Genomic DNA, 139,344 nt, shown 5'->3' with positions numbered 1-139,344 from the left:
CTGAGAGAGAGAGGCCGTGTGGGCCAGTGGTCAGAGCTGAGAGAGAGAGGCAGTGTGGGCCAGTGGTCAGAGCTGAGAGAGAGAGGCAGTGTGGGCCAGTGGTCAGAGCTGAGAGAGAGAGGCAGTGTGGGCCAGTGGTCAGAGCTGAGGGAGAGAGGCAGTGTGGGCCAGTGGTCAGAGCTGAGGGAGACACGCCCCCTGGTCAGTGCATCACTCTCTAGGCAGGGGTGCATGTGCAGGAGTGTGCAGGAGTGAGGGATGTATAGAGGGGGGCAGGGGGGATACTGGCAGCCCTCTGTCTCACAGCCCCTCACTCCCAGGATTAATGCTCATAGTTTGAGAATGTCTCTCAGTCCAGGCCAGGACCACCCAGAGAGGAGCCGATCGCCTGGACAGAGCCGGGTGAGCTTGGTTCTCTCTCGGACCTGCACAGCAGCGATCGAGTCCCCCGTGCCCTGCGCAGCACAGATCCTGGCTCTCTTGTCCAAGTTCAAGATGAAACCACTATTCCTTTCATTTCTTGGCATGAAAACGACCTCCGGCCCAACAGCCCCGCTGTGCACACGAGTTTGTGTGAGGTCTTTGCATCGGGGGGAAGAGGGGAGCCCGCAGTCAAGGTAACAGGAAGACGGACCCTCAAGCACAAACCCCAGACGTCATCTTCAACTACAGGAATGCAGCAGGGACTCAAGCCCTGCATTACAGGACAGTCACAGGCACGGTGAAGATGAGAAAGAAGAAGGAAATCATGATTACAGTGCTCTGGGGACACTACACGAGACACCGCTGTCTGGCCGTACTGAGGACCAGGAGACACCGCCGTCTGGCTGTACTGAGGACCAGGAGACACCGCCGTCTGACTGTACTGAGGACCAGGAGACACCGCCGTCTGGCTGTACTGAGGACCAGGAGACACCGCCGTCTGACTGTACCGAGGACCAGGAGACACCGCTGTCTGGCTGTACTGAGGACCAGGAGACACCGCCGTCTGGCTGTACTGAGGACCAGGAGGCACCGCTCTCTGGCTGTACTGAGGACCAGGAGACACCGCTGTTTGGCTGTACTGAGGACCAGGAGACACCGCCGTCTGGCTGTACTGAGGACCAGGAGGCACCGCTCTCTGGCTGTACTGAGGACCAGGAGACACCGCTGTCTGACTGTACTGAGGACCAGGAGACACCGCTGTCTGACCGTACTGAGGACCAGGAGACACCGCTGTCTGGCTGTACTGAGGACCAGGAGACACCGCTGTCTGGCTGTACTGAGGACCAGGAGACACTGCTGTTTGGCTGTACTGAGGACCAGGAGACACCGCTGTCTGGCTGTACTGAGGACCAGGAGACACCGCTGTCTGGCTGTACTGAGGACCAGGAGACACCGCTGTTTGGCTGTACTGAGGACCAGGAGACACCGCTGTCTGACCGTACTGAGGACCAGGAGACACCGCTGTCTGGCTGTACTGAGGACCAGGAGACACTGCTGTCTGGCTGTACTGAGGACCAGGAGACACCGCTGTCTGGTTGTACTGAGGACCAGGAGACACCGCTGTCTGGCTGTACTGAGGACCAGGAGACACCGCTGTCTGGCTGTACTGAGGACCAGGAGGCACCGCTCTCTGGCTGTACTGAGGACCAGGAGACACCGCTGTTTGGCTGTACTGAGGACCAGGAGGCACCGCTCTCTGGCTGTACTGAGGACCAGGAGACACCGCTGTTTGGCTGTACTGAGGACCAGGAGACACCGCTGTCTGACCGTACTGAGGACCAGGAGACACCGCTGTCTGGCTGTACTGAGGACCAGGAGACACTGCTGTTTGGCTGTACTGAGGACCAGGAGACACCGCTGTCTGGCTGTACTGAGGACCAGGAGACACCGCTGTCTGGCTGTACTGAGGACCAGGAGACACCGCTGTTTGGCTGTACTGAGGACCAGGAGACACCGCTGTCTGACCGTACTGAGGACCAGGAGACACCGCTGTCTGGCTGTACTGAGGACCAGGAGACACTGCTGTCTGGCTGTACTGAGGACCAGGAGACACTGCTGTCTGGTTGTACTGAGGACCAGGAGGCACCGCTCTCTGGCTGTACTGAGGACCAGGAGACACCGCTGTTTGGCTGTACTGAGGACCAGGAGGCACCGCTCTCTGGCTGTACTGAGGACCAGGAGACACCGCTGTCTGACCGTACTGAGGACCAGGAGACACTGCTGTTTGGCTTCTCCACAGACCTTCAGTAACTTGTTGTTTTATTCTCTGTTTAGACTAAGGGTCTGGATGTATTTAATACTTAGCGTTATTAAATGCCTTAATTACCCTGAAAGAATACACCATTTCCATTTCCTTAACGTGTAAGGAATTCAACTGGCATCGGCTCTTTACAAACCCAAGCAGTGCTAAAAGGCAACAAAAACAAGGGGAAGTTTCATTTGAAACATTTAATATAACAAGACGATGAACTCTTCACAGCAGCTTCACATAACCCACGTGTCCACGAGAATAGTGCAGTAGCCAGCAATGACAGGGAACGTGAGGCCCACAGCGGTGTTAGTGAGCCGGAGCTGGGAAGCGTTTTGTTCTTACTCATCCTAAAGCGAGATTCCCTTTATTTCCCTGTTTCCCAGATGGCTCCTGGAGGGAGAGGGAGGAGGAACAGGCTTGGGAAAAGCCCTCCGAGATCAGAGCCACTCAGACGGAGCTCAGCCACGGAGAGGCTCGGAGCCCCGCGGATCTGGCAGCGTGCTCCCCCTGCGCGCCTGGCATCTCTCTGGCTGTCAGGCCCACAGGGTGCAGGAGCAAAGATCTTGTGGTTGAGGGGGGATGCAGGGGGAGGGTAGAGGGACAAAGTTACCTTCAGTTCCCAAACCTAATTAAAAAAAATCTCTGCTCACAGAAGCCAAACGAGTTAATTGTGGATTCCTGCTGTAATCTAGGCTCTGGCAGAGAATCTCCTCTCACATTGGCAGCTCTGTCTAACTGCCACCCGCGCGCACAGCCTGCAGAGCGACTGGCACTGCGGCTGATGGCACACTGGCCGGCTGGCGCGGTGACAGACAGACAGACAGACAGACAGACAGACAGACAGACAGACAGACAGACAGACAGACAGACAGACAGACACACTGCCTGACACGCCAGCTCACTCAGCGAGTGGCACGCTCACCAGCAGCCACGCTGCCCGACAGACCAACGAACTGGGATCTCGGCTGACCGGCACGATCACCTGCTCATGTACTGACCCCCAGCTGAGTCCCCGGCGCTCTCCGAGCGGCACGCCCGGCCGCGGAGCTCACAGACCGACAGGCTGGCAGGATCACAACACAAACAGGCGCTAGTCGCTGCTCTCAATGGCCGTTTTTCTTCAAGTCCTGGCCGCCAAGGCTGCCATGACTCTCCAAACACGCCGGCCAACACAGTCTCCTTCTCTCTTCCCTCCAGCGGCCGGGGGGAGGGTCCCTCTCGCCCGCCCCCCGCACCGGTCACCGAGCACACAGACAGCGTTTCCACAGCTGCTGCCAAGAATAAGACAGACGTGGGCCCAGGCCCCAGGAGAGCGGCCTGCCTGAGGTAAGAGTGAAGCCCTTCTCTCTGGGCCCAGCACTTACCCGCCTCAGCTCAGCCACTTGGCTGTGTTTATTTAATATTCAGTCAGCTGTGGGGAGTAGGGTTAGCCACAGCTTATAAAACTCAGTCAGCATGACCAACAACCCCCCCCCCTCCACACACACACACACCCAAAATGTGAGCTGACACACACACGTGCGTCCCTGACTCTCTCTCCACTTCCCACAATCTGGGCCTCCGCTGTGCGTCTCCGTGGCAACCGCGGGAGTGGATTTCTGAAGCCTGCTCTGCGTTTGCAGACCGCGGGAGTCGCAGCCCCTCCTGCTGATCCACAGCGTGGGTTTCAGAGGCAAGCAGAAGAGCACAGGAACTCGCTGCAGAGGTTAGCGAGGGCGACGCAACCCGGTCTTTCTCACTGGGCTGTGGTGCAGTGAGGCCCTAAACAGAGCGAAAAACGCGATTCGTTCGCCGGTTTCCGTGTTGTTGTGGTCGATTGTCGACGCAGCCTGTCTACTGGGCCATGTAACACATTCGTGCGAGCGCCTCGAAACGAATAACCAGGGGCTGACTTCACCTCCTGCGTCTCAGCAGCTGAGCAGACACACGGGTCTGAGTTTCTCTCGTCTTCCTGCCAGCTGCGGGTCGTTAGCTGCGATGCGACCTGCTAGCCTGTTCTCACACCCTGCTCAACGAGCCACTTCAGCCTTTCCCTGTGTGCAGCTATCAACCGCTGTGCAATACAAGAGCCTCACCCGGGCTGTCCTGTACCTGCGCCTCTCGCTCAGGGCAGGAGCAGCACTGGCCCAGGGTTCGCTGCTACTCCGCTGACACAGGAGACACACAGGCGTCGTACCGCAGGACCAAGACTCACCAGAACCTTCTTTTGCCATGTGACACTCACCGGCTCAAACATCAGATTCGCAAAGCTGGTACTTCAGGGCCGAGGCTCTTGGGAGTTAAAAGGCTTGGTGCTGCCTTTAACCCAGAGCTGTCACCAAGCTCACGTTCGGACATCAGGGCATCCTTTCTCCTGCTTGGCACTGCCTAGTCAAGAGCCTTGCTTTGCTGAAGACACTGCACTGAGTTGAACTTTCTAGTGCTGGTCTGAGTCCTTGTAATAAGAGCTTCATTGATTGGAATGAGATCTTCAGTCTTCATAAAGATGAAGATAATCTTACTAAATGTGCAGTGCCTTGCACAGGTATCCAGGGAATTCTAAAAGAGGAAATTCTGTTCCAGTTTTAGCTCCGGAGCAGGTTTTCCTTTAAGATTCGCCAGTACTTTGCTCCGTTCCCATCAGTCCTGACAAGTTTCCCAGCCCCTGCTGATGAGAAACAGAGCTCTGACACAGCACGGCCATCAGCATGCTTGTCCTGAGTGAAGCTCTGTGATGCTCAGCTCCAGCGCACGCCGCTGAGCTGACTTGCTCTTAGCTCAGTGTGTTGAACTCTGGATCGGAGTTCTGGGGATTCTGGGGGCTCTGAGCAGCAACGCCCTGACAGTGAGGCTGCCAGTTCCCTGAGCCAGGCGAGCTACGCCTGATCCACTCTGAATAGCCTCTCTCACACACTTCTCATGCACATATGAGCAGCATGACTCAGGTGCTGTGCTGCAAACCCCACTGGGTGGTTTTTCAGTTCCACACCAACCGTCTTGGTGGAGTGGAAGTGATATTTCACTTTCAACTCACCTCCTAACGACCTCAATCATCGCATTTCTGGGCCAAGAGCCTGCAGACACACTGGCCCTCACTGACTTAGGGGCTTTAAAATCAATAAAACTGAGGAGAGTGAGCAATGAAACCTGTTTCGTCTCCGTGTTGTCCTGCTCTGTCGTGTGCCTTGGGGGTGACCCTTAGCTCCCTGGGACAGTGTCTGTATCTTGCCACCCTGTAGCGCAAGAGAGTTCGAATCGTGGGGCGCGATCACAGCTGTGTTTGTACGTTCTCCCTGTGTTTATGTGCGTTTCCTCCCACAGTCCAAAGACACGCTGGCTTCTGGGAAAGCTCCCCCTGGCGTGCCTGTGTCCGCCTGCCCAGGGTGTAGCCTGCCTCATGCCCATTGCTTGTCAGGATAGGCTCCGGCTCCACCGCACCCCTGAGTCGGAAGAGGTGGAGGAAATGGATGGAGGGAATATTACTCATCTTTTCCATTTTAACAAACGCGAAGTCTCCGTGGCCATGCGTCACGCCTGAGCGAGGTGAGTTATTAAACCTCCCAGAAGGCCCGGCGCATTCCGCCCCACCGAGCCATCCTCCCAGCATGCTCCAGGCCCATCCCGGACTGGCTGACTCCATAGCAACCTCTGGGTCAGGGGTCAAAGGAAAGGTCCCTTTCATCTGCTAATGAGGTCACTACCTGGAGTTCGGCCCCCCCCTTCTCAGGCAGACTGGGGGAGAGGGGGAGCTGTCATCAGGGTAAATGGAACTGACAGCCATTCACTCTCTGCTGGGCTACAGTGGCTCACTGAGCTAGCACTTTCACTGCTTTATAGCTCAGTAAACTAAATTCACTGCATGATGCTTGGAATACTTTGTCCAGCGATTCAGCACTGGAGTTCTTGATGCTACAAGAAGACAATGATCTATCACCATTCCTTAATTTTCAAGGGACGCTCTGTGTGTGTTTTGTTAATTTGAAATGATTTTATTGTCCGTCTGGGACTGAGGGAGAATGAACACAGGAAACACACTCTCCCGCGACAGCGAGGGACGCGACGTTAAGATTGTACGGGGCTCTGGCGGGCGCTCGCTCTGAAAATATTCTCCTGTTGCACAAGATGTACTGCAGCTCTGGGAATCAGCCCTAAGAAGAGCAACGAGACCCACTCCCGGGCTCGAAGACGTGACAGAACTGGATCTCTTGAGCTTTGAAGACAAAGTGTGAGGGGATCTTATTCAAGCACTCAATGTGGCAACCAGGCGATCTCCCAGAACAGCAGTGAAACACAATGAGAATGAGAAGCCTCCAGACTTGCCTCCAGGAGAGAATCACTCCCGCTCAGCCACATGTGATCCACACAGCTCGAGATCCTGAGCGCCCTCACTTGCTTCCGGCCTCTCGGGGACGATCAGCAGAGGACTGGCAGGAGGAATCCTGAAAAGGCAGGGACGATAGCCACGATGTAAAAGCTGACTGAAAACGGAGATCAGGAAGCACTTCTTACACAGTGGGTTACGAGACGACAGGGTGAGCTGCTGCCCTGGCAGTGCTGGAGCTCATCCTCTGGCTTGGTTTGAGAAGCAGTTGGATGAGATCGTCTGATCAATTAGCTGCAATTATCCAAACGAGCCACACGGGCTGAACAGCTGTAGTCTTTCCTTGGGTCTGGCGTTTGGACTGGAAACAGCTCTCACGAGCTCCTGAGGCCCGCCGAGTCCGGCTGCCCTTGTGAGTTTGGTACTGCCAGAGCCCGGAGCTCTGCGCTCGGGACTGTGTGGAAAGAACACCCCAGACGTGCTTGTGTGCCAGTCCACAGCCTTAACAATCGGGAGCAAGATTTCAAATTTCACTCTGAACTCCACTTGGAGCCAGTGCAGGCAAGCCGAGACTGGAGAGCTGTTAGCCAGTTAGAAGGTGTGTTAAAGAGCGAAAAAGAACAATAAACTTCATAAGTCAGTAACACCTAACGTGTTCTTATCATGGACTTGCCTGATCCTCAACTCCATCAATAACCGGCATCAACCTTCACACTTCTAACAGCATATCGTCTGAAGTGACACCACTGCCCTAACAGACACTACTGCAGCCATGACTGCGGCATTTAGGACCGATCGAAGCTGACCCCGAGCCTGACCATGACATGATACCGCTGGCACACCTGCGTGGCGACAGAGCGCCCAGATTCACACGAGCGCCGACACCCCCCGGCTGGCGGCAGGGCGGCCCTGTGTGAGGGGCACTCCGAACGGCAGGAGCGCTTGCACACACACACACACCCCTCTCCCCGCGCCGCCAGGCAGGGGGCGACCCCAGCACACAGACCGGGTCACGGGGGCGAGGGTCTGAGCCAGGAGGCCAGCGGAGGGAGGAGGGACGGCCTTTCCCAGCACAGTGTGCGAACTGAACGGCAGGAAGACGTTTCAAGCCGGACTGCAAGCTGCTTCAGCGAGAGCAGGAACGAGGGGAGCGCCGTCCGAGCACAGCAGCAGGACAGAGGGGCAGATCGCGGAGCAGGCTCCCACCACTCACAAAATAAGAAAATATTGACACAAACAGGGAGCGCGGCCTTTCCCAACCATCAGAACCAAAGGCAGGGCCTTTCGCCTTTTCTTCTGCAATTTCCCTCACGGGATCAATAAAGTATCTATCTATCCATCTATCTATCCATCTATCTACCTACCCTAGGACACCCACGGCGGAGCCCTGCGAGTCGGAGAAGGCGGACTGGACCAGAGAGAGGGAAGGACTCCCACTCAAGAGTGAAGTTGCAAATCTCCTGAGCGAGGCTGAGCAGACAGGTCATTCACAAGAGCTCCTCTCCTGCATGTCTGTCCAAACAGGGCACGAGACCAGGATTCAGCCGTATTAGCGTGACCGGCCCTTACAGAGGAGCCCATAACACCAAGCCTAACAAGGAGCAGGCACAAACACTGCAGCAGCGCAGCCATGTGCGCGCCGCAGGGCCTGAGGTTTTTAAAGCCCAGCCCTGTGCAGAGCGATGTCCTGGCCCAGCCCTGTCGCCTGGGGTCCCTGCTCCCGCTCTCAAAGGGGATGATGGGCCAGTCCCAGTGGCGCAGGCCCCGGCGACGAGGCTCATCTACATCGCCAACCTTGCACTGTTGGGGAGCGGTTCAGTGAGCGCCCCTCCTGCCCCCGCGCTGAAGGAGCACAGCAGGTGCAGAGCTGACAATGTGCTCGCCGCCGGGGGAGTGATGTCATCTCCCACACTCCCAGCCCGGCAGCCTGGGACCTCCCAAATAAAGACGCACGTTTCGGGATGAGCAGAACGGCGCAGTTGTCGCTCCCACTGGGGTTTTTAAGACCCTCCTAGTTTAGTTTTTGGAAAAACGCAGTGGCCCCGACAGGCTTTCAGTTACTGACAGAACAAGTCTGCCTCCGCCTGAGCTCCAAAACCCAAACTAGTGGAGCAGGCCGGCCCTGTGGGGAGAGGAGACGGAGAGAGAAGGGCAGGCCGAGCGACGCTTCATACTGTCGGCAGATGCCAATGCCTTAAAGCAGGAGGCACGTCTTTATACTAAGAGTTGTGGGAGAATGGAACAGGTAACCCAGCCACATTGTCTAAGCAGATCCTCACGTCTGCGGAGAGCTGCAGGCAACCGGCAGCTGACATAAGGACCTGGGACAGAGGGTCCCCCCGGGCAGCACCTGGACACCAGCTGGAGCACATTTTTGTAAGGGGTGCATTTCCTGGCACTACAGAGCTCATGAACAGGGTGCAGTTGAGCTCTTCACCGGGTGAGGAGTTGGTCAGCCATATGTAGGCCCACAGCTCCCCCTGGTGGCGAAGGTGCAGGACTGCAGCAGTCCTGTGGCTGCGAGGGAAGGGGTGGGCCAGCGCGGCTCTCCCTCTGCCCTGGGCCCGGGTGCCAGCCGACCGCAGCTGAGCAGCCTGGAGCGACACCAGACAGCACCTGGCACAGCACCGCGAGGACACATCAAGGGACTTCATGACCTGAGCTGTCCTGCTGCCTGTGTCTCCCTGTTCCTGAGGGAGGGAGAGAAGGACGTGTCGTGGGGCTCCGCAGTCCTCCTGCACACTCTGAGTGCCGAGACCTGACTGGTCAGGAATCCAGGCCGAGCCTGCTGGCCAGGCACAGGGGACACAGGAGGAAAAAGAAACACTGGTCCAGCAGAGACTCTGACACACAGTCCAGCAGCACTGTGTCCAGCAGAGACTCTGACACACTGTGCATCAGCACTGTGTCCAGCAGAGACTCTGACACACAGTCCAGCAGCACTGTGTCCAGCAGAGACTCTGACACACTGTGCATCAGCACTGTGTCCAGCAGAGACTCTGACACACAGTCCAGCAGCACTGTGTCCAGCAGAGACTCTGACACACTGTGCATCAGCACTGTGTCCAGCAGAGACTCTGACACACAGTCCAGCAGCTCTGTGTCCAGCAGAGACTCTGACACACTGTGCATCAGCACTGTGTCCAGCAGAGACTCTGACACACTGTGCATCAGCTCTGTGTCCAGCAGAGACTCTGACACACTGTGCATCAGCTCTGTGTCCAGCAGAGACTCTGACACACTGTCCAGCAACACTGTGTCCAGCAGAGACTCTGACACACTGTGCATCAGCACTGTGTCCAGCAGAGACTCTGACACACAGTCCAGCAGCACTGTGTCCAGCAGAGACTCTGACACACTGTGCATCAGCACTGTGTCCAGCAGAGACTCTGACACACAGTCCAGCAGCTCTGTGTCCAGCAGAGACTCTGACACACTGTGCATCAGCACTGTGTCCAGCAGAGACTCTGACACACTGTGCATCAGCACTGTGTCCAGCAGAGACTCTGACACACTGTCCAGCAGCACTGTGTCCAGCAGAGACTCTGACACACTGTGCATCAGCACTGTGTCCAGCAGAGACTCTGACACACAGTCCAGCAGCACTGTGTCCAGCAGAGACTCTGACACACAGTCCAGAAGCACTGTGTCCAGCAGAGACTCTGACACACTGTGCATCAGCACTGTGTCCAGCAGAGACTCTGACACACAGTCCAGCAGCTCTGTGTCCAGCAGAGACTCTGACACACTGTGCATCAGCACTGTGTCCAGCAGAGACTCTGACACACAGTCCAGCAGCACTGTGTCCAGCAGAGACTCTGACACACTGTCCAGCAGCACTGTGTCCAGCAGAGACTCTGACACACTGTGCATCAGCACTATGTTCAGCAGAGACTCTGACACACTGTCCAGCAGCACTGTGTCCAGCAGAGACTCTGACACACTGTGCATCAGCACTGTGTCCAGCAGAGACTCTGACACACTGTGCATCAGCACTGTGTCCAGCAGAGACTCTGACACACAGTCCAGCAGCACTGTGTCCAGCAGAGACTCTGACACACTGTCCAGCAGCACTGTGTCCAGCAGAGACTCTGACACACTGTGCATCAGCACTATGTCCAGCAGAGACTCTGACACACTGTCCAGCAGCACTGTGTCCAGCAGAGACTCTGACACACTGTGCATCAGCACTGTGTCCAGCAGAGACTCTGACACACAGTCCAGCAGCTCTGTGTCCAGCAGAGACTCTGAGACTCTGACACACAGTCCAGCAGCACTGTGTCCAGCAGAGACTCTGAGACTCTGACACACAGTCACTGTGTCCAGCAGAGACTCTGACACACAGTCATTGTCCAGCAGCACTGTGTCCAGCAAAGACTCTGACACACAGTCACTGTCCAGCAGCACTGTGTCCCCACTGCGCCTGTGATGTAACAGGCCCCTTCAGAGATGCACACCTGCCTGGCGTCTGAGCTCTGGAAAGGCTGACTTGAAAGTTCAAGCAAAGGGCTTTGTTTCAGAGGATTGTGTTGCACTGTGATTTGCGCTGGTAACTTGGGAACAGGGAGAAACACCCCTCTGGTTTAGCTTCTGTTGAGAGGGCAGGTCTGTGCTGAGCAGGGTCCATCCCTGTGGAAGAATGGCTTCACCTTTCCTTAGGAAGGTGTTGCAATCTGTCACCATGAGACTCCGTCGAGTGCCTGTTCTGTAAAAGCCCAGGCCCAGGTACTAATTCCCACTGGAAATATCTTCTACAGTCCCTGTGTTTGTCCATTACTTCTGTAAATAAACAGATGTTTGTGTCTTCTTACTAGGAAACAGGGCTGTGGCAGGAACAAAGAAGCTACATGGTTGGACACGTGGAATTAAGTAAAATACAAAACAGGAGGCACTTTTTTACACAAAAAGTGGTGGGAGTGTGGAACAAACTGCCCAGCCATGTAGCTGAACCTGAAACTCTGGCTTCTTTCAAGAAACAGTTTGTAACCTTATGTTCCTAAGACACTCCTCGACTTACAGGGGTGTTTTATTGTCAAAATGAGAGAGCTCTCAATACAATAAATTAATACAATAAATACAATAAATACTAGGTTTATTTACTAATGGACAGGCTTTTTCTTTGACAATACTGCCACATAAAATTCTAATCTCACATGCTGCAAATTCATTTCACACTCAAATTTTATTGGCATGAGGGACACACTGACATGTTGTAGCTAATATACTGACACATGAACTGACATACCGAGAAACCAGCGCAACTGCGATACACCCCCAGCTCCATTCACAGCACATTAGTACATTAAGCGCAGAGTTAGTACACACAGCGCAGGGCCAGTATACTCAGCTCAGGGTAGTACACACAGCTCAGGGCAAGAAGACACAGCGCAGGGCCAGTACACACAGCGCACTGCCAGTAGACACAGCAGAGGGTTAGTAGACACAGCGCAGGGCCAACACACTCCGCTCAGGGTTAGTACACACAGCGCAGGACCAGTACACTCAGCTCAGGGTTAGTACACACAGCGCAGGGCCAGTACACTCAGCTCAGGGCAAGAAGACACAGCGCAGGGCCAGTACACACAGCGCACTGCCAGTAGACACAGCAGAGGGTTAGTACACACAGCGCAGGGCCAACACACTCCGCTCAGGGTTAGTACACACAGCGCAGGACCAGTACACTCAGCTCAGGGTTAGTACACAAAGCGCAGGGCCAGTACACTTAGCGCACTGCCAGTAGACACAGCAGAGGGTTAGTACACACAGCGCAGGGCCAATACACTCTGCTCAGGGTTAGTACACACAGCACAGGGCCAGTACACTCAGCTCAGGGTTAGTAAACACAGCACACTTTCACAAGCTTTTGTTCTGCAATCCAGTGGCTCGTTCCTGATGTCCAGCTCAGGATGAGGAGACGGAACGTCTCTTTCCGCACAGGGTGGACTGGAAGAACTGGGAGGCCCTCTCTCGCTGGGACAGAAGGGGCTGAGGCCGGGGAGGGGGCGGCTCACCCCTGATGGTGACCTCCACCCCACAGCCCCACTTACACAGGAACTCCAGGTGCGTGTGGAAGTGGGAGGCCAGCCGCACCAGGGACAGGAAGTCGGCCGAGGCCTCCTCAAACTGCAGGGGCAGGAGACAGAAGGGGAGAGGCCCGTCAGCCGGGCTGACGCAGCGCCTGTCCCAGGAGGCAGAACTGCCAAGAGATGGGGCCTTCCTGGGAATATTCAGAACAGTTCTCTGGCTCTGTACCCCAATGACATGGCCGCAGTGGCGGGTGTGCAGCTCGGAGAGCTCAGTACCTGCTTGGCGTTGGCCCCGCGCAGGCGCTCCGTCCAGACAGCCCCACACTCCAGGCCCTGGCTCTGCAGCCCCACCGAGGCCCTAAACTTCGCCGAGGAGGAGTCCAGCTTCTGCCAATCGCAGCACAACACAGAATCAGTTACCAACGATGAGGACACACTTGAAGAGGCAGTCACAGGCGTCCCAGTGTGGGCCTGCTGTATGGCTCACCTGCAGCAGCCTCGTGGCTGTGGAGTGCAGGGTGTGGCAGAGCTCCAGCTTGTTCCTGTACTGCCCCAGCTCTGAAGAGAAACACTGGCAAACACACACAGCGCAGAGTTAATACACACAGCGCAGGGCCAGTACACCCAGCTTAGGGCTAATGCACACAGCTCAGGGCCGGTTCACACAGCTCAGGGATAATACACACATCGCAGGGCTAATACACACAGATCAGCGCCAGAGCACCCAGCTTAGGGCTAATGCACACAGCTCAGGGCCGGTTCACACAGCTCAGGGATAATACACACATCGCAGGGCTAATACACACAGATCAGCGCCAGAGCACCCAGCTTAGGGCTAATACACACAGCTCAGGGTTAGTACACACAGCTCAGGGCCAGTACACCCAGCTTAGGGCTAATGCACACAGCTCAGGGCCAGTACACACAGCTCAGGGATAATACACACATCGCAGGGCTAATACATACAGATCAGTGCCAGTGCACCCAGCTTAGGGCTAATACACACAACTCAGGGTTAGTACACACAGTGCAGGGCCAGCAGACACAGCAGGGGGTTAGTACACACAGCGCAGGGCCAGTGCAAACAGCTCAGGGATAATACACACAGCTCAGGGCAGGTACATACAGCACAGGGCCGGTATAAGACTGCATGAGGTTCATTCACACTTCACAGGATTAGCACACACAATATGTAGTTGGCAAAGATTCTACAGGGTTAACATGTGCAGCACACACAGTAGTACAGGGTTAGTACACTTTAGAAAGGATTAGATCACACCGCGCTGAGATGAGACAGAGTTAAAACAGGAACACTGTACGCAGAGCACACATCACTGCTGCTGTCAGGTCTGTGTGAGAGCATGCCTCACCTCCAGCTGCTTCAGAATGGACACGAGGGCCTCCCTCCCCCGGCTCTCTGCAGTCCGGCAGTGCAGCTGGTCCAGCTGGGCACAGCCCCAGCGCTCCCACCGCAGGACGTCCTGCACAGAGTCCGAGAACTGCGACTGGGCCTGGCGCAGCTTCTTCAACAGCTCGAGCCTGAGAGTGGGACACAGAGGCAGGGCTTCAGTGTGAACAGTAACCTGGGGAAGTATCTGTCGTATCTTGAATATCTGATAACTGGCCCTCCTTACTGAGCACAGAGTCCTGCATTAGAGTCAGACTGGCTTCCTACCAGGACTGTCAGACCTGGGCACTGCCAGCCCATCTGGGCCCAGAACAGCAGAGCCTGGCACTGCTGGAGCAGGACTGTCAGACCTGGGCACTGCCAGCCCATCTGGGCCCAGAACAGCAGAGCCTGGCACTGCTGGAGCAGGACTGTCAGACCTGGGCACTGCCAGCCCATCTGGGCCCAGAACAGCAGAGCCTGGCACTGCTGGAGCAGGACTGTCAGACCTGGGCACTGCCAGCCCATCTGGGCCCAGAACAGCAGAGCCTGGCACTGCTGGAGCAGGACTGTCAGACCTGGGCACTGCCAGCCCATCTGGGCCCAGAACAGCAGAGCCTGGCACTGCTGGAGCAGCACTGTCAGACAAGAACTATACTAAATGGGACAAACACCCCATTGAAGACTGGTGTACAGAGTTTGTAAAAACATACTTCAAGTGCAGAGAAAAACACCAAACCTTACATACAGAGTGGAACTGCGCCTGTACCCAGAACAGAAAACGCTGTATAATTAAAATACACAGAGGAGAGCACTACAACATTGGCTTCACATAAGAAGCAGTGACCGGAACTCCAACCCCCCACAAGGCCCTGCTGAGCTGGAGCCGAATCGGATCTCCTGGCTTCTCTCAGGAAAGAGCAGGACGAGTTCCTCCGATCACTGAGCTAGCAGCTGCCGAACCGGGTACCTTCTCTTCAGGTACAAGGAGAGGCGCTGCAGCCTGTCGGTCAGCTTCTGGGGGTCGGAGAGACCGGCCGCCGGAGGGTGGGAGGCCACAGAGCTCAGGACCCCGCCAGCGCTGAGGAGTGACCTGCGCACTGCCTGCACAGAGAGCGAGACAGAGGAACGGAGACAGCAATGGGGCAAGGCTACTGTTGTGTTGGCACACAGAGCCTGTTTGTGTTGCCGATGCTGCTGTGCTTGTTTCGCGACTGCGTTACGACACTTAGGTGAGTTGGCGGGTTTTTCTGCCAGTTCTACGAGATGCACGATAAAGAGCAGACGTCTGCGAGATCTCTCTGCCTCAGGCCCTGGTGCCCCGCAGCATAACAGCTACACAGCAGCTGCCACATCACTGCTCAGCAGGAGCGACGAAACCGTTTCAGCACAAACACTCTGAACGAGAACCGAGCGGTGTGTGAAACAGAGGCTTGGTCAGGAGTATTCAGCGCGGGTCTCTCCGACACTCTCCCAAGAGTTCTCCGATCCCAGCAGGACCTTGAATTACAGGATTGTCAGCATGATATCCATCCATTTTCTAACTGCTCTACGTAGGACAGGATCAAGGGGGAGCCGGAGCCTACCCCAGCAAGCAACAGGCACAGGGCAGGTTACACCCTGGACAGGACACCACACAAGTTTCCCAGAAACTGATTAACCTTCCAGCCTGCCTTTGGACTGTGGGAGGAAACCCACATGAACCCAGAGAGAACATGCAGACTCCACACAGACAGCACCCCAGGAACTGAATCCAGGGCCCCAGCGCTGCGAGGCAGCCAAGATGAGCAATGCTAAGCACTGCGCCACCCCAGTACATCATCAGGGAAAAGAAAAGTAAAGTGAAGAGTGCTGTGGGTTTCGTAAGAAGTTGACATTTCTTTACAGAAACTGTCCTAAAACCGTGAGGCAGATCCTGCTGAGCCAGGCGCAGCCCGCGCTGGCTACCTCACCTCCAGCCTGCGGGTGAGGCCCTGGACTTGGGGCAGGCTGGTCTCCTCCAGAGGCTCCGAGCCCAGACAGAGCTGCAGGGCGTCGATCAGCACCTGGGCAGCGATCAGCGCCGCGCAGCCGTCCCGCGCGCCGGCCGAGCTGCTGAACACAGGAAGTGGCACAGAGGACAGGAAACCATGAGGCGCAGCTCCAGGCCGGCGCAGACACTCCCCCAGAGGCGGACAGTGGATTCTGAGCACCCAGTGAAGCAAGGGTGGACGAGGTCCTCTGGACAGTAAGGGACGCGGACCGAATGACCACAAGGGGATAAATGGTCTTCAGAGGTTCGCACAAAGAAGGGTTCCCTTACAGCCAGGGTGCAACTGGCCAGGCAGGGAGCTCATCTCGAGCTGCTGTGCTACAGTGCCCCCTGGTGCTCTGCTGGGCATCTGCGCGTGTGACGTCAGTGTCCTCCTGACGCGACAGTTCTGGGCTTTGTGGGCTCAGGGGAAGGAGATGGCATGACAGCGCACTGCTCAGGCCGCATCTCCGTTCCTGCTGACGTGAGGGCTGTGGAGACTACAGGATCACGTTAACGAGCTGTATAATAATGAGTTTATTAAAAACGTGCCAGTCTAAACAGAAATAACCGGAGTTCACCCAGCTCAAAAATGATTCTGCAGGTGTGAGTGGTTTCGGCTGTCGCTTGTGGAGCTGTGTGACAGGCGCCGTGTCCAGTGAGGTGACCCGCTGGGCACTCACCAGGCCAGGACGCCCCGTGTGGACTCCGTCATCGCTGCCTCTCGCTGCCCCTCCCGGGACAGCGCCTGCCAGCAAACAGAACACGGATAAGAGAGCACACTCCATCCGGGCCCAGCGCTGGCCCGCTCCCACCTCCCTCCCCCCCGGGGACTGGGCCAGCCTGCTCCCACCTCCCCCCACCCCACGGGACTGGGCCGGTCCACTTCCTCCTCCCCCCCGCGGGACTGGGCCAGAGATCCTCCCTGGTCTCAGTCCTGCCTGCTGTCATTTTCCCCACACAGCAGCGCTGCAGGTCAGAATGTTGTCCTGAACACATTACAGGGCTCTGGACTTCACTACCAACCCCAGGCAGGGAACTCAGGAGATGAGTTCAATTAAGTAATTAACCAGATCAGTATCTAAGCACTGGGAGGGTACTGGGGGACCCGTCCTGTCCTCCACGATCCCCACACCACTCCAGACCCACCTTCCTCAGCAGTCTGGCCTGGCGCAGTTTCCACAGCAGCGCCAGGAGACAGGGGCTCAGCAACGCCGCCCACAGGCCTGGCAGCAGTGGCTCAGGCCTGTCCCCAGGGAGCAAGAGCACACGCGAGCTCAGCGGCGCCCCCTGCAGGGCCCGAGCCCACGCCGCGGCTGCCAGCGCCAGGCAGCACGAGGCTCCCAGCAGCCCCCACCGAAGGCCGCGCGCGCTGGGAGGCAGAGAGAGACGACAGGAACAGCGTGAGGACACACAGGAGGACGCGGAGGAGCGCGAGAGGCAGCACATTACTAGAGCACTCCCGCGGAAGAGACGAGCGTCGGCGAGAAGGACGGAGGGCCCCGTGCCGTACTCACCCCAGCCCCCCGTCCCGCCGCGCGGCCCCTGCGGCCCAGCTCCCGGCAGTGCCCATGGCTCTCGCAGCGCAGGGCAGGTAATGGCGGCGCCGGGGAAGCTGGGTCTGCCGGTTCTGCCTTCCTCTTCAGAGCTGCCCAGGAATGCGGTCGGACCAGCGGGATGAGCAGCCCTGCCTTCCCGAGGCAGCGCAGGAATGCGTCGTTCTCAGGACAGCTCCAGGCAGCGAGGCGCTGTCCCCTGCCGGAGCGGAGCCTGCACCCAGAGCCAGGCCCAGCCCTGCTGTGGCCCAGCCGGAGTCGTGCAGAGCTAACCCCCCCCCCCCCCACACACACACACACACACACACACACACACACACACACGAGCTCCAAGCACAAACCATGTCAAAGTCCAGTTTACCTCTTCAAGTTTTATTTTCATACAAATACAATCTACCACCTGTTAAAAGGAACAACATTCAGCAAACTAAATCTCAGACTACTACAAGACTGTGAGAGTCCCTAGTGCTGTGAGCTCAAAAAGATGAAAACACAGCCGGAGACAAGTTCCTGGAGACGTGAGGGATCACGCGGTCTACGGCAGCTCAGGAAGAGGAGCCGCCCTGCAGCATGCTGGGAAAGGCAGCTGTGCTGCGAGCCGTCGAGGCGGAACTTTCCTGCGAACGGGACACCACACCCGACCCCGTCGGCCAGCAGGCACGCCGCTGACACAGGGACAGGCTAAACCAGCCCGGCTGACGTGGAGCGCCAACAGGCAGAGGGCATCCGCCCGAAACCACGGCCCTGAGCGGCTCTGCCAGCCCCAGGAGCCCCGTGCCCGCGCCACACCGCAAGCCAGCGGCCCAGCAGGCGAGACTAAACAGCCGACAAACTCCGACACTGTCCTGCTCCTCCGACGAGACGCACCAGCAAAAACCTCACAGCTGGCCCTCCAGCACACAGCGCACGAGACGTCCCCCTGGCCTGGACCCCAAACTTGACGTTACCCCTCCTGCACGGACACTGCCGTCCCCTCGACCCTGAGCAAGGATCGGCCAAGGCTGGAACGGCTCCTCTGCGCTCCTGCCGAGCTCTTAGTTACTTACTGTTCTTTTTTTTACATTTGAATGATCAAAAGTTCTTCTGAAGCTGGAGACTTCAAGCCCTCAGCTTCAAAAGTCAGGAGCACGGAGCTGTAAAACAACGATGAGGCTGTTAAAGGAAAGGGGCGAGTCCGGGGGGTGCAGGCCGCGGACGTGTCCCCCGTCCGCCTCCTCACGCGACAGGGAGCAGCACCTTCTGGCTGCTGACGATGTCGCTGAGCTGCCGCTTGATGTTCAGGAAGTGGCGCTTGAACTCCAGGCCGTCGCCCTGAACACGGGGAGAGGGAAACGTAGTGCCGCGTTAGTGAGGCTGTCAGAACCGAGGAGCGAAGAGATCTCGCTGGGTCACGGCTTGAACCTCTCCAAGATCTAGCTCCACACTGCCATAGTTCAAAAACAAGCTCCAGAATGAAACAGAAGCGCTCGCTTTAACTGTATTACTAGGAACACAGGCGGCTCAGCAGGAGGGTCCAGCTCAGGCCACAGACAGACGTGTCTCAGGCGCGACGCCCTGCCGCGGCAGGACACAGGAGGTCGCTGGGGCACACAGCCGTGGCACAGACCTCCTCAGAAACACACCCGCGAGCAGTTGGGCCACACGGCTCGGGGCCGAGCTCACCTTGGACAGCCTGAAGTCCATCAGGATCTTCTCTTCCATCTCCAGCAGATGCACCTTGAAGATCAGCTTGTTGTTACGGCGATCCATTGTGGAGACGGTTACCTAGGAAACAGAGTGATGCGACATGGGACGCAAGGTCACGTGACCATGCTTCAACACTCATGACATGTTTAGATAACACCAGCCTTAACCAGCCCTGACAGCATCCAGGCAAGGATAAATGGTGTTGACACTTTGTGTTTGCCAATCACAGTGATAAGTGATGACATTATACTGAAGATCATTTGTCGCACTATTTTTAAAAGATGTTTGCACTCTTACGGCAAATAATATTGCTCACATACAGTAAAATTCTGATTCCATATTTTTATAAAGTAGTACTGCAGTTGTACAGTGGTACAATACTGTAGTTAATGAAGGGTATTAAGCGTTCAGTTAGAGGCCTTGACATTAAGCAGTTGTATGTTTCTCACTAAAAAACTTTCAGATCAGTTACCAGTCGAGGCCAAAGTTAAATGATTAAAGTGCACGTGAACCAGATGTCAATGGTTACTGAAGACAAGTATTTCTAATACTGAAGTGTATTCCTCTGCTAGCAGCTCACCAAGGAGAGAATTATGCTCATTGTAGCTAAAACGTTCCTTTTATGAAAACTGGGAATAATTTCTGGGAATATACACGTTGCTGTAGTGAGAACACGTAAATGTCTCTTGGAAATCAAGGGACACCTGCTAGACCACAGCATTTTCATCCAGAGAGAGGGTTCACTGTAGCCTCTCCAAAATATGAAGAGCAGATTCTAAATAGCTACTCTCACTTTTTAAAACTCTTATCCTGACCATGATGCCTAAAAACTTGCTGACTTCAAAAAAAAGATAAAAAAGATCTATAACCATCCACACCCTTTGCAGAATCCATGTGCAGTATACTGCGATTCGAGGCAGCGCTAAGTTGAGAGCTCATTTCCAGGCACGCGCACAGCTGACTGGGTGCAAACTCTCTATGTGGAGAGACTACCCTCTGAAGAGCCCCGCCCCCCTTGGCATCTGATTGGTGCAGGTCTGTTTCCTGAATGCACCGTGCAGCTAGAGTCCCTCCCCCCTCAGTACCTGATTGGTGCAGGTCTGTTTCCAGGTGTAGCCCAAGCGCAGGCAGACCTTGCGCAGTGTAGCGCAGGATTGTTCTGCCTCCAGCGTGGTGAAGAAGCGCGTCATCCTCTTGACCAGCCGCTGCCAGGGGTTCTGACAGAGAGAGACATCATGCCTACAGTGTGCTGTGACCCGGGTGTCCCCTGCGAGAGTGCCTGTCCCCGCGAGAGCGTGTGCTGTGACCCGGGTGTCCCCTGTGAGAGTGTGTGCCGTGACCCGGGTGTCCCCCGCGAGAGTGCCTGTCCCCCACGAGAGTGTGTGCTGTGACCCGGGTGTCCCCTGCGAGAGTGCCTGTCCCCGCGAGAGCGTGTGCTGTGACCCGGGTGTCCCCTGCGAGAGCGTGTGCTGTGACCCGGGTGTCCCCTGCGAGAGTGTGTGCCGTGACCCGGGTGTCCCCTGCGAGAGTGCCTGTCCCCCGCGAGAGTGTGTGCTGTGACCCGGATGTCCCCTGCGAGAGTGCCTGTCCCCGCGAGAGTGTGTGCTGTGACCCGGGTGTCCCCTGCGAGAGTGCCTGTCCCCTGCGAGAGTGTGTGCTGTGACCCGGGTGTCCCCTGCGAGAGTGCCTGTCCCCGCGAGAGTGTGTGCTGTGACCCGGGTGTCCCCTGTGAGAGTGTGTGCCGTGACCCGGGTGTCCCCTGCGAGAGTGCCTGTCCCCGCGAGAGTGTGTGCTGTGACCCGGGTGTCCCCTGCGAGAGTGTGTGCCGTGACCTGGGTGTCCCCTGTAAGAGTGCATGTCCCCTGCGAGAGCGTGTGCTGTGACCCGGGTGTCCCCTGCGAGAGTGCCTGTCCCCTGCGAGAGTGTGTGCCGTGACCTGGGTGTCCCCTGTGAGAGTGTGTGCCGTGACCTGGGTGTCCCCTGTGAGAGTGTGTGCTGTGACCCGGGTGTCCCCTGCAGACCTCACCTGGCTGGACCCTGGCGTTCCCATCAGCTGGCTGCCCAGCAGCATGTGCTCCGGGCAGGCCGGCTGGGAGAAGCTGATCTGCTGCACCATGGCCTGCATGCTCCCGGGACTGGACTCCCAGGACGACGGGCCTGTGGCCGGCTCGGGCTGGGAGCTGGAAAACTGCACCCTGTCCTCACTGAGGAGGGCACCAGAGGGACAGGGAAGGAAAGGAGAGAGAAACTCCTGAGTAAAGTGTCCGGAAAAGCGCTATACAAGTGTAAGGGATTATTATGATGCTCTAAAAACAAATAACTAGCTCTTTCTTGGCCACGCAGCTCAACTGCAGCGGTTTGACACGGTGCGGCACCACCAGCCCTGGCCTTGTGACACGGGGCAGGACACCAGGACACTGGAGGCGAACGGAGGTGCTGGGACAGACGGATACTGGGACTCTCCGTCAGGGATCCGTCAAGAGCAGCCCACAGGGCGTCCCCTGCGAGACACCCACAGGAGTGACTGGCGACGCCAGAGCGGCTCCTCTTCTGGCACGCGAGCGACTCCCGCGCCCGGCCAGGGCTCCTCCTGGGGATGAGCAGCGACCCGATAGCGGAGGCCTGGCATTTTAACTGCCCCACCCTCCCCACCGCGCGCCACGCCACCACACTGACCTGCCGGCCCGGCCCACCGGGACCCTCTCGGAGTCCGACCGCAGCAGCTTGTGCCCCAGGCCCGGGGAGTCGCCCGGCCCCCCGGAGGAGAGAGGAGGCCGCTGCGCCCCTGAAAAAAACAACAGCACGTCACCGCTCCGTCGCACCCGAGACAGGCAGAGGCAGTCGGGGCACAGCCGGGTACGGAGCAGCGAGCCACAGCGGAGAACGGGAGCATCACCGGATCGCTTGGAGAGAGCGGGTCAGCGTGCTCCTCCTGCCTCCTGGGAAGAGTCACGGACTGGGGATGGGAGCACCGAGGCCAGCAGCTCTATCTCCCTGCAGCTCCCAGCTGGCCGCCCACTGGAGCCCAGCAGTGAGAGCCTGGCCAGTACCTGGAGGGGAGACTCCTGGGAGAGCTGAGGCTGCTGCTGGGAGAGGTGTCAGTGGGGCCAGCAGGGGGCGCTCACCCTGGGGTCTGTGTGGGTCCTAATGCCCCAGTACAGTGACGGGGCGTTATACTGTGAAAGGCCTCCTAATACCCCCCGTCTCTGAACTGGCCTCATCACTCTGCTCTCCTCCCCACTGAGAGCTGGTGTGTGGGGAGCGGACTGGAGCATCATCCAGGTGGGGTGCACACTGGTGGGGGTGGAGGGGATCCCCGTGACCTGTAAAGAGCTCGAGTGCAGGGTCCAGAAAAGAGCTATAGCAGTGTAGGGAGTCACAATTAACACCATTACTAGCACCGGGCAACTCTTCTCCCCTCAAAGTGCCTCTTAACTTTCAAAGGAGGTTGTTTTCTTGAAGTCGCCTTCTCGGCGCCCCCGTCCCGATGGGAATCGCCCCGTGGGGCAGCGCCGCACCTGACTTGCAGCCCCTGGTGAACCAGCGGTCCTTCTTAGCGGTCCTTCTTGATGTCTGGGATGGCGATGCGGCTGGCAGGGTCGTGCAGCAGGATCCGGGTCAGCAGGCCTGCGGTCAAGCAGAGACAGGATTGAGGCCTGGGGTTCGCTGGCTCTGGGGGCCCCCAGGAGGCTCCACCCCTTAACGCAACTGCGCAGTAGTCAGAGGACTTTTATAGAAAAGTATCAAGACACAATAAAACGTTGAGAACGATGAAACTCCTGCACCTCCTCGTACTGGCAGCTGCCGGGGGCATTACTGCAGGCAGGCAGACAGAAGAGCCTTACTGAGCGGAGCCGCGTCCATCTTCTTCCACGGAGAGAGGAAGGTCTTCCCCTGCAGCCAGTCGGAGTACTCCTGGCAGGTCTCGCTGGGCTGGTCCCACGGGAGCTCTGCGACAGCACAGCACCAGGGCACGTGAGCGCTCGCAGACTGCAGCACTGACACTGCCACCTGGGAAGACAAGCCTCCGCCGTGCTACTGACACACACACACTGGACCCCCCCCACAGGACGCACGCACGCACGCACGCACACACTGGACCCCCCCACAGGACACACACACACTGGACCCCCCCCACAGGACACACACACACACACACACACTGGACCCCCCCACAGGACACACACACACACACACACACACACACTGGACCCCCCCACAGGACACACACACACTGGACCCCCCCCACAGGACACACGCACACACACTGGACCCCCCCCACAGGACGCACGCACGCACGCACGCACGCACGCACACACGCACACACGCACACTGGACCCCCCCACAGGACACACACACACTGGACCCCCCCCACAGGACACACACACACACACACACACACACACACACACACTGGACCCCCCCACAGGACACACACACACTGGACCCCCCCCACAGGACACGCGCGCACACACACACACACACACACACACACACACACTGGACCCCCCCACAGGACACACACACACTGGACCCCCCCACAGGACACACACACACACACACACACACACACACACACACACTGGACCCCCCCACAGGACACACACACACTGGACCCCCCCCACAGGACACACACACACACACTGGACCCCCCCCACAGGACACACGCACACACACACACACACACACACACACACACTGGACCCCCCCCCACAGGACACACACACGCACACGCACACACAGGACCCCCTCCCCTGGGACACACACACACTGGACCCCCCGCACAGGACACACGCACACACACTGGACCCCCCCCACAGGACACACACACACACACACACACACACTGGACCCCCCCCCACAGGACACACGCACACACACACTGGACCCCCCCCCCACAGGACACACACACACACACACACACACACACACACACACACACACACACACTGGACCCCCGACTCCACCACCCCGTGACGGCAGCACCTGGCACAGGCCCGCGCTCTCACCCCCGGCCAGCATGGCGGTCAGGACGATGCCGCAGGCCCAGACGTCCCCGGGCTGCGCGTGGAAGTCCGCCCGCGAGAGCAGCTCGGGCGCCACGTAGGGCAGCGTCCCGCACAGCCGGGACAGCAGCCGCTCCCGCCCGCGGTGCCGGAACATGGTGGCCAGGCCGAAGTCAGAGATCTTCAGCTGGTCTGGGGCGGAGAGGACGGAGGAAACAACCTCGTTACCCTCAGCCACTTCTCCTTGAGCAGGCAGGAGGCCCGAGCCACGCGTCTCTGGAACACGCGTCGCACACTCCCGAAACTCCGCTTCAGCTCCAACGGGTGAACCCAGGCCGAACGCCGCCCAGCAGGAGCTCCCAGACAAGCCATACCAGAGGCACAGACCCGGAGACGGGCTGGAGACTCTGGGGACAGAGGGGGGTAACGGGGGGATGCGGGGGGTTGGTACACTGTCAGACCCAGCCCAGCTCTCACCTCTGTCGTCCAGCAGCAGGTTCTCCGGCTTGATGTCCCGGTGAGTGATTCCTATTCCATGGAGGTACTCCTGCGGAGCGCGCACACACAGACAGTTATCCCAGCGCACTGGAGTCCACAAGCCACAGTGACGCGCCTCCCTCCGCCCCCCGGCCCTGTGACACGCCTCCCCTCCGCCCCCCCCCCCCGAGCCCTGTGACACGCCTCCCCTCCGCCCCCCGGCCCTGTGACACGCCTCCCCTCCGCCCCCCCCGAGCCCTGTGACACGCCTCCCCTCCGCCCCGCCCCCCCCGAGCCCTGTGACACGCCTCCCTCCGCCCCCCGAGCCCTGTGACACGCCTCCCTCCGCCCCCCGGCCCTATGACACGCCTCCCCTCCGCCCTCGAGCCCTGTGACACGCCTCCCCTCCGCCCCCCCCGAGCCCTGTGACACACCTCCCTCCGCCCCCCGGCCCCAGAGACACGCCCCCCTCTTCGCCCCGGCCCTAGAGACGCGCCCCCCTCCGCCCCCTGGCCCCCCGGCCCCAGAGACGCGCCCCCCTCTTCGCCCCGGCCCTAGAGACACGCCTCCCCCCGCCCCCAGCCCCGTGACACACAAGCATGGCCCCCATCACTGCAAGGAATGCTGGGATTGCTCGGACCGCTCGGCACGCCTCTCACAGTGGTTCGGAGCACAAGAGCCACTGACCCCCCCCCCCACCCACCCAAACGAAGGCAAAAGGAAGAAGGGGGACACCCCACCAGCGCGGCGCTGAAGGACAGACTCACCACGCCGGCAACCAGCTGCTGGAAGAACCTGTGCGCATCTCTCTCCGGCATCCCCACGTCCGGCTCTGAGGGAGAGGAGGGAGGGGGGTGAGGGGAGGGAGAGGCGGGAGAGGGGCAGGAGCGGGCGGCCGGGCGGCCTCACCGATGCGGTCGAAGAGCTCGCCGCCGCTGCAGTACTCCAGGAAGATGTAGTGCGTGCCCCCCTCGCGCCGGTGGCCGTAGAAGCGCACGATGTTGCGGTGGCTGAGCATCTTGTGGATGCAGATCTCCTTCTTGACGTTGTCGGCACAGTCGGCCGCCCGCGAGGTGTCCACCACCTTCACCGCCACCGCCTCCTCCGTCTGCCTGTTCACCAGCAGGCGCACCCTGGCGGCGGAGACGGAGAGACCAGTCACCCCGCTGAGCCCCGAGACGAGCCCCCCCCCCCGCCAGCTGCTCCTGAAGCCCAGGACAGTCGGAGATCAGAACAAGCACACACACTGGACAGCACTGCCTCCCGCGCGCACACACACACACACACACACACACACACACACACACACACACACACACACGACAGCACCGCCTCCCGCGCGCGCACACACACACACACACACACACACACACACACACACACTGGACAGCACTGCCTCCCGCGCGCACACACACACACACACACACACACACACACACACACGACAGCACCGCCTCCCGCACACACACACACACACACACACACACACACACACACACGACAGCACCGCCTCCCGCACACACACACACACACACACACACACACACGACAGCACTGCCTCCCGCACACACACACACAACACACACACACACACACACGACAGCACTGCCTCCCGCACACGCACACACAACACACACACACACACACGACAGCACTGCCTCCCGCACACGCACACACAACACACACACACACACACGACAGCACTGCCTCCCGCACACGCACACACAACACACACACACACACGACAGCACCGCCTCCCGCACACGCACACACAACACACACACACGACAGCACCGCCTCCCGCACACACACACCACACAAACACACACACACAGGACAGCACCGCCTCCCGCACACACACACCACACAAACACACACACACAGGACAGCACCGCCTCCCGCACACACACACAACACACAAACACACACACACAGGACAGCACCGCCTCCCGCACACACACACACAACACACAAACACACACACACAGGACAGCACCGCCTCCCGCACACACACACACAACACACAAACACACACACACAGGACAGCACCGCCTCCCGCACACACACACACAACACACAAACACACACACACAGGACAGCACCGCCTCCCGCACACACACACACAACACACAAACACACACACACAGGACAGCACCGCCTCCCGCACACACACACACAACACACAAACACACACACACAGGACAGCACCGCCTCCCGCACACACACACACAACACACAAACACACACACACAGGACAGCACCGCCTCCCGCACACACACACACAACACACAAACACACACACACAGGACAGCACCGCCTCCCGCACACACACACACAACACACAAACACACACAGGACAGCACCGCCTCCCGCACACACACACACAACACACAAACACACACAGGACAGCACCGCCTCCCGCACACACACACACAACACACAAACACACACAGGACAGCACCGCCTCCCGCACACACACACAACACACACACACAGGACAGCACCGCCTCCCGCACACACACACAACACACACACACAGGACAGCACCGCCTCCCGCACACACACACAACACACACACACAGGACAGCACCGCCTCCCGCACACACACACAACACACACAAACACACACACACACACACACGACAGCACTGCCTCCCGCACACACACACAAACACACACACACACACACACAGGACAGCACCGCCTCCCGCACACACACACAACACACAAACACACACACAACACACACACACACCACACAAACACACACACACACACAACACACACACACACACACACACACACACACGACAGCACTGCCTCCCGCACACACACACACACACACACACACACACACACACACACACACACACACACACACACACACACGACAGCACTGCCTCCCGCACACACACACACACACACACACACACACACACACACACAGGACAGCACTGCCTCCCGCACACACACACACACACACAGGACAGCACCGCCTCCCGCACACGCACTCCTGCAGTGTCAGTGAGTCCGCAGGTGCGACAGCCTGCAGGACCACCGATGGACACCGGCCTGAGGCGTTCACACTTACTGCTGCCACATCAGGCCCCCGCGGAGCCAGGGCGCGGTACTCACTCTCCATAAGCCCCCTCTCCCAGCGTCTGCACCACGTCCCAGTCCTGCACGAAGGGCACGGCCATGTCCGCGGCTCAGGCGCACCTGCTCGCCCGGCAGACGAGAGCAGAGACAGTGAGAGCAGCCTACAGGCGCCAGCGGGCGGAACACAACTGCACCGGGCCGCGGGCGGGACACTCACCAGAGCTCCGTCACAGGGCCCCTCGGGACCAGAACCGACACCCGCCCGGGCCGCAGCGCACAGCCGAGAGTCCACCCGAGCTGCGCACGCCGAGCTTTCAGAGAGGGCGCTGCCCTTCGCATCCAACTTCTCGACAGAGGGAGGAGATCGTTGCCCGTATTTCTGATTTTTGTTTTAAACAATTTGCCCCTCCGAAAAAACTGCACGGCCGCGCTTTGGCGCGCTCCGGTCTCAAATCCCCTCCACGCTCTTTCCGTTCTGGGCTGGCGCACTTCCTGTTGACGTCGGCAGCAGGGGAGATGGGCGACATGCGAATGACGTCAGCGGGACGGCTGTAATCCGCCATCTTGCTGTTGGGTGACAGCGCAGCGTTTTCAAAAGCGAATGAAATAGCGCTTTGTTCACTAGTACACGTTTCCGAGATATAGCGCATTGTTTTTTCGGGGTCGTGACATCTCTCAGCCCCCCATAATGTCGTAGGGAAACCGGACCGGTCTCATTCGTTAGTGCTGCGTTTGTGTCGCTGTAATTATCGTTTGTGCTGCTTTCATTCCCGAGATATAGCGCCTTGTTTTTCGGGTAATCACGTGAATATCTACGAGGAAGTTTACAGATACCAACAAACTCGGTACTTGAACTCCTGATTGTGATGAAAACAATGGGGGGAATTTGAGTCTGTCTGGTGGGGTGGGGTGGATGTTTCAATATATTTCAATATAGCGCCTTCTCTTTCTGGCTGTGACGTCACTCTGACGTTCAAAACAGCAAAGGCACGACCACCAGATCTTCCAGTTGTCATCTTTTGATCAGTTGACCCCAGACTTTGCAGCCTTTACACGAATAGACAGTCTTACATTGAGGGAGGAGTTACTATGTTAGTTCATTGGGTAAGGTGTTTTCTTTTAATTTTTAACCATGTTCTCGAAAATGTACTGCTTGTGTGTACTCCTTTCATTGGTGAAGAGACACCAGTTTCCACATTACCGCTGGCACAACACGGGAGCCCATATTCACATTCTTAGGTATTAGTTTCAAGATCGATGTAATTTAACAATAAAAAACAAAATTGAAAGCACGTGCATAATAATAAAATGATGATAGACTTTATATTTCTATTCATTTTTAAAGTACAAAGCAGAAGGTGTTTCCCCTACCTTAAATATACGATTAAAATTGTTCAAATACCATGTATTCATTACAGAAAGCAGCGGAGACAGTTATATTGCAAATAAAAATGTATTTATTTCGAAGAGTACGGGACATTGTGAATCAATAAAGACGTTAGAATAAAAAAAGCCGATGTAGTTATTTTGCAAATAAGCGAAGCATTTTAAAACTAGATTCTCAGTGACCGTGAACAAGCCGGTCCACCTGGCGCTGCTGGCGTGAACAGCTCTCAGAGCCGTGATTGGCTAAATCCCCGAACAGCTCGGGCCGCGATTGGGTGAAGAGTGAGACTCGACACTCTGATTGGGTGAAGAGTGAGAATCGACACTCTGATTGAGAAGTCGCACTGAGGTCAAAACTGAATCGCAGACAAAGAATGTCATGGCATCCACAGCGCGTTCACGACTCCGATAGCATCACACGATAGGAGTGCGCGCATCCCGATCACATCGCGATACCCATTGCGACTGGCGCATCAATGTCCACGTATTAAGTCCATATATCGCGATATGACATACCGCGACAAAACGCCCCCGCCCCTATGTCGCGACATGTAGCCCGCATATCGCGATATGACGTACCCCGCAAAAATGCCCCGCCCCCATGTCGCGACATGCAGTCCATACGGTATAGGACATACCCTGACACGATATGCTGACCCCATTTCGCAACACAGTTTATATATCGCGACTCGTCCTATCTGGGTATATCATGTCCTGATATGAGAACTTGGTTGCGACAGCGGTGCCAGGGTGGCATGGAAACAAGGCGCTAGTCGTGATATACACTGCCGCGATATACATGCGATATACATGGGGTCCCTATCTTGACATGCTGCGGAGGTCTTGTCGCGATGGTATCCCACAGTTACGCGTTCGGCTACAGCGTGTCACGGTAAGGAAAGAAAAGGAAAAAGATCTTACATATAGATGTCTATAGATCTTACAATCACGGTGATTTAACATGCATTACAACCACAGGTTTATGTTATAGATGGTTAACGTGTTGGCATGCCTTAGCATGGTTAATGTCTTAGCATTATTCACATCTAAGGAGGCTCATATGTTTATGGATATTGTCTTTGAAATGTTAAAGGTGCGAGCTAAACTGTAACAGAGCGCCTGAACTCGGCAGACGGGGTCACTGGAGGTCAAAGTCACCGTGCATGGTCCCGTGATCACCGGGAAAACAAGGCGCTGTATCTCGGGAACGAGAGCAGCACAAACGCTACTTTCAACGGCACAAACCGGCACAAACGCAGCACTAACGAATAAGGGGGGTTCGATGGTTTGTGCTGTCGGCAGGGGGGCCGATTTCGCAGAGCGCTGCTGGAAACACAGTGCAGCACGAGCACCGGCAGCATGAACATTCCCTTCTTACTTACCGTCCACCTGCAGAAGTAACTTACTGTAGCTCGGTAGATAATGCGCCTTGGGCATGTTCATGGCACAAACCAAGTGTTTATTAGACTTAAGATACCCAAGGTACAGCGCTGAAGGGATCTCCAGAGGGGCGAGGGGGCTCAGGCGGTACCGGAGCAGCTGCACTCACGAGGTGGGTGTAGAGGCCAGGCTGTTTACACGTGGCATGGGACCGAGGCAGGACCCTGGCTGGTCGACACCCTGCCCCTGACCACCATACCTGCCATCTTTCACACCCAGGCAGGCGGGACCTTTTGTTTAAGTGCTCGCTGCCCGATGGCGCCAGCCGCAGCAGTGTCCCCGACCCCCACACTGGGGGCTCTGTTGGGAAGTTGTGGCCCCTGCTGGTCTCTCCAGCCACAGCCGGCCTCAGCTTACAGAGGACGCCAGGCCTAGCCCTAGCTCCCGAGGATTGGCAGGATAGGAACTGCGCACCGCAACGATTCCTGTCGTTGCCAACGTGGCAATAAGCACGTCAACGTGTAGACTTCCCACAGCTCGTCTGCGGAGAACTGAATGCAGAGCTAAAATGCCTTTAGCCCAGGCAACTAACCCCCAGCAACCAGCAGGAAGCTCAAGGCTGAAGGATGGTGCTGCACAACAGGACAGCGGGTGCAGGGTCACTCGCTGTGCCCCAGGGCAGAGAGCAGGCCAGACACCAGGGATCTGTTAAAAAAGGCTTCTCTCTTTAATCATCCCCTCCCCTTCTACAGATCACAACAGGACGACTATTACCAGTCAACAATGGAATTCACTGTACACAAGTCCCGGGTTTGTCCCATAATAATACAACTTCTTTTTTTACATTATACAAGTCCCTTTAGGTTAGGAGGTCTTCAAGAAGAAAAAAACCAAAAAAAATCATTTTATCCTCTTCTTGCGGTCTGCAGGGCGCAGGGGGTCCTGTATCCAAAGAGAGAACCCATCCCCTCAGTAGTCCCGCCAGGCGACGGCGCCCAGCGAGCCCAGAGCTGCACCTGCCCTGCCGGACGAGCTCCGCCGCAGCCCGACCACGCTGCACGGAGGGGCGCTCTTCGGCCAGCATCGGCCGCCCCGCTGGCCACCGGCACGCAGACGCCGGCCGGCCGCAGGCGGGGCTCCGGGCAGCTCGACGGGCGCTGGGAGGGAGCAGCCGCGAGGGCTCGGACGGGACGAGCTCCTCCTCTCCACACCCTGCAGAACAGGGCAAAACGCACCCCCTCTGCTTCTGGGGGTGTCTGCAGGCGAGAGGCATCGCGGGGCGCAGGAGGAGGCCTACCGCAGCAACATCTTCGCTCGTGCTCTCCGCAGCCCTCAGACACACACAAATCGTCCAACCTTGACTTTCTAAGAAAATAAAAGCTCTAATATATTACACTGAACCTCCAAAACAAAAAGAGCCGCACGGATGCGTTTTATCCCTGTAACCTAGTGTCCTGTTCTTCCTGCCCCGCCCAGCGCCAGGGCCAGCGGGGGGCCGCCCTGCGGGTCAGGGCTTGGCGATGTGGACCTCGCTGGCGCCGCTGCCGTTGGTGGTGGTGGTGATGATGTACTGCGCCGCGGGCGGCTGGGCGGCCGCCTGCTGCTGCGGCTCCAGCTGGTCAGGGTGCACGGGGGTGCTGCTCTGGGCAACGGCCGCCTGCTTGGGGTCCAGCTCCGCCTGCCCCTCCGAAATCACGTAGTGCGTCTGCAGGAAGAGGGGGGGGTCAGACAGCCGTCTCAAGTAAAAGCCTGAGCCGCACAGTCCAGACACCTGCCGCCTGTGAGCGGGACACCCAGGGCCCCGCTGGAGGCACTGCACCCCAGACAGAGCCCCGCCGCCTTACCCCGGGCTCGAGAGCCGGCAGTGCTGCACCGCCAGCCCGCCTGCACACACTGCAGAGGGAGTGCCTGCGACACAGGCATCAGCCTGCCAACGGCGAGCGGCGGGAGGTGAGGCCGACAGCAGGAAGCTCAAGGCTGAAGGATGCTGCGTACAACAGGACAGCTCGTTTTGGGGGTCACTCGCTGTGCCCCAGGCCAGACAACCGGGCCTTGGTTAAGAAAGCCTTCTCTTTTATCATGCCCTCCCCTACAGAGCAGGGCAGGGTGACTGTAACCAGAGCAGCAGGGCTCCTCCAGTGGGTGCCATCCCTGCTTCAGGCGCGGCAGGGCTCTCCACAGGCCAGCGTGTCAGAGAAGGGCAAGGAGGGGGCCTCGCATTTTAACAGCCGTCTCGGGGACACGCAGCCCAAAGAGCTGACAAACCCTCTGTAGCCACCGGCTTGCAAGAAACCTGCTGCACGCTCGAGTGACATCGCTGCGACAGTGACACCTTGCACAGAGGACCACACACACAGGCCGAAACCACACGCACCCCCCTCCTGACCTGGGACATGGTTTTGACCTGACCGCTGTTCACCGCGGTCACTGGGGCCCCGGTCTCCGCGATCACATACTGGGCATGGGGGAGAGTCATCATCTGGATCTCCGAGGCTGGACAGAAGGACGAGAGAGGAATGTAAAGGGCCTGGAACAGGGCTCTGAACCACACCGGCCCTCTCTTCAGCCCCTCGAGTAACAGCACAGTGTGCATCGAGTACGGTCGGCACCGGTCAAAGACTGACGCGATGCACATCAGCACTGCGACGACCAACAGTGCGGCCCTTGATTTCGGAACTTATTTCTCGATTCAGCAAAATCTTTTCCGGTTTCTCAGTCCAGTTACATTCTTCAAATTACAGGGAAGGTTTGGGAGCAACACCGAGCCCGAGGACAATCCTGTTGGCTCGTCTTCACTGCCAGAAGGTCTCGAGCTGGGGTACAGAGGAAAGTGTGCTTCAGTGGGTGGGGAGCACATCCCCAGCTACAAGTCAAGATCGCGAAGATGCCATAGAGCTTTTGAAAAAGACACAGACTGCCACTACACTTAGGAAACAGATCCACGGTATTTCAGCACTATTTCATAAAATGGAGCCAGCTGTCCATTCTGGAACACAAAGATATTTTCTAATCCTAGGGGCCGATCAGTGAAAAAGAAGAAGGGCTCATTCGGTTCGTGAAAACTATGACCAGTGTGTCGCTCTCCTCATTCTGTCTCTACACAGTATTCCGGACTCTGGAGCACTGCTGCACACAAACACGGAGTGCACGTGTGAGGATGTTTGGTGAGCACATGACATGTGTGTGCTTATAGCAGGGTCTCCAGTCCTGGTCCTGCAGGGTTTCTGGGTCTCGAGCGCAGCAGAGGGGATGGCAGTGATCACCCACAGGCAAACACCGGCAACCACACCCACCCTCCAGGGCCAGGGCCGGGGGCCTCTGTATGACACACGAGTATGTCCAGCCAGTCACTCACAGTAGCCCCTGTAGTTCCAGTTGCTGGGCAGGTAGGCGTGCTGCACTGCCCCCTGCTGCTGAGACGAGGGTGTCTGCAGGGTGTGGCTCTGCGCCAGGGTTACCGGGGTGACGGTCTGTAACTGGGAGGGGCTCAGCTCCTGCGTCGCCTGCTGGGAGGAGGGGCTAAGTGGCTGCCCAGCTACCTGGGAATAAAAGGGAGAAGAGTCTTTAGACGAGCTGCCCAATCCTGAAGAGAACGGGACCTGGCTCCCTTTAACATCATTAACCACAGGTTTTCTCATCACGCACACAAACATCTTGACATTTCTTTGTATTAAGGGTATTTTGTCCCAGTTTCTGCCCCAGTTGACACCGTACTCATCTGATAAAAGAGCAGCACAAACTGAAGATGCTTTAAATCCATAAGTGAATCTTCAGCAAAGAAACTTCGATGAGAACGGTTCCCAGCACGACCTGCCCTGCTCTGGCTTCAGATATCAAAACGCTGCCATCTCCCCCTTGCTGCGAGACTGCACTGGTCTCTCACGGCTGGGCTGCTTCACGGACGAACCACATCGGAAAGGCCAGCCAACCCCTCGCCCTGAAGAGACGCAGACGGCGCACGCCCACAAGGCGCCCCTCTCGCAGGAGGCCCGAACCCCAGCGGGAAGGTGCGAGTCTCCCTCTGGCCCCGCCCCCGGCCGGTTACCTGCGCGGAGCCCTGCGCGGAGCCGGCCGGCTCGGCCAGCTGGATGTGCTGCACCTGGATGGAGTGCTGCGTGTAGCCGTGGGGCTCGTGCAGCTGGCTGACGTCCACCGTGGAATGCTGGGAGGTGTGCGGAGAGGACGCCTGGCGGGGGGAAGACAGGGTGCAAACTTTCAGAGGAAAACTACCAACAGTCTGTGCGGGATGTTAGGGAGTTATACGTCTATAGCTCTTTTCTGGACTCTCCACCCAGAGCTCTTTACAGGTCACAGGGATCCCCTCCACCCCCACCAGTGTGTACCCCCACCTGGATGATGCTCCAGTCCGCTCCCCACACACCAGCTCTCAGTGGGGAGGAGAGCAGAGTGATGAGGCCAGTTCAGAGACGGGGGGTATTAGGAGGCCATGATGGGTAAAGACCAGGGGGAAATTTGGCCAGGACACTGGGGTAACACCCCTACTCTTCTCGAGAAACACCCTGGGATTGTTAATGACCTCAGAGAGTCAGGACCTCGGTTTTACATCTCATCTGAAGGACGGCGCCTGTTTACAGTCTAGTGTCCCCATCACTGTACTGGGGCATTAGGACCCACACAGACCCCAGGGTGAGCGCCCCCTGCTGGCTCCACTGACACCTCTCCCAGCAGCAGCCTCAGCTCTCCCAGGAGTCTCCCCTCCAGGTACTGGCCAGGCTCTCACTGCTGGGCTCCAGTGGGCGGCCAGCTGGGAGATATGGCTGCTGGCAAAACAAACTCCAGGTCTCAGTGGGATCTGAACCCACAACCACCAGGCCGCGAGCACAGAGACTCTGCTCTGTTGAGCTGCTCAGATCGGCACAAGAAACAGGAACAGGGTTTTCCTGCAGCCCTGCTCTCTGGACGGGAGTGTCGGGAGAATGGCAGCAGCAGCCCGTGGGCTGGAGGGCCCAGAACAGATCCCCTGCAGTGGCAGCAGGCTGCAACGGGTCACGGCGAGCGCCCCTCACCGGCGCCACCTGCACGACCTGCAGCTGGATGTGCTGCGGCTGCGCCTGGGACACGGGGATGTACTGGATCCGCTGGTAGTCCCCCTGGGGCGTCCGGTAGTCCGAGGTCAGGGTCTGGGAGAGCTCCGTCATGGCCTGCGTCAGCAGGTCTGTGGTCTGGGACGGAGACAGAGGCACAGTCAGAGGCGCGAGGCGCAGCCCTGGGCGTCAGGGACTCGCTGCAGAGCTCCAGCCCTCCACACTTCCTCACTTCAGTTTGGTGCACACGGTCCCCATGAGGGAGAGTACCGAGACTGTCTGTCTGGCTGAAACTGACTGTAAGGAACCTGGAAATATCTGAAATCTTCAATCGTGGACACTATTGAATACTGTACTGACGATATACAATACAGTCCTGCACGCTGCTTGGAAATCAAACAACTCTATAACTTCTTAGATATCAGACAATATAAGAGCAGAGATCAATAAGGCGCTCAGTCTTTTGGAAAACGAAAACAAGTTGTTTTTAAAAATCCTTTGAAGTAACTTACTCCAGCGGCTGATCATTTTAACTCCCTGAATCGACCTTTCTTAATTAACATCCCTTCGCTTAGGAAGCGGATTAGCTGACAGCCAGCAGCGTGTGTGTCTGTGTGCGCCCCCGCGCCCTCACCACCACGGCCTCCGCGGTCGAGCTGTCGCTGGTGATGACAGCCGGCGTGCTGCTGATGATGGCCGTGCCCAGAGGCGTCTGGATGGTGTTGGCCAGCTGTGCAAACTCGGGGTGCTTCTTCCGGATGTGCTGGACCATCTTGGTCTGTGGGAAAGGAGGAGGACACGGAGAGAGACGGGCAGGGTCAGAGGGAACAGTCTGCAGCTCCAGCCATTCAGGACGCAGATTCCCAGGATGAGCTTACTGGGTTGATGACATATTTCATGACGGAACGCCGAGACTGTGTGGAGACCCAGGCAGACTGATCCCGACTCCTCCACACAGCAGAGCGCAATAAACTCAACCGTCTCCTGCAGGCAAAAGGCACAAGGGTGCGAGCGGACAGCAGGGCAGTGGTTACCAGCTGCAGGCTTCAGCAAAGCACCGACAGGTCAGCTCGTAGGCCCAAGGGGCACAGTCGTTACCTTAAACTCTTGCACACCCTGTGTATTGAAACCTGAGACAAGAGGTGCTTCTGCGCTCGAACGGGGGTGGGTGTGGAGAACGAGGCCCGGGTGGGCTGGCAGCCCTCCTCACATTCAGGAGACGGGAACGAGGACTCGTGGTCGCGCCCTGTCTGGGCGACAGGCCACACTGCCGGACTCAGGCTGGCGGCGTAGCCGTCTCGGCACCAGGACTAGCGCCTCCCCACCCCGTCAGCCGGGAGCAGTGCTCCCGATCCGGCTGCAGGCGCTCACCTTGCTGCTGTACTGCTTGGAGCAGTGCGGGCAGCAGACGGGCGCGGTGGCGATGGTGCCGGTCAGCTGCGTGTGGGTGCTGAGCATGGGGTCGGGCTCCCCCGGGCCGGCCGGCCGCAGCTTGCGGATGCTGGGGGGCAGCTCGGCGCCGGGGTGGTTCTTCAGGATGTGGGCCTTCCGCTTGCTGGCACTCTTGTACACCTGCCGGAGAGGCCACAGTCAGCCGAGCAGGGGGAGCACGGCTTCCGGAGCCACTCCCCACTCCGGGATCTCCGGCTGAACACGGAGAGAGAGACAGAGCTGCGAGAGCACCTTGTCGCAGTACTGGCAGAAGTAGTCTCTGTTGGGCTTGATGATGGGCAGGGTGAGCTCTGGCACCTCGTCGATCCTCATGTCAGGGTGGCGCTTGGACAGGTGGTTCACCTGGAGGGGCGACACCGGGAGTTTCAGGGCCCCTCTCAGACACACACCTCCCCTCCCTGCGTGACGCAGCAGATGCGGGGTGTTGATGGATTTTAAACAACCTGCTTCTCACCCCCCTCCCAGACACACACACACACACACACACACGCCCGCGGGGGCCCCTCCCAGACACGCACACACACACACGCCCGCGGGGGCCCCTCCCAGACGCGCACACACACGCCCGCGGGGGCCCCTCCCAGACGCGCACACACACGCCCGCGGGGGCCCCTCCCAGACGCGCACACACACACGCCCGCGGGGGCCCCTCCCAGACGCGCACACACACACGCCCGCGGGGGCCCCTCCCAGACACGCACACACACGCCCGCGGGGGCCTCACCAGCATGCCCCGGCGCCGGAAGCCCATCATGCAGAGCCGGCACTTGAACATGAAGCTCTCGAAGTCCGTGGACGGCACCTTCTGCTTCAGCGTCTTGGAGCGGTGGATGCGGTCGGCCTTCTTGGCCTCGCGCTCCGGGTTGTGCATGCGCTGCATGTGCTCCCGCAGCTTGTCCTTCCTCTGGGGCACGGGAAACAGGAGGAGTCACGCTCGCAGCCGGCGCGGCCAGGCCCGCCCCTGCTCCGCGAGCTGGCTTACTTCCCGTCCTCTTATCCAGCCCAAGCCCCCCCATCTCTCCCCAGGCCTCCCTGCCCCCCACGGCTCCTCACCTTGAACTGCTTCCCGCAGGTGGAGCACAGGAAGTCCTTGCGGTCCGAGTGCCGCAGCATGTGCAGCCTCAGCTTGTCGGGCCGGCAGAAGGCCTTGTCGCACTCGGTGCACTGGTAGACCTTCTCCGAGTGGAAGCTGCGCACGTGCTTCTTCACCTGCAGGGGGCGAAGGTGAGACACGAGAGAGTCACACAGGGCAGAGGCTGAGGCAGCCTGGGGCACCGTGTGCTGGCACAGGTCACAAGCGGCGCATCAGTCAAGCGCATCCGAGCCACACCAGCTTATCTGTGCGATCTGCTAGCAGAGCAGGCGTATAATCCACTAAAATTGAGCATCAGTACAAAACCAGCCCCGCAATCCGACAGGCTGATCGGCGCAACAGAGCAGAGTCTAGCCGTCTGGCCGCCAGCTGGGGGAGTATCGGTGCAGCAGAGCAGTCTGTCTGTCTGTCTGTCAGCTGGGCAGCGTATCGGTACAGCAGAGCAGTCTGTCCGTCTGTCTGTCAGCTGGGGGGCGTATCAGTGCAGCAGAGCAGTCTGTCCGTCTGTCTGTCAGCTGGGGGGCGTATCAGTGCAGCAGAGCAGTCTGTCTGTCAGCTGGGCGGTGTATCAGTGCAGCAGAGCAGTCTGTCTGTCTGTCTGTCTGTCAGCTGGGCGGCGCATCAGTGCAGCAGAGCAGTCTGTCAGCTGGGTGGCGCATCGGTGCAGCAGAGCAGTCTGTCTGTCAGCTGGACGGCGCATCGGTGCAGCAGAGCAGTCTGTCCGTCTGTCCGCCAGCTGGGGGGCGTATCAGTGCAGCAGAGCAGTCTGTCCGTCTGTCCGCCAGCTGGGGGGCGTATCAGTGCAGCAGAGCAGTCTGTCTGTCCGCCAGCTGGGCGGCGTATCAGTGCAGCAGAGCAGTCTGTCTGTCTGTCTGTCTGTCTGTCTGTCTGTCTGTCAGCTGGGCGGCGCATCAGTGCAGCAGATCAGTCTGTCTGTCTGTCTGTCTGTCTGTCTGTCTGTCTGTCTGTCTGTCTGTCAGCTGGGCAGCGCATCGGTGCAGCAGAGCAGTCTGTCTGTCTGTCAGCTGGGCGGCGTATCGGTGCAGCAGAGCAGTCTGTCTGTCTGTCTATCTGTCCGCCAGCTGGGCGGCGAATCGGTGCAGCAGAGCAGTCTGTCCGTCTGTCCATCTGTCCGTCAGCTGGGGGCGTATCGGTGCAGCAGAGCAGTCCGTCCGTCCGTCCGTCCGTCCGTCCGTCCGTCCGTCCGCCAGCTGGGCGGCCTATCAGTGCAGCAGATCAGTCTGTCCGTCCGTCCACCAGCTGGGCGGCGTATCGGTGCAGCAGAGCAGTCTGTCCGTCTGTCTGTCCGTCCGTCCGTCAGCTGGGCGGCGTATCGGTGCAGCAGAGCAGTCTGTCCGTCTGTCCGCCAGCTGGGGGGCGTATCGGTGCAGCAGAGCAGTCTGTCCGTCTGTCTGTCCGTCCGTCCGTCCGCCAGCTGGGCGGCGTATCGGTGCAGCAGAGCAGTCTGTCCGTCTGTCCGCCAGCTGGGGGGCGTATCAGTGCAGCAGAGCAGTCTGTCTGTCTGTCTGTCAGCTGGGCGGCGTATCAGTGCAGCAGAGCAGTCTGTCTGTCTGTCTGTCAGCTGGGCGGCGCATCAGTGCAGCAGAGCAGTCTGTCAGCTGGGTGGCGCATCGGTGCAGCAGAGCAGTCTGTCCGTCTGTCCGCCAGCTGGGGGGCGTATCAGTGCAGCAGAGCAGTCTGTCCGTCTGTCCGCCAGCTGGGGGGCGTATCAGTGCAGCAGATCAGTCTGTCCGTCCGTCCACCAGCTGGGCGGCGTATCGGTGCAGCAGAGCAGTCTGTCCGTCTGTCTGTCCGTCCGTCCGTCCGCCAGCTGGGCGGCGTATCGGTGCAGCAGAGCAGTCTGTCCGTCTGTCCGCCAGCTGGGGGGCGTATCAGTGCAGCAGAGCAGTCTGTCTGTCTGTCTGTCAGCTGGGCGGCGTATCAGTGCAGCAGAGCAGTCTGTCTGTCTGTCTGTCAGCTGGGCGGCGCATCAGTGCAGCAGAGCAGTCTGTCAGCTGGGTGGCGCATCGGTGCAGCAGAGCAGTCTGTCCGTCTGTCCGCCAGCTGGGGGGCGTATCAGTGCAGCAGAGCAGTCTGTCCGTCTGTCCGCCAGCTGGGGGGCGTATCAGTGCAGCAGAGCAGTCTGTCTGTCTGTCTGTCTGTCAGCTGGGCGGCGCATCAGTGCAGCAGATCAGTCTGTCTGTCTGTCTGTCTGTCTGTCTGTCAGCTGGGCAGCGCATCGGTGCAGCAGAGCAGTCTGTCTGTCTGTCAGCTGGGCGGCGTATCGGTGCAGCAGAGCAGTCTGTCTGTCTGTCTATCTGTCCGTCCGTCCGCCAGCTGGGCGGCGTATCGGTGCAGCAGAGCAGTCTGTCCGTCTGTCTGTCCGTCCGTCCGTCCGCCAGCTGGGCGGCGTATCGGTGCAGCAGAGCAGTCTGTCCGTCTGTCTGTCCGTCCGTCCGTCCGCCAGCTGGGCGGCGTATCGGTGCAGCAGAGCAGTCTGTCCGTCTGTCCGTCCGTCCGCCAGCTGGGCGGCGTATCGGTGCAGCAGAGCAGTCTGTCCGTCCGTCCGCCAGCTGGGCGGCGTATCGGTGCAGCAGAGCAGTCTGTCCGTCCGTCCGCCAGCTGGGCGGCGTATCGGTGCAGCAGAGCAGTCTGTCCATCCGTCCGCCAGCTGGGCGGCGTATCGGTGCAGCAGAGCAGGCTGTCCGTCTGTCCGTCAGCTGGGGGCGTATCTGTGCAGCAGAGCAGTCTGTCCATCTGTCCGTCTGTCTGTCCGCCAGCTGGGCGGCGTATCGGTGCAGCAGAGCAGTCTGTCCGTCCGTCCGTCCGTCTGTCCGTCCGTCAGCTGGGCGGCGTATCGGTGCAGCAGAGCAGTCTGTCCGTCCGTCCGCCAGCTGGGCGGCGTATCGGTGCAGCAGAGCAGTCTGTCCGTCTGTCCGTCCGTCCACCAGCTGGGCGGCGTATCGGTGCAGCAGAGCAGTCTGTCCGTCTGTCTGTCCGTCCGTCCGTCCGCCAGCTGGGCGGCGTATCGGTACAGCAGAGCAGTCTGTCCGTCTGTCCGCCAGCTGGGGGGCGTATCAGTGCAGCAGAGCAGTCTGTCTGTCTGTCTGTCTGTCTGTCAGCTGGGCGGCGTATCAGTGCAGCAGAGCAGTCTGTCTGTCTGTCTGTCAGCTGGGCGGCGCATCAGTGCAGCAGAGCAGTCTGTCAGCTGGGTGGCGCATCGGTGCAGCAGAGCAGTCTGTCTGTCTGCTGGACGGCGCATCGGTGCAGCAGAGCAGTCTGTCCGTCTGTCCGCCAGCTGGGGGGCGTATCAGTGCAGCAGAGCAGTCTGTCCGTCTGTCCGCCAGCTGGGGGGCGTATCAGTGCAGCAGAGCAGTCTGTCTGTCCGCCAGCTGGGCGGCGTATCAGTGCAGCAGAGCAGTCTGTCTGTCTGTCTGTCTGTCTGTCAGCTGGGCGGCGCATCAGTGCAGCAGATCAGTCTGTCTGTCTGTCAGCTGGGCAGCGCATCGGTGCAGCAGAGCAGTCTGTCTGTCTGTCAGCTGGGCGGCGTATCGGTGCAGCAGAGCAGTCTGTCTGTCTGTCTGTCTATCTGTCCGTCCGTCCGCCAGCTGGGCGGCGTATCGGTGCAGCAGAGCAGTCTGTCCGTCTGTCTGTCCGTCCGTCCGTCCGCCAGCTGGGCGGCGTATCGGTGCAGCAGAGCAGTCTGTCCGTCTGTCTGTCCGTCCGTCCGTCCGCCAGCTGGGCGGCGTATCGGTGCAGCAGAGCAGTCTGTCCGTCTGTCCGTCCGTCCGCCAGCTGGGCGGCGTATCGGTGCAGCAGAGCAGTCTGTCCGTCTGTCCGTCCGTCCGCCAGCTGGGCGGCGTATCGGTGCAGCAGAGCAGTCTGTCCGTCTGTCCGTCCGTCCGCCAGCTGGGCGGCGTATCGGTGCAGCAGAGCAGTCTGTCCGTCTGTCCGTCCGTCCGCCAGCTGGGCGGCGTATCGGTGCAGCAGAGCAGTCTGTCCGTCCGTCCGTCCGCCAGCTGGGCGGCGTATCGGTGCAGCAGAGCAGTCTGTCCGTCTGTCCGTCCGTCCGCCAGCTGGGCGGCGTATCGGTGCAGCAGAGCAGTCTGTCCGTCTGTCCGTCCGTCCGCCAGCTGGGCGGCGTATCGGTGCAGCAGAGCAGTCTGTCCGTCCGTCCGCCAGCTGGGCGGCGTATCGGTGCAGCAGAGCAGTCTGTCCGTCTGTCTGTCCGTCCGCCAGCTGGGCGGCATATCGGTGCAGCAGAGCAGTCTGTCCGTCCGTCCGCCAGCTGGGCGGCGTATCGGTGCAGCAGAGCAGTCTGTCTGTCCGTCTGTCCGTCCGTCCGCCAGCTGGGCAGCGTATCGGTGCAGCAGAGCAGTCTGTCCGTCCGTCCGCCAGCTGGGCGGCGTATCGGTGCAGCAGAGCAGTCTGTCCGTCCGTCCGTCCGTCCGCCAGCTGGGTGGCGTATCGGTGCAGCAGAGCAGTCTGTCCGTCCGTCCGTCCGTCCACCAGCTGGGCGGCGTATCGGTGCAGCAGAGCAGTCTGTCCGTCCGTCCGTCCGCCAGCTGGGCGGCGTATCGGTGCAGCAGAGCAGTCTGTCCGTCCGTCCGTCCGCCAGCTGGGCGGTGTATCGGTGCAGCAGAGCAGTCTGTCCGTCCGTCCGTCCGTCCGCCAGCTGGGCGGCGTATCGGTGCAGCAGAGCAGTCTGTCCGTCCGTCCGTCCGTCCGCCAGCTGGGCGGCGTATCGGTGCAGCAGAGCAGTCTGTCCGTCTGTCCGTCCGTCCGCCAGCTGGGCGGCGCACCGGTGCAGCAGATCAGTCCGTCTGTCTGTCTGTCCGTCAGCTGGGCGGCGTATCGGTGCAGCAGAGCAGTCTGTCCATCTGTCCGTCCGTCCGCCAGCTGGGCAGCGTATCGGTGCAGCAGAGCAGTCTGTCCGTCTGTCCGTCCGTCCGTCAGCTGGGCGGCGTATCGGTGCAGCAGAGCAGTCTGTCCGTCTGTCTGTCCGTCCGCCAGCTGGGCGGCATATCGGTGCAGCAGAGCAGTCTGTCCGTCCGTCCGCCAGCTGGGCGGCGTATCGGTGCAGCAGAGCAGTCTGTCTGTCCGTCCGCCAGCTGGGCGGCGTATCGGTGCAGCAGAGCAGTCTGTCCGTCTGTCTGTCCGTCCGCCAGCTGGGCGGCATATCGGTGCAGCAGAGCAGTCTGTCCGTCCGTCCGCCAGCTGGGCGGCGTATCGGTGCAGCAGAGCAGTCTGTCTGTCCGTCTGTCCGTCCGTCCGCCAGCTGGGCAGCGTATCGGTGCAGCAGAGCAGTCCGTCCGTCCGTCCGCCAGCTGGGTGGCGTATCGGTGCAGCAGAGCAGTCTGTCCGTCCGTCCGTCCGTCCACCAGCTGGGCGGCGTATCGGTGCAGCAGAGCAGTCTGTCCGTCCGTCCGTCCGCCAGCTGGGCGGCGTATCGGTGCAGCAGAGCAGTCTGTCCGTCCGTCCGTCCGCCAGCTGGGCGGCGTATCGGTGCAGCAGAGCAGTCTGTCCGTCCGTCCGTCCGTCCGCCAGCTGGGCGGCGTATCGGTGCAGCAGAGCAGTCTGTCCGTCCGTCCGTCCGTCCGCCAGCTGGGCGGCGTATCGGTGCAGCAGAGCAGTCTGTCCGTCTGTCCGTCCGTCCGCCAGCTGGGCGGCGCACCGGTGCAGCAGATCAGTCCGTCTGTCTGTCTGTCCGTCAGCTGGGCGGCGTATCGGTGCAGCAGAGCAGTCTGTCCATCTGTCCGTCCGTCCGCCAGCTGGGCAGCGTATCGGTGCAGCAGAGCAGTCTGTCCGTCTGTCCGTCCGTCCGTCAGCTGGGCGGCATATCGGTGCAGCAGAGCAGTCTGTCCGTCTGTCTGTCAGCTGGGGGCGTATCGGTGCAGCAGAGCAGTCTGTCCGTCCGTCCGTCAGCTGGGGGCGTATCTGTGCAGCAGAGCAGTCTGTCCATCTGTCCGTCCGTCTGTCCGCCAGCTGGGCGGCGTATCGGTGCAGCAGAGCAGTCTGTCCGTCCGTCCGTCCGTCCGTCCGTCCGTCCGTCAGCTGGGCGGCGTATCGGTGCAGCAGAGCAGTCTGTCCGTCCGTCCGCCAGCTGGGCGGCGTATCGGTGCAGCAGAGCAGTCTGTCCGTCTGTCCGTCCGTCCGCCAGCTGGGCGGCGTATCGGTGCAGCAGAGCAGTCTGTCTGTCTGTCAGCTGGGCGGCGCATCGGTGCAGCAGAGCAGTCTGTCTGTCTGTCAGCTGGGTGGCGCATCGGTGCAGCAGAGCAGTCTGTCTGTCTGTCAGCTGGGCGGCGCATCGGTGCAGCAGAGCAGTCTGTCTGTCTGTCAGCTGGGCGGCGCATCAGTGCAGCAGATCAGTCTGTCTGTCTGTCCGTCCGTCTGTCAGCTGGGGGGCGTATCGGTGCAGCAGAGCAGTCTGTCCGTCCGTCCGGCAGCTGGGGGCGTAACGGTGCAGCAGAGCAGTCTGTCTGTCTGTCTGTCTGTCAGCTGGGCGGCGCATCTGTGCAGCAGACCAGTCTGTCCGTCCGTCCGGCAGCTGGGCGGCATATCAGTGCAGCAGAGCAGTCTGTCCATCTGTCCGTCAGCTGGGGGCATATCTGTGCAGCAGAGCAGTCTGTCCGTCCGTCCGGCAGCTGGGCGGCATATCAGTGCAGCAGAGCAGTCTGTCCGTCCGTCCGGCAGCTGGGCGGCGTATCGGTGCAGCAGAGCAGTCTGTCCATCCGTCCGTCCGTCCGTCCGTCCGTCCGTCAGCTGGGCGGCGTATCGGTACAACAGAGCAGTCTGTCTGTCTGTCCGCCAGCTGGGCGGCCTATCAGTGCAGCAGATCAGTCTGTCTGTCTGTCTGTCAGCTGGGGGCGTATCGGTGCAGCAGAGCAGTCTGTCCGTCTGTCTGTCTGTCCGTCTGTCAGCTGGGCGGCGTATCGGTGCAGCAGAGCAGTCCGTCAGCCCATCTGTCAGTCTGTTGGGGCGTCAGCTGGTCTGTCTGTCCGTCTGTGGGGTGTCAGTCTGTCGGGGCGTCAGCCTGGGTGTCAGTCCGTCCATCGGGGCGTCCATCCGTCGGGGCGTCCGCCTGTGGGGCGTCCGCCTGTGGGGCGTCAGCCTGTCCGTCCGTCTGTGGGGCGTCAGTCCGTCGGGGCGTCAGTCCGTCTGTCTGTGGGGCATCAGTCCGTCCGTCAGTCAGTCTGTCAGGGCGTCAGTCCGTCTGTCTGTGGGGCATCAGTCCGTCGGGGCGTCAGTCCGTCCGTCTGTGGGGCGTCAGCCTGTCGGGGCGTCAGTCCGTCGGGGCGTCAGTCCGTCCGTCAGTAGGGTGTAAGTCTGTCGGGGCGTCAGTCCGTCCGTCTGTGGGGCGTCAGCCTGTTGGGGCGTCAGCCGGTCCGTCTGTAGGGTGTCAGTCTGTCGGGGCGTCAGCCGGTCCGTCTGTGGGGCGTCAGCCTGTCGGGGCGTCAGCCGGTCCGTCTGTAGGGTGTCAGCCTGTCGGGGCGTCAGCCGGTCCGTCTGTAGGGCGTCAGCCTGTCGGGGCGTCAGCCGGTCCGTCTGTGGGGCGTCAGCCTGTCGGGGCGTCAGTCCGTCCGTCTGTAGGGTGTCAGTCTGTCGGGGCGTCAGCCCGTCCGTCTGTGGGGCGTCAGCCTGTCGGGGTGTCAGCCTGTCCATCCGTCTGTGGGGCGTCAGTCCGTCGGGGCGTCAGTCCATCTGTCTGTGGGGCATCAGTCCGTCCGTCAGTCCGTCGGGGCATCAGTCCGTCCGTCTGTAGGGTGTCAGTCTGTCGGGGCGTCAGTCCGTCCGTCTGTGGGGCGTCAGTCCGTCGGGGCGTCAGCCGGTCCGTCAGTCCGTCCGTCTGTGGGGCGTCAGTCCGTCCGTCAGTCCGTCGGGGCGTCAGTCCGTCCGTCTGTAGGGTGTCAGCCTGTCGGGGCGTCAGCCTGTCCGTCCGTCTGTGGGGCGTCAGTCCGTCCGGGCGTCAGTCCGTCTGTCTGTGGGGCATCAGTCCGTCCGTCAGCCTGTCGGGGCGTCAGTCCGTCTGTCTGTGGGGCGTCAGCCTGTCGGGGCGTCAGTCCGTCGGGGCGTCAGCCTGTGGGGGCGTCAGCCGGTCTGTCTGTGGGGGCGTCAGCCGGTCCGTCTGTATTGCAGTCGGTCAGGGTATCAGTACCTCAGCGTGTCACTACCTCAGCGGGGGGCTCCCGGGGCGTCACTACCTCAGTGGGGGGCTCCCGGGGCGTCACTACCTCAGCGGGGGGGCTCGCAGGGCTGTCACTACCTCAGCGGGGGGCTCGCGGGGCGGGGGGCTCCCGGGGCTGTCACTACCGCAGCGGGGGGGCTCGCGGGGCGTCACTACTGCAGCGGGGGGCTCGCGGGGCTGTCACTACCGCAGCGGGGGGGCTCGCGGGGCTGTCACTACCGCAGCGGGGGGGCTCGCGGGGCGTCACTACTGCAGCGGGGGGCTCCCGGGGCTGTCACTACCTCAGCGGGGGGCTCGCGGGGCGTCACTACCGCAGCGGGGGGGCTCGCGGGGCTGTCACTACCTCAGCGGGGGGGCTCGCGGGGCGGGGGGCTCCCGGGGCTGTCACTACCTCAGCGGGGGGCTCGCGGGGCGTCACTACCGCAGCGGGGGGCTCGCGGGGCGGGGGGCTCCCGGGGCTGTCACTACCTCAGCGGGGGGCTCGCGGGGCGTCACTACCGCAGCGGGGGGGCTCGCGGGGCTGTCACTACCTCAGCGGGGGGCTCGCGGGGCGTCACTACCGCAGCGGGGGGCTCGCGGGGCTGTCACTACCTCAGCGGGGGGGCTCGCGGGGCGTCACTACCTCAGCGGGGGGGCTCGCGGGGCGGGGGGCTCCCGGGGCTGTCACTACCTCAGCGGGGGGCTCCCGGGGCGTCACTACCTCAGCGGGGGGCTCCCGGGGCGTCACTACCTCAGCGGGGGGGCTCGCGGGGCGGGGGGCTCCCGGGGCTGTCACTACCGCAGCGGGGGGCTCGCGGGGCGTCACTACCGCAGCGGGGGGCTCGCGGGGCGTCACTACCGCAGCGGGGGGGCTCGCGGGGCTCAGCGAGCAGTGCGGCGCGGCGCTCGGGCACTCCCGCGCTCTCTCACCTGGATGAAGTCGCTGAAGCGCTTCTTGCAGGAGGGGCAGGTGAAGCAGCCGTCGCTCAGGTGGACGCCCACGTGCTCCTTGAGCAGGTCCAGCCGGTCGAAGGACTCGGGGCAGAAGAGGCAGGAGTAGGTCTTCTGGTCGGAGTGCAGGCGCATGTGGCCCTCCAGGGCGGCGCTGCTGAGGAAGCCCTTGTTGCACACGTGGCAGGTGAGCGGGCAGCTGCCGTCCCGCCCGTGGAAACGCAGGTGCTGGTCCAGCTTGTCCTTCTCCCGGAAGGCCTTCCCGCACTGAGAGCACTTGAAGGGCCGGAAGGTCTTCCGGATGAAGAGGTGCTGCAGCGCGGCGTTCTGCCGGACACAGGGAGAGAAGGGGATCGGGAAGAATAAGACAGCTCCAGATGCCCAGCGATGTCATGGCTATCACTCCTCACCGATTCCCTTACAGGTTTTTTTCATCATTTCTATGCCTTTAAAATTCGAGACTTAAAAGGCGGTAATCGGATGGAGCCTACCTGTAAGTCCATCTTCAGGAGGCAGAGAGAGAGAGAGAGAGAAAGAGACAGACACGAAGGTCAAAGCAGCAAAGAGCACCGGGGGCCGGAGACACAGATCCACACCACACTAAGATCTGGTTACCCTGCTCTTCCCTTTCGGTCTCTCTCGGACGCATCGGGACAGTGAACCGTCCGCGCCGAGGCTGCGGGACGAGTGAGGAAGAGTAACCAGAAGCAACCGCGACACCGCGGCGTGGGTCCCACACCCAGAAGAGCAGCTGGGGAAGGCCTGCTCGGCTGTGGGCCATGTGCCTGCCTGGCCAGCAGGGGGCAGCGTACCCGTATCCTCTTAGCGCGGCGCATGTCTTCGGGGGTCAGGTGGGGGTCAGCGGGGCTGCCCTGGTCCCCGTCGTCCTTCAGGGGCTCGGGGGGGTCGGCGCCGGGCGGCTCGGGGGGGGGCTCGCTGGGGGGGGGCTGGGGCTGGGGCTCGGCCTGGGCGGAGGGGTCGGCGCCGGCCCCTGGGCCCCCGGGCTCCGCGGCCTTCAGCCCATTCAGAGTCCCCTCGGACCCCTGCCCAAACTGCACCTTGCCAGGGAAGCCCAGCATCTCCTGCAAGCAGAGAACACAAACCCCTTCACCAGCGAGACAGGGGGCTCCAGCGGGCACAGCCAGGGTCCGAAACGCAGCTACAGGCAGGCAAGCTCCCGTCGGCCTCAGTCTCAAACAAGCTGACGGTTCTGCTTCGTCTTCTTTCCGACATCTCCTGCATGTCGGACTTATACACAATGGGACCCAAATCTTCAGCCTCCCAGCTGTCCCTGGTCAGCAGCAGCCCAGCTGCAGGGGCTCGAGTTAGTCCCTGTTGTCCGAGCCGGGACCCCCAGCTCACCTGCGCGCGGTCCTCGCTGCTCTCCGCGGGGGTGTCCAGGCGCATGAACTTGGGGGGCCGCCCCGGCCTCCGGCCCGGCCCGAAGCGCCTCCTGCCGCGGCCCCGGTTGCGCCCCTTCGCCCTGGACGGCAGGGAGGAGAGCGTGCGGTCAGAGAGCTGGGAGACGGCCCGTGCTCACGCTCCTCACACGCACTGCAAATGATCGCCCCCCCCCCAGCGGGCCAGAGTGCGCACACACACACACACACACACACACACACCCCCCCCGCGGGCCAGAGTACACACACACACACACCCCGCGGGCCAGAGCGCGCGCGCACGCACACACACACACCCACCCCCGCGGGCCAGAGTGCACACACACACACACACACACACACACACCCCAGCGGGCCGCGGGCCGTTACCTGCTGAGGAAGTCCAGCTTGTCGTCGTGCATGTTGAGGTGCTGCTGCAGCTGCTCCGAGCTCATGAACCGCCGGTTGCACTCGTAGCAGGGCCAGTTCTTCTCCTGCTCCCGCAGCACTGCGCACACACACAGGCCAACGGTTCACCAAGGGCCAAGCGGACGACCACCGCAACGGAGCCCATGCCCTCGCTGGGGGCAGAGCGCTCGTCGCTGGTCCACACCCAGAGGACAAGCACCGCCTGCACCGCCTCAGGGTGCCTCGAGAGAGGAGACCAGCCCCATCACAGAAGCCGCAGAACGGCTGCCCCGCGCTGGCCGAGCAGCAGAGAACCCTAAAGAGCCGTCTCCTTGAACCTGCTGGCGAGCCGAGACTGCAGGCCCTCAGGAGAGCACAGCCGACAGGACCGTCGCTGCGGGCGCGGCTCGAGCCGCGGAGCCGAGAAGCCCTGTCCTGAGCCCCAGGCCGGCGAGAGGCTCCGGTCTCCAGGGCCAGAGGTCAAGATGCCAGCCGCTCTCACAGCAAAGAGCACCGAGAAAAAGGATTCACCGGCGGAAAACAATCAATACGGTCCCAATAATCCCCTCCAAGTCAGGAGGAGTAAGACACGCATCATGCGTTGAGTCTCCCAGTAATCCGAGGGCAATGCTTCACAGCGAGTTTCAGACGGAGTTTAAACATGTCTGAGATTGCGTTATTTTTAAAAAGGTGAAGAATTTTAAACTCCCAAGTCTCCTTATTACGACCACCTCTTTAAATTAAAAAGGCCAGTGAAGGAATATCGAGTGCAGCTCTTAACACCTTGACAAATACCCAAACTACTTACAAAATCGATTTAGAACCAGTAAGCCATCACCTACCACACAACGTGCAACAAAAGCACTATTCTGTAACTAATGTACTTAGGAGTTTGCTGGTTTTTGATATTTTAATTGAAATACGGTTAAGGCTTCCATAACTGACAAACCACTTGAGTAGCCTGCTGTGGGGGAGGGACATACGAACTCCACGCAGACAGCACCCCAGGAATTGAACCCAGTGTCCGATCGCCGCGAGGCAGCAGTGCTAATCACTGCACCCGACACCCTGTGCAAGACTGATACAGGGGAAAAAAACAAAACCAGCTACTCCATCTTAAACGGGTAGATCAGAAATAACTGACCAAGCTGAACTCCTAAAAAAACTGAAGACAAACATTCAAACTGCTTGATAAAAAATGAAGATGTCCACCTTTCCTCTCCTCCTCCGTGACATCATGAATCTTCTGGTTCACAAACTCGGCGTACGAGGCAGCGTACCACACCTAGAGGCCGAGGGCAAGACAAGACAAACAGGGCTTCACAAGACTGCACAGCACTCGGGTAGGCACTAGAAAGCACACCTTCATAACCGGTTCATAAGCATCACACAACACAAGAGAACAGTACACCTGCACGCTACGTAGAGCAAAACAAAATTGCCCATCTACATTTGGTGGTGTACAGGACACACTAGCCTGACACGACATCTGTGAAATGTTTGAAATGTCATCTGACACAAACAAGAGACTCTTGTTTCCTCGAGCTTCGGCTCCTGAGCTGATAAACAGAGCTTCACCTCTGCTCTGCTTGCCTTGCCTGTCTCTGCAGGAGTGCGAGTCTGACACTGTGGCAGCCCCAGCTGAGGCTTGGTTAAAGCCCACAGTAACTGGACACACCTGCCTGCCTGCCTGACGAGGCGCCTGTGGAATTCCACAGGCAGAAAGGGGATCGTCCGATTGGCCCCGTGCTGAACAGGGACACTCCTCAGGTGCAGAGGGCGGGGCACTGCGTGCCGGGAGTGCGTTAGCTGGATCCCGGATCCTAGACTCTCCACACTGCTCTAACATCAGCAGGCCCAGCTCCAGTTCGGGCTTGAGGGCTCGGAAAGATTTCTGTTGCGGATTGGGCTCATTAAAGAAAGATGGATCCACAGCAGTCTTTCTAGTGTGTACTGTGCTCCTGGAGTAGTCTGGATTCTCCGTGTCTCTTCCTTGCCAACGTGATCTCATTCCTTCTGGGCCTAGCTCCTGGTCCCCCCAGGACCCCCGGCAGGGAAAGCTCCTGCGCTTCAGTAGCCCCGTACATGCCTGAGCTGGCAGTGGGAATCTGATAGTACGGATGTGACACATTTGTATGCATTATGTTTCTATTACGCTGTGTTTTTGGTCTGTTATAGTAACAGTCTAGATTGATGCTGGTCTGTTTCACGGTTCATGCTGCTACACTGACAATGGCGTGCAGCCCAAACCTGTGGCAAGGGACGCTGGGAAACGGTCAGGCAGCCAGTAGCAGTGACTCGGGGAGGAGAGCTCGAGGAATATTGAGCGAATTGCCCGACGGGCACGGACTCAGATTACTGCTGTTTTTTTGTGGTTATTGTACATCTTCGATATGTTTTGTTTTTGTTTACTGTGGGTGTGGCTGCGGTCCCAGCTGGGACGCACCACTGCAAACGAATGGGCACCTTTCCTCCCTGCCACAGCGAGACTCCCTCTCTCACGCACGCGCGGGACCGAGCCGCGCCACGGCCCCCTCCACCCACCTTGAGCTCCTGCTTGGGCTCGATGTTCTTGATGGTGGTGTAGTAGATGTCTTTGCCGTACTGGTAGGCCACCAGGTTCTGCTCCAGGTGGTTCTGGGCGGGACGGACAAACATCATCCAGTTGCAGCGCTCCTCATCGGACAGGTCCAGCCACAGGTCCTCCCCCGCCTCACCCTCCTTGCCCGTGTCCAGCCGGCAGACCTGCGGAGCAGACAGGCTCAGGGCCCTTCCGGGCGGCTCCAGCTCATCTTTGGCGAAGCGCTTAAGGAGCCGGTTGTGGAGCAGATCAACGCACGAGCAGCCCTGGGTCTGAGGGACTACGAGAGTCAGCGAAACGCGGGGCAGTGCGTTATTACGGCAGGCAGTAACACGCACGTTCTGCCCAGCCTGTTTTAGCCCTTGGCGTTCTGTGGTCAGTCGCACCAGGAAATCGGGATGCCCAAGCTCCGTCTGAGAGGTACTGTGTGTTGTGAGGCGTGTGGCGCTGTTAGACAGGCTGAGCTCAGGCCACCCACAGCCTGCACCGAGAACCGTGCTCCGCAGGGGAGCAGGAAAGATTCCTCTTCTCTCTGTGGCACTATGGACTGAAGAAGTGCTACCGCCAGTGGCAGCTCACAGCATTAGCAAACAACAAAACCCCCTCCCAGACGTGGTGTTGAATGACCTCCAGCAACGTCCTCAATGTCTGTGGGCATCTCTGTACTTCAGTTCACTATTCTCTGTGTGACTGCATCTGCAAGCGTGTCTGTGCGTCAGGGGGCGAGAGCGTGCGAGCGTGTCTGCGCACAGGGGGCGAGAGCGTGCGAGCATGTCTGAGGGCGGGAGCGTGCGAGTGTGTCTGTGCGAGCGTGTCTGTGCACAGGGGGCGAGAGCGTGCGAGCGTGTCTGTGCACCGAGGGCGAGAGCGTGCGAGCGTGTCTGAGGGCGGGAGCGTGCGAGTGTGTCTGTGCGAGCGTGTCTGTGCACAGGGGGCGAGAGTGTGCGAGCATGTCTGAGGGCGGGAGCGTGCGAATGTGTCTGTGCGAGCCTGTCTGTGCACAGGGGGCGAGAGCGTGCGAGCGTGTCTGTGCCTCAGGGGGCGAGAGCGTGCGAGCGTGTCTGAGGGCGGGAGCGTGCGAGCGTGTCTGAGGGCGGGAGCGTGCGAGCGTGTCTGTGCGAGCGTGTCTGTGCACAGGGGGCGAGAGCGTGCGAGCGTGTCTGTGCACCCAGGGCAAGAGTGTGCGAGCATGTCTGAGGGCGAGAGCGTGCGAGCGTGTCTGTGCGTCTGAGGGCGAGAGCGTGCGAGCGTGTCTGTGCACAGGGGGCGAGAGCGTGCGAGCATGTCTGAGGGCGAGAGCGTGCGAGCGTGTCTGTGCGTCAGGGGGCGAGAGCTTGCGAGCGTGTCTGTGCGTCAGGGGGCGAGAGCGTGCGAGCGTGTCTGTGCGTCTGAGGGCGAGACCCTGCCAGCGTGTCTGTGCGTCTGAGGGCGAGACCCTGCCAGCGTGTCTGTGCGTCTGAGGGCGAGAGCGTGCGAGCGTGTCTGTGCGTCAGGGGGCGAGAGCTTGCGAGCGTGTCTGTGCGTCAGGGGGCGAGAGCGTGCGAGCGTGTCTGTGCGTCTGAGGGCGAGACCCTGCCAGCGTGTCTGTGCGTCTGAGGGCGAGACCCTGCCAGCGTGTCTGTGCGTCTGAGGGCGAGAGCGTGCGAGCGTGTCTGTGCGTCAGGGGGCGAGAGCGTGCGAGCGTGTCTGTGCGTGCGGCCTTGCTGCCTCTTGCCTTGAGGTGGATGTAGCCGTCGGCCAGCTCGCTCTGCCGCGCCAGGGGCCCCTCCACCGGCCCGAACTGCGTGCGCTTGGGGATGCGGCGCTTGGAGTAGACGCCACCCAGGTAGCGGTCGACGTACAGGACCAGGGGCAGGCTGGCCCGGGCCTTGGACAGGACGGGCCGGTTGGGGATGGGGTGCAGGGGGCCGTGCTTCAGACACACCGAGGGGTGGGCGTTGTTGCACTCTTCACACCCTGCACGGCGCAGGAGAGAGAGGGAAGAGAGAGATCAGAGAGTGGGAGAGCTCGCCATCAGGCTCACATCTCCTGTGTGCTCTGTACTGGTCACTGCTCTCTATCCTACTGCCCCCGACACACTCACAGAGGTCGTGTGGGGTGAAAGGTCGCGGGGGGCCAGGCTCCCAGTCGTCCAGGTCCGAGTCATCCCCTTCCTCATCATCTTCTTCCTCCTCTCCCTCCGAGTCCAGGGCTGAGTCTGTGGCCCCCAGAGGCCCCAGGGGGCTTGAGGAGGAGGCCATGGAGGGCAACGCGTTGGACACAGACAGCGCACCCTGTGGGACAAACACAGAATAAACGCTCTGTCGAAAATGCTCGTTACAAGGGAAGACACCTAGCAACACGCAGTACAATAGGCGTAATATAACACACGTCCAGCGCAGTCGGCCTTTCGATGAAGTACAATCAGTGCAACACAGAAAAAAGCCGCCTCAGCCCCCGGGGGACAGGCCCACGCTGACCGGCTGTCGCCTCAGCCCCCGGGGGACAGGCCCACGCTGACCGGCTGTCGCCTCAGCCCCCGGGGGACAGGCCCACGCTGACCGGACTCCGCCTCAGCCCCCGGGGGACAGGCCCACGCTGATCGGCTGTCGCCTCAGCCCCCGGGGGACAGGCCCACGCTGACCGGACTCCGCCTCAGCCCCCGGGGGACAGGCCCACGCTGACCGGCTGTCGCCTCAGCCCCCGGGGGACAGGCCCACGCTGACCGGCTGTCGCCTCAGCCCCCGGGGGACAGGCCCACGCTGACCGGACTCCGCCTCAGCCCCCGGGGGACAGGCCCACGCTGACCGGCTGTCGCCTCAGCCCCCGGGGGACAGGCCCACGCTGACCGGACTCCGCCTCAGCCCCCGGGGGACAGGCCCACGCTGACCGGACTCCGCCTCAGCCCCCGGGGGACAGGCCCACGCTGACCGGCTGTCGCCTCAGCCCCCGGGGGACAGGCCCACGCTGACCGGACTCCGCCTCAGCCCCCGGGGGACAGGCCCACGCTGACCGGCTGTCGCCTCAGCCCCCGGGGGACAGGCCCAGTTGACCGGCTGTCGCCTCAGCCCCCGGGGGACAGGCCCACGCTGACCGGACTCCGCCTCAGCCCCCGGGGGACAGGCCCACGCTGACCGGCTGTCGCCTCAGCATCTCGGAGGATCCGGCCACCAACCAGTGCCCGGCGAACCGGAGAAGATATTGTGAAAAGAAGAAAAACCAGTTCTTGTCGAAAGTAAAAAGACCCACAAATGCACTCACCTGAGGCACGGGCTCCAGGATGGCCTGGGGCGTCTCGGCCACGTTGCTGAGCACGTGCAGATTGGCTGCGTTCATGTTCTGGCCGCTGGGCAGCAGCACCGTCACCTACAGGGGAACGAGGAACGAGGGGTGAGTGGAGGTCAGGACTCCCTGGCCTGGCCTGGCCCCAGCTCTGACCCTCTGCTAACTCGGGTCGCAGCCAGTGTCCCACAAGAAGCTCAGCCACAACCCCTGGTGCCCCCCTACACTGTGCAGAACACACCAGGTCACCCACCTGCTTGCCCCTGACCTCTCCCGGCCTCACCCGCTGCCCCCTGACCCCTCCCGGCCTCACCTGCTAGCTCCTGACCTCTCCCGGCCTCACCCGCTGCCCCCTGACCCCTCCCGGCCTCACCTGCTAGCTCCTGACCCCCCCCCGGCCTCACCCGCTGCCCCCTGACCCCTCCCGGCCTCACCTGCTAGTTCCTGACCCCCCCCCGGCCTCACCTGCTGCCCCCTGACCCCTCCCGGCCTCACCTGCTAGCTCCTGACCTCTCCCGGCCTCACCCGCTGCCCCCTGACCCCTCCCGGCCTCACCTGCTAGCTCCTGACCCCCCCCCGGCCTCACCCGCTGCCCCCTGACCCCTCCCGGCCTCACCTGCTAGCTCCTGACCCCTCCCGGCCTCACCCGCTGCCCCCTGACCCCTCCCGGCCTCACCTGCTAGTTCCTGACCCCTCCCGGCCTCACCCGCTGCCCCCTGACCCCTCCTGGCCTCACCTGCTAGCTCCTGACCCCTCCCGGCCTCACCCGCTGCCCCCTGACCCCTCCCGGCCTCACGTGCTAGCTCCTGACCCCCCCCCGGCCTCACCTGCTGCCCCCTGACCCCTCCCGGCCTCACCCGCTGCCCCCTGACCCCTCCCGGCCTCACCTGCTAGTTCCTGACCTCTCCCGGCCTCACCCGCTGCCCCCTGACCCCTCCCGGCCTCACCTGCTAGTTCCTGACCCCTCCCGGCCTCACCCGCTGCCCCCTGACCCCCCCCCGGCCTCACCCGCTGCCCCCTGACCCCTCCCGGCCTCACCTGCTAGTTCCTGACCCCTCCCGGCCTCACCTGCTAGTTCCTGACCCCCCCCCGGCCTCACCTGCTGCCCCCTGACCCCTCCCGGCCTCACCTGCTAGCTCCTGACCTCTCCCGGCCTCACCCGCTGCCCCCTGACCCCTCCCGGCCTCACCTGCTAGCTCCTGACCCCCCCCCGGCCTCACCCGCTGCCCCCTGACCCCTCCCGGCCTCACCTGCTAGCTCCTGACCCCTCCCGGCCTCACCCGCTGCCCCCTGACCCCTCCTGGCCTCACCTGCTAGTTCCTGACCTCTCCCGGCCTCACCCGCTGCCCCCTGACCCCTCCTGGCCTCACCTGCTAGCTCCTGACCCCTCCCGGCCTCACCCGCTGCCCCCTGACCCCTCCCGGCCTCACGTGCTAGCTCCTGACCCCCCCCCGGCCTCACCTGCTGCCCCCTGACCCCTCCCGGCCTCACCCGCTGCCCCCTGACCCCTCCCGGCCTCACCTGCTAGTTCCTGACCTCTCCCGGCCTCACCCGCTGCCCCCTGACCCCTCCCGGCCTCACCTGCTAGTTCCTGACCCCTCCCGGCCTCACCCGCTGCCCCCTGACCCCCCCCCGGCCTCACCTGCTGCCCCCTGACCCCTCCCAGCCTCACCCGCTGCCCCCTGACCCCCCCTGGCCTCACCTGCTGCGTGGTGCCATCCTGCTGTATGTAGGCCACCTGCGGCTGATCGGCGAACACGGTCTGCAGGGAAGAAGAGAGAGAGCTCAGGAGACACCAGGGAGAAACGGCACCTCTCTCTGGCCAACGTTACCTCTCCTTCCTGACTGCACCCATCTCTAACAGTCAGGGTCACTCGCAGCTAAGATCCCTGCCCTGGCTCTGCTCAGAGTCTCCCCTGTCTCTCCCCTGTCTCTGCTCAAAGTCTCCCCTGTCTCTGCTCAGAGTCTCCCCTGTCCCTCCCCTGTCTCTGCTCAGAGTCTCCCCTCTCCCTCCCCTGTCTCTGCTCAGAGTCTCCCCTGTCCCTCCTGTCTCTGCTCAGAGTCTCCCCTGTCCCTCCTGTCTCTGCTCAGAGTCTCCCCCGGCTCTGCTCAGAGTCTCCCCTGTCCCTCCCCTGTCTCTGCTCAGAGTCTCCCCTGTCCCTCCTGTCTCTGCTCAGAGTCTCCCCCGGCTCTGCTCAGAGTCTCCCCTGTCCCTCCCCTGTCTCTGCTCAGAGTCTCCCCTGTCCCTCCTGTCTCTGCTCAGAGTCTCCCCTGTCCCTCCCCTGTCTCTGCTCAGAGTCTCCCCTCTCCCTCCCCTGTCTCTGCTCAGAGTCTCCCCTGTCCCTCCTGTCTCTGCTCAGAGTCTCCCCCGGCTCTGCTCAGAGTCTCCCCTGTCCCTCCTGTCTCTGCTCAGAGTCTCCCCTGTCCCTGCTCAGAGTCTCCCCTGTCCCTCCTGTCTCTGCTCAGAGTCTCCCCTCTCCCTCCCCTGTCTCTGCTCAGAGTCTCCCCTGTCCCTCCCCTGTCTCTGCTCAGAGTCTCCCCTGTCCGTCCCCCGGCTCTGCTCAGAGTCTCACCTGTGTGCCGTCGGCGGGGTGTATGTAGACCAGCGTGTGCTCAGCCGGCTCCACAGAGGTGTAGGAGCTGCCGTCGGCAGTGTAGACCACCTGCTGCTGCGGCCGGTCCTGCTGCTCGCCGCTGTACACGATCTGAGCCACGGCCGCGCCCTCGAAGTGCACCTGCAGCACAGGCAGAGCGTCACCGCAGGCAGAAACACGACACAGGGGGCGCTCCTGAGCCGGAGGACCGGCGCGCCTGCGCACACGCGCGGAGACGGGCACGCACCTGAGCACCGTTGCCAGGCTCGCCGTCGGGGGCCTGGCTCCACACGTGGGGGGGCTCCTGCTTGGTCTCCATGGCGACTCCCCCGCGGGCTATCACAGCGGTACTGCTCCCTCTGCCGGCTCACACCGCCGCCGGGGGGTCATGGGAGGGTCCTGGGGCGGGGCGGGGCACCCTGACAACACAGGAGAGGGGGGCAGTCAGTGCGGGGGTGCGGGCTGGGCTGGCCTGGCCACGTTGCTCCCCGACACCCCAGACACCCCGCGCTTCATCACGCCTCCCTCGCTCCGGGAGCGCCGCGCTGCAGCCGGCTCAGGACTGGGGACCCCTCCAGCCGATTTGGGCTGCGGGTCCGAGCCTCTCGCCGGTGCAGAAAGGAGCGCCCCCTGCAGGGGGTCCGCCCTCTCCCACAGACACGTGGGCTTCAGTGGAGAAAAATAATAATAAATCATCATCATCATCATCATCATCCCTTACAGCTCTATAGCGCTTCTCTGGACCCTCCACTCAGAGCTCTTTACAGGTCACGGGGATCCCCTCCACCCCCACCAGTGTGTACCCCCACCTGGATGATGCTCCAGTCCGCTCCCCACACACCAGCTCTCAGTGGGGAGGAGAGCAGAGTGATGAGGCCAGTTCAGAGACGGGGGGTATTAGGAGGCCTTTCACAGTATAACGCCCTGTCACTGTACTGGGGCATTAGGACCCACACAGACCCCAGGGTGAGCGCCCCCTGCTGGCCCCACTGACACCTCTCCCAGCAGCCTCAGCTCTCCCAGGAGTCTCCCCTCCAGGTACTGGCCAGGCTCTCACTGCTGGGCTCCAGTGGGCGGCCAGCTGGGAGCTGCAGGGAGATAGAGCTGCTGGCAAAAAGGGAAAAGGGACACAAACAGGAACAAGCAGGCACCGGATTTCTCTCCTCGCCAGACGCTTGTGAGGAACTGTCCGATAGGACGCCTCAGTTTCAGAGCGCTGCTTGAAAGGCTCCGTGCCTCCTCCTCCTCCTCCTCCTCCTCCTCCTCCTCCCTTTCCCCAGTGGACAGAGGCCTGAATTACCTGTCACATGAGCGAGCGAGCCGCGCAGACCGCAGGAGACGGGCCGGGCCGGGCTGGAGCCAGCAGCGCAGAGCACAGACACGCCGGGACACCTGCGCGGGAGCCAGGAAGACGCTCAGCTGTCGGTTCCGACGTGGCAGAGCTGTGGCACACTTCACGCTACGGGGTTTACACAGCAGCGTACCAGGAAGAATCTGTCCACCGCGGTCTCACGGCTTCCCGGTCCAGAGGGTTCCTACAGCTAGAGGACAGTGGTGATGCCAACCACAGCCTGGGTGCACACCGTCACCCACCGCCCTCTGGAGCCAGCAGCGCGTGTGGAAACTACACGCCAACACCGATAAGGCAGGGCCCAGTGTTCCGGAGAGGACGTGCCCGTGTGGCGTGGTCAGTACCAGGGCTCGCCTGCGACACACCCGCGCCCACCGCCCGTCTCCCGGAGCAGAGCGGGGACCTGCCGGCGCGGGGGGGCTCAGGTGGGTGACACACGGCCGCAGGTGGGCTCAGGTGGGTGGCACACGGCCGCAGGTGGGCACAGCTGAGTGACACACGGCTGCAGGTGGGCTCAGGTGGGTGACACGGCCGCAGGTGGGCTCAGGTGGGTGGCACACGGCCGCAGGTGGGCTCAGGTGGGTGGCACACGGCCGCAGGTGGGCTCAGGTGGGCACAGCTGAGTGACACACGGCCGCAGGTGGGCACAGCTGAGTGACACACGGCTGCAGGTGGGCTCAGGTGGGTGACACGGCCGCAGGTGGGCTCAGGTGGGCGGCACACGGCCGCAGGTGGGAGGCCGTGGTCCAGACAGCCACACTCTGACTGGGCCACGGAGGGGCTCAGGAGTGTAACACACGCTCCCTGACAGCACCTCCTCCTGCTGCGCACCTGCGTCTAGAGCGCTTTAAGAGAAGCACCGGTCCTGGTTTCGCTTTGTGTGGGAGCCGCGGGGTAAACACGCGGGCCCGGGCTCCGGGGGTGGAGGCAGGAGGCGGGCACATCCCGGCCGGGCCGAACCCGAACCAGCCGGCGGGCCGGGCCGTCTCACAGCGCCGCGGGGAGGGGGGGGGAGCGGGGAGGAGGACGGGCGGCCCGGCCGCGGAGGAAGCGCCGTCAGAAAGACGAAACACGGCGGACGGCGCTACCGCCGCAGCCGGCCGGGAAACCCCCTGCGCTTTTTCGGGAGACCAAACCAAAACCGGGGGTCCCCTCCGCCCCCCCCGCTCTCCCCCCGCCGTGACCCCGCAGGTTCCGCGTCCCGGCCGGACCGTACCACACGGCTGGCTCGCGCTCTAGCTCGCGCGCTCCGTCTCGCTCTCGCTCTCGAGCTCGCGGCGCGGCGTGGCGCGAGCCGGCCCCGCGGCAGGCGGTAACGGGCCGGTCCCGGTACCGGGCCCCCCCGCTCGGGCCGCCTCCACCCGGGCCCGGAGCCGGACCCTCCCGCCCGCCGCCCTGGTTGCGCCCAGCGCCGCTGCCGCCGCCGAGCGGGGAAGGGGCCTCTCCATGTTGGGTGGGACTAAACAACAACAGCCGCCTTCCGAAGAGACCCAACAAAATACTCTTTTCCTCCCCGGGTTAAAAAACCGCCGGCCGGTCGCGAAGCCGCAACACATACTTACAATTAGGTCACCTGGCGGCGGAACCTCGTCCTGGGCTCGAAGATGTTCTGTAATTTTTTAGATTTTACTGAAAATGGTCAAGTCGTTCTTACCTCAGAATGGTAGCTGCAGAGATGGCCGCATTGCATATATTAACATAATCTGCCTAGCAACACGGCCAGGCCCGGGCCGCGATTGGTGGAGCCCGCGTCTCCCCAATTGTTTACCTCTCGCCGTCGTGGCGTACAGCACCTGTCGCCAGGTTCAACACGGGCGGCATTTTATTTTTCGGAGAAACCACACTTCCATCTTTTTACACGTGTTACACTGCTGTTCATGCTTTTTAACTGTAGATATTCTGTAACAAAGGAAAAGTGTTTCAAAATGTCTGCGTAGCGAGTCGACCAATCGCTGTCCCCCGGCGTTTCCACGCCGACCAATGGAAAAATAGAGCCAGTCGCAGGCGAGCCAATCAGAATTCGGCGGCGGCTCGCCGAGCGGCCTGCGTGCGTGCGTGTGCGTGTGCGTGGCGCCTGGTGGCCGGCCGCGGTATTGCAGCCCCGGCTGTGCGGCCCGAGTCCAGCATCTGCAGACTAGTGCATCCGCGCTCCACGTTTGAGGCAATAATGAGCGCTAACGCTTGCTAATGCATCTTGTTTAAATTATATAAATTCTCATTTTTTATCTACGTGGTCTCAGTGGTGTTTTGGCGGTGTCCCTGTTTATCGACCAGCTCTCAGTCCTTCCGCATGAGTCACTGCTCGACAGCCCTCTGAAAGACAATCGTTCACACGGACAGTTTAATAAACTGCACGACTGATTGGAGACCGTCGCTCGACATGAAAGACGGGTTACTCTCACCGAGAGAGGTGCCGAACTTACATACCTCTCAAATGTGAAGAGGTTTTCATACCTGTGCCTGTCCTCTCTGGACAGCCAGGTCTGCCTGTGTCCAGTCTCTGTCCACACTGTCACTGAGCCTGTCCACTCATGACAGCCAGGTCTCCTGTGTCCAGTCTCTGTCTACACTGTTGTCACTGAGCCTGTCCTCTCTGGACAGCCAGGTCTGCCTGTGTCCAGTCTCTGTCCACACTGTCACTGAGCCTGTCCACTCATGACAGCCAGGTCTCCTGTGTCCAGTCTCTGTCTACACTGTTGTCACTGAGCCTGTCCACTCATGACAGCCAGGTCTGCCTGTGTCCAGGCTGTGGTCACTGAGCCTGTCCTCTCTGGACAGCCAGGTCAGCCTGTGTCCAGTCTCTATGGGCAGGCTCGGTATCAGTGTGCTGTGATGCTCGGTCTGTATGCTCTTCTAAAGGCTGGAGGCCTGGGCTCCTTCCTGCTGGGGAAAGGGGAGGCAGCACAAAGGAGAGCCAGCATCTCTCGGAGCTGCCGGGCTGGTGCGGCTCCGGCACTACCCTGACCCCTGACCCTGCTGCGCCAGGCCTGTTCGGGACGGAGACCGGAGGCGCGTCTTCCCAGAGCTCTGTCTGTCTCCGGGTGACCCCCTAAGGAGCACTCTTGGGAAATGTCGGGATTACTAAGACTGCGGCCACACACCAAACGAGACTTTCCCTTGTTTCTGTTTCCTAGGAGTGACGAATAACTCAGCAGAAACGCCCCTCTCTCGGGCTGCTCTCGCAGGGGCAGTGAGGCCGCTCGAGTGGGGCATAGCTCTTCCAGCAGACTTATCCGTAGAGCTCTCAGACACCCCCGACACAAAGCTGGGGCTCAGACTTGTTTTTTCCTCTTCCTGCGTCAGGAGATCAAATCACGAGGTTCTGCTACGGACAGCACCCCTGCGAAGGGACGCGTTTCCGTTCACAAATCAGAAACCCTGCTGTGATGAGAGAGCAGCCACCGGGCCCACCGGTCCTGTTTGGCAGCTAACTGATCCCGACGGGCGGCGCAGGAGAGCACTGAGCAGAAGCACAGACACACCAGGCCAGGGCATCTGCCAGACCTGTGGCCACCCGCCACAGAAGAGAAATTGCTGCTCAGGCGTTTGTGTGGAAGAGCGATGTGATGCTGGTGTTAAAGGGATACAGGCCACAGCCACGTGTTCCCAGCCCTGCCATCACAGTTCTGCCCCTGGGAGGACAGGGAGCAGCTGCCCCAGGGCATACGGACAGAACAGCAGCGACAGCAGTGTCTCCTCCACCCTGGATTCCCAGGAGAACAGGTGGGAGAGGCTGGGAAGCTTGTCCCCTTCCTCCAGGACGGCTGCACTCCTTGGGCGAGTCGCGCAGAGCCCGCCAGCGACGAGCCGGCGCCTCGGACAACGGCACGAAGACCCAAGAGGTGTAGAAAAACACGGCAGCATGAGCAACAGCATGCGTTTATTTCCATTTCGATATCGGCATAGCTGGGGGTGTGCTGACACGCTCCTTCTGTGCGACACTGCTTTTGCGTGGAGACGAGGGGGGAAAAAACTCGTTTTCACGTTTTTCTGGCCTTAAAAACTATACTTCCTCCCACTAGTGTGTCGAATGACACAGATGCAGCCGAGCTCGTCAACTCGGACAGATATCATCAGCCCCTCCCACGCGCATCTGGTAAAGAGGGTCAGCAAGCCGGGCTGCGCTCACGCGTGTCCGGCGGTCCGGCGGTCTGGCCTGGCCACCGCAGCGGGACCCGGGAACAGGTTTGTGTCTGATGCTGCAGCCGCCCAGTCTTCTGGGACACGAATTGCTGCTTCTGTCACCTGCTGTAACGAGCCTCGTTACTCTAGCCGACAGGCAGGGACCGGGGGGGCGGAGCGGTGTTCGTTCAGGCTGCCAGAGAGGGAAATGAACACGTGAGCTCCATCCATTCTCCCCACTGCCGTATCCAGCCCTGAGCCTAGCCCAGGCACAAGACGTACAGGAATTCACCGCAGGGCGCGCTCAGAAACAAACACGGAGCAAGCGCCCACGGACACGGGGAGACACAGACAGCACCCCGGGACCTGAACCCAGGGCCCCAGCGCTGTAAGGCAGCGATGAGAACCACTGCACGGATACAGTAGTGAGACTGAGCCTGCCGAGATCGAATCAGGGTGCCGAGCGTGCATCCCGAAATGACTGATGAACTCTAAGTCTTCAGATCGCCAGCCCCAGTCCGTCTCCACGCTAGATCTCCAGTGGGGAGTGGCGCCGTGACACGGTCTCGCCCTTCAGACCACTGTATCGCAACACCGGAGTGCTGTGAGCTGCACTTCTAAAGCACCTCACCTCTTCTGGACCAGAGAGTCCAGACCGCGGGCTTGAAAAGACAAAAACAAACTAAGACAGACACACAACACACCTGACACTACTACTTCCGACAGGATCAAACGACACCTGAGCGGCAGACTCAGCCTGCTGGCTTTAAAAACAGCGGTTAAGCAGCCCTGGTAGTAAGAAAGTACACACATACTGTCTCTCTCACACACACACAGGTTAAGCAACAATTACCTAGGCTGCCGAACGCTACTGTGCCACGGCGGACACACGCACACAATCAGTCCTTCCTCTGTGCTGAGGTTTTGGCCTGCTGGGCCAGACGCAGGCGTCGGGTTTGGAATTGAATATGGAGATAATCTCGTCACTGTAGAGAGTCGGCACATTCCCGTTCAAACGGCAGCTCGTTTGCAAACGTCTCTCAGATGAGGACTTGTCTTTAGCTAAAGAACAGCTGCAAGAGCTCATTTTCACTTGTTGCCTGTAACAGTTCGAAGTATTTGTATGCCTGCTTTTACATTGTTCAGTAGTTTTACGAGTTACTCTGAAGTTAATATTTTATTGCAGAACACAATAATCACAACGCAAAACGAAAGATTCAAAATCCGTCCGAAATATTGTATTTAAAATACCATGCAGGGTTTACCCTGAGCCCCGTGAAGTTGGCCCCCCTAGAGACGGCACAAACGATGAAACCCACCTCATTCGTTAGTGCTGCTTTCATTCCCGAGATATAGCGCCTTGTTTTTCGGGTAATCACGTGAATATCTACGAGGAAGTTTACAGGTACCAACAAACTCGGTGCTTGAACTCCTGATTGTGATGAAAACAATGGGGGGAATTTGAGTCTGTCTGGTGGGGTGGGGTGGATGTTTCAATATATTTCAATATAGCGCCTTCTCTTTCTGGCTGTGACGTCACTCTGACGTTCAAAACAGCAAAGGCACGACCACCAGATCTTCCAGTTGTCATCTTTTGATCAGTTGACCCCAGACTTTTCAGCCTTTACACGAATAGACAGTCTTACATTGAGGGAGGAGTTACTATGTTAGTTCATTGGGTAAGGTGTTTTCTTTTAATTTTAAACCCTGTTCTCGAAATGTACTGCTTGTGTACTCCTTTCATTGGTGAAGAGACACCAGTTTCCACATTACCGCTGGCACAACACGGGAGCCCATATTCACATTCTTAGGTATTAGTTTCAAGATCGATGTAATTTAACAATAAAAAACAAAATTGAAAGCACGTGCATAATAATATAATGATGATAGACTTTATATTTCTATTCATTTTTGAAGTACAAAGCAGAAGGTGTTTCCCCTACCTTAAATATACGATTAAAACTGAACACAGCGGAGACAGTTATATTGCAAATAAAAATGTATTTATTTCGAAGAGTACGGGACATTGTGAATCAATAAAGACGTTAGAATAAAAAAATGCGATATACATGGGGTCCCTATCTTGACATGCTGCGGAGGTCCTGTCGCGATGGTATCACACAGTTACGCGTTTGGCTACAGCGTGTCACGATAGGGAAAGAAAAGGAAAAAGATTTTATTAGAAAATAAAAACTATAGATCTCACAATCACGGTGATTTAACATGCATTACAACCACAGGTTTATGTTAAAGATGGTTAACGTGTTGGCATGCCTTAGCATGGTTAATGTCTTAGCATTATTCACATCTAAGGAGGCTCATATGTTTATGGATATTGTCCTTGAAATGTTAAGGGTGCGAGCTAAACTGTAACAGAGCGCCTGAACTCGGCAGACGGGGTCACTGGAGGTCAAAGTCACCGTGCATGGTCCCGTGATCACCGGGAAAACAAGGCGCTGTATCTCGGGAACGAGAGCAGCACAAACGCTACTTTCAACGGCACAAACCGGCACAAACGCAGCACTAACGAATAAGGGGGGTTCGATGGTTTGTGCTGTCTGCAGGGGGGCAACTTCACGGAGGTTTTACCTGCCTTTAAATATTCAGCGGACTTGAGCATAACATACCAGAAGAACGCGCAGACACGTAAGGGTTTCAGAGGTTGGGGTAAATGTTATCTTAATTGTTATGGTCGCATTACAGTGCTAACCAATTCATCGTACCTTTAATTGCAAGAATGGTCTGCTAATAAAAGCGTCGAATACATACTTTGGATGTATTTGAGCTCTGTAAACGTCGTTCACTTAAAAATACTGCAGGGCATTTAGAGGCGATATGAACAGTTATCTGTAAACACCCGCATCTATCCGTCAATATTATCTTAATGTTATTCATGCATTCCAGACGTGTCATTTGTTTACGGGAGAAATGTTAGGTCTCTGCGTGCTCAGCTCCTGCAGGTGGAGCAGTATCGAGCCGCTACAAGCAAACGCGAGCACTGCCGCACTGCTCGGGGAGCCGGGCTGTACCCCTCAAGACCCAAGACGCCTGTAGCATCTCATGTGTCTTACTGGTGTCGGGACTGCTCTGGCCATCTACAGGCGGCTGTTAGAAAGACGTAGATATGTGCATTTGTTTCGCCATGTTGGCTAATAAACCAGAAACTGGCGCTAGAGAGCTGTAAGAGCGTCTGACGACAACGACAGCCAATTAGGCTACGGCTACGCATGCCCCGCCCCCTACATTTACATCACTTTCTTATTGGTCACGAAAGATACAGCGAGCCAATAGCAAACCACAAACGATGAAAAAAGCAAATAAGTAACATTAAAAAGCAAATCATGTAACGCAAACAAGAGAAATAAAACCTGAGATTTCTTTGGACTGACTGGGTAGGCCTGGGATCCATCAGGGTGGGCCTGGGCCCATGGCTCTGCTCGGGCCTGGCAGTCCAAGGAAGAACCGGGGAGAAAGATCTCTTCCCCTTCTCCTCTCTCTCCCAGCCCTACCTCTATCCGTCCCGCCTCTTGGCCCTGGAGCGGTCCTGTCCTGCCAGTCTCTGGGTGAAGACCCTGCAGCCCAGGAACACGTCTCCAGCTCGAGGAGGGGATCCCTCTGAACGAGCGAGAGGTTGTCATTGCAGTTCTGGACGTTTTGGAACAGTATTAAACTGCTGTGGCTTGCAGGCTCTATTTTGCTGACTGTATTAAGTGCTGGAGGGATGAAGCTCTCGTCCTTCCCGACACAGCTCACTGGTACCTGTGGCTGGGTTCGGCCCCACCCAGCCCCTCTGGGGTGCACTGCTGGCTGAACAGCTCGCTGGCAGCCCCCTGCAATTAGCAAGATGGGAGTTAATGAGCCTCAAGTCGCTGGGCCTGCAGGAAGCCAGCTGGCGCTGCAGTAATGAAGTCTTCCAGGAACTCTGAAGATCAATTTGTAAAAAGTGAGGGGGCGCATTTCAGCAGAGCAAGGGCTCAGGCTGTCCGGCAGTCGTAAACGTGTGTCGTCATGCAGCACACACCCAGTTATGGGAAAGAGGGCAGTGGCTCTTCACCAAAGGCTACAAACACAGATTCTGAGAATCACCTCTGTGATTTCACCTGACTTCCATTTACTCTTCGCCTCAGACTTATTCTATGACAGCTTCCAGGTGGGGCTGCACACTGGTGGGGGTGAGGGGATCCCCATTACCTGTAAAGCGCTTTGAGTGGAGCGTCCAGAAAAGCGCTATATAAGTGTAAGCAATTATTATTATTATTATTATTATTATTATATACACATGTATTTTGCTATGCATTATTGGTATGGATATTAACTCCATTAACACTGAGATTAGAGCTGCGTCTTGTCTTGATGCCCCCTCCGCTGGTCTTAAGAAGCAGTAAGACAGTTCAGTCCCCTGTAGCAGAGTGACGGGATAAAGAACTGATGAAAAATTCACACCCGTGATTTACCGCCCCCCCACCGGCCTACAAGGTCACTCATTGTTAGATTGCTGTGTGCTGTGAGATTGCTCAGTGTGTGCTGTCTGAGTGCGACAGTGTGTGCTGTGAGATTGCGACAGTGTGTGCTGTCTGAGTGCTACAGTGTGTGCTGTGAGATTGCTCAGTGTGTGCTGTGAGATTACTACAGTGTGTGCTGTCTGAGTGCTTCAGTGTGTGCTGTCTGAGTGCGACATTGTGTGCTGTGAGATTGCTCAGTGTGTGCTGTGAGATTGCTGTGTGTGTGCTGTCTGAGTGCTACAGTGTGTGCTGTGAGATTGCTCAGTTGTGCTGTGAGATCTCCCATTATGCGCTGCTGCTACAATATTCCACCCCCCCCCACCCACACACTGTTTTCCTATTGCACCATTTTAAAAGCGCTGCTTCTCAATTATTGATGCCAAGCCTGTACCAGCTCTGGGCCTGGCAGGCCTCCCTCTCTCCTCACGCTTGTCCTGGATTATTGATGCCGCTGTAATAAGTCCAAAACACCCTCCACCCCTCCCACCTGGGCCACAGTCCAGCTCCGGCTCTCCAGCCCCGGGGTCAGGATGAGTTCGGCCACCCAGGTCTGAAACCCCGCAGACACGCCAGCGCCCCTGGTCTGAAGACACGGGGCCGGCCACCAGGGGGTGACACCTCCTGCCCTGCGGAGGAAAGGCAACAGCGGGGGGGACAGACAGAAGCAGTGGTACGGGCTCAGCCTGTGAGGCTGCTGAACCCGTGAGGAACAGAGGGTCTGCGCGCAGAGGAAAGAGCAAACCGCGCTCACGCCTGCTGGGCTTGGACGCACCACCAGACCAGAGCGTTCAAACCCCTCGAGCCCAGGGACTTCCTCAGCAGCCACAGCCACACCCCAGCCTGCTCTGCCCACCGTGAAGAGCTTTTACAACTGCGTATGGGGGGGGAGCTCTGCTTTACACAGAGGGCTGTGGGAGGGTGGAACAAGAGGCCGTGTGGTGTGGTTGAAGCCGATATTGTGTTTGGTAACTGACAGCCCACGAACACTGTCTGAGACACTGGCCGTGACGGCCACTGCGGTAACTGCCCCAGCCCGACTCCTGTCAGCCCCGGGTCCCAGGCGCCCAGGGAGGGTTTGAAATGACTTTCCATTAATTAAAGAGACTGCGTCCTGCAGAACAAACAGGAACACACACACACACACACGTCTTCCTGCTGCGCTGCGTGTTCAAGCGCTTTCCGGCGGGGGGGGCTGTAACCGAGCCCCGCCCGGGACCAGGACCGAGCTGACCGCCTGGTCCGAACCGTCCCGTACAACACAAGTCCGTCCGGCTCGGCCAGTCCCGCCGGAGCCCCGTCACTGCAGCCCTGCGAGTCGGTCCGCTTCAGTCCCCTCACAGCGCGGGCTCGGTTCGTGCACAGACACACCGCGGAACCGCAGACACGGCCCGGGCCCCGGCCGGCCTGGCGGGAGGACGGAGCAGGTCCCGCTGACGCGCACAGGGCATCCGGGAAGCGCTTTCCCCGCAAACCGGGCGCCAAGATTTTCAAGAAGCAGGCGGAATAAATAAATCAGAATACAGCTGCGTGCGCCGTGACGGGGGACCGCCTCATCTCTCAGTCACGTCACGCGTTTCGGTCCCCGCTGCTGCGGGAGCGCGGAGTCCGCGGAGTCAGAGCCGGCCTGCTGCCTTGATCAGGGGCAGACAGCGACCCCAGCCGCCGGGCTGCGTGACCGAGGAGCTGCCTGCCCCCCTCTCTCTCCCTGCTCCTCCTGTAAGGGGGGTGGGGGTGCTCTCCCTCCATCTCTCCAGCCTCAGCGAAATAACATGGCCGTCTCTCAAGGACACCGCTGTGTCCCCCGCTTCCCCGGCTCTGGCGCGGTGTTCCAGAGCTGCTGTCACCCCCGCCCGCACCAGGACCGCCTCTCGTCCCGGCCCAAAGGCTTGGCGCGTCCCTTACTGTCCATCTCCTCCTTCCCTGAGGCCGTGCGCTTTCCACACCGAGCTGAAGAACGCTCCGTGGCCCCGCGTCCCCGCAGGTCCGCGCTGGCGGCGGGAGGGAGGTACTCTCCCAGCACAGCTCCTCCGTCTCCGCCCGTCCCCCAGGCGCGGTCCACAGCCCCCCGGCCAGCCTGGCTCTGCAGGGGACAGGAGCACCCCGATAAACACACGCCAGACCCAGACCAGTAGAGAGACGTTCTCCGAGAGCCCCTGTAGCTCTGGGAGAGAGCAGTGTGTACCCCCACCTGGATGATGCTCCAGTCCGCTCCCCACACACCAGCTCTCAGTGGGGAGGAGAGCAGAGTGATGAGGCCAGTTCAGAGACGGGGGGTATTAGGAGGCCATGATGGGTAAAGACCAGGGGGAAATTTGACCAGGACACTGGGGTAACACCCCTACTCTTCTCGAGAAACACCCCGGGATTGTTAATGACCTCAGAGAGTCAGGACCTCGGTTCTACATCTCATCTGAAGGACGGCGCCTGTTTACAGTCTAGTGTCCCCGTCACTGTACTGGGGCATTAGGACCCACACAGACCCCAGGGTGAGCGCCCCCTGCTGGCCCCACTGACACCTCTCCCAGCAGCAGCCTTAGCTGGGCGTACTGGGTGGTATTGGGAGCCCCTTGCAGAGAGTTCGGTGTTGTGGGCACTTGAGCACTGCCAGCTGTCTGGCCTGTGCTGTGGGTGTGCAGGGGGTCTGGGAGATGAATCGAGGGGAGAGGGCTCTACTAACCTGTAGGATCGCCAGGCGGAGGACTCGGGCGAGCACCTGGCTCCTCGGGCTGATCACGACAGACACGCCCTCTCCTCCAGGTGTCTGTGAAGGGCCACACCGCCACGCTCGCACCCAGGGGGCTGGTGATCCCGATCCGCACACAGACACGGCTCTCACACAGGCTGGGCGACCCCCAGCCCCATGTGTCCTGAACACACGTTCACCTCGGGCAGTGGCTCCGTGCTCTTCCGAGACGATAAGCGGATTGCACTTGAGAAACAGGAACAGGACAGGGTATCGTTTCAAGGGACCGTTTCGGGGGCTCTGTGTTCCTTGTACCTCCATACTCCTGGGTGCTTGTGCAGCACATCAAAGTCACCCAGGGAACGAGACAGCCAGTCACTTCTCCATTTCACACCCCCGCTGCGCATCGGAGCTGCAGCGGAACTGGAAATATCGGCCAGGGGGCTGTTCTCCCCGCAGGGCGCAGGGCATGATGCGACACAGCGGCGCTCCCAGGCGGAATCCAGACCCCGGAGCAGCCAGCGCGTCTCTGGCCAGGAGCACACACCGGGGGCTCACTGCGTAAAACCAAACCGCAGCGATCGCCACCACAGCCGCGCAGCTCCGGCTGATCCGTCCCCCAGTGCAGGAGCGGGCGGGGGCGTGGCCTGCAGCAGGGGGCGGGGCGGCGGGCGGTGACGCCAGTTCCGGGGGGCGGGCGCGCCCGGCCGGGGAGCGGGAGCCGCCGCCTAGCGGCGCCGCGGCTCAGAGGCGCGCAGCGGCTGAGGCGACAGGCTGGCTCTGCAGGCGAGCTCCCGGCTCCGACCGCACACGGACACGGACACACAGGGCACACACTGCAGCCCCGGGGGCCTTCTTCGAAGAGGAGAGATTTTCTCTGAGGACCTGCGTGTAATTCGGGTTCCTTAAGGATTTTTTGTTCGTTTTCCCGGAGAGACCGCGGGGCGACGGCTGCGACGATGGGCTCATTCCCGGTGATCTCGGTCCTGTTTCTAGGCGTCGCGGTCCCGGCTCTGGCCGGGTACATCGAGGTAAGCGCCCTCCCGCCGCAGTGGGGACGTCGTGTGTGCTGTGTGTGTGTGCTGTGCGGGGCTGGGGCCGCTCCGGGTTATAAAATCCCAGATTTCAGCACCTCCAGGGTCCCGGACCGCGGACAGCGCTGCGCCCTGCCTGTCCCGCCGCCGGGGCTGCGGCTGGAGAAGATGCTGCGCTGGTCTGGGGGCGCTGTGTGGGCTCACCGCCCGTCAGGGCTCACCGAGCCAGCTGGGCTCTGGGCAACCGGAGGAGTTCAGTGTGTGCCCAGTCTGGGGCTCTGGGCAGCAGCGGGAGGAGTTCAGTGTGTGCCCAGTCTGGGGCTCTGGGCAGCAGCGGGAGGAGTTCAGCGTGTGCCCAGTCTGGGGCTCTGGGCAGCAGCGGGAGGAGTTCAGTGTGTGCCCAGTCTGGGGCTCTGGGTGGCAGGAGGAGTTCAGTGTGTGCCCAGTCTGGGGCTCTGGGCGGCAGCCGGAGGAGTTCAGTGTGTGCCCAGTCTGGGGCTCTGGGCAGCAGCGGGAGGAGTTCAGTGTGTGCCCAGTCTGGGGCTCTGGGCAGCAGCGGGAGGAGTTCAGTGTGTGCCCAGCCTGGGGCTCTGGGTGGCAGGAGGAGTTCAGTGTGTGCCCAGTCTGGGGCTCTGGGCAGCAGCGGGAGGAGTTCAGTGTGTGCCCAGTCTGGGCTCTGGGCAGCAGTGGGAGGAGTTCAGTGTGTGCCCAGTCTGGGGCTCTGGGCAGCAGCGGGAGGAGTTCAGTGTGTGCCCAGTCTGGGGCTCTGGGCAGCAGCGGGAGGAGTTCAGTGTGTGCCCAGTCTGGGGCTCTGGGCAGCAGGAGGAGTTCAGTGTGTGCCCAGTCTGGGGCTCTGGGCAGCAGCGGGAGGAGTTCAGTGTGTGCCCAGTCTGGGGCTCTGGGCAGCAGCGGGAGGAGTTCAGTGTGTGCCCAGCCTGGGGCTCTGGGTGGCAGGAGGAGTTCAGTGTGTGCCCAGTCTGGGGCTCTGGGCAGCAGCGGGAGGAGTTCAGTGTGTGCCCAGTCTGGGGCTCTGGGCAGCAGCGGGAGGAGTTCACTGTGTGCCCAGTCTGGGGCTCTGGGCAGCAGCGGGAGGAGTTCACTGTGTGCCCAGTCTGGACACACGTGTGCTGTGTGCGCGCAGAGACGGCAGCGCCGGCGCTCAGACAGACCCAGGGAGTCTCCTCACACTCCGGCGCTGTGTCATGGCTGTTCTGCCTCCAACAGCGAGTCCCCAGGCTGGAGCTCAGTCCACTTCCGTTCCCTCTTCCTGCTGCAGGGGAAGGAGAGGTCGTTTGTACAGTGCCTCTGAATAATAATGACGATGATTGTTTTCTATACAGTGGGCATAGAAAGTCACCACCCCTTTCAAAATGTTCACTTTTTGTAGCCCTAAAGCCCAAAAAGACAAATAAAATCATTTTTCCAGTTATATTTACACATAGTACCTTGCAACATCCAAGTTAAAAAAAGAAAGCAAAATTTCAGAAAAAACAAGTAGGATAACTGGGTCGGATAAGAGAACACGCCCCTGAGTTATAGCCTTGAGTCTGTTTGGATACATTTCTACCAACTCCGCACACCTAGAGGGAGGAATATTTTCCCGTTCCTCCTTACAGAATTGTTCAGGCTCAGTCAAGCTGCGTGGTGACTGTTGATGGACTGCCTTCAAGTAATTCCCAAGATTCTCACTGGGATTGAGGTTGGGGCTCTGCCTAGGCCACTCCAGGACACTCACCTCGCTGTCCTTCAGCCACTGTACGCTTGCTCTGGGTCATCGTCATGTTGACAGGTGAACCATCTTCCCATTTTCAACTTCCTGGCTGAGGGCTGCAGGTTTTCTTCAAGAATGTGCCTGTATTTTGCACCACCCATCTTCCCTTCCGTCCTGACAAGTGCCCCAGTCCCAGCTGAAGAGAAACAGCCCCACGGCAGGATGCTGCCCCCCCTGTGCTTTACTGGAGGAGTGGTGCTCTTTGGATAGTAACATGTATTGGGTTTTCACCAAATGTACTGTTGTGCATTTTGGCCAAAAGGTTTGATTTTGGTCTTATCTGACCACAGCAGCTTTAAAGAGCTTTTTAGCAAAACAAACTTGATGTGGCTTTTTTTAAGGAGTGGCTTTTTTCTTGCCACCCTCCCATACAGGCCAGATTTGTGGAGCGTTTGTGATATTGCTGTCACATGCACACAATGACCAGTCTTTGTCATACAGGCCTGTAGCTCCTTCAAAGTTGCCATCGGCCTCTTGGTAGCTCGGTCACGAAGTCTGGAGGGACAGCCTGATCCAGGCAAAGTCTGGGTGGTGCCACACACCTTCCACTTCTTAACAATGCTCTTCACTGTGCTCCATGGGATACCTCAAGCCTTTGAAATCTTTTTATACCATCTCCTGACTTGTGCCTTTCTACAACTTTCTCTCAAAGCTCTTTTGAAAGCACCTTTAGCCCATAGAGGATTTTTTTGCTTTGAAATGCTCTTCCAAACAGTGGAAGCCTTCCCAAACAGCTGCTTTTATTCTGAGCTAATCAAAATCACCACAATTGATCACAGGTGGGAGCCAGTTCATTTGTTGTGTAATCTGTAAAGTGATTGGTTATACCTGAGCAAGTTCACAAATGCAATTATAAGGGGGGTGTTCACTTATCCAAATAAGGTGTTATTACTGTTATAATATTACTTCATTTTCAGAATGTTTTAGAATTTTATTTTCACCTGGCTAAAGTGGGTTACTGTGTGTAAAAAAAATGGAACAAGCCTATTTTAATTTGTTTTTATTTTCAGAGTGTCATACAACAAACAAATTTTGAAAGTGGGTGGTGACATATAGCACCTTTGAATTTTATATTCACCTTTGAATATAATCAGACTGTCTTATATAGTGCCTTTAGTGCCTTTAAATAAGATTAAGACTGTTTTATATAGCGCCTTTGAATAAGACTGTCTTATATAGCGCCTTTGAATATAACGCCTTTAAATAAGAATAAGACTTTGTCTTATATAGCGCCTTTGAATAATAATCAGACTGTTTTATATAGCGCCTTTGAATAAAAATAAGACTGTTTTATATAGCACCTTTGAATAAGAATAAGACTTTGTTTTATATAGCGCCTTTGAATAATAATCAGACTGTTTTATATAGCACCTTTGAATAAGAATAAGACTTTGTTTTATATAGCGCCTTTGAATAATAATCAGACTGTCTTATATAGCATCATTGAATAATAATCACTGTCTTATATAGCGCCTTTGAATAAGACTGTCTTATATAGTGCCTTTAAATAAGAATAAGACTTTGTCTTATATAGCGTCTTTGAATAAGAATAAGAGAGAGAATAAGTTTTATATAGCACGTTTGAAGGTATCTACCAAGAGAGTGTAGAACGTAAAGACAGCAGAGCTCACCGCATGTGCAGAGGGGGACAGAAGGGTGTGGGCTGAGGGAGAGGAGGGAGAGGGGCTCCCGGCTGTCCTTGGCTCTTGTCCGGAGCGGCTGCTCTCCGAGAGAGCGGTCACTCGCCTCCCTCAGGGGGCCCGGCTCGCGCGGCTGCTTCACGAGCCTGCCCCGGGCCAGTGACCAGCGGCTCCCTGATCTGGGCAATGGGGCGCTTGTTTCACCCTCCCTGAAGGGGGGACGCGGCCCCTCTGGGCAGAGCTGGAACTGGCGCGCCTTGCGTGATCGTCTGCAGCAGGCCCTGCTGCTCACTGTGCTGGAGGACTTGGACTTGGGCTCGTGCATTTCCCGTTGTGGATGTTGTGAGTTAGAAAACTAAATACAAACGCCCGGCTTATTGTTCTACATGCCAGTTAAATGTTCTTCTATATAAGGAGGTATTGTAATTATAGTTCAAGCAGCATTACTGCTCTTAAGAGATTCATCAGCGGTTTGGCTGGTAATTGTCATCCGAGAAGGAAAATACGATTCCCATCATGAAAAAGTGCTCTGAGGTGTACAGTGATATATATATATATGTATACAGTATATGGGATTTTAATGGAGGGATTTCTAACGCGTCTGAGCGAGCTTTTCAATTACCTTATCTGGCCTGCTGGAACAGAACCTGCCCTTATCATGCGCAGATAAAGTGCCTCGGGCTGTGATTCAGCTGTGGGTAGAGTGAATTTCCCTGTCCTGAGCTGGGCGCTGCCTGTTATCGTGGGGGTGGCTGTGTGCTCCTGGTCTTGTGTGTACGTCGGGGCTGGCCGGCGCAGGTTTAGACTCTCACACACCATCTCTCACCCTCACCCACTCTCACACACCCTTGCGCAGGGGTAGAGTGGTGCACGGAGAGCAGTGTGTCGAGTGTGGAGGTGGGAGGGGTGCAGGAAGACGGAGGCATGTCAGAGCTTCTCTCTGTCTCAGGAGGGACTTTTCTCATTAGCAGCCTTTCTGAGGAGAATTTGAAGGTGGTGTGTGGTTATTTCGCTGCAATCACTTTTCCATGAGCTTGTGAGCTTCTGAGCCTTTCCAGTAGCATCTGAGAGAGTTCCTCTCGGCTCCTGGTGTTCACACAGATGAAGCTCCGTGCTTCAGGTTGCAGCTCTGGGCAGCTCGGTCTGCGCTGGGAGAACAAGTCACAGGTCTCCCCCCAGCCCGGCTTAGACACGAAACACACTTCTCATTGTTTGTGAGCTGTTTGTTTTTTTGTAAATCCCTGCAAATCTGCAGGCCGGAGCGGTCTGGTCTCAGTCTGACCGAAAGAAATGAAAGAAGGCTTTGACGTCAGCTGCACCCATGCCCCCCCCCCGACTCCGCCTAGTGTGACCTCCTCCTCCTGGACACGTGGGCAGAATAGACCAGGGGTCCCCTGAGAAAAACGGGGTGCTCCCCAGGCGCCCCGCTCTGTATAACAGCTGAGTGAGCTGGAGAGCACCTCGTGTCTGGTGTGGAGCGTGACTGTCACAGTCCTCCAGGAGTGAACCCGGAGACAGGTGAGGGGTTGGGGTCACGAGTCAGTGCCGGTGGGGCCGGTGCAGCCGGAGGAAGGGAGGACATGGTCGCTAGTGGGGGCTGTCCTGAGGTCCCTTGATTCGGGCCTCATAATCACAGGCTTTTAGTCCAGCTCAGCTGCAGGGCACAGGCTCCCTCTCTGATAGCTCGCCGCTCACAGCGCCCCTTGCTGGGGGGGCCCGGGGGTATTCTGGGTGAAAGGCGTGGTGCTGGAGCAAAGATGATCGTTGTTCTCGGGAATCCGTGTGTACATCGCAGTGCGGATGCCATCCTGGCGCTGGGAATCGCAGGGCTGCTCCAGACTCTGGAGAGTCTCCCGTCTCCCAGGGAGGTGCACACTGGAGTCTGGGTCTGCCTGGGGAGCCTCCTCGCTCGTTATGGACGGACAGCGGAGGGGCTCTCGACTGGCCCACGGCCCTCCGGATTCTCCACGCGGAGGAGCGGGCCAGGGGCTGGCCATCCCAGGACCCCTGCAGCCCCCTCAACTCAATTCAATTCATTTTTATATAGCGCCTTTCACAACAAGGTTGTCCCAAGGCGCTTAACAAAGCAAGTGACCATACATGTTGTGAATACAGAACAGAAGACCAGAAGACAACGGAGGAGAGGAACCAAAAACTCCTCAGTAAGGAGAAAAACATCCTCTAGGGGTCCAAGGTCAACTGGCTGCCCAACCCCTCTGGGCATGCTAACATTATATCACTAAACAAAGGAATAAAGGAATAAGGACATGTGGGGAGGAGAATAGCATAGTCTGGTCAGAACAGATGTATCTACCTGGTGGGCCAACACAGAGACACACAATGGCAGGTACAGCAGCACCAGCAGCCATGGCCGCAGCAGGCCCTCGTGGCGCAGGACTGTTCCCCAGGGAGTGGGGACGCTGCCTCCCCAGCATCAGGAAACACATGAGCGAGCTGCAGGACAGACGCCAGGAGGATCTGAAGGAACGTGCTGGAATTCACCTGCCGAGAGGACAGAGGGACGTCCTGTATTCCAGCATCGGACCCTCGGGCACGTCCCAGTGGAACAGCATCAGTGGAATGAGGCCCTGCTGAATCCACTGACTCAGCTGTGGCTCAGCTGTGGGCAGAGGAACAAACAGCACCCGAAAGTAATTGTACCTCTTTAGTCGTGGTAACTTACCATAACCCACTGGCGTGATTCAAGTCAGAGGAGAATGTAAGGAAATAATACAGCAGAATTATCCTCAATGACGTGGTGTTTTCCTGTTGCACTGTGAGCGGAGTATTTCCACACTTGTGAATTCCCAGACGCGCTGGGCTCTGGTTCCTCTCTGGTGTTTTCCTGTCAGTCTGTGCTCAGAAGCACAAGCGCAGTCACACTGTGAGTGAACGTGCGTCCGCGTGGATTAGTGTGCAGTCTGACTGCGACTTGACAGGACATGTGAAGCAAGTGGAGCTGAAACCTTTAACTCAGTGGGCAAGTTTATTCCCGAAAAGATGGATCATCTATCCAGATGTTCCACGGTATGCTCCCGAATCAGTTCCTGGATACCCCAGCCGTCAGCAGATACAGACGCCAATCCTGCTGCTCCGGTGTCGGAAGGAGGCTGTGGAAAAACAAACAGGAGTCACTGCAAACGCCAGGAGCTCGGGACTAGCGCAGCGTGAGACAGACAGGCAGGGGTCCAGTGGGCCGTTCTTAAAGGACCCCCAGACACAGTGTCACGCCCTGGCCTGGGAGATCACGTGAACTTCTCCCGGGCTCTTGGCCTTGTTTCCCTCTGGTGACCCCGGCATCGTCCTCATGTCATCACGTCTTCATGACGCTCGGAGCACAGGACCCCAGAATAATCCGGCAAGGAATGTGGAGCGCTACCCATCCCCCCCCGCGGGGAGCCTGCCGCCTCTTTTGAGGATCTCGCGAGGGCCGTGGTGAAACAGGAAACTTCGAAACGTTCGAGGAGCGCCCCCCGGAGGACTTCGAGGTGATCGATCCAGTGGTCTCGGTGCCGAAGGAGGCTTCTGTGGTAAGATCGGGAAGCTCGTTCCAGACTTTCAGGCTTTTTGGGGGTGAAAGGAAGAAGCGTCCTGTTCTCAGTCTCCCGAGTCCCCTGAGCACGCGGTTTCAGGTCCGCTGCTGAGCGCTGGGGGTCCTCGGCTGGCCCTTCCAGTGGGGGTCTGCAGAGCTGTGGCGCCTGTAGCTGCCCTCAGCGGAGGCCAAGAAGGAAGCAGCCTGCTGTGCCCAGGCAGCGTGTCCTGGTCGATGCCCGCCTGCCTGAGAGATGTGCTCTCAGCAGAGGACTCCCTGGGGCGGAGGAGGAGCCTCCTGGTTTCGGGGGTGCTGGTTGGCGTGTAGGGGGAGGCCTGCGTGCAGGTTTCAGCTCAGTGGGACGCTTTGGGCTGGGTGTGCCGATCGCAGCTGTGCAGTGGGACCCGGCGTCAGGTCTGCAGTCTAGCTGCGGTCCCGAGAGGCGCTGCTCTCCTGCTGGGAAGCAGGTGGAAACAGAGGGCCGGTTCCCTGCGGCGGGGGGGGGCTGTGTGGGATGACTCATCCTGCGCACTCGTTTGTCTCTTTCAGAAAGACAAAGGCGAGAGGGCACGAGTACTTCATCTCGAATATTCAGGCCCTGGGCGCCTGGAGGAGCTCTGGGGAATTCAGAGAGCCTGGTCAGCCTTTGCAAGAGTTCACTGCCCTTCGCAGGTTGTTTTTCTCCTGTCTCAAGTGGAGTAAAGGATTTAAAAACAAGCACAGGATCAGCATATTTAAGGCCTAAATTCCTGGATTCCTCAGTTATTCATTGTGTGTTCCTGTGTGGAAAAGCCCCTCTGTGTTCTTCAGTTACTGTAATAGCTAACACAGAGCTGTTCTCCCAGAGACGTCATCCGCGCGGACAGCTGGGTTTACCGGTGCATTCTGGGTAAAGTACCTTCCTTGGGGGCACAGCAGCAGTGTGCTCTCCTGGATTTGAACCCCCAACACTCCAGTTGGGAATCCAGTGGCTGTGGCACTCCCTCCTCACTTCTGCCCTTTGAGGCAGGTCATCCCGGCGCTCAGGAGACTTGTGGAGTGGCGTGGAACAGCCCGGATTAAAGCGATTAATGCTCAAACCGCAAGAAACACTGGAGGGACCTGGATTTGATCGATCAGTGCTCCGTGGGATGAAACAAAAAGCTAATTGATCCAGGGAGAGACATTATTTCGTCGCCTCCTCCTGCTGGTGCAGCTCACATCCCGGGAGGAAGGAGGCAGGAGATCCGAGGGCTGGGACGGACTGATTGCAAAGCTGTGACAACTTCGGGTCTCGAGGGCGGGGGGGCAGTGCAGTAGCTCGCCTGGCGGCCGGCACCGCGCACTTCTTTAAAGGCTTGGCACTGGCTTCCCAGTTCACATCCTCTCTCCCAGTCTGGGGCACTGGGTCTGCTCCCCACAGGCTTGGCACTGGCTTCCCAGTTCACATCCTGCCTCCCAGTCTGGAGCGCTGGGTCTGCTCCCCACAGGGCTTGGCACTGGCTTCCCAGTTCACATCCTCCCTCTGCTCCTGACAGGGCTTGGCCTGCTGTCTTTTACGTATTCTTCTTCATGGAAGATCTTTCCTGGGGAGTGTCGAGAGTCAGTATCCCACAGCGTGTCCTGGGGCGCTGTGTCCAAACCTCGCCTCGCTGTACCCCAGCATGCTCGGCTGTCAGAGCCCAGGCGGCCAGGCTGTGCTGATCGTTCCTGGTGAGGTCAGTCAGCCAGCCTTCTCCCCTCTCGGGAGAGCAACAGGAAGAGGAAGAGGAAAGGTGGGGCTGCCAACAGGAAAACCAGAGGTTTACAGAGACTGAAGAAGGAGAAGAGCTGCGATGAAGACTGGTGTCCCTCAGGCTAAAAGAAATCACACTGTTTCAGTTCTGCACTGTTTGAAACAGGAAAAAAAGGTTTAACACCTGTTTAAGGAAGTTTTAGGGAGTTCCACTTTCTCCCTGTTCGATACCTGCGTTTTGGATACAGAGTAGATACAAAGTTCAGGATCAGTGAGCACAGCCTGAACACAGATAGACACAGCCTGGACACAGACACTGGACACAGGCAGACTTGGCTGTCCAGAGAGAACCGGCTGTGCTCCCACTGCCATCGGGCTGAAGCAAAGACAGAGCCTGCGAGAAATATTACAGGATTAGATTTACTTCCCCAAATAAATTTCATCCCAGAATTCCTACACCCGAGAGGATGTCCTGCTGGAAGAAGAAACTCAGCAGATCTGCAGCCTGTGTGTGATTTCCTGTCCCAGCCTGCAGGACAGAGGGCGAGCCTCTCAATAGCTGGAAATCTCTGTTAACGTCTTGCCGATCTGCTGATTTGGCAACTCTAATCCAACTGCTGCTGCTGGCTCCTTGAGTCTGGACGTGCCCCTCTGGTCCTCGTGCCTGTGGCTCCTGCTGCAGCGGCTCTGTGAGCACGCGGCCCTGTGGGGCTGATCTGTCCTTTACTGCGCGGCCTCACGTGGGCCGGAGCCGTCGCTGTGGATTCGGAGTGCGCGGAGCGGGGGGGGGAGGACTGGGGCGGCGCCCTGCTCCCGGGGGATCCCGAGTTGGGATTCTTGGAAGGGGGGAATGGCCGAGGCAGGGTGCTGGGAAGTAGTCCACACTCTGAGGGCTTTGAGCTCTGTTTCCAGGTACTGGGGCTGCAGGCGTGGCTTGTCCCAGAGAAGCAGAAATAAAAACTCACATTGCGTGCTGTTTTGAATCCACGTCTGTCAATGCAAATCTACTCAAAACAGGGAAGCGAGCTAGAAACATCCAGCACCCAGCGCTGCCTGATACCGGAGAGGCTGCGGGCTCGTAAAACCTTAAACGGATCAGACTGCTGCGCTGGGGGGGGGGGGGGGGGTGATCTGCTGCCCTGTCGCGGCCGAGCTGTTTTGCTCATCCACATCTCTGGTTCTCAAAGCGAGCAGGTGACTCCCCTCCTGCTGCCTGCTGGTCGCGGCCCCAGCCTCCAGCCCTGCCCTCCTCCTGCGTGACGAGCGCTGAGCCTCCCCGCTCTCGGGGACACAGGCGTTGCTGTTGTCGATGCATGTCGCAACGTTACAGAGAAGAGCCAGAATTAAATTTGCGGAAACGCTTTGACAAATGATGTCGCAACATTCATGTCTGGAGAACAGGGTGGCGTGTGGGATTGCCGAACGCATTGGCACTGAGCTTGCAGTTTGACTTCCTGCCTCGGCTCTGGACCGGCCACGCAGGGCTTTCTTCCTGCTCTCTGTGCTCCCCTGGCACAGCCCTCTTGCTCTGGGGGGCCGAGCACGCTGAGCTCTCGAACCCGGGGCCACAGGGCCTGTGGGCGTCGCCAGACCAGCTGCCCCGAATCCCCCAATTACCAGATACCTGCTCTAAACTGATATCTGAGGCGGCAGTGTGCTCAGAGCTCTGGCCTCTGTATTGGGAGACTCTAGCTGTGCCTGTGGAGCAGTAGATACGCTGGTGTACCGTACAGGAGGCTCCAGCTCTCCACCGGCAATGCGAATGCGGTGCCTCCATCGCTGCTGACTCACCTGCGCACTGCAAGACAGCTCACAGAGCCCGACCCCCCCGCAGCACGCGCCAGCCGCCCCAGCTCAGGGGAGGAGCCCACGTTATCGCTGGAGCTGTCTAAGCGCTGCGGTATGCGAGCCCCTGGGGCACGTTTTCTCTTCAGCACAGCCCTGGTATCCGTGTTGCTGAGCCTCTTTGTGTAAATAAACTTAAACCTCAGACGCCGAGATCCCTTCGGGGGAAAAGGAGAGGAAATCTCACTGGACGAAGCAGAGGGAGGGAGACGAGACCCGGAGGAACGAGCAGAGAGACAGTCTGGCGTTCAGGACTGCTCATCCTGCCCTCACTACCGGGGCACCTGTGTGAACGCTAACCAGGGGAAGGGCCTGCTGTACGGAGCACAGCGTCCTGAGCGTTCAGACATACTTTTCACTCAACTTGGCATGCAGTCTGTGGCTTAATGAAATCAATTTACTTGTACATGTAAGCAATTAAACTTGAAAACCAAATAACACAGTTCTTCACTTGGGGTCGTGGGGTGAGACAGGGCTGCAGCCTGAGCCCAGCACCATTCATTATCTCTATCAATGGGTTAGCAGAGGTGTGGGAACTGCTGGCAGCTCCTGGCCTCACACTAGAATCACACCTGGGTGCTGACAGCCCATCTGGACCCAGAACAGGGTCAGCAGCAGAGCCTGGCACTGCTGGAGCAGGACTGTCAGACCCGGACACTGCCAGCCCATCTGGACCCAGAACACCAGAGCCTGGCGCTGCTGGAGCAGGACTGTCAGACCCGGACACTGCCAGCCCATCTGGACCCAGAACAGCAGAGCCTGGCACTGCTGGAGCAGGACTGTCAGACCCGGACACTGCCAGCCCATCTGGGCCCAGAACAGGGGCTGCAGCAGAGCCTGGCACTGCTGGAGCAGTACTGTCAGACCCGGACACTGCCAGCCCATCTGGACCCAGAACAGCAGAGCCTGGCACTGCTGTAGCAGGACTGTCAGACCCGGACACTGCCAGCCCATCTGGACCCAGAACAGGGTCAGCAGCAGAGCCTGGCACTGCTGGAGCAGGACTGTCAGACCTGGGCACTGCCAGCCCATCTGGGCCCAGAACAGCAGAGCCTGGCACTGCTGGAGCAGGACTGTCAGACCTGGGCACTGCCAGCCCATCTGGGCCCAGAACAGCAGAGCCTGGCACTGCTGGTGCAGGACTGTCAGACCTGGGCACTGCCAGCCCATCTGGGCCCAGAACAGCAGAGCCTGGCACTGCTGGAGCAGGACTGTCAGACCTGGGCACTGCCAGCCCATCTGGGCCCAGAACAGCAGAGCCTGGCACTGCTGGAGCAGGACTGTCAGACCCGGACACTGCCAGCCCATCTGGACCCAGAACAGCAGAGCCTGGCACTGCTGTAGCAGTACTGTCAGACCCGGACACTGCCAGCCCATCTGGGCCCAGAACAGGGGCTGCAGCAGAGCCTGGCACTGCTGTAGCAGGACTGTCAGACCCGGACACTGCCAGCCCATCTGGACCCAGAACAGCAGAGCCTGGCACTGCTGTAGCAGGACTGTCAGACCCGGACACTGCCAGCCCATCTGGACCCAGAACAGGGTCAGCAGCAGAGCCTGGCACTGCTGGTGCAGGACTGTCAGACCTGGGCACTGCCAGCCCATCTGGGCCCAGAACAGCAGAGCCTGGCACTGCTGGAGCAGGACTGTCAGACCTGGGCACTGCCAGCCCATCTGGGCCCAGAACAGCAGAGCCTGGCACTGCTGGAGCAGGACTGTCAGACCCGGACACTGCCAGCCCATCTGGACCCAGAACAGCAGAGCCTGGCACTGCTGGAGCAGGACTGTCAGACAGGTCGACCTGGCTGTCCAGAGAGAACAGGCTGTGCTCCCACTGTCAGCAGGGAGAAACAGAGACACCAGTTTGTTTATACAGCAGGGAGGACTGGAGAAACTGGGCTGACTGCAGCCGAGAACTAAATGCGAAGTAAGAATTATTTTTTAAAAAAATATTCTGCAGCTTGTTATTACTTTGGCAACACACAGTTGTGAAAATCAGCTGTGACAATACCTTTCTCTGAATTTGAAATGTAGAGCAGAGAGAGAAGACAGCACTGAGGAGCAGGGAGAGAGGAGACACAGCGCAGAGGAGCAGGGAGAGAGGAGACAGCACAGTGGAGCAGGGAGAGAGGAGACACAGCGCAGAGGAGCAGGGAGAGAGGAGACAGCACAGTGGAGCAGGGAGAGAGGAGACACAGCGCAGAGGAGCAGGGAGAGAGGAGACACAGCGCAGAGGAGCAGGGAGAGAGGAGACAGCACAGTGGAGCAGGGAGAGAGGAGACACAGCGCAGAGGAGCAGGGAGAGAGGAGACAGCCATGTGGAGCAGGGAGAGAGGAGACACAGCGCAGAGGAGCAGGGAGAGAGGAGACAGCACAGTGGAGCAGGGAGAGAGGAGACACAGCGCAGAGGAGCAGGGAGAGAGGAGCCAGAGCAGGTTGGGGTTGCGAGACGAGGAGAGTCAGTGGAGAGCTCCTGTCTTGTCAGGAGCTCATTGGATGGGCCGGGTGGAAACGACAGGAGGGTGATGTGAGGGGGCTGGATCCCGCTGTCCTCTCCCTCTCTCTGTCTCTGCTGTTTTTCTCTCTATTTTTATCGGAACATCTGGCGGCGGTGATGTCAGGGGCTGTAATCCGCTCACAGCCCCAGCGGGACAGTAAGCTGGGATAGAGAGGGCTGGCAGGGGTCAGCGGGGGGGGGGGGGGGTAAGGCTGATTCCTTTTTACCCACTACCCCATCAGGCCCCACAGCCAGAGCACTCGAACCCGGGGACAAGCGACCGGGCCGAGACTCTTCCCCGTCTTACTGGGGGGAGTAAGATCACAAGATCGAGAGATCGAGAGATCGAGGGAGAGGTTACACAGGAGAGCTGCTCTTCAGCTCATCCAGCACTCGGTGGCTCACTGATCCAGGAGAACTGGCTCCTCGTTCCAAAACAAGAGTCAGACACAGAGGCGGCCGAAGAGGCTACTGATGAAAAAGCCTCTGTATTGACACATCATTGACCTCTTCTTCGTAACCTTGGGAAGCAAGAAAGATGGACAAAATGCTAGGCCCCTTTGTTACAACCACAGAATTTAAATCGAGGAATATCATGTCAGGAAGCATGGTGGCGCAGTGGTCAGCATTGCTGCCTGACAGGACTGGGGCCCCGGGTTCGAATTCCTGGGGTGCTGTCTGTGTGGAGTTTGCATGTTCTCCCTGTGTTGGTGTGGGTTTCCTACAGGTGCTCCAGTTTCCTCCCACAGTCCTGGTGGGTTAAACTGGCCCTGGCGTGAGTGTGTGTGTTTCTGTGTTTGTGTGCGCCCTGCGTCCAGCGTCCAGCGTCCAGCGTGTACCCCGCTTTGCAGCCGTCCCTAGCTGGGACAGACTCCGGTTCCCCTGGGTCAAATAATGCAGTTAGGAAAAGGGGTGGATATTATGTCAATACTGTGCGATTCCGCTCTCCTGAGGCCGCAGTCAGACGTGTGCGTGACTGGTCCCCGGGACACAGCGCTGCTCGGGGTGTGTGGGGAAGGGGGACTCGGTACGGAGGCGGTGTTTGTCTGCGGCAGGATCGGGCGCCTTGGCCCAGCCCAGGACCTGCGGCTGCCATCTCTCCGGGGCTGTTCAGGCATGCGCCTCTGTAGTCCCTGCCCCCCAGCCCCCTCTCCCCCGTGAATAGCTGAGATGCTTGCGGAGCTGGTTGCTATGGCGACGGGGGCGTTTGAACAAGTCGTCATTCAGGACTGCACAATCCCGCTGGCAGCCGGCCAGCGTCCCTGCGTGTGCGTGCACACACACACACACACCGCCGTCTCAGGGCTGGTGGGGCTTCTCTGCGCCGATCTGCAGTTCAGGTGCCGTGTGTGTGCGAGGGAGCGGGCAGGTACTAGCTGCTGACACAGCCCAGGGGTCCGCCCTGTTTATCACGCAGTGACAGAGTGTAAACTGTGAGTCAGAATTGCGTTTCGCCTTTTGTTGACATTGAGGTCAGTTACAAAACTAGCAATCTGTGGGATTATGACTGCACGCCGCCACAAATTGACAATAGGGTCTATATTACAGTAGAACAGTCTGTTACAATAGGAGCTACAGTCCCAGTGCAGTAGACCAGTCCTGTTACAATAGGGGCTATAGTCCCAGTACAGTAGAACAGTCTGTTACAATAGGAGCTACAGTCCCAGTGCAGTAGAACAGTCTGTTACAGTAGGAGCTACAGTCCCAGTGCAGTAGACCACTCATTTACAATAGGAGCTACAGTCCCAGTGCAGTAGAACAGTCTGTTACAATAGGAGCTACAGTCCCAGTAGAGTAGAAGAGTTTGTTACAGTAGGAGCTACAGTCCCAGTGCAGTAGACCAGTCTGTTACAATAGGAGCTACAGTCCCAGTACAGTGGAACAGTCTGTTACAATAGGAGCTACAGTCCCAGTACAGTAGAACAGTCTGTTACAATAGGGGCTACAGTCCCAGTACAGTAGACCAGTCTGTTACAATAGGGGCTACAGTCCCAGTGCAGTAGACCAGTCCCGTTACAGTAGGAGCTACAGGCCCAGTACAGTAGAACAGTTTGTGACAGTAGGAGCTACAGTCCCAGTGCAGTAGACCAGTCTGTTACAATAGGAGCTACAGTCCCAGTACAGTAGACCAGTCCTGTTACAATAGGAGCTACAGTGCCAGTACAGTAGAACAGTTTGTTACAGTAGGAGCTACAGTCCCAGTACAGTAGACCAGTCTGTTACAATAGGAGCTACAGTCCCAGTACAGTAGACCAGTCCTGTTACAATAGGAGCTACAGTCCCACTACAGTAGACCAGTCTGTTACAATAGGAGCTACAGTCCCAGTGCAGTAGACCAGTCTGTTACAATAGGAGCTACAGTCCCAGTACAGTAGACCAGTCTGTTACAGAAGGAGCTACAGTCCCAGTACAGTAGACCAGTCTGTTACAGTATGAGCTACAGTCCCAGTACAGTAGACCAGTCTGTTACAATAGGAGCTACAGTCCCAGTACATTAGAACAGTCTGTTACAGTAGGAGCTACAGTCCCAGTACAGTAGAACAGTCTGTTACAATAGGAGCTACAGTCCCAGTGCAGTAGACCAGTCTGTTACAATAGGAGCTACAGTCCCAGTACAGTAGAACAGTCTGTTACAGTAGGAGCTACAGTCCCAGTGCAGTAGACCAGTCTGTTACAATAGGAGCTACAGTCCCAGTGCAGTAGAACAGTCTGTTACAGTAGGAGCTACAGTCCCAGTACATTAGAACAGTCTGTTACAGTAGGAGCTACAGTCCCAGTGCAGTAGACCAGTCTGTTACAATAGGAGCTACAGTCCCAGTACAGTAGAACAGTCCTGTTACAATGGGAGCTACAGTCCCAGTACAGTAGAACAGTCCTGTTACAATGGGAGCTACAGTCCCAGTGCAGTAGACCAGTCTGTTACAATAGGAGCTACAGTCCCAGTACAGTAGACCAGTCTGTTACAATAGGAGCTACAGGCCCAGTGCAGTAGACCAGTCTGTTACAATAGGAGCTACAGTCCCAGTGCAGTAGAACAGTCTGTTACAATAGGAGCTACAGTCCCAGTGCAGTAGACCAGTCTGTTACAATAGGAGCTACAGTCCCAGTGCAGTAGACCAGTCTGTTACAGAAGGAGCTACAGTCCCAGTACAGTAGACCAGTCTGTTACAATAGGAGCTACAGGCCCAGTACAGTAGACCAGTCTGTTACAATAGGAGCTACAGTCCCAGTGCAGTAGACCAGTCTGTTACAATAGGAGCTACAGTCCCAGTGCAGTAGAACAGTCTGTTACAGTAGGAGCTACAGTCCCAGTGCAGTAGACCAGTCTGTTACAATAGGCGCTACAGTCCCAGTGCAGTAGAACAGTCTGTTACAGTAGGAGCTACAGTCCCAGTGCAGTAGACCAGTCTGTTACAATAGGCGCTACAGTCCCAGTGCAGTAGAACAGTCTGTTACAGTAGGAGCTACAGTCCCAGTACAGTAGACCAGTCCTGTTACAATAGGAGCTACAGTCCCAGTACAGTAGAACAGTCTGTTACAATAGGAGCTACAGTCCCAGTGCAGTACACCAGTCTGTTACAATAGGAGCTACAGTCCCAGTACAGTAGAACAGTCTGTTACAGTAGGAGCTACAGTCCCAGTACAGTAGACCAGTCTGTTTCAGTAGGAGCTACAGTCCCAGTGCAGTAGAACAGTCTGTTACAGTAGGAGCTACAGTCCCAGTGCAGTAGACCAGTCTGTTACAATAGGAGCTACAGTCCCAGTGCAGTAGACCAGTCTGTTACAATAGGAGCTACAGTCCCAGTGCAGTAGAACAGTCTGTTACAATAGGAGCTACAGTCCCAGTGCAGTAGACCAGTCTGTTACAGTAGGAGCTACAGTCCCAGTACAGTAGAACAGTCTGTTACAATAGGAGCTACAGTCCCAGTGCAGTAGACCAGTCTGTTACAGTAGGAGCTACAGTCCCAGTGCAGTAGACCAGTCTGTTACAGTAGGAGCTACAGTCCCAGTGCAGTAGACCAGTCTGTTACAGTAGGAGCTAGTAGTAGGAGCTACAGTCCCAGTGAGGACTGAAGTACAAAGGTCAGTGTGAGGTCTGAACCGTGCAGAATGGTTTAGAATGTTCTTGGAATCTTGTTCTGTAAATAAGTGACTTGAACCTGCTGAACCCGGACGCGTCTTGTGGTTTCGTGCTGGCTTGTGCGGGCGGTGCTGGGGGCTCTGCGGGGATGAGTGGGGTCTGTGTGGGTGTGGAGTCTCTAGCCCGGCTCACGGGCTGTGGCTGGCTGTGCCAGGAGCCTGGTGTTGCCCGGGCGCTGTGCTGGGCTGCTCCCAAGTCTGTTTCTTCTGGTGGGGACAGTCTCCCCGCTCGCCCCCGCGCCGCCGGAGTCCTGTTCCCCCGTATCTGCTCCTCTCACCCCGTTCACACACAGACCGCACGGCCAGGGCCGATTTCGGGGCGCTGGCGCAGGTAACCCAGCCCTTCACTGGCCTGGCCCCGGCCTCTCCCCTAGCGCCGCCGTGCCCTGTTCCTGCCTGCGGCAGGGAGTTTCACTACACGGCCCCGGCCCCCGCCTGCCCGTCCCTGTCCACATTCCAGCTCAAGCGCTCGGCGACCTTGAGAGTCCCCGCACGGCCTCCCACAGAGAGAGGCATCATCGCCCCCCAGACACGTTCCCCACCGTTCCCCTTCCTCCCTGACCGGCCTGACTCATGAGCTACAGTGTTGCCAGAGCAGTAAGAATTAGCAAAACATTTACCGCAAGAGATATTACTATTTGAGACCTTTGCCCTCAGTTCCTCCGGCTGCAGCATGAGATCACATGCTGGGCTGCAGCTCTGTTCAGATTCCTCCCCAGGAGGATGGGAAACTGCTCTGATTCTGTGGCTGTGACTGTGGAAATCCTAGGATTAGATTTATTATTTTGGAAAGAATGTCAGTCTAATTCTATAGCAGTTCCTGTCGTGAGGCAGAAAGGCCATCTCTTCAGCGCCAGGCTCTGCTGCTGACCCTGTTCTGGGTCCAGATGGGCTGGCAGTGCCGAGGTCTGACAGTCCTGCTCCAGCAGTGCCAGGCTCTGCTGTTCTGGGTCCAGATGGGCTGGCAGTGCCCAGGTCTGACAGTCCTGCTCCAGCAGTGCCAGGCTCTGCTGCTGACCCTGTTCTGGGTCCAGATGAGCTGGCTGTGCCCGGGTCTGACAGTCCTGCTCCAGCAGTGCCAGGCTCTGCTGCAGCCCCTGCTCTGTGGGCGACAGCAAGACCGGGTCATGAGCGCAGAGCAGAAACCTGATCTCTTGTCGTGTCGTGTGAGACCAGGAGCTGCAGACTGTTCCCTCACCTCTGCAAGCTCATTCATATAGATTCAGCTATATCGTTTTGGTCAAGCAGAAAGAAGACAACGTGGGCATCAGTAGTGTCCTCCAGGGGGCGAGCACCAAGCGCCATACGGTTCATTTTGAAATCCCTCAGTTATTGCTAAAGCTGAACATCACTCCCCTCCAATGAACATGTACATATCGAACTCCGTATCCTCTCCTCAGGACAACAGTGAGTCAGCGTTAAAGGCCCAGACATACCTGTTCCCAGGCCAGGTTCCCAGCTTGTCAGCTTCCTACAGGGTGCGGGGCTGGCTGGTCGGCGCCAGGGAGGGGGGAGCGAGCAGGCTCGGTGACGCCGTGCTCTCGCCCGCGGTGGTGTCGGGGAGGTGGGCGGCCTGCCTCTGCGCTCCAGCCCCGGCACAGACGATTGTGGATCTTGGCATTTAGAAAGGACAGAAAGGCCAGGAGGATGAGTGGGAGCGGCTGTTTCTGGAAACACAGCGTCGGCCTCTGCCCAGCTCCAGCTCCCAGAATCCCCTGCTGCACCCGGCCCCGCTCCCAAGCGCTCTGTGGGCTGCTCCTGCCTCTCCGACCTCTCCCTGCACGCGGCGCTGTGCAGGCCATTCGGGAACCCGAGCAGCAGGTGACAGCAGGACACGTTCGGTGCGGCATCCAGTATTTCACCTGAAGCAACAAGAGAGACGTTTAGTAATGAATTTAATGTTCAGTTGAATGTTAATGGAGTCCAGCACGTTCGGTTTCTTGGTCTCCGTTTCAGATTTAGATTCTGTCAAATCAAAACTAACACGAGGGATAGTCATTCTGTCTCAGACACCCGCCACCCTTTGTGTACAGCAGAGTGTCCTGTCCTGGGTCCTCATTGCTCTTCCTCTTGGTTCCCCAGCTCAACACACTGGTGCTGGTTCCACAGTGATCCTGGGGCAGCCCAGTGGATAGGTAGACTTGTATCGCCTGTACTTGAAGATGGGCGTCGGGTCCCCCTCTGGGAACGGGGCAGCGTGGCGCGCGGACGAGGGACACGCGCCGCAGGCGTGGCAGCAGCTGGTCCGGGCTGTGGGCGGGGAGCTGGGGCCGATGCATTAACATTTCAGCAGCAGTCACTGCACAGCCCCCCGCGTGGAAGCCCTCTCGGCAGCTGTTTTCTGCCCGGGGGTCCGGGGGGTCCTGCGTTTGTCAGCTGTGTTGCTCTGGATTTGTTTGGCTGCCGGAGCCTGAGAGGGACATGCCTGTGTCCCTGTCTGTGTGCCCCCTGCCACCCTGTCTCCGTCTCTGGCCCTCTCTTAGCCCGTGTCCCTGTCTGTGTGCCCCCTGCCACCCTGTCTCCGTCTCTGGCCCTCTCTTAGCCCGTGTCCCTGTCTGTGTGCCCCCTGCCACCCTGTCTCCGTCTCTGGCCCTCTCCTAGCCCGTGTCCCTGTCTGTGTGCCCCCTGCCACCCTGTCTCCGTCTCTGGCCCTCTCCTAGCCCGTGTCCCTGTCTGTGTGCCCCCTGCCATCCTGTCTCCGTCTCTAGCCCTCTCCTAGCCCGTGTCCCTGTCTGTGTGCCCCCTGCCACCCTGTCTCCGTCTCTGGCCCTCTCCTAGCCCGTGTCCCTGTCTGTGTGCCCCCTGCCACCCTGTCTCCGTCTCTGGCCCTCTCTTAGCCCGTGTCCCTGTCTGTGTGCCCCCTGCCATCCTGTCTCCGTCTCTAGCCCTCTCCTAGCCCGTGTCCCTGTCTGTGTGCCCCCTGCCACCCTGTCTCCGTCTCTGGCCCTCTCCTAGCCTGTGTCCCTGTCTCTGCCAGCCTGGGTCTGTGGCGTTTCTCCTGCCTCGTTTGCGATATGGACTCGACAGACACGGTGTGGCTTGTTTGACTGTGAGTTGTCAGGTGGAAACCTGGAGGGGAGTGCGCCAAGGTGGGTGGAGAGGGAACGGGTTCGATATTTCTTTCTCTGTTCCGACTCCATGTTCTTGTTAGGCTGCTTCTGCTTCCTCTTCGCCTGCTGATTGTTCCCTTAACTCCTGGCTTGCAGTCCTGCAGAAGCCTTCCTGAGTGTAACAGGCGCGTTCCTCAAAGTATCTGTTACAAACCGAACGCTGACGTTCCTGGTTGACAGGGCTCACGATGATGATGATGATGCTGACGATGGTGGGTGAATCAGTTTGGCACCTCCGCCCTCAGACAGCAGGGTGGACAGGAGGAGAGAGGGGGGCGCGGCCTGTGAGCCTGTGTGCAGCCCAGCAGGACCCTCATGGCACTGGACTGTGTGCCAGACACAGACACAGGCTGCTGCTTCCATTTCTCAGTGCAGTGTTCATGTACTGGAGTGTCCAGTCAGTGTGTCTGTATGAACCCCTCTCTCTCTCAGTGCAGTGTTCATGTACTGGAGTGTCCAGTCAGTGTGTCTGTATGAACCCCTCTCTCTCTCTCAGTGCAGTGTTCATGTACTGGAGTGTCCAGTCAGTGTGTCTGTATGAACCCCTCTCTCTCTCAGTGCAGTGTTCATGTACTGGAGTGTCCAGTCAGTGTGTCTGTATGAACCCCTCTCTCTCTCTCAGTGCAGTGTTCATGTACTGGAGTGTCCAGTCAGTGTGTCTGTATGAACCCCTCTCTCTCTCAGTGCAGTGTTCATGTACTGGAGTGTCCAGTCAGTGTGCCTGTATGAACCCCTCTCTCTCAGTGCAGTGTTCATGTACTGGAGTGTCCAGTCAGTGTGCCTGTATGAACCCCTCTCTCTCAGTGCAGTGTTCATGTACTGGAGTGTCCAGTCAGTGTGTCTGTATGAACCCCTCTCTCTCTCTCAGTGCAGTGTTCATGTACTGGAGTGTCCAGTCAGTGTGCCTGTATGAACCCCTCTCTCTCAGTGCAGTGTTCATGTACTGGAGTGTCCAGTCAGTGTGCCTGTATGAACCCCTCTCTCTCAGTGCAGTGTTCATGTACTGGAGTGTCCAGTCAGTGTGTCTGTATGAACCCCTCTCTCTCTCAGTGCAGTGTTCATGTACTGGAGTGTCCAGTCAGTGTGCCTGTATGAACCCCTCTCTCTCAGTGCAGTGTTCATGTACTGGAGTGTCCAGTCAGTGTGCCTGTATGAACCCCTCTCTCTCAGTGCAGTGTTCATGTACTGGAGTGTCCAGTCAGTGTGCCTGTATGAACCCCTCTCTCTCAGTGCAGTGTTCATGTACTGGAGTGTCCAGTCAGTGTGCCTGTATGAACCCCTCTCTCTCAGTGCAGTGTTCATGTACTGGAGTGTCCAGTCAGTGTGTCTGTATGAACCCCTCTCTCTCAGTGCAGTGTTCATGTACTGGAGTGTCCAGTCAGTGTGCCTGTATGAACCCCTCTCTCTCTCTTAGTGCAGTGTTAATGTACTGGAGTGTCCAGTCAGTGTGTCTGTATTAACCCCTCTCTCTCAGTGCAGTGTGTCTGTATTAACCCCTCTCTCTCTCAGTGCAGTGTTCATGTACTGGAGTGTCCAGTCAGTGTGTCTGTATGAACCCCTCTCTCTCTCAGTGCAGTGTTCATGTACTGGAGTGTCCAGTCAGTGTGTCTGTATGAACCCCTCTCTCTCTCAGTGCAGTGTTCATGTACTGGAGTGTCCAGTCAGTGTGTCTGTATGAACCCCTCTCTCTCTCAGTGCAGTGTTCATGTACTGGAGTGTCCAGTCAGTGTGTCTGTATGAACCCCTCTCTCTCTCAGTGCAGTGTTAATGTTTGGGGGCGTCTGTGTTAACCCTTCGCTCTCCCTCTCTCCGCCAGGCTCTGGCTGCCAACGCTGGGACAGGGTTCGCAGTGGCCGAGCCCCAGGTGGCGATGTTCTGCGGGAAGCTGAACATGCACATCAACATCCAGACCGGCCGCTGGGAGCCTGACCCCTCGGGGACCAAGAGCTGCCTGGACAGCAAGGAGGCCATCCTGCAGTACTGTCAGGAGGTGAGTCCTGGCTCCTGAGGAAGACCTGGAGCAAGGGGTCTACCCCAGACACACAGACAGGCTCAGCAGTGATACAGAGACATGGATAATCAGGCAGACAGAGCCTGAATGCAGATGGATGGGGGGATCCAGGGACAGGTGGACAGATTGAGGGATCGAGTGATTGGCAGGTGGACTCGAAGCTGGCTGAGCTGGTGGACAGCTGGACCAGCGCGTAGGTGCGGACAGACGCAGGTGGACAGGCAGGGAGACACGGAGGAGCCAGAGATAGGGATCAAGAGCTCACCGGACACATACGGGACCCGACAGCGCACAGCAGCAGGTTTTAAAAGCGAGCAGATGGGTTGAGGGGTTGCCCTTGTTCCTTGGGATTCAAATACTGAGGACAAGTCAGGCGATTTCAGAAACACGCCAGGTGCTCTGCGCGACCCGTTTGAGAAGGCGTGGTATTCATTCAAAAACAGCAAAAGGTGCCCAGAAGGCCAGACCCCACTAGAAGTGGGCCTGCTTGCTGCCGGTGCTGCCCGGAGGACGAGGTGACCCGCTCCACGAGTCAGCAGACGAGCCCACCGTCACTCTGAGGGACTGGCCGCGGGCTGGGCGGCGAGAGGATCGCCCCCTCCGCACAGGACGGTCGCCGCCATCGAACCCGGCTGGGGAGTCGTGCTCAGAGCCCAGCGGCCTGGGCTTCGGCGCGGTGACTGAACCCCGCCATCCGCTGGGAGACCATCGCCGTGCTCGGAGGCCTGTCAGGGCTGGCGTCGATGAGAGGGCACGGCGCGCGGAGCCGCCAGGGCAGGGGCAGAGGGAGTGGGGCGACACCCGGTGGAAGACGGCCAGCGCTCTGTGGAGCGGCTCGGGCCGCCCAGGAAGGCGGAGTCGTGACGATGTGGGAGCTGGCAGTAACGCAAGGCTCTGGCTCGTCCGAGGGAGGCCCGACTGCCCTGCCGTGTCCTGGACACTGACCTGGCTCCAGCAGTCCGTCCTTTCCTGCAGGCCAATCCAGATGTGTCGATTCTCCAGAAGGCCAATGCGAGTTCACACAGCCACAGAAGTACAAAGCACAAAGGCACTACTGCACTACTGCAAGAAAACCATGTGGAGGTCACGCCACGCCGTTCCTCCCGACCCAAGTCTGATAGGATCGATAGGGCCACAGCCACAACTGGCCAGCTGACCAGCGCAGAACAGTTACAGCACACCCCACAGCTCTCGGCCCAGAGGCGGATCAGGTCCGTGAATCAGCCCTGCTAACTCTCCAGGAGGCCGTACCCAATACCAACTTTTAGTGTTTTCATTTTCACAGCGTGGGATTCTTGGATGCGCGTTCTTGTCCACAGTTTTGTGACTTGAGTTTTCATTAACACATTGTTTCAAGTGGAAAACGTTTCATTAACAGGAGGGGCAGATGGGCCGTAGGCGGCCTTGCTGACTCAGCAGTGTAGGCTGACTGACACCGAGCAGAGGAGCTGACATCACATCCCATCACTGCTCCCTGTCCCTGCCCCATACATACACACTGTACGTGTGCTTGTCAGGGTGTGTGTAACTGTGTGTGTGTAGATGTGTCAGGGTGTGTGTAACAGTGCGTGTGTGTGTAGATGTGTCAGGGTATGTGTAACAGTGTGTGTGTGTAGATGTGTCAGGGTGTGTGTAACAGTGTATGTGTGTGTAGATGTGTCAGGGTATGTAACTGTGTGTGTGTAGATGTGTCAGGGTGTGTGTAACAGTGTATGTGTGTGTAGATGTGTCAGGGTATGTAACTGTGTGTGTGTAGATGTGTCAGGGTGTGTGTAACAGTGTATGTGTGTGTAGATGTGTCAGGGTATGTAACTGTGTGTGTGTAGATGTGTCAGGGTGTGTGTAACTGTACAGTAAGTATGTGTAGATGTGTCAAGGTGTGTGTAACAGTGTGTGTGTGCTTGTCAGGGTGTGTGTAACTGTGTGTGTGTAGATGTGTCAGGGTGTGTGTAACTGTGTGTTTAGATGTGTCAGGGTGTGTGTAACTGTGTGTGTGTAGATGTGTCAGGGTGTGTGTAACTGTGTGTGTTTAGATGTGTCAGGGTGTGTGTAACTGTGTGTGTGTAGATGTGTCAGGGTGTGTGTAACTGTGTGTGTTCAGATGTGTCAGGGTGTGTGTGTGTCTGCGTGCGGGACGAGCCCAGCCTGTCTCTGTACTCCAGGTGTGTGTGTGAATTTGGCAGGCCTGCTGTCTCCCTGCTTGTGCACTCAGTGCAGTCACGCGGCTTGTGTCTCCAGCTCCGGTAGAGGCTGCGTATCTCTGGCAAGGAATTCATGATCTCCTTCTCCCTTCCTCTCAGCTCGTCCCTCTCTTCCGCTGTCAGCTTCTCTCTCCTTCTCTCGCTTTATTGACATGTAGAAACATTAATCACAAGTGATTACAAAATCCAACCAAGTGCTAAAGAGATTGCAGATCCTAATCACCCACATGGCCATACAGTACCAATCGCTGAATGCGCTCTGGAGCTGAGCTTTCTCTCTGCTCTGTGTGTGTAGCATCCCTGTCAGCTCTGGGAACAGAAACGTCTGTCAGAGCCTCTTTTAACTGAAGTGTGAGCTATTCAGTCTGATAAAGAGGCTGTGTGGTGTTCTGGGACTGTGGTATAGTGTGGATGGAGTCTGGGCTGAGCTTTCTGTCTCCCTGCTCCGTTTCAGTTTCAGTTCAAGACGCTTTGTTGGCATGACCAATGAGTGTTGCCACAGCATATACAATTAACACAACATCTAGAGACATTTACAATACAGACACATCATAATACATTTACATACAGACATAGAGATGCTCTGAAAGAAAGGCTCACTGTTCCTCAGGCTGGGACAGGAGATCACATACTGGGCTGCCAGTTCAACTGAGTTCCCTCCTCCCTCTCCCAGTAGGATTGGGAGTTGCTGTGATTCTGGCAGGTGTAGGAATTCTGGGATTAGATTTGTAAATTTGGGGTGAATGTTTGTCAAATCCCAGAATGCAGTAGGAAGTGCACCTCTGTCTCTATTTCTCCCCACTGGCAGTGGGAGCACAGCCTGTCCTCTCTGGGCAGCCAGGTCTGCCTGTGTCGCCCAGTTTCTCTGGCCAGGCTGTGGTCACTGAGCCTGTCCTCTCTGGACAGTCAGGTCTGTCTGTGTCCAGTTTCTCTGGCCAGGCTGTGGTCACTGAGCCTGTCCTCTCTGGACAGTCAGGTCTGTCTGTGTCCAGTTTCTCTGGCCAGGCTGTGGTCACTGAGCCTGTACTTCGTCAGGGTCTGTTTCTTTTTGCTGTTTCTTATCTCGGTCAAATATTCGGCCAGTGTGTATTGTCTGTTTAGGGTTCTATAGCATTCCAGTTTATGTTGTGTTTGTGTGTGTGAGATATTGGTGTTTGATCTGTGCTGTGATGTGGTTGAGTCTGAGTTGTGGTGCTCTAGCAGTGCTGTCCTGAGGCTGGCTGTGTGTTGTGTGTATTGTGCTGTGATGTGGTTGAGTCTGGGTTGTGGTGCTCTAGCAGTGCTGTCCTGAGGCTGGTTGTGTGTTGTGTGTATTGTGTTGTGGTGTGGTTGAGTCTGAGTTGTGGTGCTCTAGCAGTGCTGTCCTGAGGCTGGTTGTGTGTTGTGTGTATTGTGCTGTGATGTGGTTGAGTCTGAGTTGTGGTGCTCTAGCAGTGCTGTCCTGAGGCTGATTGTGTGTTGTGTGTATTGTGTTGTGGTGTGGTTGAGTCTGAGTTGTGGTGCTCTAGCAGTGCTGTCCTGAGGCTGGTTGTGTGTTGTGTGTATTGTGTTGTGGTGTGCTTGAGTCTGAGTTGTGGTGCTCTAGCAGTGCTGTCCTGAGGCTGGTTGTGTATTGTGTGTGTTGTGCTGTGGTGTGGTTGAGTCTGAGTTGTGGTGCTCTAGCAGTGCTGTCCTGAGGCTGGTTGTGTGTTGTGTGTGTTGTGCTGTGGTGTGGTTGAGTCTGGGTTGTGGGTCTCTAGCAGTGCTGTCCTGAGGCTGGTTGTGTGTTGTGTGTATTGTGTTGTGGTGTGCTTGAGTCTGAGTTGTGGTGCTCTAGCAGTGCTGTCCTGAGGCTGGTTGTGTATTGTGTGTGTTGTGCTGTGGTGTGGTTGAGTCTGAGTTGTGGTGCTCTAGCAGTGCTGTCCTGAGGCTGGTTGTGTGTTGTGTGTGTTGTGCTGTGGTGTGGTTGAGTCTGGGTTGTGGGTCTCTAGCAGTGCTGTCCTGAGGCTGGTTGTGTGTTGTGTGTGTTGTGCTGTGATGTGCTTGAGTCTGGGTTGTGGTGCTCTAGCAGTGCTGTCCTGAGGCTGGTTGTGTGTTGTGTGTGTTGTGCTGTGGTGTGGTTGTCTGAGTTGTGGTGCTCTAGCAGTGCTGTCCTGAGGCTGGTTGTGTGTTGTATGTATTGTGCTGTGATGTGCTTGAGTCTGGGTTGTGGTGCTCTAGCAGTGCTGTCCTGAGGCTGGTTGTGTGTTGTGTGTGTTGTGCTGTGGTGTGGTTGAGTCTGAGTTGTGGTGCTCTAGCAGTGCTGTCCTGAGGCTGGTTGTGTGTTGTGTGTGTTGTGCTGTGGTGTGGTTGAGTCTGGGTTGTGGTGCTCTAGCAGTGCTGTCCTGAGGCTGGTTGTGTGTTGTGTGTATTGTGCTGTGATGTGCTTGAGTCTGGGTTGTGGTGCTCTAGCAGTGCTGTCCTGAGGCTGGTTGTGTGTTGTGTGTGTTGTGCTGTGGTGTGGTTGTCTGAGTTGTGGTGCTCTAGCAGTGCTGTCCTGAGGCTGGTTGTGTTTTGTGTGTATTGTGCTGTGATGTGCTTGAGTCTGGGTTGTGGTGCTCTAGCAGTGCTGTCCTGAGGCTGGTTGTGTGTTGTGTGTGTTGTGCTGTGATGTGCTTGAGTCTGGGTTGTGGTGCTCTAGCAGTGCTGTCCTGAGGCTGGTTAGTGTCGGTGTGGATTGGGCCAGTGAGCCTCAGGACCAGCTGACTCAGAGGGCACTTTGTAGGGCTCAGCTCTTGGCTCAGCAGGGCCTTGTGCTGGTAGTTTTGTATTTTTGTAGTTTAGGTGTAGCCAGTACTTTATGACTCTTTTCTTTCTCCATCACTCTCTGAAAGTAAAATCTGGACTCGGAACAGTGATGTTGGCAGGATTGCACGAACAGCACTACCGCAGTGATCACACGCAGCACCCTGCCATATGTCGTGTTTGGAAACCTTATGAACACAGATGAAAAATGCACAAAAATCAATGCACGCACACACAAACCTAGGTATGCCTAGAAAATGATTCCCAAAGATGGGATCTGCCGTGGCGCCATGGACTGACCCTCCTGCCGTCTCTCTCTTCCAGATGTACCCTGAGCTGCAGATCACCAACTACGTGGAGGCCAACCAGCCCGTCAGGATCGAGAACTGGTGCAAGAAGGGCAAGAAGCAGTGCAAAGGCCACGCCCACGTCGTGGTGCCCTACAAGTGCCTGGGTGAGAGGGCCTGGGACACCGCCAAGCGGGGGAGGGGGGCACGGCCAGCCTGCTGGCATGTGACCCTTGTGGTGGATTCAGCTTGTGCTGGCTCAGGGGCTACAGGAGAGGCAGTCTGTCAGGCAGGGGTCAGCAGGGGTCAGCAGAGGTCAGCAGGGCTGTCTGGGCGGGAGAGCTGAGGCTCAGGGGCCTGATGGCACTGATGTATGACTGCAGTATGTACGACAGAGCACACACACCCGAACACACTCACGCTCACAGATTTACATACAGCAGTCACAGCATCAGGCCCGGCTGCCATCAGCTTGTCAAGAGAAGCCAGGAAGGTTAGTTTTACTGCCTAGAGGTGTGTTAGTCTGAGCTGAACCAGGAGGCGTGGGCTTTCTGAAGCTCCCGAATGTTGGTGGTTGTTTCTGCCCGCAGTTTATCTGTGCAAGAGCTGCAGTTATCTGTCTGCCAGCTCGCGCGGTTCGGCCGCAGCCCCCAGCCCCCCCCACAGCGCTCACTCGCAGCGGATGATGGAGTGCTGGGTGTTACGAGCTGGAGGAGCCATTAGCGGCGGCGCTGAGCTGTGAAATCACCTGCCACTGGCAGAGTGCTGGGAACCGCTGACACTGCAGCCCTCTGCTCATCCGCGTGCGTGTTTCTCATGTTGGTCTTTATTGAGATTCCGATTCCCTCTCCCTCTCGTCTTCGCTTCAACACCCTCCATCCCTCCGCCTGCTCCTGCGTCTCCCTCTCCCTCCGCACCCGTCTCACTGTCTGATCCCCCTCTCACCCCAGTTCAAATTCAAGCAGCCTTACTGGCGTGACTGACGAACTACAGTGTTGCCAAAGCACCTACAGACACGAAGAGTACTAACACCTCTTAGGACAGAAACACACGCCACACAGAGCCCTCTCCCTCTCCCTCCCGCTCCGAGGGCAGTGAGACCAGAGCTGGAGTGGCTGTGTATTTCAGGCTGCGGCAGCCGCGTGCTGCTGGCAGGCCGGTGCTGGACCCCTCCAGCCTCCGCCAGCCCCTCTGCATCACACAGATTGAAGAGGCTGTGGCAGTGTTGCAAGGATGGCCTCCCACAGCTTTCTGTGCAAGACAGATTGTGCCATTCGTATGTTCAGGGAGTCAGCAGGGAGGCGAGATCGATTCCTCCAGTGAGGCTGGAGGCCGAAGAACGATGGGATTATAATGGCGGGGCGTGACGGAGACGCCGAGAGAGGACAGAGACTGAGGGTCTGACCTCGGGCCTGCTGTCTGAATCTGAATTGGACAGGGAGAGAAGGGGCTGGGGACGGAGACAGGAGAGAGGTGGCGATGCAGTCTGGTGGGTTTAGTCTGAGTCTTGTCTGAGGCAGCTGTGTGAGCAGCGAGGGCCGGAGAGCTGCCCCTGTGCGTGACGAGCTGCAGATCGCTCCACTGCGCTCGTCTCTTCCGCTAACTGAGCATCGAGGTGTCTCTTAAATCATTTACACCAGCATGCCAGAACAATTTCTCTTTCTGAAGACCTGAGCGCTCGTAACCTGTCAGTGTTGCTCACTCCCAGAGCCCCGTGCAGGATTAAGATCACCACGCAGGGCCACACACAGACGCTCAGGTGCAGTGCAGTTTCCCCAAGAGTGAGACAGAGCCTTCTTCGATCTCTGGCACAGCTTTGGTGAAAGGCGTAGGATGTCAAGCACACCGAGGTTAACAAATACGAACAATGACAATGACACACTAAGCAACGCAACATAAACATAATAACATACAAGACACGATATTAATAGACAATAAAATAAATAGAGGCCTACATCCTGACCAACCAGAAAAACCCCAGACTGCTACCAAATATTCAAAATTCTGTTAACATCTACACAGGCCAACAAGAGAGAAACCAGCTCTCTGAATCAACAGAATACAACCTCCAGCTAAACCTCTCTGTAAAATTAGACGTTACAAAGTGAATGGGAACCTATCTCCCTATTCTAAAAACACACCCACTAACCAGAAGAGGCTGAGTTTAATAGAGGGATTCTCCATGCAGGAAATCAGTTTCCTAACAGAATGGCAAGCTGTCTTATCAGGGTTCGAATGCTGAGCTCCAGTCTGGTCTTTCTGGACGATCTGGACAAGGAGCTCCTGCCTGGCACTTCCTCCTCTATCTCTGTGTCCTCCCTTTCCCTTTCTGCTCCTTTTCTCTTCTCGTTCTCCTGGCTTCTGCCTCTTCCTGTGTGCCCCCCCTCCTTCTCTGGACCGGCCTGCTTTGCGCTGTGTTCCTGGACTGCTGCTTGACACCCGAGCATTTACTCAGAACCGAATCAGCCAGGGCTAAGCAGAGGCTTCCTTTCCGCAGTGTGTCTGTAAGTAATTAGTGGAGAGATCTTCAAACATTTACCTGAGCCAGGTTCTTAGACACCACAGCAGTCACTCCCAACAGCCGTCACAGTATTATGGGAAAAGTGGGCGCTGGAGCCCCGAGCCGGGCCGGCTGTAAATCCCCTCGGCATCCCAGGCCTCTTGTCCCTGCGGAAGCAGTGGATTATCTGAGATTAGCGGAGGGGGGAGAAGAGGACTGTTACGCAAGCAGCCGGGGTGGAAGATTAGCACAGGGGCCCGACAGGAAACTCATCCTTTACAGATGAGTGGCTCACCTGTAGGAAGATCTGGGAGCACGCGCTGACTGACAGACATGTCCAAGCGGCAGGAGAGGTTCTCAGGTCTCACCCTGGTGGTAGCAGAACAATCCAGAGCCTTTCCCAGAAGCACAGGGGCAGGCAGGACCGGGAGCACGAGTCTGCTCTCCACAAACAGTCGGCAAAGACTGCGCGCCTACAGGGGGAACATGCAGACTCCTCACAGACAGGCCGCTCGTGGAAGAGGGCCACACTGCACTCCCAGGTGGAGGGGAGGGGGTGTGAGGACAGTGGTGTAGCCTGAGTGACCCTCAGATGGGCAGGGGGGTGTTGTCTGTACCCTGTCTGGAGGGCTGGAAGGTTCCTCCAGGCACAAGATTTCTGAATGGAGTCCATGGCTGATCTGCTGCCTGTCCAACCCCCCCCAGGGGTTAGATACACTGTCTACCCAGTGCAGAGACACACAAGAGTCACAGGAAAGAGGCCTCCTATCTGACCACAAGCATTTAAACTTTTTAGCCCTCTCCTCTGTGTACCCTGAATGGTATTGGAGAAGGATCAGTATATTTAGTTCACCTCTGTGTCCATGTTTCCGAGACAGCAGCTCGGGTGTCTGTGCTGAGTGACACACCATCAGCACAGTCAATTAAATGACCTTGGCTAATTTGAGAGTTAGTAACAGTTAATTCTGACTGTAAGCAGTATTGTAAGTATATAAAGTTATGGAGGCTAAGAAGTACATTTAAGACTAAAATGCAGAAGCCCTTTACACAAAGGGTTGTGGGGGTTTGGAACAAGCTGTGCAGCTTAACCCCCCCCCCAAAAACAATTTTAATGCAGATAGGTAATCAGTTGCCTGTGATCCGAGTTTCCAACTGAGCAATCGAAACGGGAACTGCCTCTTAAACCTGCCCCTGCTCAATGTCAGTGTTGCACACTATATTTCAGCTTTTAATGGGCTCCTCAGATGTCAAAAGCAGACCGCCTCAGCCCCCGCCTCGCTTGCCAGCACTTATTCAGACCCATTTCAGAGGTCATGTTGCACAGTGGTGCGGGTTTCACGGGGCACAACAGAAATATTATGCTGCACACTGGCCGGCCTGCCCTGCGGTGCGAAGGAACTATTTAAAGATCCCCGTGTTCTCTGCCCTGTCATTTCTCAGATCTAAACAGGGCTCTCTCTTTCTCCACAGACAGGCCTCAGGATGTGCTCTGGTGTCTCGCCGGGCTGGAAATGTGAAACTCTCTCCTTTAGAACTCGCTTTCACAGGCCTGTGTGGTGATACAGCGTTGCCAAAGCAATAACAATTGGTAAACGCTGACAGAGGCGGAGAACAATAACTGTATTATTAACCTAGCATTGGAGAGGCTTGCTCTGTCCCCCAGGCTGTGACAGATCACACGCTGGGCTGCGGCTCTGTTGAATTTCCTCTCCCCTCCCCCCCACAGGACTGAGAGCTGCTCCGGCTCCGGCAGCTGTGGCAAACAATACTGAGGAAGAGCTTCCGATTCCTCTGTTATCTTCTTGCATTTTTCTCATTCATTCCTTTCCCTCCCCCCTGTCCATCTGTCCTCTTCCCCCTCTCTCTGTTCCGCCCTCCTTCTTTAAAAAGAAGCTGTGGTTTAATGGGTCCTGACCTGTAATTACAATCTGCGGGCGAGACAGAAGTAAATAAAGCTTTTTTAAAAGAAAAAATATTTGTGAAAGTGGCCCAGGAGAACCGCTTGCCTCTGGAACCTGGAGCAACATGTCGCAGGGATCAGCCTGTCTGCGGTCTTCGGGCTTACAGCCCGCAGCCTGTGGACTCAGGTTCGACTCCGTCCTTGGACGCCTGTGGAGGGGAGTTTGCTCCATTTCCCTCCCACTGCCCAGACCTGTGGGCCTGGTTAACTGCTCCTGGGGGTCAGTCCGGTCGGAAGGGTGATGTTCACAAGTGCATCAGAGTGCTGTACAGGGCTGCACCTCACTGATGGCCTGCCAGGGGCGTAGCACTGGGGGGGTGAGCTAACGCCGATGGCACAGGGGGAGTGAGTTACTGGTGATAGCGCGGTGGTTGTTGTTGCAGTGGGCAAATTCGTGAGTGATGTGCTGCTGGTGCCTGAGAAGTGCAAGTTCTTCCACAAGGAGCGAATGGACATATGTGTCAGCCACCGGCAGTGGAACAGCGTGGCCAAGGAGGTAGGGCACTGTGGGATACTGTTGTGCACTTTTATCACAGTGTAGAGGAACTGTGGGGTACTCTCAGCGACAGCTTGGAGCACTGTAGGACACTAGGGTACTCTCAGGGACACTGTAGGACACTGGGGTACTCTCAGGGACAGTGTGGGGGCACTGTGGGGTACTCTCAGCGACAGCTTGGAGCACTGTAGGACACTAGGGTACTCTCAGGGACACTGTAGGACACTGGGGTACTCTCAGGGACAGTGTGGGGGCACTGTGGGGTACTCTCAGCGACAGCTTGGAGCACTGTAGGACACTAGGGTACTCTCAGGGACACTGTAGGACACTAGGGTACTCTCGGGGACAGTGTGGGACACTGGGGTACTCTCAGGGACAATGTGGGGGCACTGTGGGGTACGCTCAGGGACAGTGTGGGGTGCTTTCAGGGACAGATTGGGGCACTGTGGGGTCCTGTGGCTATACAACGTGCCTTGTGCCTTGAGGGGGGGCTCTCGAGGGGAGACACGGTAGAGGCCCTGCCCGCTGGGATCAGGGTGTGCTTTACTGTGCCCTCACGCCCCTCTCACCCGCAGGCCTGCTCCAAAGGTGGCATGGTGCTGCACACGTACGGCATGCTCCTGCCCTGCGGCATCGACCGCTTCCATGGCACCGAGTACGTCTGCTGCCCCACGGCCCCCAGCTCCCCTCTCTCCCAGGAGGAGGATGAGGAGGAGGAGGAGATAGACGATGTGGACGTGGAGGAAGAGGAGGAGGACGAAGACATTGTTGAGAGGTGTGTCAAACACTGGGACAAGCGCTTCACAGACACGGTCAGGTTCCCCGGGAACAGTGCTTGTGATGTTGAGTCACTAGCCAGCATACTGAGCTGTCGCTGAGCTGCGCGGCTCTGGACGCAGACAGTGCTGGAATCTGGTTTAGACCTGCGCGAGGCACACCTGCCTGACGCCTCTCCCTCTCCCCGACCCCCCTCAGCGTGGCGCCCCCAGAGGAGCCCTCGCAGCAGGGAGGCGTGGAGGCACAGGAGGAGGACGAGGAGGAGGACGAGGAAGATGAAGAAGAGCTGGACTATGTGTACGAGGATGAGGAGGGGGACAGAGACGAGGAAGAGGAGGAGCAGAAGGACACCGAGAGCACGCAGGGCAGACCTGACCTCGACCGGACCTTCCAGGAGGTCAAAGGTAAGTCCACCACTGTTCTACTCCGATTGGCTTTTGTTCTGTATCAGGACTGCTTTGAGTTTGTTCTTTATTATTATTGTATTTGTTTTGATTTTCTATTATTATTACATATACAGCATGTGTCAATTTTCTGTTATTATATTATTATAATAATAATAATAATCCTCATCTCCATCACTGCTCGGAGCACACAGTACCGCCAGTCAGTGAGGGCTGGCTGCTCGCCGGCGCCCCTGTGGCGGTGCTCTAACCCTGTCCCGCCCCGGCAGCGGTGTGCTCCCTGGCCCCCGAGACGGGCCCGTGCCGCGCCTCCATGCCGCGCTGGCACTTCAACGTCAGGCAGAGGAGGTGCTTGCGCTTCGTGTACGGCGGCTGTGCCGGCAATCGCAACAACTTCGACTCGGAGGAGTACTGCATGGAAGTGTGTAACCGCCTGAGTAAGTCACAGCCCCTGTGCGCACTCTCCTGACATCTCACCCCCTACACTCACTTCCTACACTCTCCTGACACTCTCACCCCCTACCCTCACTTCCTTCACTCTCACTTAACACTCTTCCTAACACACTTTCCAACCCCACTCACTTTCTTCCCGACACTCATGCCCTGTGCTCACTCTTCCTGATACACTCTTACCCCCTACACACCCTTTCTTCCTAAAACACTCTCACTCTTCCTGACACATCATCACCCCCACTCGCTCTTCACACTCACCCCCTAGTCTCACTCTTTCCAACACTTCACCCTACACTTAGTCTTCCTGACACTCTCACCCCCTATACTTTTACTGACTCACCCCCACTCTTCCCAACACTCATCCCCTACACTTCCTCAGCCCTACTCTCACCAGGTCACCCCCACTGACACTCTCATCCCCTACACTCATTGACTCATCCCAACTCTCACCCCCTATTCTCCCCACTCACCCTGAGTCTCACTCTTCCCGACTTTCACCCCCTATAATCTCACTTCCTACTCTCACCCCCTACTCACCGACACTCAACCCCTCACCCCCTACTCACTTTCCAATACTCCCTACTCCTCTCACCCCCTACTCACTCTTCCTGACACTCCTGCCTCCTACTCACTCACCCCAAGCCTCACCCCCCCTTCCCAACTCACCCCAAGTCTCACCCCCTACAATCTCACTTCCTGACACTCAACACTCACCCTGTCTCACTCCCTACATGTCCTCACCCCTCTCACCAACACTCACCCCTTGCACTCTTCCTGACTTACCTCCTACACTCCGACTCTCATCCTGACACTCACTCACCCCCTCTTCCTGACATCCCTACACTCATTCTCCTAACTCACCAACTCACCCCATCTCACCCCTACTCACTCTTCCAAACTCACCCAGAGTCTCACCCCCTACACTCATAGACTCTCATCCCAACACTCTCTCACCTGGTCTCACCCCCCTACACACTCACTCTTCCCAACTTACCCCGAGTCTCACCCCCACTCACTCTTCCCGACACTCCTGCCTCCTACACTGACACTCACCCCCACTTCCTCACCCCTCTCTGACACACACCCCCTACTCTTCCTACACTCTGACACACTCACTGACACTCACCCCCTACTCTCTTCCTCTCACCCCACTGCACTCTCTTCCTGACACTTACCTCCTACACACCGACTCGCCCCCTACTCTTCCCAACACTCTGACTCTCACCCCTACTCACTCTTCCTCTCGCCTCCTACACCCCCTCACCGACACTCACCCCCTACAATCTCACTTCCTACTCTGACACTCAGGCTCTCATCCCCTACGCCCCCTACTCACCAACTCACCCTGTCTCACCTCCTACTCACTCTTCCTACCACTTTCCTCCTACGCTCCCTAACTCACTGTCTCACCCCCTCACTGACTCACTCCTCCAAACTCACCCCGAGTCTCACCCCTACTCTGACTGACACTCCCTACACTCTCACCCCTACTCTCTTCCCGACACTGAGACTCTCACCCTGAGTCTCACCCCTACTCACTCTTCCTGACTCTCGGCTCCTACTCTTCCCGACATCCCTACACTCTCCTCCCAACACTCGCACCAACATTCTCACTCCTCTTCCCAACACTCACCGACACCCCCTACTCTCACTTTGACTCACCCCTACACTGACACTCCCTACACTCATCCCAACTCTCACCCCATCTCACTCCCTACGCTCACCGACACTCACCGTCTCATCCTCTTCCTCACCCCCCTCACCAACATTCTCACCCCCTACTCTCTACCCAGCACTGACACTCACTCACCCCCTCTTCCTCTCACCCCCTGCACTCTCTTCCTGACACTTACCTCCTACACTCTCACCGACACTCACTCCCTACTCTCACTCATCCCAACTCTCACCCCCTACACTCTCACTGACACACTCGGACACTCACCCTTCACTCACTCTCACCCCCTACAATCTCACTCTTCTTGACTCTCACCCCCTACTCTCTTCCTGAGACACTCTCACCCCCTGGACTCTCTGACTCGTCCTGACACTCTCACCCCTTCCATGTGCTCTTTCACACTCTTACCCCAGCGTGCACTCGCCCGATACACTCTGTAGCACTGAATCAAACACAAAGAAAGGAGCACAGCTGCTGAGTCACTTTAATATGTCACCTGAAGGACAGAGCATAAAGAAGCTCAGTCATTTGCTTTGCTTCTGACAGAAATTGTTAACCTCCTGACAGCAAGCCTGTTACCACACTGCCAGTCTGTCCTGTAGCGTCCTGCATCACTGCACACGGAACCGGCTCTGCTGCGTGTCTTCTCCACGGCCTCCGTGCCCTGTGTGGGCAAGCTACCTACCTGAGCTCACCGGCTGGAGGCCCCCCAGTCTCTTCAGTGCGGAGGAGGGCAGTGAGCGCTGCAGGACCACCGGCTGGGCACAGTGCAGGCCAGCATCCCCTCACTGCACAGGGGGCACAGTTCACCCTTCCAGCAAGAGCAGAAAAATCCATCCACTCTTTTTCCTTTAATAAGAAAAGGTCCTTACCCTCCACTCAAAGTGCAAAGTACAGGTCACGGGGATCCCCTCCACCCCCACCAGTGTGCAGCCCACCTGGATGATGCTCCAGTCCGCTCCCCACACACCAGCTCTCAGTGGGGAGGAGAGCAGAGTGATGAGGCCAGTTCAGAGACGGGGGGTATTAGGAGGCCATGATGGGTAAAGGCTTTGCAAATTAAAGGGAAATAAAAGGGAAATCTGGCCAGAACGCCAGGGTAACACCCCTACTCTTTCGAGAAATGCTCTGTGATTTTTAATACCCATTAAGCCATACCAGTGTCCACTTGGGGAATCCAACATGCGCATGCTGGGTGCTCCAGGGAGGATTTGCAGACGGGGACCACACCTGCTGCCAGAGCAGCACAGCGTGTCCCGGAGGCTCTCATGAACCAGAAAGTTTCCGGCTTATAAAGCAGGAGACAACCACCTCCCAGCATGCACTGCAGGTGCACCAGAAACTTGCAGCAGAGTGAAAAACTCTGACACACCATGCCAGAAGCAGGCATGTCCCTTTTACTGGACCCGAGTCACCCCCAGCTGTCCACCTGTTCACTGAGCCATGCAGTGACTGTCTTTTCAGCCTGTTGGCTGAGCTCATGAAAAGGACTTACTGTATTGTTTCGTTTGTTTTCTTGCATCGATATTTGCAGGCCTTATCCAGGAACTCCTTCCTGGCAGCCTGTCAGAAAGATGAGGATGTTTGCCTTCTGGGAGGGAGGATTAGCAACTGCAGCGCTGTAGGACTACAGACACACGTGGGAACACAATGACAGACACTCACACATGCACACACTTGGATTCCCGGATCCGTGAGCACTAATTGGCTCTCTGTTCTTTACCGATCCAGGTTTCACTAGATAGAAACTCCATACAGGGAGAAAGCTGACCCCAGCAATCGTTTTGGCATTTTGAGATTTAACAGAAGATGCCTTTTGGTTTATAAAACCCTTCGTTGTCTGTTTGACAGGGTTACTGTACCTTTGTCGGGACATTTTCACAGATTTGGTCCCCATATTTGAAGTGCTCCCTGGCACACATTTTCTCTTATACAACACACTCCTGCGCACACTCCCAGTCTCTCGCTCACATGTCCTCTTTCTCTAACCCCAGCACACTCTTAAAGGGGAACTGCAACGTTATTTTCATATTTCGAGGTTAGGAAGAATTGGCATGGATGAACGCATTTCAAACCACAATAAAAATAAAATGTACACAGTAACGTGTAAAAATTTACATCACAGAATAGACGTAATTTTCAGGTGTGCGCAAAGCCATATTCTGAGATTCAGATCGAGGAAACAATACTTCTGGTGAGGTGAAGCAGCATTGTAAACAATTGTTAATCTGTCTCTTTAATCCAATACAGATATTACTCTTCAACGTCTACACGGTTTTGCCAACAAATAAAACTTGTTAACTCTGCACGAAGATTACGTTGGAACATTTCTGCGGTGAAGTATCTGCTGCACAACCTGTACTTGCTGACTCAGACATCACATTAGTGAGCAGGAAGGGCCGCTTTGCGTCGCAATTCTCACAAACTCTCACCCGTGGAGAGAACAGGGGTTTGCAAAAACATGGCGACTTACAGTACTTTAACAAAGTTCATGATTTTGTGCTTAATTTGGAATTTGAAAAATTCTGTGATTGTTACCAAGATTTAATAACCGGTCTGAGATACTGGGACTGCAGTTCCCCTTTCATGCACACTCCCGCACTCTCACACTCACGTGTGCTCTCTCTCTCCCTCTCGCTGTGCCTCAGCCGGCTGCCGGCTGCAGTCCCCCGTGTGCCCACCTTCCTCCTGCTGTCCGGCCCTCACCCTGTCTGTCGTGTGGCGCGTCAGTGTCCTCGTTTGTGCTTCACTCCTTACATCTTCGAGAACAGCTTTCTCTCCGATCGAAGACTGTTAGTGCGTTGGCCACATCTGTCAGCTTGTCACTCCTGTGATTTAAAGAAAATGCGGTTTCACAATAACCTGTAATTGGGGGCACACATGCAGAATGGACAAAAAGAATGATCTGTCACAAGGGACACACTTCTGTAGGTGAGGGCACTGGATCAGCAGCATCTCTGAGCTTCAGTAATGATCAGAGATAATCGGAGATTTCCCTCTTGCTGGACTGCTGCTGCCGGATTGTGACTGACTCAGCGGAGGCCCTGTCGCAGTCTTGCGGCTGGTCCAGAAGAACACATTTACTTGCCTTTGTTGAGAGCTGTCAGACCCCTGGCCTTAATAGTTCTCCTGTGTCTTACCGGACAGATGTGTAACTCAGGAAGAGTCGTAGATTGCAATACACAGGCCTGGCTTTCCCAGCTAGAATTCCAGCCGGCCCCTTGAGCCCGATTCTGGAATCTCGGCACAGCCGCTCTCCTGAAGCAGCCGTGGCTCCAGGTTTCGGATATCATGCGTGAAAATTTATTTCTGTTCTTTTGTCTGTGTTGGCTTTGCGGCTCCTGTCAGCCTTTACTTGTGCCTGACCGACTCTGTGAGTGCTACTCTTGACTGTATTAATGAAGCTTTAATTAATTATCCAGCTGCGAAAGCCTGTGTGGCTGCCGCAGAGCCTAGCCACTGCCTGTCTGACCATCCCTTCTCCTTGCCTCTGTCCGGCAGTCCCACCCACCCCCCAGCCCACTGACGACGTGGACGTGTACTTCGAGACGCCTGCCGACGACAAGGAGCACAGCCGCTTCCAAAGAGCCAAGGAGCAGCTGGAGATCCGGCACAGGCACCGCATGGAGAGGGTGAGCGGCAGCACGAGGGAGCGGGCTGTGCAGGAGGGAACGGGCTGGAGTACGAGGGAGCGGGCTGGGGCAGGAGGGAGCGGGCTGGGGCACGAGGGAGCGGGCTGGGGCACGAGGGAGCTGGGGCACGATGGTGTGGGCTGGGGCAGGAGGGAACGGGCTGGAGTACGAGGGAGCTGGGGCAGGAGGGAGCGGGCTGGGGCACGAGGGAGCTGGGGCAGGAGGGTGCGGGCTGGGGCACGAGGGAGCGGGCTGGGGCACGAGGGAGCTGGGGCACGATGGTGTGGGCTGGGGCAGGAGGGAACGGGCTGGAGTACGAGGGAGCTGGGGCAGGAGGGAGCGGGCTGGGGCACGAGGGAGCTGGGGCAGGAGGGAGCGGGCTGGGGCACGATGGTGTGGGCTGGGGCAGGAGGGAGCGGGCTGGGGCACGATGGTGTGGGCTGGGGTACGAGGGAGCGGGCTGGGGCAGGAGGGAGCGGGCTGGGGTACGGAGGAGCGGGCTGGGGCAGGAGGGAGCGGGCTGGGGCACGAGGGAGCTGGGGCAGGAGGGAGCGGGCTGGGGCACGATGGTGTTGGCTGGGGCAGGAGGGAGCGGGCTGGGGCACGATGGTGTTGGCTGGGGCAGGAGGGAACGGGCTGGAGTACGAGGGAGCGGGCTGGGGTACGAGGGAGCTGGGGCAGGAGGGAGCGGGCTGGGGCAGGAGGGAGCGGGCTGGGGCAGGAGGGAGTGGGCTGGGGCAGGAGTGGGAAAGAAGAGTTCCTCAATCTGTGCCTTCCTCTCTCGCTTGCTCTGCAGGTCCGGAAGGAGTGGGAGGAGGCCGAGCGCCAGGCCAAGAACCTGCCCAAGGCTGAGAGACAAACGCTTATCCAGGTGTGTCCATCGCTCTCTTTGGGCACCCCTTCAGCTTCACACTGGCAGCAGTGTGTGTTCTCTGCTGTCCAGATACCTGTTCTGTGTAACCCCCGTCTCTGTCTACCCCCTCCTCTCTCTCAGCACTTCCAGGCCATGGTGGAGTCTCTGGAGGAGGAGGCGGCCAGTGAGAAGCAGCAGCTGGTAGAGACTCACCTGGCGCGTGTGGAGGCCATGCTGAACGACCGCCGCCGCCTGGCCCTGGAGAATTACTTGGCCGCCCTGCAAGCCGACCCCCCCAGGGTGAGGCTCCGTCACGCCGACGAGACCGCTCCCCGAGGCGGCACCAACACGCCAGCTCACTGGGCTGGCAGCTGACATGGCAATCCATCGAGACTGGGGACCGCAACAGGCAGGCACTGCTGTTCTGTCAAGCGCCTGACAACGGGCTGACTGACCGGTGTCTCGGGGAGACCAGGGCCGTGTCTCAATGTGCACACTTGCGCCTCGGGTCTGCGAGGGCTCAGGGTGTCCCATTTCTAATTTGTGAAGTATGCATCGGAGCCGACTTCACTGAGGGAAATCGCCCTCAATCCCTCACTGAACAGAGAAGCTCCATGTTCTCACCTAGCAAAGCGAAGAGAAGTTACCATGGACAATAAAATATTCATGTGTTAGTAAAATATAAACTTTTTTACAATATAAACTTTTAAAATTGATAAAATGTTATGTAAAAACATTTCATTAGGCTACTTTAGATTCATATGTGTTCCAGGTACAAAGTGCTGACATAAAGGTAGACACTCCAGTTTGACTATTGAATATCCGTTAGTCTGCAGTGTAATTCGTATGAAGTTTTTAATAGTACAAAGCTACGTGGTATTGCCAGGTTTACCTTACTTTACTTCAGCCCCCTTGAATCAATCTCGATTAACGTGAATGAACCCGTCATGTTTCTCGCACTGTCAGTTTTGTACTGGGACAGTCGAGATGAAATGTTTTTAATAGTACAAAGCTTTGAGTAAACAGAGTGGTACTGCCAAGTTTTTCTTAGTTTACTTTGCCCATTTCGAGTCCAGCAGCTCAACATGAATGAGCATGATGCGTCACTACTTGTGTGCAGGGACAGACAAGATGACATTCAAACTCCGAGCAGAGAACAAAATTCTTTAAAAAACGTGCACTTACCTACTAAAAAGAAAAGAAGAGAACTGGGACACAGCCTAAGTCCTTATCAGGGGCAATGCAGTACACTTAAGGGACCCCTCTGTCTCTCCCCCATGGCACCCTCGAGGCTCAGGGGACCGTGCTGCCCTGGACAGACACGTCACAGGCAGAACCTGGGCCTGCAGGCGGCGTCACCATCGTTGCCCCAGAGGGAATACCAGGTCATCCGCTGGCTGCCCTCCCCCTAATCACACTGTCACACTGACACATCTGCAATGAACAGGCCTTGTATGGCAATTTACTGAGCTGTCACAGGTGTCAGTTTGCCGGGAGCTGTTCTCTCCAGGCTCGACAGCACAAGCGACATTCCTCACACAGTAATGAATCAAGTGGTACCAGCTACTCCCCCCAAATCAGTGAAGGGTGGAAGCCTTGAAATTAGAGTGCATGGCCATCGGGCGTCTTCGCTAACTCAGAATGGCACTGCATGCCCAGTGGTTTATTTTGCAAGCTCTGATGGAGTTCTTGCAGCTAATTGAAGTAATCACGTCTTCTATTCTCTGTCTCAGGTTCTTACCGTTTTTAAACATGAAAACCCCTCACGTGTCTGAGGTCTATACTTACATACGGTACCAGTCAAACGTTTTAGTACGCCTGCTTGAAACCAGGTTTTTCATGCTTATCTGTGCTTTAAACTATATAAATTTGTCTATAAACACTTAATATTTAATTACAAGATTTGTGTACTTATAATCTTAAGTGAATTGCATTGAAAATGTTCATTTTTCATTTTTAATAAAATGAACACCCAAAGCAAGCAGATTTAAGTCTGAAGCCGAGGTTAGTTAAAAGTCAGAAATGTGTATAACGTGGTGTTAGCACTGAAAGAAATGTAAAATAGTCTCTGTTAGATGTTCTCACAGTTAACTAGCATGTTATCTCATTAAACTTTTGTCACCAATTCTTGGTAAACAGGTGAGGGTCCACGATGACTATAAATATAGGAAGCATGGGCAAAAGTTTGTAATTCCTGAATGAGCATGGCATAATTTGCTCAGCAAGCAAGGAAAAAAGATATAATTTAAAAAAATGAAGGTTAATCTTTAAGACAAATTGCAAGAACTTTGTCTCAGTGTCAGTAACTGCTGTGGCCAAGACTATAAATGATATGATGAAACTGGCACACGAGGACCGAAAAGGGTAAGGCAGGCCAAAGGTGACCTCAGAATCAGAGAATACGTTCATTAGAGTCACAAGTCTGCGAAACTGGCGACTAACTGCCCCTGAAATACAAGCTGAGCTCAATGCAACTAGAAGTACAGATGCTTCAACATCAACTGTTCCAGAGGAGGTTGCGTGAAGCTGGCCTCAAAGGTCCAGTTTCTGTGTTTTTTGGCCCAGGCAAGTCTCTTCCTCTTATTGTGCCCTGTTGGTTTCTTTGCAACAATTCTTCCTGGTAGGCCAGCGTCACGCAACCTCCTCTGGACAGTTGGTGTTGAAACATCTGGGGGAAGGCCGGAGTTGTCTTGTGAGAGCTGCTAAACAAGTGACAGGCTGTTGGAAGTCAGATATGTGTTTGAGTAATATCTATACGTATATAAACAGTTATTGCAATTCTCATATTTTTCTGTTAACTTCACAATCCTGCTATGTGTCTCTAAGGTGCACTCAGCCCACGTCTCTCACCCGTTTCTATGACCAGTCTGTCCTCTCTGGAAAATCTGGTCTGCCTGTATTTGTTTCAATGTCCAGTCTGTTATCAATGAGACTGAACTCTCCGGACACTGAGGTCCATCTGTTTCCAGCTTCTATGTCCAGTCTGTGGCCATCTGAACTCCAGATAGCCAGGCCCGCCTGTCTGTTATCACTACACCTGACCTGTCTGGACAGCCAGATCTACTGATGTCCAGCACTACGGTCAGGCTGTCCAAGCTGTGATAACTGAGCCAGTCCTCTCTGGAAACTTAGGTCTACCTGTGTCCTGTCTATGCTCACTGAGACTGTCCTCTCTGGACAGCCAGGTCTGCCCGTGTCAAGTTCCTATGTCCACACTGTGATGACTGAGCCTGTTCTCTGTGGACAGAGAGGTGTGCCTGTCTCCAGTTTCTATGTCCAGTCTGTAGCCACCAAGTCTGTACTCTTGGGACAGCCAAGTCTGTCTGTGTCCAGTTTCTATGGTCTGGCTATGGTCAATGAGACTGTCCTTTCTGGAAAGCCAGGTCTGTCTGTGTACTATTTCTACATACATACTGCTATCACTGAGCCTCTCCACTCAGGACAGCTAAATCTGCCCATGTCTCAACTTACTGTGTCCAAATTGTGGTTACTGAGCCTGTCCTCTCTGGACAGCCTGGTCTGCCAGTGTCCAGTTTCAGTATGCAGACTGTGGTTTCTAAGCCTGTCCTCTCTGGACAGCCAGATCTGTCTGTGTCCAATATCGATGTCCTGGCTGTGGTTACTGAGCCAGTCCTCTCTGGACAGCCTGGTCTGCCAGTGTCCAGTTTCAGTATGCAGACTGTGGTCTCTAAGCCTGTACTCTCTGGACAGCCAGATCTGTCTGTGTCCAATATCGATGTCCTGGCTGTGGTCACTGAGCCAGTCCTCTCTGGACAGCCTGGTCTGCCAGTGTCCAGTTTCAGCATGCAGACTTTGGTCTCTAAGCCTGTCCTCTCTGGACAGCCAGATCTGTCTGTGTCCAATATCGATGTCCTGGCTGTGGTTACTGAGCCTGTCCTCTCGACAGCCTGGTCTGCCAGTGTCCAGTTTCAGTATGCAGACTGTGGTCTCTAAGCCTGTCCTCTCTGGACAGCCAGATCTGTCTGTGTCCCAATATCGATGTCCTGGCTGTGGTCACTGAGCCAGTCCTCTCTGGACAGCCTGGTCTGCCAGTGTCCAGTTTCAGCATGCAGACTTTGGTCTCTAAGCCTGTCCTCTCTGGACAGCCAGATCTGTCTGTGACCAATATCGATGTCCTGGCTGTGGTTACTGAGCCAGTCCTCTCTGGACAGCCTGGTCTACCAGTGTCCAGTTTCAATACGCAGACTGTGGTCTCTAAGTCTGTCTGTCTGTGTCCAATATCAATATCCTGGCTCTGGTTACTGAGCTTATTCAGTCAATTATCACTCTGTTGTCTCTGGACAACCAGATCTACTAAATTCCAGTACTATCGTCTGACTATGGTCACTGAAACTGTTCTCTCTGGACAGCCAGGCCTGCCTGTGTCCAGTTCCTATGTCAACACTGTGACGACTGAGCCTGTTCTCTGTGGACAGAGGTGTGCCTGTCTCCGGTTTCTAAGTCTAGACTGTGGCCTTGTACTCTATATAGCCAGGTCTGCCTGTGTCCCGTTTTTTATATACAGATTGTGGTCACCATGTCTATCCGCTGTGGACGTCCAGGTCTGCCTGTGTTCCGTTTCTATGTCCAGTCTGTGGTCACTAAGCCTCTACCTTCTGGACAGCCAGGTCTGCCTGTGTCCAGTTTCTCTGTCCACAGTGAGGTCACTGAGCCTGTACTCTAGATATGCAGGCTTGCCTGTGTCCTGTTCCTAGGTCCAGTCTGTGGTCACCGGGCCAGTACTTTGTCAGGGTGTGTCTCTGTGTTGTCTCTCACTCTCCTCTCACCTCTCTCCTGCAGCCTCACCGTATCCTCCAGGCCCTGAAGCGCTATGTCCGAGCGGAGAACAAGGACCGCCAGCACACCGTCCGGCACTACCAGCACGTCCTGGCTGTGGACCCGGAGAAGGCAGCTCAGATGAAGTCCCAGGTCAGACGAAATCTCCGCTCCAGAGTGGCTCTTGGCTCCAGTCTGTTTCTGATCCAACACTGCCATAGCCTCGTCTTTTATTTCAGCGTCTTCATTCAACTTTTTTCCGGACTCTCCATGTCCCATGTTCCCATGTCCTGGGAACGGAGCACTCTGTGTGACATCAGTCATTTAATTCCAGATTAAAACCATGCTAGGGAGCGTAAACGCCCAAATAGGGTTTTTAAAAACTCCAGGAAACAATTCCTTCCTCTGAAGTTCCTATGGTGCTTCCTTCCCCAGAATACAAGGAATCCAAAGCCTGGTGGTGCTTTGTGCATTCAGCTATATATTAACACACAGGTCCCAGGATCTCAGCTGTCCCTCACCTGTAAGTCTGCAAGGTGTGTTCTGCGCTAGGCACTGTTTTGACAGTTATGTGCAAGCACGGTATTATATATACAGTCATGTAATCTGAGCTCCACCACGTCCAGAGAGACATGAACGACACATCGTGCTGCCACTGTGCCTGGAGAGGGAGTTCGTTTGAAGACAACTGGGCTGCAGTTTGCAGGGCTGTCATTCTCAGACCTTTTCTCAAAAATTACTGTTATTTTAACTCATTTATTTTCATTAAATTGAAGTCAATGCACTAGTTCTTTATTATCATATAAGGGAAGGTTACTTGTGTCTTTTAGCCATACAGCCTGTAGTACGTTATGCGACGGTATAGGGGTGGACCTGGTTATGTGTGAATCTGTCAAGACTGGTGCATCTGTTTCCTGTTTCACCTTCCGGTGGCGGCAGGCGATACGGCGCCCTTGCCAGCCTGTGGGGTCTTGGCGGCCTACAGACCCTGTGAGTGAGCTGTGGGGTTATGGGCTCACGCGTCTTTCTCCCTTCCTGTGTCCGGCCTCAGGTAATGACCCACCTGCGTGTGATTGAGGAGCGGATGAACCAGAGCCTGTCTCTGCTCTACAAGGTGCCCTACGTGGCCGAGGAGATCCAGGATGAGATCGGTGAGTCTCAGCGGACTCGAGCGGGCCAAGTGAGTCCTGGGGTGCAGCTGCAGGGTCAGACCTGTCTGCCAGTCCTGGGGAGGTGCAGTAGTGCAGCTCTGGGCTTCTGTCCATCAGCCTCTGACGGACCTGGACACCGCTCCGCTCCTGCGAACAGCTGGGTGTTTTCTCTCCCAGCCCCTCGGCGGGCTCTCGCTCAGGCGTAGCTCTGCGCAGGTGGCCGCGAGTGTCAGCGTTTTTCTGAGCCCCTCAGTGGATGCGCAGATGTTGGGGGGGGGGGGGGCAGTTTTGATGCTGAAAACTGGGGACAGAGAGAAATGCTGATCAGTCCCAGGTGAGGTGAACAGGTTAGTAATTACTTATAGGGATAACACTTTGTTCTGCCTTTGTCTACATTATGTGGTCCAGGACTGAGGACTGAGGACGCCCCGTTTCTAGCGTGAATCCAACAACGCTCTGAAAAAAATCAACTTATTTATTTTTCATTTATACAACTTATGATTTTTAGTGACATAATTACATTTGTCTAAACAACCTTGAGTGAGGAGCACCCGTTAACGCAGCTGGGTGCGCTGGAGCTGGTTGGAACATTAGCTTAGGTGTAGCAGGACTGTCCCCGCCGGGGTCTGAACCCACAGCCTGTGGGTCTAGAGTCCAGAGCCCTCTGCACTCCTGCGCACTGCCTCCCAGAGGTGCACGCGTCAGAGGAAGTATTCACCACACACGCCTCTGCATACTTTCACACTAAATTTAATCCACGTGTTACGTGTTGAGATTTCAGTTCAGTTCAGTTACAATGAATTTGAGTAGGATTACAGGAAAGTGTTGCTTTTAACTCCCTAATGTTGTGTTGATTAAAATGTCACCAGAGTCACTAGGAATTGCTTGTAAAGACAACTCCTACTGTATGTGTGTTGGTCTATGTGTACAGTTGCAGACATTTTTTAAGATTAAGCCCTCAAACACACTTTGTGGAAATGTAGTGCTTCCAGTTCTACGTGGATATAAATGAATCTAAAACTCATTTAAGTATAAATAACTAATTTCTGCATAAAACAAATGTACTTATTGGCTGCCAAGCTCAGTCGATGACAGATCTGGAGGTGTTGAAGAAGATGTGCCCACTGCAAGACTGGCAAACGTTGCGTTGGTTAGAATCTGAAACACACAATCATAAATAGAATTTGAGTTGAAGTTAAAATTGTGGCTCAGATGCACTGATTTGGATTAGTGTTGGCGTATTTGGGTTGTAATCCTCCTTCGCGTGTTGTCATTTTTATGATCCCCTTCAACTAAAAAAAGCAGGAGGGAAAAAAAACAGAAGAAATAAATCAGATCCTGACAGCAGGCTCGCCCCCCAGACGCCGCGCAGGACTGGCAGGGAAGACGAACAGGACACGGAGCTCTGCTGCGAGTTCCTGCTGACTGCAGCGCACATGACTCTGTGACAGAGTGACTGAATGGGGACAGGAGTGTTTCTCTTCAGTCCGCTCAGCAGATCGGAAATAATAAGAGCTGTCCTCAGATATATCCCATCTGGGCAAAGATCAGAGAGGATCTTAGTACAGCTTTTGCTAATTGGGTAGTGATTCCTCACAAAACAAGCTTCTCCTATTTGCTTTCTGTTTGCCTGTGGGTTTGTGTGCATTTGGTTGCTTCCCTTTCTCTGCCTCTCTGTACACATCTGCGTGTTAGTCTTTGTGTTTGGGTGGGGTTCATTCTGTCTGCCTGGCTGTGTGGGGGGGTTTGTCACTCTACATGCGGTGGACTGGGGGTCTGGAACAAGGATATACCAGTCTCTGCCTGTGCCCGTGTCACTGAGCGTGTCCCAATCCACCTGCCCCGCCCCCTCAGACGAGCTACTGCAGGAGCAGAGAACAGACATGGACCAGTTCCTGTCCTCCATCTCCGAGGCCCAGGCGGATGTCACCGTGTCCTCCGAGGAGAGCGTGGAGCTTCCGGGAAAACCTTACCGCCCCATCCGGGTGACAGCGCTGGGGTCCCTGCCCGAGTCCGAGGGTGAGTGGCGCCTGGGCCCCGTCGTGTTGTGAAACTTGGTCCACTTCCGGCGGTGGCGGGTTCTGATGAGCCCCGGACGCGTGCCGGGCTCTGGGCGCCCATGCGTTACCCGCGGGTACTGCAGGGCTGGCAGAGCCTCGTTTCCAGTCTCCGTTTCTCTCGCGCTGCAACAAAGGGGGGTGCCACAGAGCACTGCCAGTTTCGGAACAACAAAAAAAACGAACAAGAGTCTCAGTGGTTGAACTCTACAGGGGCTGTTCTTAGCAAAATTACAGGGCTACAGGAAAACAACATTCTTTTCATTCATCGGGAATAAGCGTCTTTCTGATAACGGTTATTACTGGGGTGGTTTCAAAGATCTGACACCTAGTTTAGCGCCTCCTGTTCCTGTGTTTATATATTTGACTTCCAGGCCTGCTGGAGGACATGCTCTACAACTCTGGTCTCAAAAACTAGCAGCTTATAAATAAGGACCATCAACCTGCTTGACTTTACCCAGCACTTGTAGATAGGCTATCCTTTAACTGCCTTTAGCAGCTGCTTGATCTGACCACCTGAAACTCAAAGGACTCGAGGGGACAGCTTAGGGCCAGAGTAACTTTGCTTTCCCCATAGCTGTAACTGAAGGAGTTTCATGCAGCTGGCCCCAGAGACACTGCAGTGACTACAGCGGCTGCTAGGCGTGGCAGGACAGCTGGGCTTTGTTTCTGGGAATCTGGAGAATGAAGGACACCTGCTCATGCCTGGGTGTCTCAGCTTCCTCTCAACGCTCCTATAGCACTGTTCTGTTTCTGCCTGGGCTGGCTTGTCTCAACCCTGCATGGCGCCACCTGCTGACGAGAACAGGGATTTCACGGACCACCCCAGGGTGTCGGTCACAAACGCTGCCCGCTGTGCCGTGCGTGAGCCCGAGAATCTCCCACTGTCTGGTCAGAACTGCAGTTCTGGAGCCGGCGATGAGAGCCACGTGTGGGAAATGCGCACTGCAAAAAAAAAAAGCTGTCCCCGTCTGCGTTAGTGGGGGCTTTCTGGGTCCCACCCGGCTGATAATGGAGCCCGGTCACCACCCCCAGAGCACATCCAGTCGGTCAAGGCGCCGTTCCCAGGACACACATGGCACAGTGATGGTCAGCCTTGTGTCTCAGACCGGTACAGGGGTATGAGCTAAACCCACGAGCATAAAATAAACCAACAATTAAAAATATCATACCTTGTATCTCAGTTTTCTCTCCTTTCTGTGGATTTTCAAGTGCTTCTCTCTCACTCTGTGCTGTGGCACCTTTACAGACTTGCAAAACGGTTATTTAAGCTTCTGTACATCTACAGGTATTGACTTCATCTGATCTGCTACACTTCATCAAAAACAGTATATTCATGTTCATCTTGTTATATTAATTTCTCAGCTGTGGCCACAAAGATCTAGTTTTACCACAGCTATTGAACAGTTTTCACTCTTTCCATTTATAGTAATATTAAGTCACCCTCAGTGAGATAATAAAACAACAACAATCACTGACCTTAATTAAAACCAGAAAGATGCCATGTTAGTGGCATCCATACCATCAGCATCGATATACTGTACGTTATCGATTTGTATTCAATTCGGTCTGGACACTAGGTCCTGTTCTTTATCTAAATGTCTAAATGTTAATAACAAAACCTAATGACAAATAATAAAGAAAACATTAATTAACACTCTATAACTCTTACCATTTTCCCTAAATCATACTTCACATAAGGCTAAATAAAACATTGCAGCTTCATCTATTTCTCTATGTTAACTATAGTGCAGCTTGTAATCAAAGTATGAACCTTTCAAACAAAAGAAAATAATCCTGTTCACACATTTTTGTACGACTAAGCTATCAGTGTGCCTATAAATATACAAAAGTGTATGCTGCTATACTCCCAACCCAAGATGGCTCCTTCTGTTGTGTCTTTATCTTGATCTCTCCTGAGCTCTGGCGAAAAACAGAATCACTCACGCCCCCTGCTGGCAGATCAACAAAATAGCAGTCGACTTGCTAAGAAAAGGTGAAGATTAGTGGAAACGCTTTACAAACTGTGTTATAGAAGTGTCTCTTCTGTTATGCTCTGCAAGCCTAGCCTTGTTGAACACATAAATTGACCTGCAGGACCTCAGGAATGGTTATCACCACAAGAAAATCACTTGGATAAATAGCAGACTGCAGAAATGCAGCTGTTCAGGCCCAGTGGTTTGACTTCACAGAATGCTGCATGAGGTACCAGCCTCCACTCGACAAAATGGGCTGCAGAGGCCATAGAGGAATTCAAAGCAAAAAGCAACAAGACTCCTTCCCAGGCTTAAGGGTCTGCAGGGAGAACAAATCGGACAGATTGGAGGCACTAAATCCTTTCAGTCTCTGTGAACAACAAGTAATGGCAGATTTAATTAAAGCTTTCAAAATCCGAAGGGGGAATAAATAAGACTGACCTGAGCTATTTCAGTAAAGTTGTTTACAGCCAGGAAGCATGGAGTAGATTACCAGGTCACACTGCAAAGTGGGAGGTGCTGGGCTCCTTCAAGACTTGATGCTGTGAGGAAATCACTGAATAGGAAAATGACAAACTACCTACAGGAACAGTGATACGCACAGAAGTCCTACAATTTAATAAGAAAAGCTGTGATTAAAATAAGTTAATAAAACTCAATAAAATCAGTGCTCAAGATGGCAAGCGGTTTGAAGTCACCATGCTGGGACTGAAGCTCTCGGTAACAAAGCTCTTTACCTTAACTGCTCGACGTTTGGACTATACAGAGAAACGGAGACACAAGTAATGGTATTGCTCTCTAAAGAAAAAAGGGTTTAAAGAGTTTTGGAAAGAAGGTCCAGTGGGTTGGTTTTATTCTACATTTTGTTATTATTCTGTTTTTGTCCTGTAGTTAGTCTATGAGCAGGCAGCCCTGCGCAGACTGGAGGAACCTGTCACCAAGCTCTCAGTTTAATTTCTCCTCCTTTTTCCTCTGCTCACCTGAGTTTTCTTTCTTTTTTCCTGTTTTCCCTTCTGATTTTGTTTCTTTACTCTGTGGCGGCGGCTAGGCGCCCTCTCCGACCCTCCTCGCGCCATGAAGAAAGGTTGGTGTTCCTGCTCTGTCTCGCCCTCCGCAGCGTCCCTCTCCAATCTGTCCCTCCTCTTCCTCTCTCCCCTCCCTCCATTCTGTCTCTCCGTCTTTCTCCTTTCTGAAACTGTCCGCTCGTTCCTCCATTCCTTCCATTTTGTGAGTGCCGCTGCGTTGCTTTCCTGCTGCTCTGGTTTCCCTCCTGTGTTTATTCTCGTGCCCCTTAGCTCGGGTCCGTAGCCCCATTGTAAGTGCTGAGGCAGGGCTAAATTTCATACATGTCTCCTCTGAAGTTCGAATAGACTGCTCGTCTCAAGATAGCCCCCACAAAATAAAGATGACACAACTTGGCATGCTGATTTCTTGGCCTTTTGTCCGATTCTGATGATTAAAAGATCTTGGGGGTGAAAAACAGTTGATTGGCCAAAAGCAATAGGGAGTGACGTTCAGCCAGGCGTGCTGTAGATTTTCAAACCTCAGCTGGATACAGTAGATTAGGTTTGCAGCTGAGTTTAAAATTCAGTGTTAAGTAGACCATACAGACTAAAAGAACAAAGACGTACAGTTTGCAGGATTGTAAACAATAGGAAGTTATTGATGGGATCCATCCACAATGTTTCGGAGAAGAGGAGTGTTCCTCAGTCCAGAGTCGACAGCGACTCGACAGCGCTGCCCCTGAGGCACACGGTCTTTTCTGCTCTTGTGAGAGCGAGGAGTCTCGGGTCGAGCCTCGACCTTTCTCTGGTTGAAGCCTGGGTCCTGGCACCAGCCAGGTGTGAAGCACAAACTGGAGATCCCAGATTCTTCTGTGAAACAGTGATCAGTGTGGGTGAGAGCCGCAGTGTGCGCTGCTCCACAACAGAGTATCATCAACCACGTTCCAGGCTGGAAACAGGCACATGCTGGTGCTCGGGATTCTGTCGAGGGCGCTGGTCAGGGATTTTGTCATTCAGAGCCCAGAACAATAGGATGTCTGATACTTCCCCTCCTGCAATGCTTGTGAAAGCCAGATAAAGAACAGGCCGATGACTCAGCAGATCCTGTTCCAGCACTGCAGTCTGAGCTGAGGGCTCAGTGAAACACAGCGCTCTCCCCTACCTGATCACCCCCTCTGAGGTGGCAACAGCTACAGGTGCTTGTATTTGTCACTGAGGTACAAGAGCACAGATATCTTATGGCCTGAATTTTTGCTGTAGTATCAAAAAAAATAAAACGTTACTGTAGGAACGTACTGGAGGAAACCAAAGTCAAACACGTCTTCACTGTTCTACAATAATATTTTCAGGCATTGAAACTTAAAAGTTGCAACAGGTCTCTCAGCTCCCACGTTGAATACTCTGATATTACTGTGCTGTTAAATCATTTTTATAAAGGCTTGCATATTTAGTTCTGTTAGAACCGTGAAATCATCAGTTTTACATATTTTTCAAGAAAGATGAGTGAGATACATTCATAGAACGGCGATTCAGCTGTAACGACACAATTCTGACTTGACATTTGTGGGATGAAGCGCAGTTCTTTTTTCATTCATGCAAAGGATCACTGTGTACACCTCAAATGTGTCTCAGATTGAGATGTTTCAGTGGCGCGCAATTCAAACGTGCATGTTTATCTACACACACTTTCTCCAATTCGGGTAGCGCGGAGGAAATATCCACCTCTGCAGGGTTCAGACAGGCTGCCCTGCACAGAGGAGCTTCTTCTTCTCATTAAGACTTACACTAGGCCTCACATAACCGCCTGGCCCAGAAATAAGGCATCACCCTGCCAGAAATAAGCCGTCCAGCTGCACAGGTCTGTACAGGCACCATTCAGTCTAGCCGTACGCAAACTGGTTTTCACTCCTGACTCGGCTACTGACTACAAGCACCCAAGCTCAGAAAAGGAAATCGTTGTTCACTTCACTAATTTTTCATTTTTACTTTTGCAAAGTGTTTTCCAATATGGGCTTTCCCATTCAGCAGTTTGATGCTGGGCAGTCGTGTGCGCCTTGCTGCACACTAGTCGCTGCTGCCATCTAGTGGCGGTGCAGCAGATAATGTCTAGGCTCCTGCTTTCACGATCGATCTTGAGGCCTTTTGATGGCTTAAACCTATGAATTTCTGATGTGAGATTTTCTGAACGTCATCTCCGGGAGGAAATCAGAAAAAAAGGAGCTCAAGTTACAAGCTGCTGGTGGCTGAAGGGATTTTGTTGTCGGACTCTGTGAAAAAGAAGGAGCCTCCCCATCACCCAGATGGTTACCTAAAGCCAAACCGGGGCTGCAGGGTGAAGGGGTTTGTTCTTGCCTTGTTTGAGATCTCTGTGCCTCTGCAGCCACTGGCCAGCGGTGTGACGGCGCTGCACTCTGCCCACAGGTTCCGGGATGTCGGGACTGGACGGCCTGATAGGAGCGGAGGAGAGAGCCATCAACAGCAAGGGGAAGATCGGCAGCAGTGTGGTAAGAGCTGTCGTGGGATGGAAACCCCTTCGGAGGGAGAGAGCCTCCTTTCTCCCGGCGCTCCCTTTCTTCTGTCCTCTCTTCCCAACAGCGTGGTCTCCTGCACCATCCTCTGAGCCCACATTCCCTTCGCTCTTCCCAGGTTCCCCCACACCAGTCCTTACCTCCGGTTGTTGGGCCCAGGGTGCGCGAATCTCCTTTGTTGAATTAGTGGCAGTGACGCTCAGTTCAGGGTCTGTGTTCCGCGCTTGGCTGCTCTTCGGGTCCCGGGATTGGTGAGCTGACAAGCAGCTGGAGAAGCTTAGTGTGAGGGAGTCTAGGGAAAAGCTCACCTACTCCCCAACAGAGCTCTGAAACAAGCTTCATTAAAAACAAGCTCAGATCACATCCTACGATGACCAATTCCTACACATTACCTCCAAACTGCTAGCATAATGAGGAGGTGACATCGGATTTTAGGGATCTTAGGGATCACCAGCTCTCTCCTGACAGCTCTGCGCTGTACTGTCTCCGAGATCACCAGCTCTATTCTGAGGGCTCTGTGCTGTACTGTCGCTGAGATCACCAGGAGTTTCCTAATGGGCTTTGCGCAGTCTTTTAAGATGTGCGCTGTGCTGTCTCTGAGATCGCCAACACTCTACTGAGGGCTGTGCACTGTGCTGTCTCCGAGATCGCCAACATTCTCCTAAGGACACACGGGTGATCTAGTCACTCAGGTAGGGGAGGGGGAAGAAAGCAAAGCTAGGAGAGAGTAACAGCTGCAACTGCTTGGGGTGAGGTGCGAGAATGAGAGAAAGGGTAAGGGGAAATCGGTCACTGCCAAAATGTAAACATTATTGTTAGCTAGTTGTCTTTCAGGTATACGACTTACACTGAATACCCATGACATGCTCAGTATAAAATAACAACTGCTTAGCATGACCAACTCTCAATACAGTTGAGTTTAGTTCTTGAATTCTGTTTTTATCCTAGCTGGAATATCAACACTGATGCTCTGCAATGAAATGTCAAATCTAACAAACAAGTCAGCTATGAAGACACATTGATTGCTATTAAGTGCAAATCACATCCATATTAGCTGGCTAAACAGAAAACACTGAGGACTAATTGGGATTGTCGCTCCATCATGTGAACCTCCCACTGCTCACATTCTCATCACAAACCGTATTTGTGATGGTGTGCTGCAGGGACCAGTCAACTACGCTCACATACGTGATTATGCACACAGGTCCATAAGACTTCACTTGAAAGGTGAGGTCACGTGTATTTTTAACAGCACTATATTTGTGTGTAGTGAACTTTATTTTGTCACCATTATTTTCATACTAAGATTTGCACACTTTTCCCAAAATTATGTCTCAAATTTTCCTACATTTTGCACAGATGGAAATCAGTCATTTTAAATCACACACTTCTCTAAACATTCTACAGCCGTACAAGAACCCCAGGCTCTGCGCTCTACTGTCTCTCTAAAATCAGCTGCCGTGACGGCTCTGCGTTTTCTCTGACTTCTCCAGCTCTGTCCTGAGGGCTCTGTGCTGTGCTTTCTCTTGAGATCCCCAGGTCTATACTGAGGGCTGTACGCTGTGCCGCCACTAAAAATACTAGATCTATCCAGAGGACTGTAAACTGTGCTGTCTCTAAGATCACCAGGTCTATCCTGAGGACTCTGCGCAGTACTGTCTCTGAAATCACCAGCTCTATCCTGAGGGCTGTGCGCTATGCTGTGTCTCAGATCATGAACACTCTCCTGAGGCCTGTGTACTGTCCCTGAGATACCCAGCAGTTTCCTGAGGCCTCTGTGCTGTCTCTGAGATAATCAAAACTCTCTTAGGTCTCTGCGCTGTACTGCCTCTGAGATCACCAACACGCTCCTGAGGGTTGTGCGCTGTGCTGTCTCTGAGATTACCAACACTCTTCTGAAGGCTCTTCACTGTGCTTTCTCTGAGATCACCAACACTCTCCTGAGAGTGGTGCGCTATGCTGTCTCTGAGATCACCAACACTCTCCTGAGGGCTCTGTGCTGTCTCTGAGATCACCAACACTCTCCTGAAGACTCTGTGCTGTCTCTGAGATCACCAACACTCTTCTGAAGTCTCTGTGCTGTCTCTGAGATCACCAACACTCTCCTGAAGACTCTGAGTTGTCTCTGAGATTACCAACACTCTTCTGAAGGCTCTTCACTGTGCTTTCTCTGAGATCACCAACAATCTCCTGAGAGTGGTGCGCTATGCTGTCTCTGGGATTACCAACACTTTCATGAGCAATCTGTGATGTCTCCGAGATCACCAACACTCTCCCGAGGGCACTGTCCTGTCTCTGAGATCACCAACTCTCTCCTGAGGGCTCTGTGCTTTCTCCGAGATCACCAACACTCTCCTGAAGGCTCTTCATTGTGCTTTCTCTGAGATCACCAACACTCTCCTAAGGGCTCTGTGCTGTCTCTGAGATTACCAACATTCTCCTGAGGGCTCTGTGCTGTCTCTGAAATTACCAACACTCTCCTGAGGGCTGTGCTGTCCGGTCTCTGAGATCACCAACTCTCTCCTGAGGGCTCTGTGCTGTCTCCGAGATCACCAATACTCTCCTGATGGCTCTGCGCTGTCCTGTCTCCGAGATTACCAACACTCTCCTGAGGGCTCTGTGCTGTCTCTGAGATTACCAACACTCTCCTGAGGGGTGCGCTGTCTGGTCTCCGAGATCGTCAACACGCTCCTGAGGGTTGTGCGCTGTCCTGTCTCTGAGATCACCAACTCTCTCCTGAGGGCTCTGTGCTGTCTCCGAGATCACCAATACTCTCCTGATGGCTCTGCGCTGTCCTGTCTCCGAGATTACCAACACTCTCCTGAAGGCTCTTCTCTGTCCTTTCTCTGAGATTACCAACACTCTCCTGAGAGTAGTGCACTGTGTTGTCTCTCAGATACCCAGCAGTGTCCAGAGGGCTCTGTGCTGTCTCTAAGATCACCAACACTCTCCTGAGGGCTCTGTGCTGTCTCTGTGATTACCAACACTCTCCTGAGGGCTCTGTGCTGTCTCTGTGATTACCAACACTTTCCTGAGGGCTCTGTGCTGCCTCTGAGATTACCAACACTCTCCTGAGGGCTATGTGCTGTCCTGTCTCCGAGATTACCAACACTCTCCTGAAGGCTCTTCAATGTGCTTTCTCTGAGATCACCAATACTCTCCTGATGGCTCTGCGCTGTCCTGTCTCCAAGATTACCAACACTCTCCTGAAGGCTCTTCATTGTGCTTTCTCTGAGATCACCAACACTCTCCCGAGAGCTCTGAGCCGTGTCTGAGATCACCAACACTCTCCTGAGGGCTATGCGATGTGTTGTCTCTAAGATCACCAACACTCTCCTGAGGGCTCTGTGCCATCTCTGAGATTACCAACACTCTCCTGAAGGCTGCGCTGTCCGGTCTCTGAGATCGTCAACGCCCTCCTGAGGGTTATGCGCTGTGCTGTGTTGAGAATACCAACAATCTCCTGAGGGCTCTGTGCTGTCTCTGAGATTACCAACACTCTCCTGAAGGCTGCGCTGTCCGGTCTCTGAGATCGTCAACGCGCTCCTGAGGGTTATGCGCTGTGCTGTATTGAGAATAACAACAATCTCCTGAGGGCTCTGTGCTGTCTCTGAGATCACCAACACTCTCCTGAAGACTCTGTGTTGTCTCCGAGATCACCAACACTCTCCTGAGGGCACTGTCCTGTCTCTGAGATCACCAACTCTCTCCTGAGGGCTCTGTCCTGTCTCCAAGATTACCAACAATCTCCTGAGAGTAGTGCACTGTGTTGTCTCTGGGATTACCAACACTCTCCTGAGGGCTCTGTGCTGTCTCTGAGATCACCAACTCTCTCCTGAGGGCTCTGTGCTGTCTCTGGGATCACCAACACTCTCCTGAGGGCTCTGTGCTGTCTCTGTGATTACCAACACTCTCCTGAGTGCTCTGTGCTGTCTCTGAGATTACAATCTTCTGAGGGCTCTGTGCTGTCTCTGAGATTACCAACTCTCTCCTGAGGGCTCTGTGCTATCTCTGTGATTACCAACACTCTCCTGAGTGCTCTGTGCTGTCTCTGAGATTACCAACACTTTCCTGAGGGCTGCGCTGTCCAGTCTCTGAGATCGTCAACACGCTCCTGAGGGTTGTGCGCTGTGCTGTCTCTGAAAATACCAACACTCTCCTGAGGGCTGTGCGCTGTCTCTGAGATCACCAACACTTTCCTGGGGGCTCTGTGCTGTCTCTGAGATTACCAATACTCTCCTGATGGCTCTGCGCTGTCCGGTCTCTGAGATCGTCAACACGCTCCTGAGGGTTGTGCACTGTCCTGTCTCTGAGATCACCAACAATCTCCTGAAGACTCTGAGTTGTCTCCAAGATCACCAATACTCTCCTGATGGCTCTGCGCTGTCCTGTCTCCGAGATTACGGAGACTCTCCTGAGGGCCCTGTGCTGTCTCTGAGATAACCCACACTCTCCTGAGGGCTGCGTTGTCCGGTCTCTGAGATCATCAATACGCTCCTGAGGGTTGTGCGCTGTCCTGTCTCTGAGATCACCAACTCTCTCCTGAGGGCTCTGTGCTGTCTCTGAGATCACCAACACTCTCCTGAAGACTCTGAGTTGTCTCCAAGATCACCAATACTCTCCTGATGGCTCTGCGCTGTCCTGTCTCCGAGATTACCTACACTCTCCTGAAGGCTCTTCTCTGTCCTTTCTCTGAGATTACCAACACTCTCCTGAGAGTAGTGCACTATGTTGTCTCTCAGATACCCAGCAGTTTCCAGATGGCTCTGTGCTGTCTCTAAGATCACCAACACTCTCCTGAGAGCTGTGCGCTGTGTTGTCTCTGAGATTACCAACACTCTCCTGAGGGCCCTGTGCTGTCTCTGAAATTACCAACGCTCTCCCGAGGGCTCTGTGCTGTCTCTGTGATTACCAACACTTTCCTGAGGGCTCTGTGCTGCCTCTGAGATTACCAACACTCTCCTGAGGGCTCTGTGCTGTCTCTGAGATCACCAATACTCTCCTGATGGCTCTGCGCTGTCCTGTCTCCTAGATTACCAACACTCTCCTGAAGGCTCTTCAATGTGCTTTCTCTGAGCTCACCAACACTCTCCTGAAGGCTCTGAGCCGTCTCTGAGATTACCAACACTCTCCTGAGGGCTGTGCGATGTGTTGTCTCTAAGATCAACAACACTCTCCTGAGGGCTCTGTGCCGTCTCTGAGATTACCAACACTCTCCTGAAGGCTGCGCTGTCCGGTCTCTGAGATCGTCAACATGATCCTGAGGGTTGTGCGCTGTGCTGTCTCCGAGAATACCTACACTCTCCTGAGGGCTCTGTGCTGTCTCTGAGATCACCAACACTCTCCTGAGAGTAGTGCACTGTGTTGTCTCTGGGATTACCAACACTTTCCTGAGCAATCTGTGTTGTCTCCGAGATCACCAACACTCTCCTGAGGGCTCTGTCCTGTCTCCAAGATTACCAACACTCTCCTGAGAGTAGTGCACTGTGTTGTCTCTGGGATTACCAACATTGTCCTGAGGGCTCTGTGCTGTCTCTGAGATTACCAACACTCTCCTGAGGGCTGCGCTGTCCGGTCCGAGATCGTCAACATGCTCCTGAGGGTTGTGCGCTGTCCTGTCTCTGAGAATACCAACACTCTCCTGAGGGCTCTGTGCTGTTTCTGAGATCAGCAACACTCTCCTGAGGGCTCTGTGCTGTCTCTGAGATCAGCAACACTCTCCTGAGGGCTGTGTGCTGTGCTGTCTCTGAGATTCCCAGTAGTTTCCTGTGGGATCTGTTCTGTGTCTGAGATCACCACAAGTCTGAGTGCTTTGCGCTATGCTGTCTCTGAGATCCCCAGCACTTTCCTGAGGATCCTGCCCTATTTCCGAGATTGCCAGCTCGGTCCTGAGGGCTCTGTGCTGTGCTGAGCGCTTCTTGCCATGATCAAGACTGAGATTTTGATCATGCGAAGTACTGTACTGGCTTCCAGGTCCTCTAGAATGACTGCGCTCAAAGTCAGCTGATTTGGAGCAGGATCATGTACTGTCAATATTTCAAGGGGCAGCTGAAGATGAGGTTGTGAGTCCATGATGTTTGAGGGAAGAGAGGACTGAAATGCATGCTGTGTTTGTGTGGTGGTTGTAGTTTTTGTGTTGCAACCCTGTACCCCCCTCCCCTCCCCATGCACTAACACACTCACCCACACACTCTGTGCTACCCATGTGTCCAGAGAAGAGAAGAGTAACACATCCCTGCCTGTCTGTGTTGACAGGTGATTGATGAGTCTCTGGATGTTAAAGAGGTCATTTACAATGCAGAGAGAGTCAACGGTATGGAGGATGAGATGGTGAGTACAGCGCCACTCAGTGAGCGACCTGGGAAACTACAAGCTAAGCAAACAGCCTGTGCCAATATAGGACGGGCAAACAAGACCCCTTCTCTGCTGTATTCACTGCATTCCCAGAACAGCAGCCAATGCTGCCCCCACCCTTCTGGAGTTTTCTTCTGGACAGTATGTGTAGATATTATATGCAAACCACACTGTAAAAACAAGAGACCTTTTACACCTGAGAAGCCTTTAAAATGCATCAAATGAATATAGGACCATTGTTGCAAACTGTTAGATTTTTAACGATTGTTGTCACTCACAAGTATTTTGGATTTTGTGTGTCTTTATGCATACAATGCTAGGTCGTTTCCTATGCAATCATGTTGACCCATTTTCTGAGTCATAGAGATGACCATCAGAGAAATTGAGACAGAGATCATTGTTGTGTCTGTGTGTTCACAGCGTCTGACCGTCTATCAGATACATATACAGTCTGTATAGAGGTGTTTCTACCCTCTACACTAGAAAAGACTACCCTGATCCCTGTCTAAAGCCCCTCACATACCACTACTACAATTATTAATAATAAATTATTATTATATTATTATTGTTATTATTATTATTAGTTATTGTATTGCAGATTTTGGTCCAGGGACCTTGGCTGTGTTCAGCAGTTAACTACGCTGCTGAGTACACTTCACACTGGCGCCCTCTAATTGTAGAACATTACCAGCTGTGAAAAGATAACAAATTAAAGTTTTATTTTGAGAATTAACATAATTACTTATACTGCTCTACATGATACCGGTAGGCCACGCGTGTATTCACTTGAATGGTCATTTAGTTATTTCTGCTTTGATTTGTTCTTTTTTGTAATTTTGCTCCTACATTTTCATGTCTTCAATTGCTGTTTTGTGTTGTTTCTCTTTTCACGACCAGAACCTGAACATTTTAAGCCTCAATCTGAACCACTCGCTTTGCCCCCACAATTACTCAGATCTCTGTGCAGCAGCCAGACCCTGTGTTTTTACCTGCCCTGTCTGGGTCAGTGAGCCAGCCAGGAGAGTAACACTGAACCCACTGTGTGCCAGGACACAGTCCCCCTATGTGAATTCACACCTGGCACAGTGCAGGTCCTAAAGCCGTGGGCCTGCCCATCTTCAGCTTTAAGTCAGTCAGAGAGATCTGTAGATCTTTCCTTGAAACAGTACCACCCCTCTGGGGATTTAATTTAGTTATTTAAAGCTTATTGTAAATATATAAGGAAAACAACCATGCAAGCCTGAGGTTAACACAGCTCTACCACTACTGTTACCCCCGTTTATGACAGGGGAGAAAGCACAGCATGAACACCTTGTTTTTCCCTGCCCCTGTCCTTGTGTGGACGTATTGTGTGCTTGTTTGTGTTGTGCGCACTCTCTTTCTCCGTCTCTCTTCTCACTCCCTCCATCCCTCTCTCTACCAGGAATCCTACCAGCCCCTGGGAGAGGAGTTCAGTTTTGGCAGCAGCGCTCTGATTGGCCTGCTGGTGATTGCTGTGGCGATTGCCACAGTGATTGTGATCAGCCTGGTGATGCTGCGGAAGAGGCAGTATGGCACCATCAGCCACGGCATCGTGGAGGTGAGAGGGGCGGCTGGGCATGACCCTGGGGCGTGTGTGAAGCAGAAGAGATCTCCCCCAATCAGCCCTGCTCCGCCGGTACGGGGCTGTGGGGGGGACGCCTCTCCCCCAATCAGCCCTGCTCCGCCGGTACGGGGCTGTGGGGGGGGACGCCTCTCCCCCAATCAGCCCTGCTCCGCCGGTACGGGGCTGTGGGGGGGGACGCCTCTCCCCCAATCAGCCCTGCTCCGCCGGTACAGGGCTGTGGGGGGGGACGCCTCTCCCCCAATCAGCCCTGCTCCGCCGGTACGGGGCTGTGGGGGGGGACGCCTCTCCTCCAATCAGCCCTGCTCCGCCGGTACGGGGCTGTGGGGGGGGACGCCTCTCCTCCAATCAGCCCTGCTCCGCCGGTACGGGGCTGTGGGGGTAGGGGGACGCCTCTCCTCCAACCAGCCCTGCTCCTCCGGTACGGGGCTGTGGGGGGGGACGCCTCTCCTCCAACCAGCCCTGCTCCGCCGGTACGGAGCTGTGGGGGTGGGGGGACGCCTCTCCCCCAACCAGCCCTGCTCCTCCGGTACGGATCAGAGTTGGAGGAGCTGTGTAAAAACACACACCTGGCCAGTTCAGTTGGGTTTATAATGATAATAGTTGACGATTCTTGGGTTCTTTAAAAATAAATTCATATTTTAGTCCCTTTTGATCTTTGTGAGTGTCACATTCCTGTCAGATCAGGAACTGGCAGAAACAGATTTTACTTCTAAGGTACCTCAGCACCCAGGTGTTTCTCACACATTTATTACAAAAAGTAACCATCATGCAGGAAAGCCTGGGTGTGGAGAGTACAGGAGCATCGCTGTTTAACAAGCAAAGGCCATAAAAACTGAATCCAGTCAGAAACAAAACAAGAGCAGCCTACTTCTTTATTCAGCCCATCAAATGGTGGTGTTTGTAATACCACAGCATCAAGAATCACACACTGCAGCGCTTCCCCCTCGGTGTTAGGTCCATCCTCATGTTTTTCATTCCATTACTACCACTGGACATGCTTTCTTTTTTACAGGTAAGATTGTCTTAAGCTGTTTAAGTCAACAAAGAATGTCATGTCTCAGCAATGTTTTAAGCCAGTACTGAGCATTCTTTTAAGTTTGAGATGAAACAGACAAGGGCAATCGAACATGCTACACGTTTCATAAGGTTGTGAAAGTCAACTTCACTCACTGTGGAGAATAAATGTTTCAGTTGTAATGTTACAACTTACAAGCACCTGTCATATTTTGAATTTTACACCGTTATCTTGCTAAGCAAAATTAACCTCCAATACCTCGTGGGGAAAAAAAGATTTAACCGTTTAACGGTTGCCGAAAACCCGCACGTTGTTAAAATTGTTCTGTTAAACACTGTTCAGCGTTATTTCTAGTTCTTTGGTTCCAATAAAACGACAAAACAGTTTTCATCACTTTATGTCGTATACAACTCGATGTGCTTTGCTGATCATGAAATCAAACGCGCAGAGACATGCGAGATCCCAACGGCGGCCTCCGTCCCGCTAATGAAGGTTTTCAACTCACGCGTCCGCCGCCCGGCCACGTCCCCCCGCCTTCAGCCCGCCGTGTCCTCTGCTCCCCGACAGGTGGACCCCATGCTGACCCCCGAGGAGCGTCACCTGAGCAAGATGCAGAACCACGGTTACGAGAACCCCACCTACAAGTACCTGGAGCAGATGCACATCTAGCCGGCCGGCAGGGGGGAGGCGGAGGCGAGAGGAAACACGACTGACCTGTAACGCACAGCGCGCACCTCGAAGGCAAACCACCCGGCCGGCTCATTCGAAACTCAAATAATGCTACTTACTTACTACTATCGTACTGTAGAGCTCAATTTCCTTTTTTTTTTCTTTGTACGTGGATAGAACAATATGAGAAATTTAAAAGAATAACTTGGGAACACACACGTAAATTATTTCACGCCGAGAGCTATGACTGAATATGATTTATCCTGTTCTTCGGGGGGTGGGGGAGGTTAATTAATCATAGAGCAAAGCATATAAAGACAAATTCCTAATGCAAGAAAGTCTATATGGCTAATAAAGTGATCATATCTTATCTTATAAACTGAACAGGAAAGGCCATTTCGGGGGTAAGAGAATATACAAAGAGTCGAAAATTGCCACTTTATCGTTTCTCATCTCAAACCCGTTCACAAAATGACGAATATATATATATATATTAAGAAGATGTCGATTTTTTTTAACAGATTGCTTGTATATGAAGGTTCTTTGTACCGATTTTGGTGTATGGTGAAACAAATAGAGTAAAATAATCACGAAACCGACCGCGAATATTTTTTCCGCTCACCGTCACAAACGCGAACGGGAGGAAAAGGCGGTTTTCTTCGTCGACGCCGTTACCTGCTCCGTTAATGTCCAGAGAGTAAACCGGCTCCGGGCGGCGGCGGTGTCGCCCGGCGGGACGCTCGCGGCGCCGCCGCCCGCTTCTCCTCCTCGCGAGCCTCTGCTTTCGCGCCTTCGTGCGCCGCCGAGCCGCCGAGCCGCCGCCCCGTCTCGCGCTCGCTCTGGAACGTTCTGAAGAGCCCCGCCCCTCCCCGTCTCGCGCTCGTTCTGAAGAGCCCCGCCCCTCCCCGTCTCGCGCTCGCTCTGGAAGGTTCTGGAGCGTCCCGCCGGGCCGGGCTCGCGCAGGGCTGGCGCGCGCTTGCGGCGGGAGACCGCTCAGGCGTGTGTGTGTGTGTTTTGGGGGGACGAGGCGGGGTGAGGGGGTGTGGGGGTGTGGCTGTCGGTTCCCCGGGGCTCACAGAGGCTTGGGCCGGGAAAGAGGCAGTTTCTCAGGGCGGGCGCTAACGGCTGTCCCGGTGGACGCCAGGGGGCGCAGTCCGGGGGGGCCCCTCGGGCTGCAGACCAGCCCCGCCTCGCCCGGGCGCCTCCCTTCCACGCCAGCCGGCCCGCACGCGTGGAGAGGGAACCCTGTTGCTGGTTTAGGTTGATGAATCCGGGCCGCAGCGTCATGTCGCTCAGACTGCGGACACGCAGCTGACCAGCGCTCCTGCACCCCAGACCCCCGTGTCCGGGGCCCGCACCTGGAGCCCCCTCCCCCGCTGTGACAGCACGGGGGCCACAGGGGCACTCGGGGACGTGGGAGGCCTGTGAACTGTGGGCTAGTTCGCTGGCGGGTCCGAACCCGTGCTTCCGGGGTGTGACCCTGGCGGGTCCACATGGGCCGAACCAGGGCCCGGGGCCGGGCTAGTGAGGTCTGGGCCCAGGTTTTCAGAATTTGATTATTTTATGCTACAGACATGGAGAAAGAGAGAGAGCTGAATCAGTCTCGTTTTGTTTTCATAGTAGCGTCCTTGTGTGCCTGTATAGTTGACGTAGCTATCATGGCTTTCTTGGAGGAAAACCTGTGGCGTGCATTGTTCTCTATATACTTCTCACACTCTTTTGTTACTTTCTTTTTTAAAAAAAAATAAATCTTTTCTTCCTGTGACAGTATCTCCTGTTTGTCGCTGTCCCACTATGCACCGAAATGGCTTCGATCTTGTAACGCCTGCTTGATTGCAGGCAGAATGAATGAATATCTATAAATATAAATGTATGAGAAAAACAAATGACGATGGTGATTATGATAACTGTAGGGGGAAACACATCAATAAACTCACTACTACTTCCATAGAAGCTGCCTCCCGAGTCCTCCTTCAGTGTGTGTGTGTGTGAGGGCACACGCGTGGCTCTTGTCACGCGTGGGCGAGGTCCGTGAAGCCCTGCCTCGCCAGGCGCTGGGTGCTGGCTGGTTTGTGAGGGAGTGTTCGTTCGGGCACGGGGGGATATTCTGTGTGATGTGCTCTTTTGTTCAAGCAGGCAGCTGCGTCAGCGTGCGTGGGCTGCAAAGGAGCAGGTAAAGGGTCATGCCCTGCCGGAAAGAGAAGGAAGGAAACCCAGCGTGCCGGCTGTGGAGCCCCCTCCAGGTGCGGGAGAAGGTGCTGTCTCCCGCAGAACGCTGTGTTCGGTACTGGTGGGGGGTTTGTAAGGTCCTCCCAGGCTCCCATGCGCTCCAGCTGCTCCCCTCGGCTCAGGGCTCCCGGCCGCCTGACAGGACGGGTGTTTGTCCATTGTGGCTTCAGGGAAAAACCGCAACGTTGCTTTTACACGGGGCTGGTGGCCTTGTGCTCAACCTCCCACCCGGAGGAGCCGGCGCCCTGGGGTTACGGGTCTCGGGCTCTACCAGCAGAGCTAGTCGGGGTCTGTCCGACAGGAGGGACGGCGCAAACTGGGGGAGCAGGGGCACCCCTGCCAGTCCCGGGGTGCTCTACACCGCCAGCGCTTATTCTGGCCAATGTTTTAATAACAATAATGATCATAATAATAACTTTTATTTATAAAGCCCCTTTCCAAACCCACGGAGGCTGGCAGTGCGCTGTCCGGGATTGCCCGTGCGGCTGTGGCCCCGCGGATATGCAGCGTCACGGAGGTGCTGTGACTAACGCGTTGTGACGCGGGGTCCGACACGCAGTGTGGGCGGAGGGCCGGCCGGTCACACCTGCTGCTGACGCCACGCAGACAGAAACTCCAGGCTTTTTTTTTTTCCACAACAAAACTTCAAAACGCACGCTGCTGAGTCAGCGTAGTGACGGGACGCAGAAAGAAAACCAACACACGAGGCGAGCAACAATGGGAATCCACATCTATTACCCTAAAACAGAATAAGAATATAATTAATATGCAAATCATATATACAAATATAAGTTTTATTTATAAGAAATACTTATATCTGAATCGAAAACGACAGCGGGGACATCAGCTGGGGAAGACAGTAATCTTGTCGCAACTTTCTCCTTTTTTGCGATGGTTTATCTGGCGCAGGTGCCGGATTTCATGAGGCACCTGAAAGCGTGTAGGGGCACTATTTGTTGACTAATCATGCTGAAGGTTTCCGAGAAAGGTCTGGGGTGCGTGGACTGATCCACGCATGCAAGCGTCTGCGGCTGGAAGAGTGGCGGGTGCGTGGAACAGGCCGCCCAGCCAGCGGGTGTCGGGTTCAAACGCCCGTTCATAAAAGAGCGACGGGTAGCCTGGGGAGCAGGGCCGTGAGCACCTGTGGCGTATCCTAATCCCACGGACACCGGGCCACACCGGGCCAGCCGGATGGACCCAGAGGTTTCTCCCTGCGTGTCCCAGCGCCCGCCCCGCCGGGTGACTCACTCGGTCAGGACTCGGGTATCGCTTTCGCAACGCTGGTTCTGTTATTTTTTAAACACAAAAGGGGAAAATACCACAACAAACAGGGGTATATACGTACAAATACACAAATGTCACAACCTGATAGAACAAAGTGAATGAAACAAAACAAAAACTTTGTCCACGGTACAGAGGCTTTGCGGTGTTAGGGGTTACATTAAATATGTTTATTTGCCAGAAGATTTTTGTACACCAACTCGCCAAGCTTATTTTTTTTAATATATTTTTGTGAATTTGAGTATAGCTAAAGTGAGTTACAGAATTCTTTACAGCACATAGTAGTTTTTTAAGCTCTACGCGAATGTATGTAAAATTGTGCCGACATCAGAATGACATTTGCCATTATACGAACTTCTTTGGAAGTCTGGATTCTGAACACCCAGAACAAGATCCTTAAATGTGAGATGTACACGAATATTAGTGTTATTTAGCCAAGATCACACAGCGCCAGAAGGCTGGTGAATGACACGAGAGGAAGATGTGTGCCGTCGTTTCAGTATCTGATTCGCGGTCATAGTGAACCCTTCGCTCAGCTCAGCGGCTCTTGGGAGGGATATCTGGTATTCAGTATTTTAAATGAACGTCTTTGGTTTTTGGTGTCGTGGGGAGAGTGATCCATTCCGTTCTAGCAGAGAAGAGAGAATCCTCGTCTACATCATTACAAATGGTTTTCCCCTCGACGGCTGGGAAGAATCTCTCAGCCATACTTGTGCGGATATTTTTATTATTGCGCTCTTTATCTGAAATACTGTAAGGACCGATGTTGATCTGCGGCAGTGGGGATTATGGGTTTTTATTACCAAAGCCGGTAGAGCAGGTGGAATTGCGTCAATCATTTCTTCAAATTGCTTTGGGTGGCACTCGACGTCATATTTCTTAACAAAATCACAATACTCATTTACTTCGCCATTAGCTTCTAACAGATGCACGCTTGACCGAATGCTTTTATTAAACCAGGAATGACAAAATACGCTCTTTCTTTTTGCGCAGGACGTGTCTGTTGTTTCGCCATACTAGGGATGACCTCAAACACTGCAGCCGCCTCTCCCGCCTGCTTGTGCAGCCAGGAACAGGCGGGTGTGCGGGACGGACTGCCTCCCGGCCGAGCCCCGACTCCCGACAACAGGGACACTTTCGCTCTCGCACGACGCGACCTTTGTTTCAGGAAGTCGATTTTGAAATCTCACCATTCACACCTCTTTGCGAGAACAGGTGTCACACCGTCCCCGTATTCGCGCAGAGCCTGAGCCGAGAGCCCTCTGCGAGA

General features: G+C 56.4%; 4 protein-coding genes across 14 annotated transcripts; 1 reads left to right on the top strand and 3 right to left on the bottom strand.

The window, feature by feature from the left end:
• Nucleotides 1–11,703: 11,703 nt before the first annotated feature.
• On the bottom strand, nt 11,704–17,463 carry LOC148816913 (uncharacterized). Of its 2 annotated transcripts, none has more exons than XM_088939516.1 (8): nt 17,110–17,463; nt 16,644–16,708; nt 15,902–16,043; nt 14,920–15,053; nt 13,933–14,101; nt 13,050–13,133; nt 12,839–12,949; nt 11,704–12,659 (listed from the first exon to the last, which is right to left on the bottom strand). In XM_088939516.1, exons 1-8 carry the CDS (start codon nt 17,407–17,409, stop codon nt 12,438–12,440), a joined length of 1,227 nt encoding a protein of 408 aa, XP_088795642.1. In that variant the 5' UTR covers nt 17,410–17,463; the 3' UTR covers nt 11,704–12,437. The 2 variants fall into 2 exon arrangements, with proteins under 2 accessions (XP_088795642.1, XP_088795643.1); XM_088939517.1 differs by having other exon boundaries at nt 15,902–16,040.
• A 409-nt stretch (nt 17,464–17,872) lies between these two features.
• chek1 (checkpoint kinase 1) lies at nt 17,873–28,234 on the bottom strand. Its single transcript, XM_088939641.1, is given in 14 exon segments — nt 17,873–18,827; nt 19,179–19,280; nt 20,288–20,419; nt 21,229–21,406; nt 21,879–21,987; nt 22,721–22,769; nt 22,771–22,829; nt 23,048–23,152; nt 24,212–24,400; nt 24,686–24,755; nt 25,453–25,517; nt 25,595–25,818; nt 27,821–27,904; nt 28,002–28,234. Coding segments are annotated over 13 exon segments (1,443 nt in total). The 5' UTR covers nt 27,886–27,904; nt 28,002–28,234; the 3' UTR covers nt 17,873–18,731.
• Nucleotides 28,235–31,254: 3,020 nt separating this feature from the next.
• Nucleotides 31,255–60,556, bottom strand: prdm10 (PR domain containing 10). 3 transcript variants are annotated; one of them, XM_088939880.1, is made up of 24 exons: nt 60,484–60,556; nt 58,779–58,870; nt 57,726–57,897; nt 57,458–57,619; nt 56,587–56,646; nt 54,864–54,968; nt 53,707–53,896; nt 53,338–53,579; nt 51,587–51,787; nt 50,255–50,327; nt 49,025–49,142; nt 48,618–48,738; nt 48,068–48,337; nt 47,235–47,582; nt 38,101–38,256; nt 37,772–37,951; nt 37,279–37,389; nt 36,967–37,167; nt 36,230–36,373; nt 35,578–35,733; nt 34,596–34,736; nt 33,906–34,089; nt 32,937–33,043; nt 31,255–32,255 (listed from the first exon to the last, which is right to left on the bottom strand). In XM_088939880.1, the coding sequence occupies exons 3-24, from the start codon at nt 57,795–57,797 to the stop codon at nt 32,058–32,060; spliced, it is 3,540 nt and encodes a 1,179-aa protein (XP_088796006.1). In that variant the 5' UTR covers nt 57,798–57,897; nt 58,779–58,870; nt 60,484–60,556; the 3' UTR covers nt 31,255–32,057. The 3 variants fall into 3 exon arrangements, with proteins under 3 accessions (XP_088796006.1, XP_088796005.1, XP_088796007.1); XM_088939879.1 differs by having other exon boundaries at nt 60,392–60,508; XM_088939881.1 differs by lacking the exon at nt 60,484–60,556 and adding an exon at nt 58,963–59,018.
• A 10,310-nt stretch (nt 60,557–70,866) lies between these two features.
• On the top strand, nt 70,867–136,512 carry aplp2 (amyloid beta precursor like protein 2). 8 transcript variants are annotated; one of them, XM_088939507.1, is made up of 18 exons: nt 70,867–71,167; nt 93,233–93,406; nt 98,716–98,845; nt 103,522–103,634; nt 104,210–104,409; nt 104,610–104,815; nt 105,085–105,252; nt 110,445–110,575; nt 111,372–111,446; nt 111,570–111,728; nt 116,229–116,357; nt 117,256–117,355; nt 119,210–119,374; nt 122,437–122,472; nt 124,814–124,896; nt 131,176–131,250; nt 132,698–132,853; nt 134,463–136,512. In XM_088939507.1, exons 1-18 carry the CDS (start codon nt 71,096–71,098, stop codon nt 134,562–134,564), a joined length of 2,274 nt encoding a protein of 757 aa, XP_088795633.1. In that variant the 5' UTR covers nt 70,867–71,095; the 3' UTR covers nt 134,565–136,512. The 8 variants fall into 8 exon arrangements, with proteins under 8 accessions (XP_088795633.1, XP_088795637.1, XP_088795634.1 ...); XM_088939511.1 differs by lacking the exon at nt 105,085–105,252; XM_088939508.1 differs by lacking the exon at nt 122,437–122,472.
• The last annotated feature ends 2,832 nt before the right edge of the window (nt 136,513–139,344 follow it).

Source organism: Atractosteus spatula, chromosome 22, assembly GCF_055471065.1.
Source record: "Atractosteus spatula isolate fAtrSpa1 chromosome 22, fAtrSpa1.hap1, whole genome shotgun sequence".
NCBI lineage: Eukaryota > Metazoa > Chordata > Actinopteri > Semionotiformes > Lepisosteidae > Atractosteus > Atractosteus spatula.
The sequence above is the reverse complement of the archived record's forward strand: the minus strand, read 5'-3'. Positions and strand labels throughout refer to the sequence as shown.

What these genes read in the sequence shown, in the direction of transcription:
- LOC148816913 (XM_088939516.1), bottom strand. Translation starts at nt 17,409, where the DNA reads ATGTGCTGCCTCTCGCGCTCCTCCGCGTCCTCCTGTGTGTCCTCACGC. An exon ending in AGGCCAGACTGCTGAGGAAG is followed by an intron (nt 16,709 to 17,109) that starts GTGGGTCTGGAG and finishes GTTTGCTGGCAG; the next exon opens with GCGCTGTCCCGGGAGGGGCA. An exon ending in CAGCCACGAGGCTGCTGCAG is followed by an intron (nt 12,950 to 13,049) that starts GTGAGCCATACA and finishes TGCGATTGGCAG; the next exon opens with AAGCTGGACTCCTCCTCGGC.
- prdm10 (XM_088939880.1), bottom strand. Translation starts at nt 57,797, where the DNA reads ATGGAGACCAAGCAGGAGCCCCCCCACGTGTGGAGCCAGGCCCCCGAC. An exon ending in GCCGCGCTAAGAGGATACGG is followed by an intron (nt 47,583 to 48,067) that starts GTACGCTGCCCC and finishes TGTGTCCGGCAG; the next exon opens with AACGCCGCGCTGCAGCACCT. An exon ending in CTGGAACTACAGGGGCTACT is followed by an intron (nt 33,044 to 33,905) that starts GTGAGTGACTGG and finishes CCTTCTGTCCAG; the next exon opens with CCTCGGAGATCCAGATGATG.
- aplp2 (XM_088939507.1), top strand. Translation starts at nt 71,096, where the DNA reads ATGGGCTCATTCCCGGTGATCTCGGTCCTGTTTCTAGGCGTCGCGGTC. An exon ending in TCCTCGCGCCATGAAGAAAG is followed by an intron (nt 122,473 to 124,813) that starts GTTGGTGTTCCT and finishes CTCTGCCCACAG; the next exon opens with GTTCCGGGATGTCGGGACTG. An exon ending in GGAAGATCGGCAGCAGTGTG is followed by an intron (nt 124,897 to 131,175) that starts GTAAGAGCTGTC and finishes CTGTGTTGACAG; the next exon opens with GTGATTGATGAGTCTCTGGA.